This window comes from Populus trichocarpa, chromosome 10, assembly GCF_000002775.5.
Source record: "Populus trichocarpa isolate Nisqually-1 chromosome 10, P.trichocarpa_v4.1, whole genome shotgun sequence".
Taxonomy (NCBI): domain Eukaryota; kingdom Viridiplantae; phylum Streptophyta; class Magnoliopsida; order Malpighiales; family Salicaceae; genus Populus; species Populus trichocarpa.
This window is the reverse complement of record NC_037294.2, coordinates 3,196,223-3,340,401: the sequence shown is the minus strand read 5'-3', so window position 1 is coordinate 3,340,401 and position 144,179 is coordinate 3,196,223. Positions and strand designations below refer to the sequence as shown.

General features: G+C 34.2%; 9 protein-coding genes, 3 long non-coding RNA genes and 1 other non-coding gene across 23 annotated transcripts; 8 read left to right on the top strand and 5 right to left on the bottom strand.

Moving 5' to 3' along the window:
* Positions 1-1,399: 1,399 nt before the first annotated feature.
* LOC7475377 (50S ribosomal protein HLP, mitochondrial) lies at positions 1,400-4,120 on the bottom strand. Of its 2 annotated transcripts, XM_024609603.2 has the most exons (4): positions 3,928-4,120; positions 2,837-2,928; positions 2,020-2,395; positions 1,400-1,805 (listed from the first exon to the last, which is right to left on the bottom strand). In XM_024609603.2, the coding sequence occupies exons 1-3, from the start codon at positions 3,959-3,961 to the stop codon at positions 2,021-2,023; spliced, it is 501 nt and encodes a 166-aa protein (XP_024465371.1). In that variant the 5' UTR covers positions 3,962-4,120; the 3' UTR covers positions 1,400-1,805; position 2,020. The 2 variants fall into 2 exon arrangements, with proteins under 2 accessions (XP_024465371.1, XP_002315564.1); XM_002315528.4 differs by having other exon boundaries at positions 1,400-2,395.
* Positions 4,121-12,496: 8,376 nt separating this feature from the next.
* Positions 12,497-14,762, top strand: LOC112328815 (uncharacterized). Its single transcript, XR_002984023.2, has 2 exons — positions 12,497-12,827; positions 14,274-14,762. It is a non-coding gene; the product is annotated as an uncharacterized LOC112328815 (long non-coding RNA).
* On the top strand, positions 12,822-14,309 carry LOC18102298 (transcription termination factor MTERF6, chloroplastic/mitochondrial). The gene has a single exon (XM_006378044.3). It carries the CDS (start codon positions 12,884-12,886, stop codon positions 14,015-14,017), a length of 1,134 nt encoding a protein of 377 aa, XP_006378106.2. The 5' UTR covers positions 12,822-12,883; the 3' UTR covers positions 14,018-14,309.
* A 12,595-nt stretch (positions 14,763-27,357) lies between the features above and the next one.
* On the top strand, positions 27,358-33,466 carry LOC7475963 (zinc finger CCCH domain-containing protein 34). Of its 2 annotated transcripts, none has more exons than XM_052456669.1 (7): positions 27,358-27,798; positions 27,883-28,028; positions 28,236-28,301; positions 28,588-28,707; positions 28,820-29,125; positions 29,211-29,528; positions 32,329-32,452. In XM_052456669.1, exons 1-7 carry the CDS (start codon positions 27,711-27,713, stop codon positions 32,392-32,394), a joined length of 1,110 nt encoding a protein of 369 aa, XP_052312629.1. In that variant the 5' UTR covers positions 27,358-27,710; the 3' UTR covers positions 32,395-32,452. The 2 variants fall into 2 exon arrangements, with proteins under 2 accessions (XP_052312629.1, XP_002314462.1); XM_002314426.4 differs by having other exon boundaries at positions 27,359-27,798; positions 32,415-33,466.
* A 22,646-nt stretch (positions 33,467-56,112) lies between these two features.
* LOC7475379 (GTP-binding protein OBGC, chloroplastic) lies at positions 56,113-61,167 on the bottom strand. The gene is made up of 7 exons (XM_002315529.4): positions 60,059-61,167; positions 59,285-59,558; positions 58,519-58,810; positions 58,221-58,380; positions 57,274-57,382; positions 56,698-56,795; positions 56,113-56,464 (listed from the first exon to the last, which is right to left on the bottom strand). Exons 1-6 carry the CDS (start codon positions 61,132-61,134, stop codon positions 56,721-56,723), a joined length of 1,986 nt encoding a protein of 661 aa, XP_002315565.2. The 5' UTR covers positions 61,135-61,167; the 3' UTR covers positions 56,113-56,464; positions 56,698-56,720.
* A 4,820-nt stretch (positions 61,168-65,987) lies between these two features.
* On the top strand, positions 65,988-71,671 carry LOC7475964 (probable serine/threonine-protein phosphatase 2A regulatory subunit B'' subunit TON2). Its single transcript, XM_024611408.2, has 12 exons — positions 65,988-66,352; positions 66,642-66,733; positions 66,999-67,061; positions 67,164-67,262; positions 67,567-67,725; positions 67,838-67,909; positions 68,048-68,180; positions 68,847-68,911; positions 69,697-69,772; positions 70,276-70,377; positions 70,498-70,690; positions 71,091-71,671. Exons 1-12 carry the CDS (start codon positions 66,214-66,216, stop codon positions 71,326-71,328), a joined length of 1,431 nt encoding a protein of 476 aa, XP_024467176.1. The 5' UTR covers positions 65,988-66,213; the 3' UTR covers positions 71,329-71,671.
* On the top strand, positions 70,848-70,962 carry LOC112329043 (small nucleolar RNA snoR104). Its single transcript, XR_002984538.1, has one exon. It is a non-coding gene; the product is annotated as a small nucleolar RNA snoR104 (small nucleolar RNA).
* On the bottom strand, positions 71,265-72,848 carry LOC127905892 (uncharacterized). Its single transcript, XR_008060396.1, has 2 exons — positions 72,711-72,848; positions 71,265-72,604 (listed from the first exon to the last, which is right to left on the bottom strand). It is a non-coding gene; the product is annotated as an uncharacterized LOC127905892 (long non-coding RNA).
* Positions 72,849-73,295: 447 nt separating this feature from the next.
* On the top strand, positions 73,296-79,305 carry LOC112328873 (uncharacterized). Its single transcript, XM_052456274.1, has 9 exons — positions 73,296-73,559; positions 73,704-74,077; positions 74,408-75,186; positions 75,223-75,611; positions 75,706-75,849; positions 75,941-76,126; positions 76,218-76,454; positions 76,827-77,167; positions 79,161-79,305. The coding sequence occupies exons 1-9, from the start codon at positions 73,296-73,298 to the stop codon at positions 79,303-79,305; spliced, it is 2,859 nt and encodes a 952-aa protein (XP_052312234.1).
* A 14,877-nt stretch (positions 79,306-94,182) lies between these two features.
* LOC7475380 (anaphase-promoting complex subunit 7) lies at positions 94,183-102,807 on the top strand. 7 transcript variants are annotated; one of them, XR_008060297.1, is made up of 21 exons: positions 94,184-94,406; positions 94,478-94,546; positions 94,622-94,672; positions 94,772-94,903; positions 94,998-95,060; positions 95,145-95,260; positions 95,920-96,004; positions 96,569-96,628; positions 97,281-97,326; positions 97,734-97,807; positions 97,899-97,949; positions 98,033-98,233; positions 98,320-98,364; positions 98,495-98,588; positions 98,751-98,896; positions 99,023-99,252; positions 99,397-99,457; positions 99,636-99,845; positions 100,616-100,726; positions 100,849-101,032; positions 101,211-102,807. XR_008060297.1 is itself a non-coding variant. In XM_052456296.1 (18 exons), the coding sequence occupies exons 1-18, from the start codon at positions 94,338-94,340 to the stop codon at positions 99,720-99,722; spliced, it is 1,680 nt and encodes a 559-aa protein (XP_052312256.1). In that variant the 5' UTR covers positions 94,184-94,337; the 3' UTR covers positions 99,723-100,097. The 7 variants fall into 7 exon arrangements, 2 of the variants coding, with proteins under 2 accessions (XP_052312257.1, XP_052312256.1); XR_008060298.1 differs by lacking the exon at positions 101,211-102,807 and having other exon boundaries at positions 100,616-100,717; positions 100,849-101,209; XR_008060299.1 differs by lacking the exon at positions 101,211-102,807 and having other exon boundaries at positions 100,616-100,717; positions 100,832-101,209.
* Positions 101,099-108,315, bottom strand: LOC7475381 (acyl-CoA-binding domain-containing protein 6). Of its 3 annotated transcripts, none has more exons than XM_024610192.2 (17): positions 108,094-108,315; positions 107,806-107,896; positions 107,563-107,653; positions 107,322-107,477; positions 107,118-107,195; positions 106,782-106,886; positions 106,119-106,185; positions 105,961-106,022; positions 105,607-105,746; positions 105,404-105,530; positions 105,192-105,306; positions 104,658-104,746; positions 103,723-103,806; positions 103,263-103,610; positions 102,400-102,918; positions 102,257-102,316; positions 101,099-101,655 (listed from the first exon to the last, which is right to left on the bottom strand). In XM_024610192.2, exons 2-17 carry the CDS (start codon positions 107,841-107,843, stop codon positions 101,572-101,574), a joined length of 2,163 nt encoding a protein of 720 aa, XP_024465960.1. In that variant the 5' UTR covers positions 107,844-107,896; positions 108,094-108,315; the 3' UTR covers positions 101,099-101,571. The 3 variants fall into 3 exon arrangements, with proteins under 3 accessions (XP_024465960.1, XP_024465961.1, XP_024465962.1); XM_024610193.2 differs by lacking the exon at positions 108,094-108,315 and adding an exon at positions 108,007-108,044; XM_024610194.2 differs by lacking the exon at positions 107,806-107,896 and having other exon boundaries at positions 108,094-108,314.
* A 3,402-nt stretch (positions 108,316-111,717) lies between these two features.
* On the top strand, positions 111,718-114,719 carry LOC112328920 (uncharacterized). Its single transcript, XR_002984256.2, has 2 exons — positions 111,718-112,445; positions 113,639-114,719. It is a non-coding gene; the product is annotated as an uncharacterized LOC112328920 (long non-coding RNA).
* A 742-nt stretch (positions 114,720-115,461) lies between these two features.
* On the bottom strand, positions 115,462-116,192 carry LOC7475965 (monothiol glutaredoxin-S2). Its single transcript, XM_002315531.4, has one exon. The coding sequence runs from the start codon at positions 115,981-115,983 to the stop codon at positions 115,678-115,680; it is 306 nt and encodes a 101-aa protein (XP_002315567.1). The 5' UTR covers positions 115,984-116,192; the 3' UTR covers positions 115,462-115,677.
* Between the last annotated feature and the right edge of the window lie 27,987 nt (positions 116,193-144,179).

The window sequence follows — 144,179 nt, the reverse complement described above, 5'->3', positions numbered from 1 at the left end:
TTTTGATGTTAGAAAAAAGTTTATTGAGGTTCTTAACTTCTTATTGGGTTTTTGAGGTATTTTTTTTGATGAAACCAAGTTGAAAAACTAATTCTTGTGGTCCAAATACCTGGACCACGATTTTCTAATCAAAATCTATCTAACAGATGGTAAGTCATTTGCCACAACAGACAACTTGTCTCGGTTATAAAAAAAAATTAGAGCAAGCCAGAGACCTCTTAAGTGCACGGGCATAAGCTACAAAGCCCATCACGCCTTGGTTTTTTTATGATAGGTCATGTGCTATGATTCAAAGAGATAGCCTACCTAGCTCTCTTTTCTTCTTTTTTAGATTATTTTTTAAAATATTGACTAATGTCATCTCTCTTATTTTTCAAAACTATTTGGTTTAACTTTATTTTTAAATAGTGATTGATTTTTTTTACAAGTTTAAATAATTCAAAGGGATTAGAATAATTTGTCTCCAATCTTTTTCCTCATATTTTATATAAATTAATTGTATTTATATATTTATATAATGCATTTACAAAAATATCATTAGCAACAACAATTAGCATCTAAGATAAAATAAATGAAAATAGCAGCCGGTGTAAAATATTTCACATACATCTATTTTTTACTTTTACTATAAAAAAAAGTTTCTTGTTTTAGTATTTTGTTAGCTATGGCAACTATTTCTCAATTTATCAGTCCATGTAATTTTTAATTTATTTTATAAAACATAAACATTATATTTTCCTTTCTCCATTTATAAAAAAAAATATGAAGCATAAAAATGCATCCCTGACTTAGTCATTCATTTAGAAATTAACGCTACAAGTTTACATACAACTACATTAATCTTAGTAAAAGATGTTTTTGATGTGCATGGTTCTAAGTTAATGCCAAATAAACACAGATATTGGTTATAGCTTTTCTTGCTATGATCCAGACAAGGTGTTACTTGTGTGTGTGTGTGTGTGTGTGTGTATCTTGAATTTCCTAAAACCAAAATGGTTGTGAGGGATGCTAATTGCTAGCTGTCAGGAAACTTCTTCAAGCTAGGGCTTCTTATCAATTATTTCTCAATCAGGAGTTTTTATTTTATCTTATTCATTCATATTTACTAGGGTTTCAGATATTAATTTAATGTTTTTTCAAGCAAAAACAAAAAACACTACTAAAAGCAAAAGTTGTCAAACACCCCCCCCCCCTTTAATTAAACTAGATGTATTACTTGAACAACACATTAAAATTGATATTATTTAAATGTTTCAAGAAATGAAAACAGCATATTAAAATAAAAATGGAAGTCATATTATATTAATAAGTGATTATCAATAAAGACGATGGAGTATGAAGGTGATTACTTTTTAAATAGATGGAAGATGGAGGTGATCACTTTTAAATGCTGAAGATATTTCTGTAACAAATAAATAAATAAATCTGTCGTGCCCAAGATCCTGGCTAAATTGGCAAAAACAAGCCCAGTCTACGAGTCTTGAACAGGGTGAAAGTTATTAAATAAAAAAATATTCGGAAGTCGCTAGAAAGTAGAAGCAAAAACAATAATGCGAAATCTTATTCAAAATATTCCCTGAGAACAGTTGTAGAAAAAATCTCAACCATTGAATTTGTGGGATCCATCCATGAGATTCCCTCGCAGGGTTGGACTTGCAATGGGGGGGCAATTTTTCATTGAAGCATGGAAAACAGATTTTGAACCAGTATGCATCTGAGAAAGATGTCCTAAAGAGCCATGATTCCACAGTTTAATTATGCTGCAGTGCTCAGTGTCCAGAACTTCAATTAGGACAGGAAGGATCCTAATGCAAATTAAAAGCAGGACCTATATAAATCCAGGGGCAAAACAATGACTTTTGCTGCGATAACTAGTTGCTCAGCACTGGATGCTATAACATTCTCCACGAAAGTATAGAACAGTTTTGTTCTCTTTTAAAAACTCTACCCATTTTCCTTTTTTTTAAAATGAAAAATTCTACCAGATGTCTAGAACATAGAAACCAAAGTAATCCATACCTCAGGCAATATGCTCTGCCAGAGCAAGGATCTTGACATGCTTTTTTTTCCTCAGCTCATGTGGAACTGGCCCAAAAACCCTGCTCCCCACTGGCTGGCCTTGCTTGTCAATAATCACTACTGCATTATCATCGAACTTGACCTCACTCCCATCACAACGGCCACGCTGCATTGCAGCACGCACTACTACACCTCGCACAACCGCGCCTTTCTTCACTTTTCCATTTGGAGCAGCTTCCTTTACAGAGGCAATGATGGTGTCCCCCAACCTTGCCCCTTTCCTCCCCTTCAAAGGTTGTATGCACATCACCTTTTTTGCTCCTGAGTTATCCACAACCTTGAGAACAGTCCTCATCTGTATGAAAGTTCTTTGATGCTGTAAAAGTGTAGCAGGACATTCAGACCATGATCATGAGGAAGATAACAGAGAAGAAAAATATCTGATCCTAGCAATAACTGATAATGTTAGGCATTGGTTGAGATAATCTACGTCCCTCAACATGCAAGAAACACCTTTCTCCCTTGTTTTAAGTACTCTCGAGGAAAACTAGGCACAATTGTAAATCTCTTGAATCGAAGGGAGGGAAACATGGCTTTTTCAGGAGAACAAGTCTCTTCCCAGCAGCCATTCACATAGAAAATAGCAGAACTCCTTCACGATTTCAGAACCCAGTAAAAAAAGCCATTTTACTTGACAGTTTCTTGCACATCTAAATGCAACCTTTTCAAGTATATAGGAAATATACCTCAGAATTTCTGATACTTCCATGATACAAGACACTTGATTAAATCAAAGTACATAGAGAAATAATCTGACCTGAGATAAGAAATTGCTCCATGTCATTCGAGTGGCTGTGCTCAGTAAATTAGAAACATTGGTACCAAGGCCCCTGAACAATGAACAGTCCCCTAGTTTTGTTTTCCAGTACATCATACAAAAAATACAGTAAGTGGATATATAAAATTTTGTTACTTAATCATGCAAACTAAACTAAGTTCTTGGTTTTCATGAAAAGAAATCAAGGACATAGCATCACCAAGAAGTTAAAATAATTAAGCAAGTACAAAAAATGCTCAAGAAAGCTAAAAAATATCCATATTTGGCTGACTGTCTCATGCGTAATTTATTTTCATAGCTACTTGGCAAGGAACAAAAATTTAAGGAGCAAGCCATCAAAACTCCATACCAAATGAACCAATAATTTTCCATGCTATTATAGCTCAAGTGAATAACCGTGTGACAGTTACAGTAAATACAACCTTGGGATGTTATAGAACATGGCAGACTTTCATTGTTCTTAAAATGTGGCAAAGCTGTCCAACACAAATAGTCCTTAAGCATCACTATTATGATCCCCCAAATCCAAGTGCCCCATGTTGCACGAGGTGAAATAAAGCTACATCATAATTCCACTAACTGCAGCATTCTATGTATCATGGTAAATTTAGGGTTTCAAGTACATTTTTCTAATACATCCAACCAGCATGAAGAAGTTGAAAAGGAATCAATGTAGGACTTCAAGGTCTTCATTATCGAAACCTAAAACCCAAGCTAAATGTCTCCTAAGGATACCTAATTCAACTGAAAACAAGCAGACAACTTATAGTCTCATCAACAAGCTTAAGATGCACACAACCCAAGCCTTTTGAGCTTCAGATAGCTGCTTGCCTTGAGCATGGATTTGAATCTAAAATCCCCAGAGTACAAAAAAAAAACTTACAAAGACATGTTGAATCCTAATATTGTATATTCTCCTAAAATGAACATCCAAACTCCTTAACTACGAAAAGATTAAAACTCTCAAGAAAATCAAGCTTTAAAAAATGTGCACAACACCGCATCACAGAAACTCGCATAAATGAAATGAAAGAAAGGAAACCCTAACAGAGTAACAGGGATTCACGCACCACGAGAGCATTTAGAAACGAAACTGGCAGCCATTTCTCTAAAAATCTTGGGCTCAAACGAGGAGAAGACAAGGTTGCCGAAAGTTAGAGTGATGGCTGCTTGGAATGTGAAGTGTCTGTCTAGAGTACAGAAAGGGAGGGTTCCTCCGTTATTTTATTTATTTCTTTCTTTCTTTCTTCTTCAGTATTTTGAACTTGGACTAGGTCTAGGCCCCTCCCTATCAATAAAGCATATTATAATTATAATTATTTATATCATAATTATAATTAAAAAAAAAACGCTGAGCCATGTGGATAAAGTAATGCAGCTAAATTCATTGTTCTACATGATTGCAGCGGTGTAATTTTTTTTATTTTGGTTAAAAAAAATTATCTTGATTGAGTTCTTATTAAATAGGTAACCCGTATCATGAAGCAGTTTGATCTTTTAATGCAAAAAAATAATATTTAAATAATAATAATATGAAATAAATTATGTTAAATTTACTAAAATACAACTCAGTATATAAGATCAAAATTACATGTAGAAAGAAAAGCCAAAAGAAATCGTAAAGTTCAAGACCTAATAACTTAATATAAAAAAAATCAAAAAATAAAATGACGAAGAAGAAAACCCAAGTCAACTCGACCTAACTTGATAAACTTACAACCACTATATGAGATTTGTAATAAAAAAAAATTTAAAAGAAATACCTAGCAAAAACAACAAAGTTCAACAAAAAAACTTCAAAAAAAAATCTGAGCTAACCCGGGTTAGTTTTACCAACTCGCCATTATAATAACCAAACAGAAAGAAAAGCAAAAAAATGACAAAGTTTAAAGACAATTTATTTCATGCAAAACGATGAAATTTAAAAAAAAAAAAAAACCTCATAAACAAATCAAGAAAAAAAAAATCAGACTCCCAAAAAAAGCACTTAGCAAAATATACCAAAGTTTAATAAAAAAAAATACTTAGTAAGAAAATGCAAGTTAACTCAGGTTAACTTTACCACCTCATACTCAGGATAACTCATCACGTGTTGGTGTGTGCAGCTGTTTTTAAATAATATTTAATAAAACAATATCAAGGGTCAATAATTCAATGGCAAATGATAAAATAAAAAAAATTAATTTAAAAAAACTCGAGTCAACCTAGGTTAACTCAATTAACTTGCGATCCGAGATATGAGGCAGGATAACCCAACAAAAAAAGTAGAACAAATCACAAAGCTTAAAACCCAATAATTCAATGTCAAATGATGAAAATGAAGAAAAAAAACCAATTTTTAAAAAGAACTTTAAAAAAGACCAAACTTAAACCGGGTTCATCATTGAAATTGGTGGTCGGGTCATGAGACTCGGATTACCTTGTAAAAGGCTGACAAGACAAAATCACAAAGAAAAATCTCAAATCATAAAAAAAAAAAATTAAAATTAAAACAATGATGACTAAACCATGCACAAAAATAATCGAAAGAAACTAATCAGGGATTAAATTGAAAAACAAAATAAATAATAAAATGTTAAAAAAAAAGCAATAAAAAAATAAGGACCAAAATTGAAAAGCAAATAAAATTAAATTAAACTACCAAGGACAAAATATAATATATATATATAATGAAAATTATAAAGAAATAACAATCAAAAGAATGAGGACCATATTGGATAAAAAAATCTAATGAGATTAATGAGGGAAGAAATTAAAAACAAAATAAACTTAAAGAAGCATCAAATCTACAAAAAAATAGAAATCAAAAGAATAACGATCAAATCTAAAATAAATACAGATTAAAAGATAAAATTGATTTTTTAAAAGCTCTTTAAGAATACTCAGGCCCAGGAGAGAGAAAATAAATGGAGAATCGAAACGACCAATCTTCGTCGAACAGCCACTCAAATGATAAAATGTGTCACCCTAACAGATGCGCCGCCAACTTCCCTATCGGGTGAGTAAGTGATTGGCCTTTTTTGGCCACCATAATGGCCCCCACGCACCACTAGAATGGCATGAGGGGTGATGATGCGCCTACACGTGTGTGGCACGCATAAGCCTATTATATTGATTTATTAATATTATAAGAATGCAAATTAATAAAAACGCTCTAAGGGCATATGAATATTAAGAAAAAATGATAATGTAAATACAAAAATACCCTCTCAATGCAGCCTTTGATTTTTCTAAGTCAAAGGGTAAACATGAAATTTTAATATACATAAAATATGTAAAGACAAAAAAAAATGCTCTTTTAAAGGCCAATATTTTTTAGACCCAAAAGGTTCAAACGTTATTTAACTGTACAAATCAATTTATAAAGACGCAAATGCCTCTAGACCAAAGGTTAATTTTTAGCTCTCGAGGGCAACATAGTATTTTTACTGCACGTAAAAAACACAAAACAACAACTTTGTCCCCAATCAATTCTCAAATGATATTTGGATCTCATGAAAAATACGACTTTACCCCCGCTGTGTAGGCAATTAGTAAGTGCAATAAAGGTCAAAATGGACAATACACTGTTTGAATCCATAATGTTTTCACTCACAAAGCACAATAAATGACTAAGTTGATTTGGTGTTTTTGTAATAAGGACAAATTAGTGGCCAATTGCTTATAATTTGTTAAGAAATGACTGAGTGAAAAAACCAAGAACTAAAATGAAAAGGCAAAGAAATTAGGTGGTATTTTCATGCTTGGAGAGAAAATTTTAGATTCAGTACAAAACTCTATTTTCCTTATTTTTTTAGTCTATGTTTTAAGAGAAAGTCATCGGATTTCGATATGGAGAGAGAAAGTTGTTGGTTAACACCAATTCCAACAACCAAAATGATCGTTCTTGGTGTTATTGAGTTGCATTCGATGAGAAAAGTTCCAGTGGGGTGTTATTTTACCTTCAAATTACCTGAGAAAGTAGATATGACCTTGGGAAGTTTTTGGGTTTGTGTTTTTTTTTTTTTGCTATTTTTTTTATTTAAAGGCATAAATGAGTTTATTTAGGTTTCTAGGGTTTTTTTACATGTTTTAAAGTAAAAATATAGTTGAAAATGGATTTTTGGGTGCAAAACACTCCTGGCCCGACTTTACAGTGATCACTGGTCATAAAAATCTGGCACAATAGGCAATGTGTTGCCCACTATTTTTTTTTTAAAATATCAGGGGCAAACAACGCGTCACCTGCCCTTTATAAAAAAAAACAAATAAATAAAGCTCATGCATGCAGGCCTGGGCTGGAGGACCCATGCGCCTCCTTTTTTTTTTGTTGAGGCCTTGGTGCACTAGGTCATCCATGTCTACACGTCTAAACCCTTTTTTTGTGTACTTTAGTTTTATTTTTCCTTAATTTTATCCTTCTAGTCTTTTTTAAAATTTTTAAACGATTTTTTCTTTATTTTCATCCTGAAATATTTGGTTTATTTTTAATTGGTCTTTTTTATTTTATTTTTTTTGCTTTATATGGGTTCATCGTGACATCCTGTTATTTTGTTGGTGCTTGATTTTATGTATATCTATTTTTATTTTTGTTTTTTTTATAGTTTAAGTTTTGTTTTTACTCATCGAATCAACCAAGTCACATGGGGTTAACCCCCACATAATTTATTTATTTTATAATAGAAAACATTTTAGCAGCACCTATTTATTTATTTTCGTTGAAAAAAATTGATCTATCCCACAAGTAAACCAATGAACTAGTAAAACCTAAAATGCCAATGAAATTTACTATAGCAATTTATAGTAGCTAATATTTTTTGTCTTAATTTTTTGGATAGTAGTGGGTTTTTCCTATAAACATGTTTGAAAAAAAAAATCAGGTTCTGTTTTGATTTTTTTGATTTAATTGATTTTTGTTTTCTAGGTAATTTAGGGTTGGTAAGTGGTTTAGAAAGGCTTTCAGGTGTTTATTAAGTGTTTTTTAGTGAAAATAGGTTGAAAAATAGATTTTCATCCCTGAAAACCTCATTACTTGATTTTTCAACCACCACACTAGTAGCTGGATTCTAAGTTGGGAAGCAGCAACTGACGCATCGTCTACCCTAACAAGCAACACGTTGTCTGGTTCTTTTCTTTTTTTCTTTTTTAAATAAAGGGTGGATGACATATCGTCCTCTCCTTAAAAAAATCTAGTCATATAAATCACCCCTAGGATTTTTTTTAAGGTCTAGGCATACCGGGCCACCCAGACCCACATGCTTGGCTTGACCAAACTTTTTTTTTTTGGTTTTTTTTTTGTTTCATTCTTAATATTGGGTTTTTGTTGAATTTTCTCATTAGATTTTTTTTTTCAATTTTATCATTTGATATTTTATTCATTTTGAATTGCTCTTTATTTTTTATTATATAATTAAATAAAAAAAATATTATTAAATCCATTGGAGTCCATAACCTAGATTACAGGTCTCATGAGTTCACCCGAGTAGGACATATGATGCATCAATTAAATAAGAACCTCTCATGGAAGTTGTGAATGATATGTTGCTCATTATTGATGATTCTACCAATTACTTTGAAGTAATATATGATATTTATTCCAAGAAATGACTTGAAGTTATGGACTTCATGTACTAACCAAGTTTGGAACTTGTTTGATCCACCTAAAGAGATAAAACCCTAATGGATCTAAGTGGGTCTTTAAGAGAAAGACTAACATGAAAAGCAATGTACAAATATACAATGCAAGCTTTAAGAAGTATAAATATTCAATTTTGATGGTATAATCAATAAATTTGATTTCATAAAAAAAATATGGATAAACCATGTGTTTACAAAAAGTTAGCAAAAGTGATGTCATTTTCCTAATATTATATGTAGATGGCATATTATTGTTAAGAAACGGCATATCTTTACTTTAATCAGTAAAGTTTTGACTGTCCAAAAATTTCTCCATAAAAAAATTAGAAGAAGCAACCTATATATTGGATATAGAGATTTATAAAGATAAATTTAAAAGGTTGTCATTGTCTCAATCCATGCATATAGACTAGATGCTACAATAACCCAGCATGGAAGAATATATGATTGGATTCTTATCTATTTTGCATGGAACATCCCCCTCCAAAGACATGTCTTATAAGACATAAATTGAGAGAGATATGATGAAAACAATATCTTATACTTTGCTATAGGATCCATCAATGGAGAAGATAAATTAGAAATTCAAAATTGTTTGAATTAAGATTTTTTTGGCAATGAAATGTTGGAAAATTAGTGAATATCAGTCAATATATGTTTTATTCTAAATGGTAGTGCTCTAAGTTAGAAGAGCTCCAACCAATAGAGCACAACTGATTCTAAAATTGAATAAGAGTACACCTCCACATTTAAAGAAACAAAAAGGTTGTTTGGATCAAGAAGTTCATCAATAAACTAGGTTGGTTATTAGCATTGTTGATCCAATTGCTATATACTGTGATAACAATGGAGTCATTGTATAAGAAAAAAAACCAAGGTCTCATCAATTATCCAAACAAGTACTTAAAAAATTTCATTTGATTTGATGAATCAATGAAATGAAAGATGTAAAGATACAGTGAGTATTCACCGAAGAGAATTTAGAAGATCTTCTTACTAAGTCACCTTCCATGCAGAAGTATTAATGCTACATAGAGCAATATGGTATTAGATGCATGAGATTTTAATGTAAGTGAGAGATTATTAGTTTAATATATTTTATAGTCAATTGGTTGGTTACAAGTGGTATTATTATATTCATGTATATACATATTTATTTTTAATAAAGGTTTAATTTATCTTTAATATTAATATAATATTAGATTAATGAATCTAATATTTGATTTATGAATCTAGAATAAAGATAAAGTTCATGTAACAAAAATGCTTTGCAAATGAAATTATAAAGTTGTTATAATTATGGAATTCTTACTGCATCAAAACATTGTTTCTAAAATATTCTTGATTGATGTTCTCTTAAATACTGGATATTTATTATAGTCATGGAGACTAATACATATTATGTTTTTTTCTTTATAAAATCCATAACCAAGGTGGAATGAGATTTGAAAAGAGTTTCAAATCTTATTCAAACGATCAATTACTATTATGTAGAAAATAAAAATAATTTAACATGATAGACATACTCCATACTTTAATGTTAAATCAGAAATTGATGAAAGGATATTAATTACATTAAGAAACCTGTCACTAAAAGGTTAAGTCAAACCAATAATGACTTTTTTAATATTTGAGGGATCATGACACATTACTAGACGATACATCTGATCTTCAAATATAAATTAATTATTTGTTGAATTGATAAAAAAAAATTATTTAATTCTATTTAATTAGAATTATAATTTATATTTGGGTCAACATACAAGGATTCTAATGGCTCACACACATTAAGAACCATTAGTCAAAAATTAAACTAAGATGATTTAATTAAGTACGACTTGATTAAAATATATTTTAGAAATTAAGGACTAGAATATAATTAATATAGAGATTATATTTCTAGACCTATAAAAATCAAGTAAGGACTCGATTGAGTTACTTTCTAAAATTGTCTTGAATTAATAAATAAATATTATTTAATGGGAAAATTGATATTTTACCAATTTATAGGTTTTTTTTAGATTTCCCTATAAATAGTAAGTTACGCCTTTTATTTTAGAGTGGTTGTCTGATAAACATAAAAATTATGTAAGTTACAGAATAGATAGCTAGCACTCTAGACATAACAATCATCTTCTTCTAAATAGGGATTTAAGAGATTTCTCATTGGTGGTTCGTGTAGATTACCATTGGAGGCTGGACAATTGGATGACTTTTGACAACCCAACCTTTAAAGAATTATTCAAAGCCGAAGAAAATCAGATCTTCAGGTAATATATCCCTAAACAAATCTAAATTTGTCTAATGAGATCCTAGGGACTCCTGAATAATTTGTTTTATTATGTTTAATACGTGTATGCTATTCAAAAAACCTAACAGGAACAACATTGAAAACACTACAGGGTTTGATTGATACAATCCAAGCAAGGTCAAATTCGGATTTTGACATAAAAAATTTTATTGTCCATTTTCACACTATTAAGCATGACTTTCAACTTGAAAGTTGGATCAAGTTGAAATTTTTACAAGAGTTTTTAGACATGTTAATTTACATTGAGTTAAAATATGGCCAATCAGAGTTCGGGAAGAGATTATTTCAGATTGTCAAAGTTACTAAACGAATATTGTCGAATCTTTCTATCTAGACCTTCATCTACTGTTTGGACTATATTTAGATCTACAAAAGGAATTCCGCTAATATTCCAATTGGGCTGGAAAGTAGACATTTGTACCTTTCTAGTGATATGTGGTAGGCTTACTAATTCATCTGGACGAGAGAGAAAGACATGTTTGAAGTCAAACAAAATTCTATTACGAATGTGGGAAAAGTGAAGAAATATTGTTTCTTTATGTATTATGGATTCCAATCAATACAATGATTTCTTAATGTACTTAGAAACATGTGTGGTACCTATTGGCTTACCTATTCAATACAAGAATTTCTTAATGCTTTTAGAAACATATGTGAGTTTATTTTGGCCTTTTAGGCATTGTTTTAGGGTTTGTTTCATTATTAAACACGTGTTAGTTGATTACTATATAAGACTTATTGGCTTGCAACTTAAAAGAGGTCCATTAATATTATTTAGAGGGGACTATATGTATTACTTTTATGGCTGAAAGTTTTGGCAACTATGATGATGATGATTTGAATAAACAAGATTTTTTCTTTGTTTTGCGTGTTGCAAACAACCTTTTTTTGAAGGGATAAAGATTGTACACCGACTTTCCGAAGATTAACTGATTTCGTAATGTCATTCATATACTTCAGGTTCTTAGGTACATGGTTATTCTTGGATCCAAGTTTTTTTTTCAATACTTTTAATTTTTAGGTACAATGTTATCTCTAGGTTAGGATTTCAAACCGGATATTCAACTTTCTTGGATTGACTTTTAATTTTGTTGTGGGTTGTTGACCATATTATCTACTATTTTCAATAAGACAGTGTTTGGTTGGTTTAACATTTTCAAAAGAAAAAAACACAAATGTTTTGTCTTTAAGATGTGTTTGTCAAACACGGTCTTAAGATATTTTTTAAAGTCTTTGGTTTTTAGTTATGGGCGTATTTTGCAAACACACCTTATTGATTTTTTAGCAATGTTTATTTTTTTATTTTTTTGTGTTTTTATAAACATACCCCAAATAATTTCCAAAAATCCTAAAAAAAATCAGAGACTATTATAAAATTATTTATGGATCCCTCGTATTTTTTTCTAATCATTTTATTTAACATTTGAGTTGTAGACTTACACTATAAGATACTAAATCAATATTAAATATACCTGTTTTTTTTTCTTTAGAATTTCAGAAGAATAAAAAAACATTTTAAAAATTCCTTATTAAAAAAATACAAAAATATATTTTTAATTATTTACATATTACAAAATTCTAAAATTTTTCATACATATTTTATTCACAATCAGTCTTTTTACCTCTCTAGTAGATTGTTAAGTTTTTTATAATTTATAAACCTCAAGTATCATTTTTCAAAACGGAACTTAGCACGAGCATATAAGAATGGATAGAAGACAATATCTCTCAGAAAAATCAGTCAAAAGTAACGGATTTGAAACTCCATCTTCAAATTCAATAAATGGAAGAACAAATGACATCAACATCTGTGCCGTTGATTACTTATAATTTTCATGGAAAATCCTCACTTTATGGCCAAGAATCCTTTCAAAGTTCTACATTTTGGTGACCTTTTCACCTTATCTTAAAGAAAAGAGAAACAGAAGAGGAGATTGGTTTGTGGGTCTGACATGTTCATCGACACCGATTCGCCTCGTTCTCTGCTGATATGTAGGGCTAAACGTGTAGAGGTAGAGCTGTAAAATCAAAATTGAAAGAGAGGTAAGTAGCTTTGTATTCCTCAAGCTTCATTTCCGTTGTTTGAATCCAATTGCAGAATGTTAGGGGGTGCTGTAAGAGCTTCAACAAATCATAGACAACACTATTTTCTCGAAAACCCTTCATTATTATCATCTCCCAGACACATCTCATCAAGCAAAAGCAATGGAAATGCAAATCAACACTCATTTACTGTTTCTTACCTCGTTAACAAATGTGGGTTTTCACTAAAATCTGCATTAGAAGCTTCTAAACGTGTCCATTATGAAACTCCACATAAACCCGATTCTTTACTTAGCTTCTTCAAGGACCATGGCTTCTCAGAGAACCAAACTTTAAAACTTACCAGAAAATGCCCTGAACTGCTTTTGTACAATCCTGACAAAACCCTTTTACCCAAACTTGAGTTTTTGTATTCTAAAGGTGTTTCAACCGCTGATGTTGCTAAAATCATATCCTTCTACCCTTGGATTTTGAGATGCAGCTTAGAAAACCAGTTAGTCCCTACTTTTGATTTTTTGAAAAATTGGTTCCCGAATGATACCATTGTTCAAGTATTCAAAAGTACTCCTCTTGTTCTTCAACTTAATCCTGTAACTGTGAAATATATTTCCCAGATTTTGCGAGATAATGGAGTGCCTGACAAGAATATTGTTATGCTAGTTCGTAGCCACCCTAAAACATTGTTGTTGAGTCCAAAGAAATTTAACATGGTGCTGTGCAAAGTGAGGAAAATGGGATTAGATCCTTGCAAGAGTCAATTTGTCGTTGCGATCCTAGCATTGACGTCCATGAGCAGATCCACATGGGAAAAGAAACTTGATGTATATAGGAGATGGGGTTTGTCCCATGAAGAGATTCTTGCAGCATTTGCAAAGTCTCCGTGGTTTATGACCCTATCTGAAGAGAAGGTTGTGGCAGTGATGGATCTTTTTGTCAACAAATTGGGCTGGGAATCTTCTTTTATTGCCAAAAACCCAACACTTGTCTCGTATAGCTTGGAAAAGAGGCTCACTCCAAGGGCTTCGGTTTTGCAATTTCTAGTGTCTCAAGGTTTGATTGAGAAGAGTTTCAGAAGCACTACATTCTTCATTGCATCTGAAAATAAGTTCCTGCAGCAGTTCATAAATCAGCGTGCTGAATCGACCCAGATATTGAAACTGTACCAGGAGAAATTGAATCTTTCAAGATAAAGGATCATAGATGAAAAGGGTACAGTGGTTTTCTTGCAGTTCTAAGCTCTTTCACATTTTAATCACAATCACCACACTTTTCCTTTGATTGTTTCAACTGATCTAATCGTGTCCTTTGTTTCTAATTTCACCATTTGATTTGGATGGAAAGGATAGATTGAGGTCTTGCAGTTCTAAACTCTTATTATTTTTCTTGATTTAATTCCAGTTGTAAAAGTACTGTAAATGAGTTATTGAATTCTTTGTTTTCATCCAGATTGAATCTTATGCTCAACAACAGTTCTTATGGTCATCCATCATGATTGAATAACAATCCCTTCCCTGTCTTGTGTGAACTCCATGATTGTTTTTATGTGGTCACGTTTGTGAATGTAGTAGAAAAATCCACACATATGCTGATATGGTCTGTAGACTTGAGGAATATTTCGGCTTCTGCAAGGCACTCTGCTTCATGGAAATTGCTCTGAGATTTCAAAGATAACGGTGCAACCTTCGTTCTTTGGATTCTTGCTTTCTCATACTTGTGGGAAACTTCTTGTAATGGTGGAACTCCATTGTGCTTGGTTCTTACAGAAAAATTGTGGATGGATACTGTGCAGAGACACTTTTTTTGCCATATTTTTTTGGTGGTGGGCGAGTATGAAATTGGGAAACCATTAGCAAGATATAGCAGACATTCTCCGGGATTGTTTCTTGATATAACTTGGGAAAATAATGCACACTTGTTTCAATTTAGTTAATTTTGCATTTGGAAGCTTTCTTACTAAAATCTTTTGCTGCCATTGAGTAATTACGAGTTTGGCTTCATTTTACCTGGATATTGATCTTTCTGCGGCTTTTATTATTTGTGTAAATGAATCTCAGGATGTTATTCAGGCTTTATTGGTGCACGCCCGGCCCCCTCCTTCGGTACCGTTAGTGTAGACCGATTCAAATAATAAAAAGGTTAGGTTTGCGATTCAACCACATGTACAGGAGTGATGCAGTAGGATTGCTTTGCTGAGCAACTGAGAGAGTCTGAGAAGAATGACTTCCTGCCGCAAAGCCACAGTTCCACTGTAAATATATGTGGCAACTTGGTTTGATGTTGAAAGTTGACGGGAAAATGAATAAAATAGCTTGTGACTGGAAGATCCAGTACAAGAACAAGTTGTGAGGGATCTTGTCAATAGAACAGGTTGGGAACTTTTGTATGTTGCCAAAAACTCAGCTCTTGTAACATATAGCTTGGAGAAAAGGCTCATCTTTAGGGCTTCAGTTTTGCAATTTTAGTTTCTCAAGGTTTGTTCAACAAGAGTTTCACACGGTAAATTCTAGTTAACTCAGATTAATCGATCACTTGTTTATTAGAGATGAGTTCTTGAAAATCTGCAGGAACTAGTTAACTGATTGACTTGACTAATCTAAACCAATCAATCATTTTAACTGTTAGAAAATAACTTGTCTAATTAAAAAATTATATATAAAATTTGAATATATATCATAAAATCATTCCCCTAATCATTGAAGTATATGCGTGATTCTCGTGTGATTCCCATAAGAAGAAGAAATTGGAGAAGAGTTTTCCTCCAATTCTTTTGCAAGACATATGAAGCAATACACACGTAACATTAAAATATAAAATCATAAATCTTCCAAGCAATAGTTCTAATTGCCGTCCACTCATATATATTTCTTTCATATTGTATTAAAGACGAATTTTCCTTCTAATTTCATACACTTATGTGATGAGCACGTTGTTGTTTTTTCAAAGATTTTGTTAGCTATATTCAACAAAATGATACAATTCAGAAATAAATATTTTTATGGTACAATTGACAAAAAAAAAAAAAAACTTTGAATAGTTGTGTCGTAAATTTGAAGTTTTCCTGTCTTTTTCTTTTTTGGTCATGTGTGAACTTTGTCGGTGTGACTGTGACTGTTTTTATGTGTTTACTTTTGTTGATGAAGCCACATAAAAGAATCATTGAACATATGGAGAAACAAAGTTGGGTGATGTTTGGTTTTGGTTCTACTCCAAGGGAAGGTGCTGGGCTTGATGCCATTGTATTTGCTGTGAAATATTAAATACAATGGTTATTAAAATAATGACTTGCTTTCTCATGCTCTTGCGTAGCTTCTTCTTGTATGGTGAAAACATGTTTTGCTTTTTAACATACATGGATTCATAGATAGGGGTGCCTCAAAATAATCTGATTATTTAGAATATGCATTAAATTATTAAAAAAATACAAACCCAAGAAATCAAACAAAAAACAGGTTAGAAAATTTATATATAAAAAATTAGTTTAGCAGTTTTATATTTTAGAAACCGAAAAAACTGAACCAAGATAAAAAAAAATCATAAAAAAAAAATCATGTATTTCCTAATACATCTAAAAGATTCAAGGTGCCAACTCATCTCTTTCATTGTTCTTATGAATAGTGAAGGAGATGCTTTTTTTTTTCTCCTTCATTTTTGGCATATGCTCTTTTTCTTTCACTTTCATCCTTTATTTTTTTTTTAATTTTATTCTTTAATATTTGCTTGATTTTGAATTGTTTATAAATTATTTTGATTTGTTTTCTATAAGGTTATTGCAGTCTTAAACAAACATCTTCACATTTGGTTTATTCTTGATTTTATGAGCATCTATTTTTATCATCATACAATTAAGTACAAATAGTTAAAAAAAAATATAAAATTCTTAAACCCAATGGAGTCTATCACCTGAATCGTGAATTTGGCGGGTTAAGTCGTGAAACTTAGGTTGATCCAATCAGATGACATCTCAATATTAAAAAAAAAGTCATCTTGAATTTTTTTTAAGCCAAACCATGTTTTTTACTGTTCGTCTGAGTTGTCTTTGGACTTACTAAGTTGATTGGGTTTGTCGGGGCAACTCTCATATGGTCTAATTTTAAATCCAAGCTAGCCAAGGAGTCGGGTCAAGAGGTTTCACAGTTGATTCGTTGGGCTAGGTTCAATAACAATGCCAAATAATTTTCTATGACAAGGACATATTTGTTTTACATTTAATTTTTTTTTATTCGAGTCGCAACGTAGTGTGGCCTTCTAAACTAGTAATGTTAGTGGCATATTTGAGTTGTTAAATCCACCCATTTTGCCCCTAGCATGATGAAATAGTGATCCATCTTTTTACTTAATGTCAGCTATCTAGCTTATAGTCTGGTTGTTGAAAATAATTGAAGGGAGAGCAGGTAGGAAGAGAAGGAGAGTACAATGAAAAACCATTCATGTATCATATCATATTACTCTTCTAAGAGAAAAAGTCCTATGAAAACTTGGACTTGGACTTAGATAAAATATATACTCTCAGCACATAAATTTATACTAGTCCATAAATAATTCTAGATATTTAGATAATCACATCATTAATGTTCTACATACATGATGTAATCCTAGCTACGACATCAAAGAATTTATTGGGAGTGTCCATTGGGTCTATTATAAGGCCTAAATTGAAGTTGATTTAAAAAGAGTTCAATAAGCTAAGTCAAGAGACTTGGGTTAAAAAGGTTAAAAAATACCAGTCTAAACCCTTGTCTACTTTTTAGGTCATATATGAAGCTAAAAAATGAGTTGGATTCTATTCTAAATGGATTGGAAACTAAACATCTGTACCTTTTTAACTATATATGGTAGGTTCTCTTATTCATCTGTACGAGAGAAAACAACATGTTTGAAGATGAGCCTAAAACCTGTCATCAAAGTGCAAAAAAAGAAAAAGAAAATTTTTTTTTTTCATAAGAGTTATAGATTTCATTCACTATAACGAGTCCTTAATGCTATTGAGAACTTATGTGGCAGCATTTGATTACTTATTTTACAAGGATTACATATCAAACAAGAAGAACTAATTGGTTAGAAATTAATTCTTATTTTATATGACATTCAACTTTTGTTCAACAAGCAATTATCTCTCTTGGGTATTTTTCACTATCATATATGGTAAATGGTGAAAAATAATCTTAGACTATTGTTTTGATTTTAGATATTTAGATAATCACATCATTAATGTTCTACATACATGATGTAATCTTGGCTACGACATCAAAGAATTCATTAGGAATGTCTATTGGGTCTATTATAAGGCCTAAATTGAAGTGGATTCAAAAAGAGTTCCATGGGCTAAGTCAAGAGGCTTGGGTTAAAAAGGTTCAAATATATCAGTCTAGACCCCTGTCTACTTTTTGGGTCATATATGAAGCTAACAAATAAGTTTGGATGCTATTCTAATTGGATTGGAAACTAGACATCTATACCTTCTTAACTATATATAGTAGGCCCTCTAATTCATCCGTACGAGAGAAAATGACATGTTTGAAGTTGAGCCTAGAACCTATCAGCAAAATGCAAAAAAAGAAAAAAACATTGTTTCCTTAAGAGTTATGGATTTTATTCACTACAAAAAGTCCTTAATGCTATTGAGAACTTATGTGGCAGCCTTTGATTACTTATTTTACAAGGATTGCATATCAAACAAGAAGAACTAATTGGTTAGAAATTAGTTCTTATTTTATATGGCATTAAGCTTTTGTTCAACAATGATTCTTCAACAATTATCTCTCTTGGGTATTTTTCACTGTCATATGTGGTAAACGGTGAAAAATAATCTTAAACTATTGTTTTATTTATTTTTATTATTTTAAACCTTATTTTAACTAGCTTGTGCTTTATTTAAATTGGGTGCATGTCTAACCCATTAGTTTTAGGGTTTACATATAAATATTCTTATATAAGGATTTTATTAAATCTTGACAATAATAACGAAGTTGTTGCATATTGTGTGTGATGAGTGATTCTCATACTTTGGTTCTTGATTGAACTACTCAAACTTATTGAAAGATTGATCAATCTTCATGGCGTTTTCTATACTTCTTGTTTGCGTCTCGATATAGACATAAGGTGGGGGTGGTCTTCTTTATAGTTTTGGTTCTTCATGACAAGGTTCCTACTGGGTCAAACTCAAATTCAAACGCGATCTTAGCTTTCTTGGGAGGAAATCAATTTGTCTGTGGGTTTGCGGATCTTTATATCTATAGAGTTTGCATCAATACATGAATCGAAAAAAACTAAAAGTACACTTTGAATATAGACTTTAAAATTAATCTTAACACTTTTCCTTTGATGAGAATCAATAAGCAACACCAAAGGATCCATTAAAGGTGCCGATTAAACTTATTACAAGGCCAATAGACAAGAAGATCATATATGCATTTAATGGGTGAATTCAAGATATTTGGGTCAAGTCAAGTGTTAAGATGATTTTAAGAGATGATCAGACTTTAATTTATATATTTCACATAAGAGGAGTTGGGAAAGTCTAGTAGTTTGTGGATTGGGCAAGAAATCTTGGTAGCTTGCAGACTGGACAAGGAGAGGTGGTTTTAAGCTTATTTTTCTAATGTATAGTTTTATGCTAACAAGTATAACTTTTGATTCAACCATTGGATCAAGTTGGAATTTTTTCTTTAGATTCTAAAGGTCTTATTTTCTATAAGTTTAAAATTTCATAATGATTAGACATCCAAAAGGCTTTATAATAAAGCTAAAAAGCTACTATGCGAGAAATACATTATTTTTCTAGTTGGTTTAGAATTATTTTTTCTATTTTATTTAAAACTCTTTTGTTATTTTTTTCAACTTGTTTAAGACTTTTTACCTATTATAATAGAGTTATTTAAATTGTATTCAGGTTTTTTTAGTAGATTTAAGAATAATATTGTTTTTGTGAGATTGCTCATACTTTTTATTTAGAAATAATATTGTCTTTATGGAACTCATCCTTGTACTTTCATTTCTTGATTCTTTATAATCAACGAGTTGTGGTCTTTCATCTAATAACTTCAATTTCTTGGTTCTAATAATTATTTGGTTTGGTTTTCTATCAATCTAATTTTAGCATTTTTGGGTTGTGTTCAATCTTGATTGTGGGTTCTTTCTTACCCTTCAGGATCACATTAGTTGATATCAGAGCAAGGCTATAAAATTATGTTTTATATATCTATCTTTAAATTTATGCATTATTTGTTTTGATCTTTATTCTTGAATTTTTGGCAACCCTATAAAAAAAATAAGACAAAAATTTTTGTTATGTTATATCTATTTCCGAATAGTATAAAAGATGAAAAGAAAAAATCGTATTAGTTTAGCTTATGTTGAAAAAATAGAGATTACAGAATATGAATTTGGATACTTGAGAAATTGTAATTTCCATAAGCTTGTCTTTGATTAGTGGGTATTGTTTGTTTAGAAATTGATTTCGGGTTGTTGAAACTATAAAATTTTGATTTAAGGTCTCAAAGAACATTACAAATCAATTATGCTAAATCAATGTTTCACTAATAGGGTCTATTGAAAATTTTATTTTAGGATATTGAGCATACATTGTTTTCAGGTTTCATAGTCATTCTTGGATTTTATTTTTGTATTTATTTTGTTTTTTATTTCATTTTCATTTTTTTATTTATTTTCATTACTTTTTCCTTAATTGCCTTGTGTCTTGAAATCTTTGGTTGAACATTATGAGACTATTATTGTTTTGGTTAGTTCTCTAAAGAACTGAAGAGAAGAGCACAAGAGGTAAAAGACAAAAATATGAGATTATTATTGTGAAAGGCTATAATTTGAGTAAAACACGAGTGGAGTAATATTATTGAGTGTAAACATGTAAGGAAGTGTGTAAGGATATTTTTATTACTAAAATAAAATTTTAGATTTGATGATTTATTCCAATGACGAGTCATCACCAAGGAGGGAAAAACACATTCCTTTTATTATAGGTAATGCAATAATAATTTGAGTGTATGAATATAGTGTTCAATGATATAATGGATTGAATGGATTGATAAGATACTATGATTGCAAGTTTGTAAGAGAGGCTAACCTAAAGGGTTCATAATACAAAAAAGACAAAGACATGTTACCACACCTATAGATAAGTTGGTTAATGAAAATAAAGATGAAAAAGCCAAAGATTTTGACCATGCATCATTTGATCAAGGTGGAAGATTTTGGACATAGAAACCGTCATAACTCATTTCTAGGTTATTTCCCAAGTTTATTTTCTTTCTTTCCAAAATAAAAAAAAATCAAAAAATAAATAATAATAATAATAATAGCAAGAAAACTGGTATTTTAGCAAAAACAAGCTGAGAGAATTTTAAATATAGAAGAAGATCAAGCTGTGATTTTGGATGGAATCTAGAGCATAATTGTACCCCTATTATACCCAAAACTGAAAAGACAATGCAGATTCAATGTCAAATTAAATTATTATTAGATGAGTCTACATAAAATTAAATCTAAGGATATAATTTGATTTTTAATAGGTCAATTTGACTTAATCATGGGCCAAATTAAAGTTTAATTATGTTTAAAAATTAATTTGGGTCCAATTAAAGGATTTAATTACGTGCAAGGACATAATTATAGTTTAAAGGGGTCAAATTAATTTTATTAGGGGCTTAATTGATGAAAAATTAAGTTTGGGTCCCCAATTTGGACTTAATTGAGAAGATTAGAATTTTAGAAAATCAAATTTAATTTTTACCAAGTCAATTAATTCAAATCAGAGATAAAATTACAAGAAAATCAAAATATTTTGGTCAATTAAGGGCTAAATTGAAGAAATTCACAATCGGGGATCATTTTGCAAAAGGCGTTGAACTTTGGAGACCCAGTTGAAGTTCGACGGGGGTAAAATTGCATAAAATTAGAAGTTTATGGTCAATTAAGGGTGCAATTGAAAGAAATTAAAAGACAAGGGAACAAATTAAACTTTTTTCAAATCCTTAAATTAAAACTTTAAAAGCCAAAACGACATTGTTTCATTTAAATGAAACGGCGTGTTTTGACCAAACAGTAAAAAAAAAAAAAAGGGACAGACCATAAGACATGTCGTCTTGAACTGTTCATCATTGGTTTTGCCCGAAAGCTGTTTGGATAACTTCCTTTTCAAGGCATTTAATGCTTCATCTCTCCATCAAATTTGACAAAACTTTCACGCAAATGATAACCTGACATCTAACTACACTCTTGTATGGTTTTTTCTGGCCGATTGACACCACAGCTACTTCGGTGCCGCCCCAAAGTGGCCAACTCAACCAGCCTTTTTGCAACAACTTTTTCAGGTCATGATGGCAACTTTAAGCTAATGGTAATTTAAAAATAATTTACACTTTGATATTGAATGAAAATAAAATATATTTTTTCTTAAATTTTTTATTGTAAAGTTTTTTATATAATTTTCTCAGATTTATTTTTCTTTTATATATATATATATATATATATATATATATATATATATATATATATTTGCATAAGAATGATTGATTAATACTTTTTAATTTTTTTAAAGTTGCTTTTTATGTTCATAATAAGTTTTTGCTTAAACAAATACTTCTTGTAAAAAAATTATTTTTTTCAATATAAAAAAGAAATGCATAAAAAAATTAGGTTTTTGATCAATAATATACTTTTTATCTCTTTTTAGTTCAAATTGTTATGGGTTTTTTTAATATTTTTTAGATTGATGTTGTTTTTTATTCAATGAACTATGATGTTAAAACAATTGTTTTGTTGTAAAAAAATATGAATAAAAAAAGACAATTTTAACTTAAAAAATACATCTCCTCCATAATTTAATTTATTTTCGTGCCTGCAAATGTATATTTTTGTTATCGTATAATTAAATAAAAAATAAATTTTAATAAAAAAAGTTATTAAACCTGGTTTTATCTATGTTGTGGGTTATAAATTGAATAAGTTAACTTGGTGAATTCAAAATATCATATTTTAATATTAAAAAAATATTAAAATTATACTGTTCAGAAAAAAATCAAATTATATTTTAAATCAATGATATCTAAATTATATCATATCAATGTCTAGTTTAATTAAAAAACTTATCCAGAGTCAATGAATCACCATTGGCTGGACTGGATTCAGTACGACAGTTAAAAAATTATTCACCGCGGCGTGCGGAAAATTAATTAGTTTGTTGGGCAAAATATGAACGTAGGAAAGGACAGATTCACTCAGCCAAATCTTTACAGTCATGTCCCATGTCTAATTCCCCCCTTCAATGTTACAATTCAACTCCATTATTATATTCGCTTTCCTGAAATAGTCATGGTAGTTTTAAAAATAACTATATTTTGGGGCGAATAAATATATAGGTAAGGATGAATAAAAAAACCGATTAAACCAAGAAAATTAGAAAAATAATAACTAAAAAAATTGAACAGTAAAAAAAACCAATTAAACCGATTAAAATTTTAAAAAAACCAACCGGTTCCATTTCGGTTTTATAAGCCTGAAACCGAAAAAACCGAACCGAACCAAACCCAAACAAAAAAAAATAGGAAAAAACCAAGCCAAACCGATTTGAACCGGTTTTTGTTCTAAAAATTCGAACCGAACCGAAACCAGTCGGTTTGAACCGGTTTCGGTTTTTTTTTAAATTCGGTTTGGTTATTTTTTTTATTTATAAAAACCGAATCGAACAAAAAATGATAACCCCTATATACAAGTACATTTATTGAGAGGATCATCAAATGAAATAGCTATCAAAATATAAGATTAATGGCTATTATTATAATAATAGATTAATTCTCAATTTTTTTATTTACGAGTAAACTTTATTCTTAAATATATATATTAAATTTCTAATCTATTATTCTGAAAAAAAATTCAGAATAAACCATCAAAATTAGTCAACATGAGCCCTCCATTTATATGGATTCTAAAAGTATTTTTAAAATAAAAATAATCATGTACAAATCAAAACTTTCAAATACATGCATCTTTTCTCTATACACACACACACACACAAAATATAAACATTAAACTTTTATTATTACCATAATTCCTCAACTATAAATATTCGGATATATATATAACACAAGATAGATGATGGTTATTGTAATTAAATACTTTTTTAATTACTTGAATTTGTAACTAAATAAATCGAAGAAAGACAAACATCCAAATATTAATAATTGTTGACGAGTAAAAAAATCCAAGTACATTTTCAGGCAAATGTAGAAAAAGGTTATCCATATTCTTATTGATAAATTCATAAAAAAAATCCCATAGCATACTTTAAAATTTCAACCCAATCTAACAAAACTCCATCATCATTATTATTATTATCATCATTAATAATATTTTTAAAAAAATATTATTACTATTAAAAAGAAACCATAAATTTAATTAGAAGAGATACTTATAATCATAAAAATAAGAATAAGAATAAGAATAATCATAACAATAATAATAAAAAAAAATCATGTTCTTTGGGTATGACATACACTTCCAAACTCAAGTAACCTGAGTCTGGCACCGCTGCCAAACCTTAGCTTATAGGGTTCGGTCGTGCCACGCCCAAGTTCCTCGGCCAGACCCAAGTTCTTTGGGTATGAAATCACCTTCCAGACCCAAGTAACTTGAACTGGCGCCCCAGCCAGACCCAAGTTTATGAGGTCTAGCTCCCTTAATAATAATAAAAATAAAAATATTTATAATATTATTAAACTTGTCTTACCCAAGTTCTTATAGTTTTTAATCCTTTCAAATCAAATTTATAGTTTTTTTTAATAGTAATAATATTTTTTTTCAAATTTATTAGTGATAATAATAATAATAATTTTTTAATTTTACCCTTCAAATCAAATCTATAGTTTTTTTTCAGAACCAAGCAACTTGGGTCTTGCATTCCGGCCAAGCCCAAGGCTCTTGGGTTTGTCATGACTGTCAAACCCAAGTCGCCTGGACTTGGTGGGTTGCCAAGTCTAACTTGAATATTAAAACGTTCACAAATATAACTTTGAACTGCCATTACAATAACAATTTATATTGTTTATGAATCAACCCACAACAACGTGCGAGCCATCTATCTAGTTATATACTAAGAGGGCAATGCATTTCACTATAACAATGAACAATGAGTGAGATACAAGGCCCTTTCTACTTGATCCTCAAATTTTTTGAAGAATTCTTTTTTATTCTTTTTAATTATATTCTCTAACATGGCATTTAGTATGTATTAGACTTTATAATTTGTTTCTATTTACTTTATATAGAGTTATCCCGGGCTTATGACTCGAGTCGCGAGTTAATCGTGTTGACTCAAATCACTTTTTTTTCTTTTTTAATTATTTTTTCCTCAACTTCATCCTTTAATGTTGGATTGATTGCGAGTTAGACTTCATAATTATTTGATTTGCTTTTTATAGGGTTATCACTGTCTCAAAATCCGAGTCATGAGTTTTGCATGTTAGCCAAGTTGACTCAGGTTTTTTTTATCATTTTTTAATTTAATATTTTTTTTCAATTTTATCCTTCAACATTAAGTTGATTGAAAATTAGACAATATAATTTTTTTCAATTTTCTTTCTATGGAGTTATCTCAGTCTCTTAACCCGAGTTTGACAGGTTAACCCGGGTTGACTTGGGTCATTTCTTTGTTTTTTTTATTTAATTTGTTTTTCAATTTAATCCTTCAACATTGGGTTTAAGAATTGAGTTTTATAGTTTTTTTTTGTTTTTTTTTCTATTGGGTTATCATGATTTTATGACCCAAGTCACGGGTTAGGCCGATTGACTTGTTCCCTCCCTTTTTTTAGTTGATTTTTAAAAAAATTTCATCCTTCAATATTGTGTTGATTGAGAATTAGGCTTCATAATATATTTTGTTTTTTTTATGAGGTTATCCCGGTCTCATGACTCGGGTTACGAGTTTGGTCAATTAACTTGAGATTTTTTTGTGTTCTTTTTTTAATTGATTTTTTAAAAAACTTTTATCATTCAGTATTGGGTTGATCGAAAATTGAGTTTTATAATTTGATTTGATTTGCTTTCTATGGGTTATACCGGTTTTATGATCTAGGTTTGACAGGTTGACTCGGGTTGACTCGACTCATTTTTTTATTTGAGGTTTGTTTACAATTTCATCATTCAATATTTGGTTGATTGAGAATTGAGTTTAATAAAAAAAAAATTTCTATAAAGTTATTAGGATCTCATGACTTAAGTAGAGGATTTGATAGGTTAACTCGAGTTGATCCGACTCGATCTAATATGTTATCATGTTAATATTAAAAAAAATATGGTGATTATTTTTTTAGCAAACTATATTTTTATCGATTATTTGGGTTCTTTTTAGACATGTGAAGTTGACCAGATCACATCATGTGAAGTTGACCAGATCACATCATATCAATCCTCTTATAATTTAATTTTTTTTTCTGCTAAAAAACACCTTAACAATGATAATTTTTTACATCCATTTTTTTTAATCTAGTATACCCTAAATCTCTACCTTTTGACATGAAAAGATAATCTTTTCCTTTTATAAATAAAATTTCAAAAGAGACATAAAGTAAAGAAAAAAAAACACGAAAAATTTTATAGTGTTCATGGAGTAATTAATGATATCTTATTAGTTACCCTTTGCTTTTGAATCAACGAAGCACTCTGTTAGTAGAGAAGTTTGATTTCATAAGAGAAGAAGGTTGGAAATGAATACGCCTGGTTCTTGAGACAGGAAAGGGGTCTACGTTCTGGCATGAATATCAGTTTCAGTTCATGTTCATCCCAATCTCTCTTAAGAAAAAAGCCTTCTCAATCGCCCTAGGATGAAGAAGAAGCTACTTTCAGACTGTGTGCCCTTTCCTTTTCTTTGCTAACCACGCTGAGGGCTCGAACCTTAGTTCTGAACTCACATTAAAGAAAGAGATAGACACAAAGATAAGATAGAAAATGAAACACATGATCCATTATCCATTAAAAATAATAAAAATATAACCACTTATGATTTCTTTTTATACTTGTATTTATTTTTTTAAAAAATAAATCCAATGAATAACACTTTAAAGGTTTTTTCTTTAAAAAAAGACTATTCCCTTTTCCAATTTCAAGGAAGATCCTCTTTGCATGCCACGCAGAGGAAAACACCTCTCCGCACTCACTGACACTGGATTACTTAATCACTTAAATTAATATTCGTCCCGCATTACCCTTTTTGTAATAACCCTTTATCAAAAAGACAACTCTCTCCACCCCCAACAGTCCAATCCTCAGACAAAAACCGAGGACACTATCGTCATCTCGAACTCACAACTACAGAACTAAAGTAAGTTGGTTGTAATAATATATTTCTTCATACAGTCTCATAAAAACAAAACAAAAAAAGGTCAGTAAATAAATATTATAAAGTCACACTTTTAATTTATTGCTTTGCTTCTTCTTTTTTCCTTATTACCTTAAAAAGAACAATTATTTTAGGTTCTTACCGCTCTGTTTGGCGCGTATATAATAAACCACCAACAGCATAACGCCCATTAAAGAAGAGATCAAACAACGACTATCGCTCTAGCGAGAGAAAAAGTGAAAGCAAAGGCACAGAATCCATAAACCTCCCTAAAAAAACAGAATACCAAACACTGTCTCTCTCTCTCTCTCTCTCTCTCTGTATGTGTTTTTCCTTGAAAAATCCAAAAAACAAAAACATCTAATCAGTTTATTTTTACTTTCTATCTCTAGAAGCAGAAACTATAACGCAGGAACGGTTTCTCTCATTGATCGGTGTCTCATTTTGTAACTGCAAAAAAAAGAACCGCAGAAACTTGCTTGTTTTTCACTTGTGTTTCCGTCCGGTTCCGATAAGTTCGGGGTTGGTCCGTAGGAATGGACCGGTACGGTCGGGGGCAAGAAGGCTCACAATCCGATCCGGCACAAGAATGGACGGGTTCAGGACAGGAAACCGGACTTGAAGGTAACCTACATTAATTCAATGTTTACTTAATAATGATCTGTTTTTGTTGAGTTTGATTACTTATGTTTGGCGTGGTTGATGTAGAGGGTGTTTGGCAATTGGAAATAGGGGAAACAGAATCGGAATACCCGGAAAGACCTAATGAGCAAGATTGCATGTATTACTTGAGGACCGGGTTTTGCGGGTACGGAGCTAGGTGTCGGTATAATCATCCACGTGACCGGACTGCGGTAATTTTGACTGACTTTACTCGAATTGAGTTTCAAATGATTTGTATTTAGTAATTAGGTTTGATCTTGTGGCTTTTGGAATTGTGATTGGAGGAGGGTTAGTTTTGTAATTTTGTTAAATGTGGAGGAGGAGGTCTTTGCTTGCTTTGTGGTGGTGTTATGGTAAGATCCGTATGGTTTGATTGTGGTAGTTGATGTTGTTTTCAGGTATTGGGAGCTGCGAGGGCTGGTGGAGGGGAGTTTCCTGAACGAGTGGGCCAGCCTCTTTGCCAGGTACACGACTTCACTGGTTTCGAATGATTACTGTGATTGCTGTGTATGCAAATGGTTGATTGTGGACAATGTGTGTTCATTAATGATAATTTCGGCCAAGTGAGTGCTGATGCAATGTCTATTGATTACGTTACATAACGCTGTGTCCATCTCTTACTGAATGAATTGTAAATTCTTTCACTGAATTAGGACCTTTGCTGATTAGCTATGCCTTTGGTTTGGTTTAGTTTGATGTTTCATGGGATTCCTGGTTGTACTGATCAAACTGTTCTTACTTTATTTGCAGTATTATATGCGGACAGGGACATGTAAATTTGGTGCTTCCTGCAAGTACAACCATCCTAAACAGGGAGGCAGTTCTGTTAGACCCGTGTCACTAAATTATTACGGATACCCATTACGCCCGGTCTGTATATCTTAACTTTGGCATTCAAGATTTATGCCTTTGATCATGTTGGTCTTTTTTGTACTGAGTATGAAGTCAAGTTTGCTGATTCCTTGAGTTTAATTAACAACAGGGTGAAAGGGAATGTACATACTACATTAAAACAGGGCAGTGTAAGTTTGGGGCAACATGCAAATTCCACCATCCACAGCCAGCTAACATGCAAATTCCAGCACAATCACTGGCTCCACAAGTTGCATCGGTGCCTGCCCATACTTTATATCCTACAATGCAATCTCCGTCTGTTCCTTCATCTCAACAGTATGGTGTAATGGTTGCAAGGCCTCCTCTGCTACCAGGCTCCTATGTACAAGGTCCTTATGGTCCCGTGTTGCTTTCCCCAAGCTTAGTTCCCTATCCAAGTTGGAGTCCATACCCGGTAGGTCAATGGAAATTCCTCTATTTCATTAGATTTTGACTAATCTACTTCTATTCATTTTGAGTTGCAATCTCTCCTGGTGCAGGCACCTGTAAGTCCAGTAGCCTCTCCTAATGCTCAGCCTGCTGTTGGCTCAGGATCAGTCTATGGAATATCACCACTATCTCCTTCTGCACCTGCTTATACAGGAGCATATCAATCCATACCTACTGCAAAAGGTCCTTCTAGCAGTTCCCAGAAGGAACACGTGTTTCCAGAGAGACCTGGCCAGCCAGAATGTCAGTATTACATGAAAACTGGCGATTGTAAATTCGAATCCTCGTGTAGATATCATCATCCCCCAGAATTGGTCACATCAAAAACAAATGTTGTTCTTAGCCCCATGGGCCTTCCTCTACGCCCAGTAAGTATTTTTCTTAAAAATACCTCATGTCAGGGCATGGATTTCTAGTTTGTTACTTGCTAAAATTGCAAAATGTTATAATTAATCAGATCTCTAGTGATTGTTGCTTGCTACATAGCATTTATGACTGGTTTGGTGGAGGTCATTAAAACAACATTTTCTGAATTTATGAATGTATATTTGTTTTGAGCGATGCAATCATAATGCTGCAATTGTATACTTGCTCTTTCTTTCTCTATCTTTTCCCTTCTTCATTTTCCTCAGAGAAATTCTGACCTTCCTTTTGGTAGTTATTTTTTTCTCATTAGAGTCTTAGTGAAACAAAGTTCATTTCACATGGTTAGAACCTTGAATCTTCTGACTCAACTCTGGCATACACCTGCCTGCCTCCAGTATGATATTTTTGAGATCTTATCAGAGTAGGTGATTATGTGGAACTTGCCCTTGATCTCTGGATGCTTTTTTGGAGGTCCATCTGCACCACATCGTTAGTGAGGCTTTTCACTTCAGTTTTATTTCTTGAAATAGCTGTTCTTTTGCCTTGGGATGCCGGTGCGCCATGTGAGAATGATATTTTGACAGTGGAAGTTTTTCAGTGGCATGTTGTTCTGTAGATTGCATCTGTCATGCATGTATAGAACTTTACCATTTATGCTTGTGTAGTTGAAATACAAGTAGCAACATTGCTTCCTTAATTCTCTCTATGGGATATTTTAACTTAATAAGAAAGTAGGAGGGTCTATTCCCATTATATGGCAGCCTTTTTCCACCCATTAAACTGGATAGTTTTTCAGGTTCACAGCTTTTGCAGTTGAGTATTGCGTGGAATTAAGCTGCAATGTCATGGGAATGGATCTTTTCATAGAAATTTTTATATTCTGGCCTAGTTCAAAATAATATTATATCTTTAATTAGTGTTAAGCTGAAAAACAATCCAACCAGTTTTTGAGTCTAACGAACAACATTTAATATCTGGATTGCAGTCTTCACTTCACCTTCCTGCTTTATAGGGTAATTCCATGTTTTATTTTCCGGGAACTTCTTTCTAAACTTTCTTCATTGCTCATCATACTCTTCTGGATGCTGTTTCTTTGTTCTTTACCAATTATTTCTGATTTATTTCAACATTATTTGGGAGATAATATGTGCTAGCCTTCCTTTCTGTCTCCTGATCAGTCACATATTCCGTGGCTTACCATAAGCCTGGGGCATTTTCTTTATCATCAACTAAACATGGAATTGTGATTTACATCCTGAGATAATAGCTACTATGACACAAGTTCATCTTTGTAACCTCTTGATTATCTTTTGAATGAAAAGTTTTATGCTGACATGATGTTACAAAAGCTATTATATATTTAACAGAAGAAATTTTTTTAACAGTGTTTTGATCTTTACATACTGAGGATAGAGTCCTTGTGGGGAACGTCTCCATGTGCTGTCCAAATTGTATGTCAGGAGTGTTATTCTCAGAAACGATGAAAATCTGGAATATTTTTAGCTACTATATTTGGTTTTTGCCACTCCTCGTAGTTTTTGGGCCATTATGGGAGTTTGGAGGAGGATTATGCTCCTTTGTCTTAATGTTTTGATCTTCATCTTGCTATATGTCTAGGTTAGGGACTGCATTGACATGTTTGTTCATCCTTGTTGCTTTGTTTTCTACTTCTTAATTTGGTGGATGTGTTTGAGTTGTGAATTGGGATGGAAATTTTGCCAGTATGATTCTGAAATGGATAAATTGAACTCATAAAGGCATGCTTCTACATTCTGACAGAGAGATCACAATAGAGATTAGGGCAGAGAGGTAATTGATGCATTGATGTTACAAGTTATTGTCTTTATGATGTGTACTGGACTTTGTTGCATCTCTTAAGCAGCTTTAGGGTTTTAGGTAGTCAATTCATTTTTTTTTTCTGTCTTTATTCCTTGCATTTACTTATTTACTTCAGTATACTATTTTGGACTTATTTTACAAGTGGTGCTTGCTTTATTCTCTGTAATTTGCACTTGTTAGTCATTGCAACAAAGTCTGGGATCATGCTCTATGAAGACTGTTGGTGGGACTGGGTGTTGGGATTAGTTTTTTTGTCTCCAGTGTCTCAAAGTTATCTGGTCATGGTTGGAAAGGTGAGGGTTCATTGCACAGGCAAATTTGTATCGGGGGTAGAAGATTGTAAAACAGTTGTTATCATCTATTTCTTTAGCTGTCATGTCACATTTTATCATTGTTATTTAATTTTCTCATGCTGAAGCAGATCTTGTGATCGACCTAAGAAGACTAAAATCAAAGACTTTATGTTGCCTTTACATGTTCGAACTTCTAGGTCATCATCAAAGTGAGATCGTTTTTAAATGTCAGGCCATGACATATTGATTTATGTTTCTCTTTAGGACCTATAATTTGATTGAAATTTGTAGTTTGTTCTGTAAAATGCATTAGCCTATAATTTGATTGAAATTTGTAGTTTGTTCTGTAAAATGCATTAGCATCGTGTGAAGAATCGAAAGTTTTTCTGTATGGTTGGTCATTTATTTGTGTTCTTTTGCGGTTTCTTATGTCATTTTTGCTTGTGCTCTAACAATTACCCTTGTACCCCTATGTGTGGGTTACTTTTTAGCCTGAAAATGTCATTATCCTGCTTTGTTAGCTGTGCATCCTCTACATGTTCATTTTGGTTCTCAAATTCCAAATTATATCATTAAGCAAGCTATATATATGTGTGTGTGTTCTTTTTTTTCCCTTTTCGATCTGGAGTAAGCCATATATAAGGTAATATCAGGGTGTGCTGTTTTGTAGGCTTCCATATGTTCATATGCTTATTTACAAGTTGAATCCCAACCTAGTACAGTATCATGCATCTGATATTCATCCATGTTAATCAGGGTGCGCCAACTTGTACTCACTACACACAACATGGACAATGCAAGTTTGGGCCTGCATGCAAATTCGACCATCCAATGGGAACACTGAGTTACAGTCCATCTGCATCTTCTCTTGCTGACATGCCAGTTGCGCCCTATCCAGTGGGATCTTCAATTGGCACTCTGGCCCCATCATCCTCATCTTCAGATATGCGGTCCAAACCCAGCAAGGACTCCAGTTCAACCAGGTTGTCTTCGTCAACAAGCACACCTAGCGGATCAGTTGGTTCAAAATATTCAAAGAGTGGACCCGCTTCTCATTCGAGCGTTCAAAAGTCAGGTCCTTAACCACCAGCAGCACCAGCACCAACACAGGGGCACGCACCTCATGCTAAGAAAAGATATTAAACAGCTCCTGCTCATTCCTCTTTTTGATCAAATTCATGAAAAACAGCATTTTTTTTTCTTGCTTCAGCCGTCAAATAGGAGGCTTTATTTTCCCAGCTCAGATGGTTCCATGATTCAGGTCTAGCATACATTAGCTCTGATAATATCTCTGTTCATATAATCTTGTGGCCATTGTTTTTTATATTCAATAAGCTATGGCCATTGCCCAAAAATCTTAGCAAACCCCGCATAGCCGTCCACTGCTCTTTCGAATAACCATGAATCTGCAGTTCCTTAAGGCAGATCTGTATCCACATCTCCTTTTTTTGGAGTCTGTTAATTTATATCCCAATCCTTTCTCAAAAATGTAAGAGAAAAATCCTAAAGCATTCTTCCTTTTACATCAGCCCTGTCTTCATGTCTATCAATTTATGATTTCTTCAAATTTGGGAACAAGCTTCCAATTTGTCTAGAAAGGAATTTGAAGGTTTCTTGTTTCCCTTCTTTTTTGTCATCTGGGGTTTATTAAAGACTTGAAGGAGGCATGCATCTCAGTGCTACCTTGCATGTGATTAGGTACACAGTTATGTTGTGACAATTGAAATGCTTGACATTTTTATTGATGGATCTATTATGAAATACAAATATATGAAGAGTCACTCAGACTGTAATAATCATTCCTCTCATTTATTCCTGTCTTTTCCCTTATTTTGTACGTGCTTTCTTTATGCATGCCATATCAGGTAAAATTTTGCTAGAGAAGAATGATTATCATCTGATTGTAACTGTAGAAATGATGGTTTCTGGAAAATTTACTGGTGTTTGCTCTCTCTCCCTCCCCCTCCCTCCCTCTTGTTGGTGGATGTGAGGTGAATTCAAGGCCTTGTGGGTAAGCAAAATAACACAGAATCCGAAATATTTCCGAATAATTTTGTAGTTATGCAAATTAGAGGATTATTAGTGCTGGTTAAATTAAATGGGTGTTTTGGGGTGTGATAATGGTTATTTTTTGAAGTGTTTTTTTTATTTAGAAATATATTAAAATAATATATATATTTTTTAAAATATTATTTTTGATATTTACATATATATATATATATATATATATATTCTCATCTGTATGGAGATTGTCCTTTCTTGCCATTATTGATTTTGTGGAAAACCTTTCATGGAAAGCGCAGCCCTATCATAAGTAAGAGCTACTTCATGAGCAGTATCAAAGGTGTCAAGCCAATGCTTTTCTTTGGTTGTCGGCTCTCTAATTTCATGGTAGGGACACACTACACGATTTACAAGAAAGTTTATGTTTTTGAATTTAATTTATTTAATTGAGTTTTATTAATTAAATTTTATTTATATTGGATAATTTTATTTAGTAGGCTGAGCCTAATAATTGATTATTTTAGAGTTTATTATTTATATATAACTTTTAGACATTATATTTAATTTTTGATGAATTGAAAAAAATTAATCCTACATAAATATCATTTCCTAATCTGAATTGCTTCTTCCTTTTTAAATAAATTTTACTTGGGCTATTGCCCTGTTTTTTTTTTCCTTGAGTTATTTACCTTGATTTATTTTTAGAAAAATTACCCCTATTATTTTATAATTTGACCAAAATTATATTTATTTATTAAATTTTAAAAAATTATAATTTACATCGTAAATTTTATACGCACGTAAATACTTAATCAGCCTTTTAATATTTTTATCATCTTGAGAATATAGCCATCCAAGGTCAAGAGAGCTCCTAGAGACTTTGGATTTAAAAAAACTCAAAACTATTTCCGACCATTGGATCGAAGAAAATGAATGACGATACGTCTGAGCTTATGGAGATTGACAAAAGAAACCAGATCTTCAACAACTTTAATTCTTGAACTTGAATTAGAAAAATCAAGAATATCATAATTGTTCGGTTCGAGTTCTATAATTACTAATTTAATGATTATTAAAAAATTTTATGATCGTTAATTTTAGAATTTATAAAATTAATCGAGGTGCTTGCAAGCTGATCCAAATATTTACGTTAATAAAAAAAAAACCATCATTGTTCGTTACCATTAGAATTGCAAATCATATGATTGAGTATTATAAGGTTTTTGAATCTGCAAAAAATCCCATGGTATTTTCATTGGTATCATCATGCTTGCAACTCCACTCTGAGCCATCGACAACAAATCAAGCTTATAAAATCAGATGGGCTGGTGAAGAAGATCTATGACAGGCAAATCTACGTGGGAAATCGCCTTCTTGCTCATAGACATGGTTCTCCCCCGGATTAGGACAAATCCAATCTCCCACTCGCTTCATTCCAACCTAGCTTTCCAAACATCTTGGTTTTTTTAAAAAAACTGGTTTTTCTAGTTTGTAAAAATTATCAAAAGACTTTTGTGTTTGATTCGGTTATTTGTGTTTAAAAAAGAGAATTCATCACTTGAAAAGAGAGAAAGATCATATCTTTTGTGTTGTTTAGGTGATTTTTTAGTTTAATATATATGATAATAGTTTGGTTTTTTTGTCAATTTTTTTTTTGCTAGGGATGCGAACTGTAATTTTCAAAAACTTGGCAGACAAGTATAATTTTGATTAAATTATAGGATGCTAAAAGTGATTTTTTCCCTTTATTTTTTTTATATTTATTCAAATTAGAGACAAGTTTATCTTTAAAATCAATAGAAAATATTTTGCTAACCAAATTAAGCAGGCCTTTTAGTTATTTGAGTGGGAAAGTTTTTCAAATAGGGACTGATTTGAATTAAAAAGAAATAGAGAGACTTGGACTGATTTGAATTAAAAAAAAATAGAAAGGAAAAGAGCAGGGTGACCCGCTCAAAAATCATATTTTGATCTCATTTTTATTTTCGTGCCATATGAATTAAGTTTGATCTTTTTAGATTTTTCTTTCTCCAATCTTTCGTATATTTTCATTGTTTAAATCTTTTACGGCTGGATTATATTGGTTTCGTTAATTATTATTGGTATTGTAGGTTTGTGCTACTTTTTCTTTTTTCTTTTTCCACATGTTTCTTTAAACTTTCTCATGGTTGCTCAGGTGTTATTATTTATAATTTTTAGCTCCATCATTGTGTTTCATTTATTAGAACCACATGCCTTTGCCATGTCCGCCGCTTACTTCTTTTTCCGGTCTTTTTTTTATATTATTATTGTTAATATGAGTGTCTTGACCAGCTTGCACGCATCTTAACTAATCTCACGGGTCCTGAAGTTAATGGCCATGTAAGCCTCCAGTGACCCTGAGGTTTGTGAGACTCGAACTAGTGACCTTTGGGGAGCAAACTCAGAGCCTGACCAGTTGAGTTACACCTCTCAAGGTTTTTTTTCCTTTCATTTTTGCTATGCTTTGATGTTGCCTAAGTTGTTGCCATCCTCCACGACTCCGGTACCATACTTAATTAGGTGCTTTGATTATAACCATTAAGCCTCCGTCATGTCTACGTTGTGAAAAAAAAAATATAATGAAGAATAGAAACAAAATATAACTTTTGGCGTCTATAGACATTGTTCTTAAGGATATTTTCTCAACACAAAACTATCCTCTAGGATTCAACAAGTTCCTCCAATAAAATGAGGGTCACAGAAACAGTTAGACTAAGATTGAAAGGAAATACTAGCAAGCCTTGCAAACACAGAAAAATAATACTATGGTTTTTTTCAGCACACTTTGACTGTAAGAGTGCATGATATATATAAGCTGCTAATATGTAATAATTAGGCAGAAAATAAATTAGAAAATTAAAGAGTTGTTACAATAGTTAAAAATAAAAATAAAAGAGCTATTAGTGAATTAAAGAGTTGTGGCTATTAAAAAAGTTTTAAAATAAAAGAGTTATTAGAATTTTGTGACTGTTAGAAAATTAATTCCAAGTGTTTAAATTTTTTTGGTTTCAGTAAGACAAAAAGGTTCAGAAAGTATAGGCGTTGCCTCGCGCATAGAGAGGGGGAAATCAAAGGTTTTCCTCTTATCGGCTCAACTTTATACGCACGAGCCCACTATCTTTTCCTTGTTGGTTACTATCTCATATCAAAGTTCACTATATAAACACTACATAAATGTCTTATTTTTTCAATGTGGGATAAAAACCTTTTAAAATATATAAACACTAAATAAATGTCTTATTTTTCTAATGTGGGATAAAAACCTTTTGAAATATATAAACACTAGATAAACACTATCTCATATATAAACACTAGATAAATGTCTTATTTTTCCTCTTATCGGCTCAACCTTATACGCGCAAGCCCACTATCCTTTCCTTGTTGGTTATGATCTCATATCAAAATCCACTATATAAACACTAGATAAATGTCTTATTTTTTCAATGTGGGATAAAAATCTTTTGAAATAAATAAACACTAGATAAACATTATCTCATATATAAACACTAGATAAATGTCTTATTTTTCCTCTTATCAGCTCAACCTTATACGCGCGAGCCCACTATCCTTTCCTTGTTGGTTACTATCTCATATCAAAATCCACTATATAAACACTAGATAAATGTTTTATTTTTTCAATGTGGGATAAAATCATTTTGAAATAGTCTTCATTATTTACAACAATCCCCCACATATTTCAAAAGAATTTTGAAATAAAAATATTCTTGCTGGATTTCTATTTATTGAGTGTAATGCATCTAATCCGGTGTTTTTTGGACCATGATCCAAATTATATAAAGAATGAGATTTAACTTACAGAATTATTGGTGAATTTTTTGTTCAATTTCCATGAACAAAAAATTCTTATTGTAAGTTAGGTATCTCACCAATCATATTATACCTCCACAATTTCTTGCTGTTTGACTTGGTTTTGCGCTTAATAAGCCATGCACAGACCTGGTTGTTCATGAGTGCTCTAAAGATTTTACTAGTATCTTATAGGAGTGGCCCTACTCCACACTCATATAGGTGATTCCATAAAGTGTTCATTGCAATTTGAACACTATCAATAAGGAATATGAAACTAATTAAGAACTTTGTAGTTCATCCTCTCTTTAATTGCAGACTAGCACTATTCTCACATCATAGAAAAGAACTTGTTTTATAATGCTACAGAATCACAAATGACTTTGTTATTACCTATATGAACCTAATTTATAGGATCTCCAATCACATAGGTTGGGTTACCATCATTTTGATTTCTCATTTAAGCATTAGTCTCATTCCCCTCGATGTTTCTAATATCATCTTTCTACCAAGTGATTTAATTAGAGGATCAGCCAAATTTATTTCTGACTTTACATAATTAATTGAAATAATTTCATCTTTTAGCAGCTACTTTACAGCATTATGTCTTAATTGAATATGTCAATTTTAACCATTGAAAGATTTATTCTTAGTAATGGCTATTGCCGCTTAGAATGTATGGATATAGAAGGTGTTCATTTTATTCCCAATGAGATTTCAGTTAAAAAATTCCTCAACCAATCAACTTCATTTCCTGCTGATTCCAAAACTATAAATTCTGACTCCATGGTGGATCGAGCGATTAAACTTTACTTGGATGATTTCCAAAACACTACACCACTACCAAGAATAAAGATATAGCCACTAGTGAATTTTATCTCATTTAAATATGAAATCCAGTCAGCATCGTTGTATCCTTCTAATACATCAGGAAATCCACTATATAGAATATCATAGTCCATGGTACCTCTCAAATATTTTATTAGTTGGACTATTGTCGCCCAATGCTCATGATTGGGATTTTTTTTGTATATCTACTCAATCTACACGTAGCGTATGCTATATCAGGTTGAGTGAAGTTCATCAAATACATCAGACTCCCAATAATCCGAGTATACTCAAGCTGAGTAACAACTTCACCTTTATTTTTCTTTAATTAAGTGTTAGCATCATAAGAAGTCCTCATAAGTGTCATATCAAAATGACCAAACTTTTTGAGAAGTTTCTCTACATAATGTTCTTATGTTAACATTATACCATTGTCTCTCCTTATAATTTTAATGCCCAATATTACACTAGCTTCACTCATATCTTTCATATCAAATTTAGAGGCTAAAAAACATTTAGTGCTATGCATGTCATTCATGCTGATACAAAAAACAAGCATATCATCTACATATAAACTAATGATCACATATTCATTATCAATAGACTTAGTAGACACACATTTATCCACACTAACTGAAGAAAAATCATCACTTAAAACAACTTGATCAAATTTCTCATGCCATTGTTTAGGAGTTTGCTTTAAGTAATATAAAGATTATTTCAACTTACAAACTTTATTCTTTTGACCAGGGATTATGCAACCTTTAGGTTGTAACATATCTATCTCTTTTTCTAGATCACCATTTAAAAAAGCAATTTTAACATCCATTTGATGTATAAAAAGGTTATAAATAGAAGCTAAAACAATTACAACTCGAATTGAAGAAATTCTAGTTACAGGTGAAAAAGTATCAAAATAATCCACATTTGTTTTTAAGTAAAACCCTTTGCAACTAATCTTGCTTTGTATTTATCTATAGAACCATCAGGAAAATATTTTCTTTTAAAAATCCATTTGCAACTAAAAGGTTTTGCACCTAGGGGCAAATCAATAATCTCCCAAGTTTGATTTTGTAAAAGCAAATCAATTTCAACTTTAATTGCTTCTTTTCAAAACAAAGAATAAAAAAAGAGGTAGCATCAGAGTAGGTTACTGAATCCTTATCTACTAGATAAATGAAAAAAAATCATTTCCAAAAGAAATTTCTTTCCTTTATTTCTTACTCCTTCTCACTTCCTCAACGTGAGTTTCATCAACTCTATTATCATTAACAAGTGCATGAGAAATATTTTCATTTAATGGATAAATTTGTTTAAAGAATTTTGTATTTTTTGTTTTAATAATAGTATTGTAATCTAGCACATCACTCTTCAAAACTAGAAATCTATATGCAACACTATTTTGAACATAACTAATAAACATACAATCAGAAGTCTTTGAACCTATCTTTCTCTTTTTTGGTTTATGGAGCATAACCTTAGTTAAACACCCCCACATTTTTAGATATTCTAAATTAGGAGAATAACCCTTCCATAATTTATAAGGTGTTAAACTAGTTTTCTTATAAGGAATTCTATTTTGTAAATGACACGCAAATAAAATAGTTTCATTCCATAAATTATCAGGTGCTGAAAAACTAACTAGCATAGCATTCATCATTTCTTTTAAAGTTCTATTTTCCCTTTCAGCTACCCCATTAGACTCGAGTGAAAAAGGTGGAGTAACTTCATGTATTATACCTTTCTTTTCATAATAATTATTGATTAAAAAATACTATCTCATATATCAAATGTAACTTATTTGATTTTTTTTATTTAGATTTTCTACTTCTTCTTTATATAATAAGAACATGTTATTAGCTTCATCTTTACTTTTGAGCAAGTAAAGTTTTGTATATCATGAAAAATCATCTATAAAGGTCACATAATATTTCTTACCGTCTCTCGTCATAGTTTGTTTTAAATATTCTAAATCTGTGTGTATTAAACTAAGCAATTCAATTTCTCTTTTAACAGATACACATGTTTTCTTAGTAATTTTAGCTTCAACATATATTTCACATTTATTCATAAATAAAGAATTTAAGCTAGAAATTAAACCAATAGAATTTATTTTCTTAAGATAAGATAAACTAACATACTCTAATCTAGCATGCCATAGATCAATTGAGTCAAGTAAGTAAGCAAAAGAAGATGTATTTTCATTCATTTCATTAGCAACATTGAGTACAAAAAAATCATGGTTACAATATTATTTCCTCAGAAATATATTGTTCTTAGTCATTACAATCTTGTCAGATTCAAATGACATTTTGATCCCAAATTTTCCCAACAAAGCCACGTAGACAAAATTTGCTCTTATATTAGGGACATGCAGCACCTCATTTGCAGTTCTTGAGTCTCTAAGGTAGACCATTTCTTCTTCATCCTTAAAAGGTGTATAGTAGGAGAAGAATTATTTATTTGCACATATGTACCTAGTAGCACTAGAATCTACCACCCAATTTTTCTTATTGGTTACCATATTGACTTAAGAAACAACTGTAGCAATGATAACTTTTTCTTCAACCATGTTAACCTTAGTTTTAGGAGGATTGTTGTTTCTCTTTCTATTTCAGCATTGAGGTGCATGGTGGCCAGGTTTTCCATACACAAAACAATTTCTTTTTTCCTTAAAATTATTGGGTTTGGGTTTGAACATATTGATATTGTTACCATTTGACTTAATATTATTATTATAAAATTTATGCTCATACCTTTTTTAATGTGAACTCCTTTTTACTAAGTGATGCAACCATATTATTCAATAGTTTCATGCATATTTAACTAGTATTTTGCCTATGTTATATATATAAAATGCCTTGATATTCTTTCTTTTATGTTTTGAAGGCACTTTTGGATGAAATATGCAAAAAGGAGTAAATTGGAGGTAATTAACATATTTGACCTTCAGTCGATGTTTTGTGCAGAGCGTGAGCTCTAGAGGTTGAAATGAAGTGATTCCAGTGGCATTAGAAAGCTAACTTCCATACCTTTCTGGAGATCTAAGGCAAGAAAAAAAAAAGTAAGAGCATGGAAATCGCAGCCTTCAAAGTCAAATCTTGCAGTATGCCAGTGTTGACCTTCGGCCATTCCGACTTGAATATCTTGAGCTACAAAAGTCTATTTGATGCAAAATCAATTTTTTTGGATTCCTGACACAAAGACCTATCAACGTACTTAATTTTAGCCAAAAACGATCTCATATGAGGGAGATATGAGTTTTCTAAGATGACAAATGAATTCTACCAACAAACAGGTTTTGTGAAGAAACGAGTCTAAATTACGTCCCGAAGCATCCAAACTAACATCCAAGTTTTATTTCAGCAATTGAGCTCCTCTGAGTCAAAGCTTAAAGATTTCATGCAAGACTATTTCTTTTTTTTTTTTAAGAAAATAGTTATTTAAGTACTTAAATGTAAACTGTTTACTTAAGAAATGATTATTTTGTAAAATAGAGACTAGGGTTTCCTAGGGTATAAAAAGAAAGAGAGAAGGAAAAAAGGAGAAGAGAGGGGGACATCCAAAAGAGAGGAACACAAGCCCTTTCTCCCATAAACCCGAATTCATGCATTCTTCTTTCTTTTTGGTTTGTTGTTCAATAGACATGCAAGATTAAACTCTTTTTCTTGGTTGCAAGGACACAAAAACCTTCGGATTTCAAGAACTGTGAGATCTATTTTACCTTTTCTTTTCAGTTTATATGATGAATGAATATGTTTGTTCTCCTATGCTTATTTCTTATGATTGTTTATTTTAATTGCTAGAGCGGACTCTAAGTTATTATTGTGAACAATCTATTGCTAAGTTTGCTATCAAAACTTGTGATATATGAACTTGTGAAGCAACTAAGTTAATAATTGTGGCGGATTTACGCTATTAATCTTAGGGAGAACATTCGATCAAATCAAACATGGACTGCGGACAATTATGTTTTCTTGATTAATTAACTTATCTAGTTCTTAAGGCTGCTATTAAATTAAATTACTAGTGCGGACAATATGGTTGTTTGATGGTTAGGATTAGGTATATAGCAGATCTGTTAACTAATAAACATAAGAAAAGATAAATATACAAAGTATAAATTGACATTTCGTTTCCATGATCAGTTCTGATTTCTGTAGGTGGACGTTTACTTGCGACCAAGGTTTGTTTTTCTTGATAAATTTCTGTTTTCTTTGATTTAGTATTGATTGCTTCTTTCTATTTACTTTTGCTTTAGCCTAGATAACCTTCAAACCCTCCATTAAATTGCATATCATCTACCATAAAAATTTGACTTGAACCTTCTTCGTAGGATCAACCCCTTGCTTGCTCTATACTATCTTGTGTGTTGTGTTTTAAGCTAGGGTAATTAATTTGTGCGACCGCGACATCGCAACACTAAGTTTGCTTTGGTGGTCATCTCCTTCTTTCTAGTAGCTTGCAACTCCTTTCTATTTATGTCTTCAATGATAATGTGGGTGATAAGATCAATCAAAGATAATTGTCTATGATTGTGCTTAAGTTGTCGCTCCATAAATTGGGTAGTTTTTCAATAAATATTGCAACAACGAATCCTTCAAGAAGGTTGATATTTTAGGTTTTCATGTCCTCTAGTAGTCTATGGTATTCGTTAATTTGAGTTTTGATATCTTTTTTATCCACCATTTCCCATTAGTAAAATTTTTCAATGATAAATTTTTGTTTTCTCACATCTTCGACAGTATACTTTGTGAACATATTGCTCTATATCTCTTTCACTTCCTTATAGCTGCAATATACATCAAATAACTCATTAGAGAGAGTGCTTAAAATGAAGTGTCTACAAACCTTTTTCCTTTATGTCCATGCTTCGACATTGTCATTGGTCTTGGGATCGGTAAGAACCCAAGTAACTCCATGAATGTCAAGGACACCAAAGATCATTTCTTGCCACCTTCTGAAGTTTTCTCTAGCAAAAACCCCAATCTTCGAAATATCATGGAATGGTTTAGCTAATGACACAGTAGCAACAACAACAAAGTTAGTGACATGAGAGATGACAACAATAAAGTTCTCAACAACAACATTATTAAGGGCAGCAATATTGTCGGCAATAGTGTTTCCATCCATGTTACTTAAATATCCTTAAGATTGTTGTGAAAAAAATATAATTTGAGGCATGTACAAACATTATCCTTAAGGATATTTTCTCAACACAAGGCTATCTTCCAAGATTTAACAAGTTCATCATCTAAAATGAGGGTCCCAGAAATAGCTAGATCAAAATCGAAAGGAAATATCAGCAAGCCTTGCAAATAGAAAAAAATAATACTATGGTTTTTTTCAACACACTATGATTGTAAGAGTGCATGGTATATATAGGCTGCTAATATGTAATAATTAGACCAAAAATAAATTAGAAAATTAAAGAGCTGTTACAATAGTTAAAAAAATAAAAGAGGTGCTAGGGAATTAAAGAGTTGTAACTGTTAAAAAAGTTTTAAAATAAAAGAGTTGTTAGAGTTTTATGACTGTTAGAAAATTAATTCCAAGTGTTTAAAATTTTTTGGTTTCAGTAGACAAATGGTTTAAAAAGTATAGGCGTTGCCTCGCACGCGAAGAGGGGGGGAATCAATGGTTTTCGTTTCGCTCGACTCAACCTTACGCGTGCAAGCCCACTATCTTTTCCTTGTTGGCTACTATCTCATATCAAAGTTCACTATATAAACACTAGATAAAGGTCTTATTTTTCTAATGTGGGATACAAACCTTTTGAAATAGTCTTCATTATTTACAATAGTCTAATGCTAAATTGTTTTTCATTGTTCTTGTATCTTTCTATTGTGTTTGGATGGTGCTTAGATTGCTTCCATCATCTATGAATTTAACACCATAATCGATTGGTTCGTTTTCCCCATCTTGCTATAAACAATCACTTTTCTTATTATTATTTTTTCCTTTTTTAATCAATCAACTTTTTGTTATAGATTTTTATAAATAGAAAAATATTAAAAAAATAAAATAGATCTGGAAAACATGCCAAACCCAAAGCATTTGGATTCATTCATTACTAAGTTCTAAGGATATATGGTTGATCCTATATGATCCACTAAAATAAAAGCATTAAAGGCATGATAAACCGTCATGCCTCTCCATCTAGAATAATCATTCATATTGATGTAATGATTTCCCTATACTTATAGGTGTATACAAGGTCTCTTAAGGGACCTACCATACTTACTATCTCATTAATGATATGTACGGGATATTTGTCTTCCATTAATGTCGTCGAAAGCAGAGGACTTTCCAGTCTTTCTCTTCTCTAAAAAGACAAGGTTCGGGGGGTATAAATACCTCTTAAACCATTCAGGTAAGGGGTCATAACTTTTTATCCCTTAATATAAACTTATATACATTTCAGAGCATTAACTATCTTAAAACTCAAGAACAAACATTTTTGTTCTTTGAATTTAAGGCTTTTTTAAGTCATTTATTGCCTTCCCATAAATATACAGACTTTATCATCGAATGGTCTTTAAGTCCCCCTAATTAGAACTATTTTTGCAGGTACTCAAGCTTTTACCATAAGCCTGAAATTCTTTAGACTAAATTAAAGGAAGAAATCCAAGTATATGAACATATTAATTAATCACTATCTCAAACATTAAATAACCTTTTATTTATGTTTTTTGGATTTTAGGGCATCATCGATGGCGTCGTCTGTGGGAAAACTTTTAAAAAGTTATAAATAACTTTATTGTTTTATTGTTCTTCCTAATTATTATCATTAATAGCAGATAATCAGGACACTCCTAAAATAAGATAAGTTATTGATCTTCCTGCCACAACAAATACTCCAACCTTTACATAACCAATCCTTCAACAAGTTATAGAATAGATACAACTCTTCACCTAGGCAATGCTGGGAAATCAACTAGTGAGATAAAATCCACCTTAACGAATCTCAGCCTCTATTCAACAACTTTTTGTATCTCTTCACTTACCTCTACACCAGCAGGTCGCCCTACCTAGTGTCCGTAGATGATTACACTATCTAGAAGAATGCAAAAAAATGATCTCATAGAGAGTCTTCAATCTCAGGGGTCATCAAGTCATTCCAAGGAGCATATACACCCTCATGATGCTTGGGCTTAGAGTGGTTTTTCTAGGCATCCATTTGGGCAACGTAACAAAAAGGTTGTTTATTTATCACGCCATCTTTCACCCGAGACTTCAAGTTCCCCTAAACTCGATAGACATAAGAGTGGCAAACAACTATAAAAAGGATTCATTTAGAAAGATGTCTACACTTCTCATCAGATCAGAGATTCTCCTCTATCCAGATATGTGTTGAACACCCGCATACCTAGACACTACATCGCCACTAAAATAACCCTGGATAACTGTGATGGACTTACAAATCTCGAGGAACATGCATAAAATATATGCAGCAGTCTGGAGTTAGTCATTTAGGATAACCATGTTATATTCAAGATCTTCCTTATAACCTTTAGAGGTTCATTAAGAGCATGGTACAATAACTTGAAACCAAGTTCAATTGCCAATTTCAGTGATCTCTATGCCAAGCTGGTGGCACATTTTAGTATAAGTATTCCAGCCAAAAAGAGTTCCACTGAACTTCTTATAATTTCCTAAGCGGAGGATGAGTCTATAAAGACATACCTCAAGAAATTTAATGAGGAAATGCTTAAGGTTGAAGACTTAATTGAACATGTAGCTTCAAAAGCTCTTATAAGTGGAGTGAGGGAAAAAACTTAGTGGAGAGAGTTGTACGCCCAACCAGACAGAAGATTACTAAAAGTGAAGCAAACCATGGAGAGTCACATCTAGGTAGAAGAGACAAGTACACTACACCATGGTCCTCCCCATTTTACCAAGAATAAACAACTAGAAAGGTCCTCCAAATAAGGTCTCTTGCCCAAGCAGGACTGCTCTTCTAGAAGAGACAACAATCTCAAGAGGAGTCAGAAGAAACCGCTTAAGAAACATCTAAGTTATCCCGAAGCACATACCTTTCAATTGAACACCTCCCTCATTGAAGTCTTTGCAGCCAACCAAGGCAAAGAGTTTGTCTAATATCCTTCACCTATGAAGTCTTCTTCCAGTACACACACATCTAAAAAGTATTATCTTTTTTTATAAAGACAAGGGACATGACACTAAGGACTTCTATATCTTGAAGAAGGAAATTGAAAGGCTGATATTTAGGGGCTACTTTTGTTAGTTTCTAAATAAGGACTTTTTCCCTAAGCAAAATAGAGAAGAGCCTAGTCAATTTGTTACAACTTTACCTAAGATCAACATAATCTTAGAAAGGAACCTCTGCAGGGAGGATTCTAACAATGGAAAGAGAAAGTATGAGAAACAAGTCCTCACCATTACTAGATTCTTGGTTCAATGGCACGAGCCATAGTTTTTACTCTTGAAGATGGAGAAGAAGTGACTTTTCCACATAAGGATGTTCTTGTCATTTCTATAGTTATCTCTAATCACAGAGTACATTGGATACTGGTAGATGATGACAGTGCAATTAACTTCCTCTCCGTATAAGTTATGGTCCAAATAGGACCTCTTCAAAACTGACGCCACTAAAAACTTCTCTCATTGGTATAGAAGGTTCAGGTGTGTTAGTAAAAGGTGCATTAGAGTTACTTGTTGTAGTGGGCACCCCTCTAAAATGTGTCTCACTCCAACAAAGCTTCATAATGATTGATATGGCATTGACTTATAATGTCATTTTATAAAAACCCTTTCGACATCAAATCAATGTCATCATTAGTACCCGGTGCTTCCCATGAAGTTTCCAACTCAGAAGAGAGTAGCCACGTTATAGGGGGATCAAGCAACATCTAAACAATGTGCCACTACTTGCTTGAAGGGCAAGAAAGTGTTGATATTAGACCTACAAAGGTTTTTGAAGGAAAGAATAAAAATCAAAACTGAGGCTGCTGAGAAATTAAAGGATGTTTGCTTAGGGGGAGATGAACAAGTTGTCTCAAAAGTGGGATCCACTTTAACACCAACACAATAGAAATCATTGACGAAGCTCCTATAGATCCAAAAGTTGAATTCCACAATAGATGCATCAAAGATGTCAAGCATCAGTCCAAATATAGCTACCCACCAGTTAAGAATAGACCTAGCTGCACATTTGGTCTGTCAAAAAAGGAGGTATTTAAAGGGAGATACATAAGGTTATAACTCAAGAAGTAGATAAATTTATGGCCGCTGGTTTCATTAGGGAAGTGTTATACCCGACCCGGTTGACAAATATAGTTATAGTCAAGAAGAGTAATGGTAAGTGGCGGATGTGTGTGGACTTCACTGACTTGAACAAAGCCTGCCTAAAAGATAGTTATCCACTCCCAAGAATTGACCGTTTGGTAGATGCTACTATGGGTTTTAAATTCTTGAGCTCATTGGATGCCAACACAGGATACCATCAAATCCCCATGTATCCCGAAGATGAGGAGAAAACAACTTTTATAACTAAATCTGGTACTTATTATTACAGAGTCATACTATTCGGATTGAAGAATGCAAAGACAACATATCAGCAAATAGAGTCATACCATTCAGATTGAAGAATGCAGAGACAACATATCAGCACACAGTTAATTGTATATTCAAAAATCAATTGGGAAGGATTATGGAGTGATATGTTGATGACATGTTTGTAAAGAGTATGACTTTTAAGCAACATCGCCTAGACTTTAAAAAAGTTTTTAATGTCTTAAGTCAATACCAGATAAAACTTAACCCTTTCAAATATGTTTTTTCCATCAAGGGTGAGATTGGTTGCTCTCAAAAGATTCATTGCTCGTTTGAGGGAGCGTATTCTGTAGTTTTTTAATACATTGAGAAACACAACCAGCTTTGAATGGACTAAGTATTATCAAAGGGATTTTGAAGAGCTTAAGATTTATATGTCATCCCCTAAGATTCTATCTCAACCTCAGGAGAATAAAGACTTGTTTCTCTACCTAAAGGTGGCAAATTTAATAGTGAGTTTAGTTCTAGTGAAAGAGAATGAAGACGTACAACGACCTATGTATTACTACAGTTGAACTCTCTATGATGTAGAAACATGATACTTAAAGATGGAGAAAGTAGCTCTAGTTCTGGTAAGAGCCTCTAGAAAGTTGAAATCATACTTCCAAGCTCATCAAGTAACTATATTGATAGACCGACTGCTGAGACAAATTCTTCACAAGCTAGAATTATCCGGGTGCCTAGTTAAATGGGCTATAGAGCTAGGAGAATTTGGACTTCAATATGAATCTCGTCCAACAATAAAGGGTTAGGCCTTGGCAGATTTCATCACTAAATGTTTTTTTTACAGAACGCGTAGATACCCCTGATCATCCACCTTCAACGACATAATTTTTAGCCTAATCAGAAACATTAATGAGATCACTTGTGTTACTTCCTGGTTAAAAATTATATGTAGATGGTGCTTGCAACATAAATGGAAGTGGAGTCGGAATAATGCTTATCAATCTTGAAGAACAAGTGTTGGAACATGACATTCATTTTAAGTTCCTTACTGCCAACAATGTAGCAGAATATGAGGCTCTTATAGCTAGACTACGTCTTGTAGAGGCTTTGAATGCCTATCCCCTCTAAGCTCACAATGATTCATAGTTAGTCAATGCCAAGGAACAAGTGAAGCAAGAGAACCCACCATGCAGTTGTATCTTCACAAAGCTATGCCTTATCTCAACGTTGGGCATATAAATATTTCAACCACTCATGTTCCTAAATAAGACAATAAAAAATGAGCAGACCTCTTGTCTAAACTATCAAGTTCTAATTCTATGAAACTCTTTGTCTATGTTTGGATAGAAGTCTTGGAAGAACCTAGTGTTGGTAAATATGAGCTGGTAGTTGTTCCCATCAACATAACAGATGATTGGAGAATCCTTATTAGAGATTATTTGTAAACAAGAGAGCTACCTTTAAACAAAATTGAAGTTATTCGCTTGATAGGACGAGCATCGGGCTATTGCATGATTGATAACGTCTTATATAAAAGATCTACCTCAACTCCATTATGAAATCCTTGTCCCTGCATGAGAGCTCCTATGTTTTACAAGAAATACATGAAGGCATAAATGGTCTACATACAGGCTTCAGGGCTCTTATAGCTCGGGAAACACAAGTAGAATTTTATTTGCCAACCATACTTCAGGATGTCATGGGCCCAGTTAAAAGGTATGATAAATGTCAAAGGTTTGCTTTAGTTCCTCGATAACCATTTGTAGAAATGACCACTATAACTTTCCCTTGACTGTTTGCACAATGGGGAATGGACATCCTAGGTCCATTCCTTAAGGCCACAGGCAAGAGATAATTTATCCTAATGGTTGTGGACTATTTTACTAAGCGGGTTGAAGCAGAAGCTCTAGCAAAGGTAACCACCAAAAAGTGCTTTCATTTCTTTGGAAGAATATCATATATTGCTTTGGGCTCCCTAAAGTCTTGATCACAGATAATGGAATGTAGTTTGGCAACTATAAGATGAGAGAACATTGTCAGAGGCTTCATATTGATCATCGTTTCTCCTCAGTATCACCCCCTTAGACAGATGGTCAAGCTAAGTTGACTAGCAGAGTTTGGCATAATGGACTTAAGAAAAAGATAAAATAAGCCAAGTTAGAATGGGCATAATTGTTGAATAAAATTTTATGGACCTATAATATGACTAAAAAAACATCTACTAGTGAAACACCATTCCTTCTCACATATACAACAAAAGCTATAATCCCAGCTGAAATCGAATGTCCAAGCCACCGGGTAGTTTACTACACCTCAGAAGGCAATGAACAAGGTCTTAGGATCAATCTCGACTTCCTAGAAGAATCACATCTGATAGTTGTAGTTAGGAATGAAGCATGTAGGCTCAAAGCTACTCAGTATCACAACGTCAAGGTCAAGAATAGAAGATTCAAGTTTGGAGACCTGGTACTTAGAAAACTCGAGGCTACAGGCAACAGAGAGAGCAGGGGAAAACTAGCTCTAAAATAAGACAGTCCCTTCAAACTAGCCCCTAAAAAGTCCCAAGGGATGGTATGTGTTCTCCCCAAGGGCAATCTCTAAAGGATTGATAAGCAGTCTTCTTAAAGACAATAGTCCCAACAACAACGATCACCTCACCATCTAACATCTTAGGTCTCAACAGCATGTAGACTACCTAATACAGAGAACCCATCTCCACCCCAGACAGGGGGCAACATGGATATATAATCATTTTTAGATGTTGGTCATTTAAACTTTCCCTGTTGGTTTTAAAATTTCCCTAGACCTTTTCTAAGTATTGGAGGTGCATGTTTCCCAATTTTAGGTGTTGGGCTCGAGGATGTATGTTCTCCAACCATAGGCGTTGAACTCATGTTGACCCATGTTGGTCTATAAGTTAATTAGAATTTTCCTAAAAAACATTCTAAGTATTGGAGATGTGTGTTTTCTAACAATGGGTGTTGGACCTGTTTTAGTGCTTAAAAACAATAATGATGCAAACAATGTAACATAAAATTTCAAAACCTGAAATATAAAACATAGAACTTATGGCCAAATTCAAGGCTTTTAAAAGCCCAAGCATTAAATACGTTGTATAACACTTAAAGAAATAACAAAAACAAACCCTAAAGGAAACTGCATCTTCATGCTAGGTTTTTGAGCTAGATAAACTTCATCCCTTATTGAGTAGCTCTGACTAAGAAGTCATTAGCAAAGTTTGAGACTTGGTTGTCTAGGAAACTCTTGTTAAAGTCAACTTGTATCCCTCTAGAAAGGTTAAAGAAATACAAGTTTGACATGACCAAGAAAACCTTGTCCCCTATTGTCTCTGTTAAAGATGTAGACTCTCTATATTCAGTCCAAAAAGCTTGGGAGGAGTCCTTCAAGTTTTTCATCCTTGCACGAGAGTTCTGAACCTCCTTCCTAGTTATCCTCAGCTCCTCTCTTAAGGTCTTTCTTGCCCCTTGTCATAACCCATTTCTGGGTTATTCCCCAAAATTACATATTTTTCTTTCCAAAATAAAATAAAGGGTGGCAACGTGGAGAAAGCAAACCGAAGAGGATTACAAACATCTTGAAAAATCAAGCTACAATTTTGAAGGAAATTCGAGGCCTAATTATACCCCCACTATACCCAAGACTAAAGAAACAATGCAAATTCAAGGTCAATTAAATGATTATTGAACGAATCTGCATAAAAATTAAGTCCAAGGACAATTAAATTTTTCATAGGCCAATTTGATTTAATCATGGGTCAAATTAAAGTTTAATTATGTTTAAGAATAATTTGGAACCAATTAAAGGATTTAATTAGGTGCAAGGACTTAATTATACTTTAAATGGGTCAAATTAATTCTATTAGAGGTGTAGTTCGTGAAAAATTAAGTTTGGGAACCCAATTTGGGCTTAATTGAGAAGATTGGAATTTTAAGAGACTAAATTTAATTTTTACCAAGTAAATTGATTGAAATCAGGAGCAAAATCGCAAGAAAATCAAAGTTTTGAGGCCAATTAGGGGTTAAATTGAAATATTTCGCAGTCAATGACCAATTTGCGAAAGACGTCGAACTATAGAGGCTCAATTGACTGAAATCGGGGGTGAAATTAAAGAAATTAAAATTTTAATGGTCAATTAGGGCTAAATTGAAGAAATCCAAGACCAAGGACCAACATGGAAAAGACGTCGAAATCCAAGGTTAAAATTAAAGTTTTCCAGGGACTAAATTGCATTAAATCAAAATTTAGGGTTAATTAGGGGTGCAATTAACATAATCAAAAGCTGAAGAACAAAATTGAACTTTGACCAAAATCCCTAATTCAAAGACAAAATGGTGCTGTTTGAATTTTTTTTTTAAAGGAAACCAGATGACGCGTCGTCTGGTTACTGTTCATTATCTTCTTCTTTTTTTTACCCGAGAAGACTATTAATGAGCTACTTTGCAAGTGCATTTAATACCTCTAATCTCCACCAAATTTAACAACATCTAAACCAAAATGATCACCTGACATTTCTTTACAACCAAGTATGGTCCGTTCAGGCCAATTGACACCACAGCGGTTGTGGCACCCACCTAAAATGGCCAACTGAAGCAACCTTGAACTGTTAAATTTGATAGTTGATGGTGCCTACTTTGAACTAACGATTGAGATCCTTTTCAACCGAATTAAGGGCCAAAATTTTTCCACCGCCAAGGTGGATTTCATGGCCTGAGCATGAAGAAGTTCGAGTATAAAGTTGGCGGAAAATCAGTCTTTCCCTTAATTTTTCTACCATTTTTGTCTTTCCCTCTCTCTATCACTCCTTCTACCGTTACCACCATAACACTGTCGTAATTGAGAGTGGCTCAACCTTCTCCACCAACCCAGCTCCTCGCTGGTGACAGAAACCATCACCTCCATCACCAACTTTTCTTCCTCTTTGTCAGCCCCCCTGCACCACGACAGTCATGGTTCTTGCCTCCAGCTCCCTTTAAACCACCACTTCTTCTCCAGTCACACCGTGCGCCACCAGCCAGACTGCCAGCAACACCCTCAACCTAGGTGAACTCCGTCAACCCTCCTCGCCTGCAACACGCCTTTTGTTCTTCTTTCTTCAATCAACATGCAGGACATGAATTAATTCACATCCTGCATTGATGGCTTTCACCAGCAGTTATGGGGATGGGCTGGACTTAATTCGACTCGGCCCAAATGACTTGACCCAGCCCATGTGTTTAATAATATTTAATTATAATAATATATATTATAATATTATATATTAAAAAACAAAAACATTCCAAAAGATTTCAAGATTCCTTTCAAAATATTTTCAATTTGCTTGTGTGTTTTTCTACCAATTTTGCTTAATATTGGGTTGTATATTTACACCATAAAATGCAGATCCGGTATTAAAATACCCGGTCCCAAAAGTTTTCTAAAACAAATTCAAAAATTTAAAAGATCTTAAAAATTTTAAATTAATTTCCTCTTTTAGAAAAAAAAACAAAAAAAATATTTTGTTTTCATACATACGGCTAGATCCTAAAAAGTTTTCCAAACATATTTTCACAAATAAAAAACAAAAAAAAATGGATATCGTAATTAGTTTATAATTATCCATTAGGATTTGACCAAAATACAAAAACTTTTTACCAACTATTTTTTTAGGGTTTAGATGTAGATTTTAATATCTATGGGTATTAAAGATACAAAGTGCAAAATAAATACGATGCTAACATTCAGATTTTAGAACGGTTAAGATTTAACCCGGTAAAATAAAAACTTTCTCACGAAGGGAGATTTACCTTGAACTATAAACGAGACCAACGAATAAAAAATTGACTTAGAAAAAAAAATCAAACAACAACACAGCTTACCTTAGGTAGGGTGCACTGAGAGTGATACGTCTTCCCCTTGCACAACCAGTCCCTTACCTAGACTCTCGCAGACTATAGGTTCCTATTAATTATAATACTAGGTGACGACTCTTGAACTTTAATCATAATTTTATGATTAAACCCAAAACTTTTTCCTTCCCAACAACAATACTTCTTAGGAGGCAAAAATAGCTCGCCAGCGCCCTACGTCGCACCCGCGACACCCTTAAAAGCTCAGTCATTTGTTTTTCAAGTCAGTCATCCCTTTCTTTAGGAAGTCAATACGGTTGTAAACTTCTATCATTCTTTGCTCAGTTGACTTCAAGGCATGGGTTTGAGCTCCAATATGCCTCTATAGTCTAGAGTAAGCAGTCCTAAGAGAAACCATCTCAATATCTTGAACAATTTTTTCTTCTTTAAGTCTGTGTACTTCATACTTATCAGCACGGTACTGCTCAATGGCCTCCTTCATGGCCTTTCTCTCCTCGGCCCACCTGCTCTTGGAGTTGACACATATTATTATAAAGGTCTAAAAAAACCAAAGAGATAGGATAAGTTCATATCTTTCAAAATAGCATAATAAAATGGACAAAAAAATGACTTAATTTGCTATCTTACCTAAATAGCTATTTGTCTAATAATGACCAAGTGGCGCTGGAAGCTTGAGTCAGTTAATCCTTCCACATCCGAAGAAAAGGTGAGAAGTTTATTTAATGTTTCCATCACATCTAACCCACCCGGTCCTAGTGTAGACCTTCCTTAGAGAATGGTCTCTATTATCCCCATTTATTCCTCACTTATGGTTGGGAAACAGAAAGGGGTATGATCCAATTTGAGATTGAAAAAGATATCATTTACTCCGGTGGGTGTAAGAGCATGGCTAGAGGACACATGAAACAAGTAATTAGGGTTTATGGGAACATGAGTGCTACGTGGAAAAGGAACAATCACCACATCAGAATCAAAAGGAATGGAAACTCCCATTCTCTTTTATCAAGAGGCTACCTCTAGAATAACGAGGTTGGTGTTGGCACCCTGGGCCCTTGATAGGCGCTCTTAAATACAAATCCAAATTCCTTTTTCCCGTTTCCTTTCCTGTTGCGTGCCTTTTCCCTCTTCTTTTGGGTGCTTTTATTACGTTGTTAAGCTTAGGCTTTCTGTTGCTTTCTTTGGATTAGGTCTGCTGTGTTAGCTGGTCGTGCATGGCTCGAAATTCAAATGGTTTCTATCTAACGTTTCACCTTTTGCTCATTGCTTTTCCTACTAGTTAGGAGGGAGGTGCTCTCTTTTATTGATCAGTTCTTGCTTTAGTAACAGAGTATCCATTCCAGCCACTTTCGCAACAATGCTTTTGCATGCTTGGTCTTAGGTTTGAATTCTTTTTTCTTTTCTTTTTATGTCATTATTTTATTTATATTATAACCTTTGAGATGGTTTCCGTGATTAAAACCTATTTATTTTTGCATTTCAAAAGACTTTATAAAAAAATTAAAAATATTTTTTTTTACTTCAAATTAATATATTTTTTTTTGGTATTTTTGGATGATTTTGACGTGCTAATATCAAAAACAATTTTAAAAAAACAAAAAAAAAACATTATCTTAATATATTTCTAAACGAGAAACACTTTGACAAACACCCGTTATCACATTCTCAAACACCCCCTCAAAAAAAACATTATCTTAATATATTTCTAGACGAGAAACACTTTGACAAACACCCGTTATCACATTCTCAAACACCCCCTCAAAAAAACCTAATGATGCAATAGATTGATTATGTTAGCCTTTGTTCACTCATAATCAAAGAAATAGATAGGTTCCTCTATTTTGTATAGAAGTTGTGTAGAGATACATTTTCGTTGCTTGCAGCTGTGGTATGTATGTGTAGCTGTTTTTTGCAAGATCTGTATCTGCCTCACATTGCATTGTTTTAAAACTTCAACTTCGGTTACTAGATATCAGTTTGAAGAGAGCACCAGGTCTCTCAGAGCTTTTCTTTCTCTGCTTTTTAGTCAAATTTCTTTGACGTTATATGCACTTGTTGCTAATCTAAAATTGATTAAAGCCTGTGCAATGAGACAATGCAAGTTCTGTGGCTTTGTTGTTTCGTGCTGGATTGCACAGATTGTTTCTTGAGCCTAAGGGCTGCCTTCCAGCACCCATTACAGAGCCGGGGAAATTGCAGCTCTGCCATAACTGCTCCAGCAAGTTTTTGTTCTATTCTAGCTTTCACTTTGTTTACAAGTCAAGCTTGGTTTTTTGTTGGGAAACTATTCATGTGCATCCATGGAATTCCAGCGTATGTAAAGCTTTCCCCATGTACATAGGACCGAAACATTTTAATGTGTCCTTAGTTTATTTCAAATTCCCATTTATAATTCCAGCTCAATCAGGTTATTTCAAATCTCCATTTATCAGTTTTTTCTTGTAGAGCACTTACTTTGCCTGAACATCCGAAAAATTTAACCCAGGCCACAGCGTAGCGCAAACCACCTATTTAGTTATTACAATTTAAGCATGATTGACCAAACAATTGCCCCTGCTTATAACAAATGAAAAAATGATTTGATCACTGACCTCTAGCACTTTGTACTGAATCTATGATTCAAGTTCACTATCTCAAGAGATCTCATTATCAACAACAGGATTGGGCCACCTGAGCTTTGAACTCCACTTACATTTTCCTTTGCTAGAGGCAACTCCATTAATTTGAAAGATCGGTGCAAAATCTCCAGCTTCAGATATCCTGTATCAGAGACCAGAATGAAACAAGGCACTGGTATCACATCTTCCCGGAAGACATGTTTTTATTGTAGGGGTTTACTTTCAAATATTCAAGGCAAAGGTTTGCTATTCTCTGAACAAGTCCCCATTTTTGTCAACAAGCAGAACAATAAATAAATGTGTTCACACTTTCTTTGCTCCATGTAGGTATTCTATCATTATGATCACAATACTAAGAAATTTCAGTCACTATACCTCTTGGTATTAAGAACTGGAGGTTACTTCCACTCTGGCCATTTGGTCACTTTCGATAGACCAGAACTCTGAGGATAGTCATGCCACACCATTTCCATCTGGAAGGAATTAAAGAGGATATGATCAATCAGAATTCTGCCAACAATGGGTTAGAATGAGGTTCTACCAACAATGACAATCATTGAGAAAGAACTTCAGGGAGACACAAGGTTGGCTTGAGAAAAGAGTGCAAGGATATTTTAAGAAACATGAGTTGTTTTCCACTTGAAAAGTGGAATCTCCATTGGAATAGTTACAAGCTTGAGTACTTCAATTAAAGACTCGAACTTGACTATGTAACTACCTGAAATACATGGTCTCATTGATGTCTATGGCAACTAATCATGATGGAAGTTAGCATACTAGAATCAAAGAGAAAACATACTTTGAGCACATGCGTATCTGTATGTGTGTGTGTGTGTGTGTGTGTGAGAGAGAGAGAGAGAGAGTTTAAGGATGTCATGGAGTGGTACTAAGGTGATGCATCACTGGGAGGGGGAAGATGCTGGCAGTGAGAGGATATAAAGCTCCACGCACCTCTCCAACAATCACAGTGTCACCTTCCTTGACTCCCATCTTCAAGAGTGACTTGTTCACGCCACAAGCCTCCAACACATGTTGGAATCTTGTGTCAGAATCTTTATACCTGTTCAAAATTATGCATTAAATACTTCAGATGCAAAATGGAGTAAGACAACCAGAAGGAAAGGATATTATCTCAAAAATGCAAGATATGTATTCCAGAATATGCCAGATCTAATGGAAACTGACAAGTATGGCATGGAGTAATGATCATGCACAAGCATTCAAGTTCGGGCAAACTATGTCCTATCCTAGAGTAGCAACCAAATCATAGATGTAAATCTACAAACAAAACAGGAGAAAATTGATTCTTAGTAGAAAATAGAAGCAGTTGAATAAATCCAAGTTATTAAAACAAGATGGAGATTTTTTTCCAACCCATAGTATCCTAATAAAAAGCAGGCAACTAAAAAGGCAAACAATAATACAGAAATGAGAATAGCACACTATCAAAGTTAACCATTCGCTGATGATTTGTAACAAGTTCCATTCATTCTGGCAATGTTCTAGTGAGCCTAATCATTGGAACGGATACTAGCAACCACAAATGTTCATGTCAACTGAAATAACCAAACCAGGTAAACAATGCAGGTTTGTGGTATGGTAATCCATTGGCCAAGATAGAAAACAGAATAAGAAAATTCTATTTGAGATTCCAGTAAAAAAAATGGTGTGTGTGGATTTTGCACCCTTCCTGTATCTGGACTGAAACCTAACTCAGTCAGCATTACTTTGCTAGGTTTACTGGGAGAGTTACATATGTCCAGACAGAAAACACATCAATACATACAGTATAATCTGAAATCATATTTGACCATTATCGACCAAAGATGCTAACTCAAGAAAAGAGGCGACTGAAAAATATAGTGAGAAGTAATCAGAGTGAGAAGTTCATAGCCCACCGCCAATTTGTCATCTGAACAAAACGTTGCAATCCAGCCCCAACTACTTGCCATGTTTTAGACGCATTGTCATAAGAGATTTCAAAGTCATTAATAGGAGCTCTTCGCTGCCTTTGTACCATATCAGCTACATGATTCAAATTTATCGGATGGGTCCAACCTAACACAGATGAAAACTCTTCAAGACATTGTAGGGTTGAAAATAATGGATATGCAACATAATTTTGAGTACTCTAGCATGATCAATAGGCCATATTAAAGTCAATTTTTTTTTTTAAATCGAAAGTAGAAATTTGACCTTCAGACCCCTTATTGGCTTCTTTACTTTCTTGCAGAAGCTTATGAGCAGCACAAATCACTTCATGTGTCCCTTCTCTCTTGACAGCACTCATGCAAAAAGTCTCAATCCCACGTGCTTCTAGCTTTTCCTTGAATAACTGCCAGTTTTCATATGCCTCTGGAAGGTCCATTTTGTTATAGGCAACTACATAAGGCTTCTCCGCAAGTTCAGGACTAAACATTTCCAGCTCAAGACGAACAGCATCAAATTCGAATTCTGGCTGCTGTGAAGATCCATCAACAACATGTACCTGGGAGTCCAAAACAATGTAGATTCCGTCAGTTGAAATATCAAACAAATAATAGGAGGGTGAGACCCATCCAAATATCCTTCATGTAAAAGATAAGGAATGAAGGAAAATAATAGAACCATGGGTGAAGAGATAGTAGATATGGATCACATTGTTACCATCACTTCAATTATCATTCATGAGCTCTCTTTAAAATCACTGCTGTTTTCATCAACATGAACCAAATTTTTATCTTCTTACATCATGCATAGAGTCACTGACACAAATATCAGAAAAACATTTTGCACGTCATGTCATTTCCAGTGACCCAAAGACTTGAGGATAGAGAATCTTATAGAATAAGGTAAGGAAGTGAAACATAACATGACAAGCTCAAAGTAGAATAATTTTACTGTTACAATCACAACAGGAAAATGAATATCTCTATAAATTGCATCATTAAATTAGTTGCAGTTCATGATAGAAAGCCTGTACCAGGGCAGAACACCTTTCTGTGTGTCGTAGAAACTCGTGACCTAGGCCAAAACCCCGATGTGCTCCTTCAAGTAAACCTGGAAGGTCTGCTACTACCATTGTAGAGTCATAATCAAATGAAACTACACCCAGGTTAGGAAGCAGAGTAGTAAAAGGATAATTCGCTATTGCTGGCTGTGCAGCACTTATGACACTCAAAAGTGTGCTTTTCCCAGCATTTGGAGCACCCACTATTCCAACATCAGCGACCAGCTTTAGCTCCAGCTCCAACCACCTGTTCATGCATGACATTAATTCTAATGAGCACGTATCAAAACAAACTCTTCCAGAACATATAGCTACATCCCTTAAGCCCGACGAACTATGAGATTTAACAACTTTATCGTATTGACCTTGACGCTTTAATCAACCATAAAATTCATAGGCATGCCGCATTAGATAAACCACAACGAAAACAAACCAAGTCCAGCACATTACAAAATGCAGAACGTTAGCAGAAAGAACAAGACCAGCTACAGTTCAAAATTTATATTCTACTGAGCCGTCACCATTCTCATCACGATCACTTTAATCAAAGCAAGATCAACCAAAATAAATCATAGTACTACGAAACCCATTGGAACAACAACGCTAAGCTAACAAATAATTTCAAAGGCTTAAGAAGACACAATTTATAGCACACACACAATCACAACACAATTCAAAAGGCAACCAATAAAAGGCAGCCAAAACACATAATGGTAAAACACAAGTCACAATTAAAAATATACTCACATTTCCGAACCCTCTTCACCATTTTCGGCAATCCTAGGTACCTTATTACTCCCACACTTAAATGCAGCATTCCCTCTCCCGCCTCTCCCACCAGGCAAAACCAAAGCCCTTTGTCCTGGAGACAACAACTCCAACAAAACCTCCTCATTCCCAGCCTCCCTAACAACCGTCCCCGGCGGCACTTTCACCACGATTTCCTCTCCTTTCGCTCCACCCATGCATGACCCTTGACCGTGAGACCCTCTCCCCGCCCTATAATGCACTCTATTCCTAAATGGCAATAAAGAATTTATCGAGCCATCAACTTCTAGATACACGTTCCCTCCTCTCCCTCCATCCCCTCCCGACGGTCCTCCCAGTGGCACAAATTTCTCGCGCCGAAAAGCCACCACTCCATTCCCACCATCTCCGGCTTTGACATAGATTTTCGCCCGGTCAAAACACCGCATTACAGCCGGCACTCCCTTCTCCTTCACACCTTCTTCTTCACCCTCGAAATCTGACAAACTCACATTCTCTCCGTCAGCAAACTCCCCCAACTCTTCTCCTTCATAAAAACCATCACTATTATAACTATTAACACTTTTGCCATTCACTGTTTCTTCTTCCTCCTCCTCCTCCTCCTCGCTTTCATACTCATAATCCGCGTCCTCTTCCTCTTCCTCTTCGAAATGTGTATTAACTTCAAATCGCCCGTAATCCACACGTAAATCACCATCCATTCCATCTTCGGTCCCAAAACGCTGCGATTCACTGTCACTATCCTGTTTGACTACATTAGCATCAGAGAGCTTGATTTCTTCTGGTGGTCTAGATCCGAGGTTCAACGACGGGACTGTGAAGTCTTCTAGAGGAGGTAAGCAAGTGTAACTAGTGGCTTCTCCGGCGGTGGAAGTGATTGTCTGAGGCGGGGATTTGAATTTGGCCTTTTGAGGTTTGAGCTTGCGGTTTCGGTTGGAATTAGGGTTTCTTGGTGAGGCTTTGCTAGGGATAGGGTTAGATTTTGGGGATTTAGGGCGGGAAATTGCTTGGAGAGAAAGAAAGGAGGAGGTGGTTATTGTGGATATGGAAGCCATTTCCGTGCTTACTGGATATCGATCCTGTTTGTCCCTCGGTTTATAATTTTCTTTTTTATGGGCTGAATTCCGTCCCTTTACTTGTACATCTGGTAAAAATAGATCCTCTACTTTGGAATTGTGTCCAAATAGCCCTTAATTGACTAATTCTTGTGTCTCTACATGTAAGGCTTCGAAGAGTGACCCTCCAGTTGCAGGAGATATTTTCTTACATCCAAGGGTAAATTGTCGACAAGCATAATCTACCCAAAATGTGTTTGCAGTAGGGGTGAGCAAAAAAACCGAGAAACCGAGTAAACCGGAAAAAAAAACAACCAAAAAAACCGAACCGAAAAAAAAAACCGATTATTTTTTTGTTAAAATTTTCGGTTCGGTTCGGTTTCGGTTTACGAAACCGGAAACCGGCAAAACCCCAACCGAACCGAACCGGTTCGGTTTAAGGGGTACTATAAATATGAAAAAAAAAAAACACTTTCTAATTTCTAAAACCTAATTAACCCTAGATTCTTTCCTCTCCAGCAACTCCTTGCAGTCGCTCCCTCAATCCTCACAACCGCACCTCACAATCCACACTCTCACTCACAGAATCACAAAATCAAGTTAATCCATCTTCGATTCTTCATCCATATCCCTCTCTGGCTCTCCCATACCATCTTCTTCTTCAAAACAAACAACCTAGCCAGTAGCCAGTCAGCCACATCTCTCTCCCACACGACCACGAGTCGCACGGCACACACCACACCGGCACACCGAATCTACAGAGTTCAAATCTAGCGAACCAGTCCCTCCCTCTTTCACACCCAAACTTGAATCGCGTCCCAACTCACACCAGGTATGATTTTTTTTTGTCAATCTCTGTTTTTTTTTTTAACATATGCTTTGTGATTCTGTGTATTTTTTAGTATATCCTTACAAAAAAAATCAATGTTTGAGCATTCTGTGTATTTTTTGTTGATTTTTATAACTATGCCATTTTTCATATTATTTTTTCAAATTGTTTCTTGCTGTGTGATGAAAAAAACAAACTCTGTGTTTGAAGGGAAAACATGATCAACCTGCGGGCTGGTTTGAGACCATAAAGTCTGTTATGTTGCTGCCTCAAGTTGCCTTTCACACCCGAAATTGAATCGTGTCCTAACTCGCACAGGTATGATTTTCTTTTTTCTGTCAATCTCTATTTTTATTTTTTTCCTTTTTATTTAGTTTATTGGTTCTTTTAGTTTGTTTTTGTATTTTGTTTCCCTGTTCTTTGTCAATCATTTTGGGTTTGTTGCTGCAGTGTGTTACTCTGTTTTATGTGTATTTAATTTTTTTTTCTTCAAAATTAGGGTGTATTAGTATTTGGGAGTTGCATGATGTTTTTCTTTTGTTGCTGTTTCCTGATTGTTTGTTGATTTCTCATCATATGTCTCTTCACAGCATTGAAATTGCTATTGGATTTTTCTGGTTGCCATCTTTACAGTTCAAGTTCTGGAAAAGCATTGTGTGATTTCCTCTTTTGTTTTGATGTTGGTTGGAAGGAAAAGATATAGATGTTGTGAAATTGGTTATGTTTGGCAGCATGTTTTATTTTGCACAGACATTGTTAGGATTGTCTTCAAAACTGGTTTCTATGACTAAGAATCTATTGCTTTTATAATATAGGATGTAAATTTGTTCTTATTGCATCTCGAAATAGACTGTTAATCAGAATTTCAAGGACAATTTGATGGTTGGCAGATGGCAGTGAACTTAGGCAGTGAAGTAGTGAACTTAGGATTGGTTGGCACTTGGTAGTGAACTTAGGCAGTGAACTTAGGATTGGTTGGCAGTGAACTTAGGATTGGCAGATGTTTTGGCTGATATTACTTTCCATTTTTTTTTTTGCCTGACATTTAAGTCTATTATAAATTATGGGTTTTTAACATGTTTTCATTATGTAATAACAGGATGGAAACTACTCAAATTCAAAATGCTTCATCCACGGGCACTACACCAACATCAACCACTTCTCCAACTTACGAAAACCTTGAGTCAGGTAATTTTTTTTTAATAAACTTGCACATTTTATTTTGTAATTTATTAATTAAATTGTTTGCAATCATCTAACATGTCTAATTTTTTATTTTGTAGAATTTGGTGGAAAGTTACATTTAGTAACGGATGATAATTAGTTCAAAAGTTACTTTGATGGTAAAAAACTACCTTTTATTTTTACATATTCTAATTTATTTTATCATGTTATAATTTTTTATCTTGATTTTCAGGTTTTGATGTCAATGGTATTACGGAATAAAACTGCAATGTTCTTGTCATTTTGATGTGCTTTTTGATTGGGATGATGTGCACAATGAAGATTTATATTTTTTGCATGAAGTGTTTTATTTTTTATGATAATGTTATTTGTTGTTTTTTTAAGCCCTTTTGAAGACAATGCTTTGTAATTTAAATTTAAATTTGGTGTGTGTTATTTAAACTTTGATGCATGAGAAGTCCAAACTCCAAAACACAAATATTAGAAAGACTTGCAACATATTAAACACAATATTAGCACTAATAATTTAATATAAATGAATATTTAGTGACAAAAAATATTAAATATATTATAGAATTTTGTAATAAAATTAGATAATATTTACATTAATTACAAGCCTATTAGAAAGCCCATCAAAAAACCCATTAGAAAGCCCAAAAAGCCCAAAAAAATCATAATACAGGTTTTTCTGTTAAAAAGCCGAACCGAACCGAACCGAAACCGGTCGGTTTGAACCGGTTTCGGTTCGGTTTCGGTTCAGTTTCGGTTTGAATTTTTAAGTTTTAAAAAATTTGATTTTGGTTAGTTTTTTAGTAAAAAACCGGACCGAACCGGTTTTGCTCACCCCTAGTTTGCAGTGGGAGAAAGATTATAGACTTCTTTAGGACATCCGATTAAATTATAACGATGTGATTTTGTACGTAGAAACTTAAATACAATTATTTTTTTATTTTTTATAGAGGCCTAGCTATTGTTTTTCAAGTATTTAAAAAAATTAAAAAATTTTTATTTTATTTTATTTTAAATTAATTGATTTATTTTTTTATATGTTCTAATATTAAAAATAATTTTTAAATAAAAAACATTTTAAATAATTAGACAATCCACACATATACAACGAAAAACAAAGAATACAACGCCATAAAATCACTCCAAAAAACAACATCAACATAACCCAAGTCAGAATCAAACATCTAAGCCACCTCGAAGCAATACACACAAAAACTTTGTTGTAATCCATTAAGTGTGTGTGTATATATATATATAGGATTTATTTGTTTTTGTATTATAAAATTTTTTTAAAAAAATTTGAAATTTTTAAGTTTTTTCTTTGTTTTAAATTAATATTTTTTGATATTTTCATATTATTTTGATGTGCTAATGTTAAAAATAATTTTTTTAAAAATAAATTATTTTAATGTATTTTCAAGTAAAAAACACTTTAAAAAACAATCATTACCATACTCTAAATACCCCCGTAGTGTTTCAATGATAACATCACCTCACTTCTTTTCTTTCTTTCTTTTTTGTTAATTCGGTAAGATTAACTTTTTTTATATTTAGAACCACATGATTTGTCACTTTTTTTTCCCATGAAAATAATTGCAAACAAGGTAGGATCAATAAAATTAACAATTTGTAGTTTTTTAAGTTTATGCCAGGGGAAAATAATTGTTATGACATTTAAACCATAAAATTTATTAATCAAAGTAGAATGGCATAATAGATAATACCATAAATGTTGGGGTGTTTAAGTATAATTGGTTAAATATCAGGACTTAATCAACATTTGAAAAACTTGCAGGTAACGTTTGAGATTTAAACAATTACTTTTAAAAATATTTATTTAAAAATATATTAAAATAATATATATATTTCTTTTTAAAAAAATTATCTTTTATGCTATTCTATCAAAAAACAATTTAAAAATATAATTTTTTTTTTAATTTTAATAAAAAATAAATTAAAAGTTTATTTGGAAGTGTGATAGTGGTGCCGTTAAAACTACTTTTTGCTTAAAAATATATCAAAATAAAATTTTTTTTTTTAAAAATATTTTTGATATTAGCACATCAAAAAAATTTAAAAATATATATAAAAAATTTCTTTTAAACAAAACAAAATTAAAATTTTTGAAAACACGGTTTGAGTTTCCAAACACACCCTAAACCGCACACCAAATATTTAAGTGCCCGTTTGACATTGAGGCCGCGGCTGAGGTTCACAGTCAACTACAAATATTAATATTTAGTTAAGTTAAAAAATGAGTTTTGTTTTGGTTGGATCCACTTAAATTGACCGCAACTTAACAAAAGCAAAATTTTTATGCTGATGCTCCACTGTTCATGCGAATTAATTCAGTTCTCCACTGTTCACATCAACAGTGGAGAGCGTATCTACTGTTCATGACCCGGACGAGTTCCAGCCCCAACCTAAATGCATTGGATTAGGTTCGACCCAGTAAAATAAAAAAAATCCAACAAAATTTCTTAGGCATTGTGTTTTTTTCAAAAAAACTAGCGTTTAACATTATTCAATGACACTACATAATTATATTAGAAGAAAATTCCATAATGATATAGCATTTGTAAAATTTAATTGCAATCTCAATTTTATTTCTAATGATATTTTACATGATATTGTTACACGCTCAACAAATTATAAAAAATATTAATAACCAAACACATTAAATTAATTTTTATTCAACTTCAATTTTAACCATAATTTTAATTAAATATATATATTTTTAAATAACTTACAATTCTTTTTATAAAATATCTTTTTTTCAAATCATAATCTTATTACAGTGTCAAATCCTCTCAAACTGTACTTAATTTCGATTTCCACATAAAAAAAAAACAACACTTTAAAGAAAAACTCCGTCTCTTCGTTACTTTTGAATCTAACAGAAGAAGCTAACAAATCGAAAAACCAGATAGAAAGAGAGAGAGAGACAAGTAGGGTCTTTGGTTTCCAAATCAGCAATGCACGTAATTCTAGTGTCTTAACTCGCCGATTTGAACTCCGAACTCTCCCGAGACAACTTGGATTACTGTAATTTGGCCATGTACAGTGGGTCTAGCGATGGCGAGAGCCACGAGGCAGCTCAGAGGAGAATCCCGCCGGCTTCGTCAATGCTTTGGGTCCGTAACCTCCGCCGGTTCATCGGATCCGGTGCCGGGCTCGGATCTGAAGCTCTTATGGGTCCGTTTCTTATTATCTTAGCTAATTTTTATTCTTAATTGTATATTTTTGTTAATTGTTTATGGAATTGAAGCAAGATTAGAGCTGTGACTGTACTTATATAACGATCAATGTGAAATGTTGTTTGCTTAATTTTGTAATCAGAGTTCTCAGTGTTTGCATGATTTGTACTATTACTTTGATTGATGATTTATAGGTTGATTAAGGCTAATTAGTTATTTTCTTCAAAGATATATTTGGGTTTCTAAAAATTAAAATCTAACTTGGTTTATTTTCGCTGGGATTGTAGAGCTTGAGACGAAGAGAATATTGCTAGATATTTTCAAAGAGAAGCAACAAAAGAGTGCTGAAGGTGGCACAATACCAAGTTTCTACAAGAAGGCATGTTGCTGGAAGCCCTTTTCTTTTGATTTTAAACTATTTAATAACTAGATACAAGGCTGTTACTTTACAACTTTAATTTTGGTGCGTTCTTCTGTTTAAGGATTTACTAAATAAATTCTGGGTTTCACTTGTTTTAGATGGAATGGAAGAGTTTTATTGATTGGAAGCTTAGATCTTGACTTGTTTATTATGATGGTATTTTGTGTTTCCCCTTATTATTTGCTGATTTTCTTATATCCGTTTTCATGTTTTCTTTACTTAGAAACCTGAAGAAGGATCAATAAGTCATAGAGTCCAGAGGCTGGCAAAATATCGGTTTTTGAAGGTACTGTGTTAACCCTTCTGCTTGTTATACTTGTTACTTTTTGGTGGCCTAAGCAGATGCTGGTCTGCTTTATTGGTAACATGATAAACTCAATTCTTGCAGAAACAATCAGATCTTTTACTTAATGCGGATGATCTCGATGCAATGTGGGTTTGCTTGAGAGAAAATTGTGTGATTGATGATGCCACTGGTGCAGAAAAGGTTTGTGAGACTTGCCGTGCCAGTCTGTTTTTGTATCATACCAAATGTTGTTAATGTGCTTGGCAGATTTCTATATTTCAGTTACTAAAATCTGTACTTGTTTTCATTGAAGAATGTCCTAGCTTAGCATTATCAGATAATGACAAGTTATGCTAAACATTGGTAACATACTACATGATGCCTTGGCACTTATTTTTGCTATTTACATTTGTTAGGCTAGATTTGTTCCACGATGTTTTACTCTATAACCTAATAATTTTTTTTCACTTTAACCAAACTTATCTTCTGGATTATCATGTTGTAGATGAATTATGAAGATTTTTGTCACATAGCTTCGGTATGTACAGAGCAAATAGGCCCCAAATGCCGGCGCTTTTTCAGCCCATCTAATTTCATGAAGTTTGAAAAGGATGAATCTGGAAGAATTGCTATTTTACCATTTTACCTTTATGTGATGCGCACTGTGAGTAGGGCTTTTTGGGACCATGCTATTATTCACAACTTTCTTTCCGTTATCTCTCTATTGAAGTTAATCCTTTTCTTTTGAGCGCTGATTACTGTTCATTGTTATTCAGGTTTCTCTTACACAGGCCAGAATCGATATGAGTGAGCTTGACGAGGATTCTGATGGATTTCTTCAGCCTCATGTATGACTTTATGCATTTTTTTTTAACACCACATTTGGCTATTGGGTCTTCCTACTATTAGATCTTTATGAACACATTTATAGTAATTCACTTTTACAATCTTTTGTATAAAACAAGGACTACTTTGTTCTATTTCAGGAAATGGAGGCTTACATACGAGGTCTTATCCCTAATTTAGCACAACTACAGGATATGCCTGCTGCATTTATTCAAATGTATTGTCGCATAGCTGCTCACAAATTCTTCTTCTTTTGTGATCCTCATAGGCGAGGTTTGCATGGTTACCCCCTTTTACTATAGCAGAGTTTTTTCCTTTTTCAGTTATTCAATAATGATAATTTATTTCCCCTTTAATTCATGCAATAATTCTTGATATTTGATTGTTACAGTAATATCATATGTTTGCTTATTACCACAATCTGTGGGTTCTCTTTAAATGTTTTATTAGAATATAGAGTATGAATTTACTTTTTGGTACATATACTTCACGGTCTCCTCTTAACTAGCTAAATAAACGCTTGAAATCAAACTTTAGTGAGGATGGGGTTTCAAATTTTGAAGTCATTCTAACATTAGATGTTATCATTTTGCTGATGACCAAGGCTGATAATAAGTTACTGCAAATAACTTGATAAGCTGAAGATAACATCAATCACCTAAATGTTTGAAGAGTGAGTTGCATAATCTTTCGGGGCCTGAAAGGGAAACAGACACATATATTGATCTGCCCTTTAAAAGATGTTAGTTTAATGTATGGATTATGGAAATTCTTGTAATTGTGAATGGTGGGGAAACGTGGGTAAAGATTTAAATGGTCTAATTGTTACTTTTCTCTGTCTGGTTTTCCTCTTTGTAAGATTATGGTTATTTTTAAGGTATTCTGAACTTCCTTTTCAACTGGCTTTTCATAATAGTTGACAGTTAGTTTTCTTTACAGGGAAAGCCTGCATAAAGAAGGTGCTTCTTAGCAACTGTCTCCAGGAATTAATGGAATTGCACCAGGTGGGTTATAGATTTATATGTTTTGAATTTTCTAGTCGCATGGATAAACAATTGATATTTGTTTTACACCTGCTGGTTTTTTTCTGACACTAAATTCCTTTACTAGTTCTCCATTTGTTTTGTCCCTTTTCCTGCCTTCCCCCCTTCTTTCACGACTCTGTGACTATGCCAATATGATTTAAGAAGAAACTAAATGAAAAGATTGCGGGAATTTAGGATCTTCTTTCTTGACATCATGAAAGTTGAAACATAGAAATGTGGAGGAAAATCAGGTAGGTCTCATTGATGTATTTTGTGTAGTGTATATATATATATATATACATGAGTTGTACATAAGATAAGTCAGGAACTAACTAACAGATACATCTAAGGAATACAATCCTATCAGAATACACACAGCTAAGGAATCCTTTCAGATACGTAGATTTTTTACTTTCAAATTCCATCCACTACTTTACTTCCAATATTGAAAACAAAAATCTTGCTACATCTTTCCAAGTCATTTTACTATAGAATGCTAGAAATAGAACTTGTTTGCCTAGAGATGATTTTCTTAGAAATATAATTGACTTGAATGTTGTCGTTGCTTGTTACAAGGGAATACAAATGCCCAGTTCTTTCCTGCTTTCTTTATCTGATAAATAATTAGTGCTTAAATGCATTATAGTATGCCTATTCCATTCTCTACATCCAGTTAAAGAAGTGCAAGACAGTACTGTGTGTGAATAACCCCATACATCTTGGTTGGAATCTAAGTTTTCATTGTAACCTTTGTCTATAAATAGGAAAGTGAGGAGGAAGTCACTGACAGTGAGCAAGCTGAAAATTGGTTTTCTTTGACATCCGCACAACGCATATGTGGTGAGTGGTTTGAATTTTTATTGTCCTTTTTTATTCTCGTCCAAACTACTACTAAACTGTTGTCTGTTTATTTAGTTGTTTTTTTTTGTGATGGTTTGATGTGTGCGTGCATTCATTTACAAGCCTTCTCAACTTTGTGATTAAGCATTAAATAGAGATCAGTGCAGTTTGATAATCATCAAATTATCAAGTGGTAATGACATAAGATTATGATAAACATCACAAAAGAGGTAGGCAATATATGAGTAAATGATTGATAATAGCTGAGAGTCCAGGGCAGAGGAAAGAAAGAAGTGAATGTAAACTCTCTTGAGGTTCACCTGTTGACTATTTCTACAAGGTACATCGATTGAAATTGCTAGTGGTTAGTGATGCAGAACGATTGACTATGAGTTTACAAGGTGTAGATTTGATGATCCAAGTTTCAGGAAATATTGTGATTTGGCTTGGAGCATGAGGTTGAGTCTTAGTTGTGTATCTAATCACGGTTCATTCCTCTGTAGATATGTTCCTTGCCCTTGATAAAGATATGAATGGAACACTGAGCAAGCAAGAACTTGGAGAATATGCAGATGGTACGCTGACAGGAATCTTTATTGAGAGAGGTAGGAGTTCTTATTCTCCTATCAGAATCTGTAATGCTAGACCTTTTGGTTTCTTATCTTCAGAATGTAATTTCCCCTGAGATTATTGTCTCCATTCCGTGTTTGTTATGCTTTTGATAGTGTATGATGAGCATGTCCGCCGTGGAAAAGGTGGTGGAGGGAATACTCGGGAGATGGACTTTGAAAGTTTTCTTGACTTTGTTTTGGCATTAGAAAACAAAGACACTCCTGAAGGGTTGACATATTTATTTCGTTGTCTTGATCTTAGTGGACGGGGATTTCTCATCACTCCTGATATTCACTCACTTTTCAGGTGAACATTCTTTCAGCATTTAAATTAGCCTGAACTGCATTGCTTCAATTTTCATGTTTGTTTTTATTTTTGTCTTCTTTGGTTGCTAAGAGCGAGTTTGTGAAACTTCAATTTTCATCACGAGCAACCAATTTTAAAACAACATGGAAGTAAAGAAAGGGAGCATCTAAAAGCTGAGAGCTACCTGATACAACCTTCCTAGAGAAAACTCTGTGGTTTCCTGCTTGTAGTGCTTAAGCAATTCTGCAAGCCTCAAATGTTCAGAGACATGAACCTAGATATTAGATTGAAAGGCACATAAAGATCACAGTTACCATCCACTGGTCCTTTTGATTTTTACAGTTTCAGCTGTTGGTATAAACATCGTCCCACTTAAACAAGTTTTTTACTTGTCAAACAGAGATGTACACCAGAAATGGATCGAGGGCGGTAACTATGAATTGTGCATTGAGGATGTGAGGGATGAAATATGGGACATGGTCAAGCCAGCTGACCCATTGAGGATTACACTCGCTGATCTGCTAGCTTGCAAACAAGGAGGGACTGTAGCCAGCATGCTTATAGATGTGCGTGGTTTTTGGGCACATGATAATAGAGAAAATCTTCTCCAGGAAGAGGAAGAACCAGAAGAAGAGTGACAGTGATCTGCTGCTATCTAGAAGCCATTCATGCACTAACACAAATCCGTTTCTTTCCTTGGGATTCAGAGGGAATGTATTGTTTGATGTGTGCTTTTATGAGCTAATGTCATGTAAAAAGCTGTAACAATTGATGCATTCTGACAGTGACGAGCTGGCAGTATAACAGACTGTTCCGAGAGGAAGTTTCTTTTTCCTTTTGGCCCCTACTAAGTAGAAATACTAGGTTGACAAAAGTAGAGATGCCCCTGTCAGAAATAAAGAACTATCAGAAAAGAAAGCTAGTGCTCTCCAATTTCTTGAGTCAGAATACAGAAAGAGCTGATGCCTATTCATTGTTCAACTGTCAAATTGCACAAACTAAAACCTTACATTGCATGGGGGGTTCTTTCAGAATACGCTGACTCGCATGTCTCAGATTCTCCCGTTTCCAGAGGCAGATGGGATCCACATCCATGCACTTCTTTGCGTACAGGATCTGGCCACTACCTGGGATCTCTTTCAGGATTCTAACAATTACTTTTTTACCTTATAATCAGTCTGTCTTTGCTTGGCAAATGGTATTCTTTATGAAATGATCCTTCCTTACAAGGACAGCCAGCTTAAACCAACCATGAGATGTTTAGATCGAGAGTTCAAGCCAAAAAATAAAGAAAGAAAGAAAGAAAAGGAAAGATGTACACTGAAAGCCCGACCCCTTCCTTCCCCACCTTCCTCAAAACAAAGAAGAGCAGCCCATTCCACCGGAAATCATTGAGAAGCTGCACTCAATGCATCTGCTGATCATGCTTGGTAGGACCAGCACATCATTTCTGCATCCTTTCCAAGAGAACTTTGCTTCCTGCTTTACCACTGGCAGGATCCTCGGCATTGTATCTCCATGTTCCAACTCAAATTCCACCCCCAGTTGAGCATCTTTATCCACAAAATTTGGCTCATTCTCCAGCAACAACGGAGCTACCTATATGATGATTATTCATGCAATTGAGCAAATGCTTGCAAAATTATCACGGAGAAGTTCACACGAACCACAAACGACTTTCAATCATAAGAAGTCTTGATGCCTCAGCCAGTAAGGCTCCTAGCATAGCTTCATAGCTTCAGTGCTCCTCCAAATGCAACAAGGCTAAAGACAGAAATGAGCCAAATTACATTGCACACTTGGGGTTTGTTTGGGAAAGTTATAGCTGTGTCTGTGGCGTTAGTTGTGGCTATTTTGGTTGTACTCAACCACTGAGTCATATGTTTCCATGGTAAGACGCTTCCTGCAAAACATCTACCAGGACATTTTATTCTCACTAGAATGTTAACGTAAATTTTACATTATCTTACAGATGAAGTTGAAAGCCTGAAAGTGATGCAATTGTATTTAAATTGTGTACCTTAGCTCATGCCAAATCGTGTTGGCCCAACCACGCAAAAAAGGTTGCAACCGTTCAAGAAGTTGTCTTCAACACCAAGCTGTCCTGACTGAGCATCGGACTTGAGTCCAAGGCTTGCAACAAAAAGAGAGGAGGCAAGATGAATGTTACCAGCTGAAGACGAATTGGAATAGGAGGAAGAACAAACTCCTATCATGAATTCAAAAATATAGTAGCCGTTATATAACCCATACTCACCGTTTCATTTAGTAACCCATATGCACTCCATAAAATACTGCATGGCAGTTAATCACACAGCCTGCATGCTGAAGGTTCTCAGAACCATTTAGAAGGTAGTTAGTCTATATAAAGCTACGTGCATGTTAACAGAAGGATAACAAGAAATATAATGAAAGCATGAATTCCTTTATTTCAGGTAAATACTATCAGTGTGTTGTTGGCGTGGTATCAACGGCCTCTCAATTAATTACAGCCCTATAATCTCTACCTCCTCCATAGCCACCACTAGATATCATCCAGTTTGGTTCTCTTACTATCTCCCACGTAACAACTAGTATCAGAGCCTGCAATCCACGGACTACCACCATGCCACCAGACACCAGAGCAGCCGACCTCAAACGTAGTGAAGACTCCATTGCAGCAGTATCGCAGGATCACAACCTTAAGTATGAGCTGATGGCTGACTTACTTAAGGGACAAAATGTCAAACTAGACCAGACCATTGCTAACCAGGGTGTTCAGATAAGAGACATACAGAGCATTATGGGCACTATGGCACAACAACTAGAACTGGCTCTACACAAACTCTCACCCAACACGGGTAGCTCTAGTCAGGGCAGAGACAAGCAGGTATCAGGCATGGAAGGATATGAATCCAGGCACAGGAGCTCTCAAGAAGAGAGAATACCTTCATACAAGATACATAAACCGAAACATTTCTTTCCCACCTTCAATGGTGAAGATGTACATCGCTGGCTATACAAATGTGCTTAGTATTTCAAGATCGAAGAAATTGCCAACACTGACAAGTTGAGAATCGCTTCCTATTACTTAGAGGGTGTTGCACTGTACTGGCACCAGAACTTCTTGAGAAGTGCAGAAAACCAAAGAGCCACTTGGGAGGAGTATGTGGAGGCTATCAGATGTCGATTTGGAGGGCAACAGGACCCCTTGGAGGAATTAATGAAGCTCAAACAACGAGGGAATCTAGAAGAATATATCCAAGATTTTGATATTCTGTGGAACAAGGCAGAAATCAATGAAAAACAATCGCTGGTCATATTCCTGGGAGGATTGGAGTTGGAGATCAAAAACACGGTAAAAATGTTTGAACCCAAGACTCTTAAGCATGCTTATAACTTAGCCAGGTTACAAGCCAACACTCTCTCCCAGTGTTTCAAGACCCGGACCGGCCCGGCGGGTCGACCCGGGACCCGGCCGACCCGGGCCTGGGACCGGTCCGGGTGAAGGCAAAAACACGCTCGGGAATTGACCCGGCGAAACCCGGTCGACCCGGAGAGTCTCTCCTACAAGAAATTTTCCAGTTCCCCAAAACGTTACTCTCCACCTATTATGACCACCCAACCACACCTTCCCACAACCCCAAACTCCACGCAGAGTCCAACGACCATGCATAATACCCCCATCAAACCAAATCCAGCTCCCTGGCATAATAATCCTTCCACCTCCACTTGCAGGAACTCCATTAAACCAACCAAATCTCTAAAAAACCAAGAATTCGAGGAAAGAAGGCTTAAGGGGTTATGTTTTTGGTGTGATGATAAGTTCGTGCCTGGCCATAGATGTAGAAGTAAAAGGTTGTATTCCTTAAGTATAACTGAAGAAGAGGATGAAGTCACTACAGAAGAGCCAACTGGAGATGACCTCCAGGCGAGAGAGCTCTCACCCCACATCTCCCTGGACGCATTGGAAGGTACTGTGGGGCTCAACACAATGAAGTTTACTGGTAGATTGGATAGAACCACTGTGAGTATTCTAATAGACTCAGGAAGTACTCACAACTTCCTCAACGCTGAGTTGGCACTCAAACTTCAGCTCCAATTGACCGCCATTAAACCCATGATGGTGCAAGCAGCTAATGGTGAAAGAATGGTCTGCAAATCTCTATGCAAGGGCCTAAGGTGGATGATGCAGGGGATAAGCTTTGTGGCTGATGTATTCATCATAGACCTAAGTAATTGTGAGATGGTGTTAGGTATACAATGGCTATCGCTACTGGGGGACATATTGTACAACTACAAACATTTATGGATGTCATTCGACTGGCAAGGGAAAAGGGTTTTGCTAAAGGGTGAAAACCCACCGAAACTACAATTTATTGAATTGGAGCATCTTAATTCTCTAGCAAGGAGTCACGGCCAGTTGGAGGGGTACCGTTTATGTAACTTACAGATGATAGAAGAGGTGGAGGCAGGGACCATTCCTGAGACCACTACTTTCTCTGTTCCTTCAACAGGTAATCAAGCCAACCACCTGTAGAACCTTTTGGCAGGATATATTGACTTGTTTCAGGAACCCAAAGGGCTGCCCCCTCTCAGATCCCATGATCACAAGATTCCTCTAAAGGAAGGAGGGAATTCGGTTAATCTACAACCTTACAGATACTCTGGCCTTCAAAAGGACACATTGGAGGAAATGGTGAAAGAGATGCTGAGGGCAAAAATCATAAGAACCAGCAACAGTCCGTTTGCTTCACCAATAATTCTTGTCAAGAAAAAGGACTCTACATGGTGTCTATGTATAGATTACAGAGCGTTGAATAAACTTACCATCAAGGATAAGTATCCTATTCCCATGATTGAGGAACTTTTGGAAGAATTAGTGGGAGCTTCTATATTCTCCAAGATCGACTTACGTTCAGGCTACCATCAGATTCGCATGGCAAGAATTTAAAACTGCCTTCAGAACTCACAGTGGCCACTACGAGTTCTTGGTTATGCCGTTTGGGCTAACCAATGCCCCTACCACCTTCCAGAGTTTAATGAATGAGATTTTTAGGGAGTATTTGAGGAAATTCATCCTAGTATTCTTTGACGACATCTTGGTTTATAGCCATACACTTACAGAACATTATGAGCATCTGGCTACCGTTCTCAACATACTCAGGGAACATCATCTGGTAGCAAATGCTTCTTTGGCCAAAACCAGGTGGAGTATTTGGGACACATAATTTCTGAACAAGGAGTGGCGACAGCCCCTACAAAATACAGGCCATTATCGACTGGCTAATGCCCACAAGATTGAAACAACTACGGGGATTTTTGGGATTGACGGGCTACTACAAAAGGTTCGTCAAAGGTTATGGCAGTATTTGCAAACCACTAACTCAACTGCTAAAAAAGAAGGCAACTGGATGGAACAAAGATGCTACCGAAGCATTTAATCAGTTGAAAAAGGTTATGACCAGTGCCCCTATATTAGCTCTGCCAGACTTTAACAAAACATTCATAGTAGAGACTGATGCATCCATTATTGGCGTGGGAGCAGTTCTTATGCAAGAGGGACACCCCATTGCGTTCCTTAGCAAATCGTTGGGACCTAAAAGCAGGTTATGTCTGTATACGAGAGGGAAATGCTGGCTATTCTTCAGGCAGTTACCAAATGGAAACACTATCTTTGGGGACGCCATTTTATCATCAGAACAAATCACATCAGCTTAAAGTACCTCTTACAGCAAAAGTTGACCACTCCAGCATAACATTTATGGTTGGTGAAATTACTGGGGTACGACTATGATATAGAATACAAACAAGGCAGAGAAAATGTCCTAGCAGATGCTCTTTCCAGGATTCCCAACAAAGAAGTGTATGCCCTGACCATTTCTACCATTTCAACAGGCCTCCTGGCATAAATTAGGAAGTCCTACGAAGGCGATGCAGCAGTCCAAGAGATCATTAAGCACTTACAAGAGTCTACTAACTCCCATCCCCACTACACTTGGGTGAATGATCACCTTAACAGGAGAGGAAAAGTGGTAGTAGGGAAGGATCCTGAACTGCGAACAAGCTCATATCTATGTTCTATAATTTAGCTGTGGGGGGGCATTCAGGCATGATAGTAACTGCTAAAACCATTGGAGGATTATTTTATTGGAAGGGTCAGCAGAAGCACATTAGGCAATTCATCAGGGAATGCAATGTTTGTCAGAGGAACAAACATGAGAACATGGCAAGCCCTGGACTCCTGCAACCGCTACCCATTCCTTCAACTCCTTTCATTGACATCAACATGGATTTTGTCAAAGGACTCTCAAAATCCGAAGGGAAGGATGTGATATTAGTTGTTGTGGATCGTTTAAGCAAATACGCCCACTGCATGGCCCTCAATCATCCTTATTCTGCCTCAGGGGTGGCCAAAATATTTATGAACAATGTCTATAAGCTACACGGGTTACCAGCTTCTATAACCAGTGACAGGGATCCTGTTTTCTTGAGCAGGTTTTGGAAAGAGTTATTCACCAGCCAAGGCGTCAACCTCAACTACACCTCAGCCTACCACCTACAAACGGACGACCAAACAAAAATTGTTAACAAATACATTGAACAGTACTTACGATGCATGACAGGTGAGTGCCCAAATCAGTGGGTAAAGTGGTTACCCTTAGCTGAATGGTGGTACAATACTAACTACCACTCAGTTACCAAGATGACCCCTTATCAAGTGTTATATGGGGTTCCTCCACCCTTGCACATTCCCTACCTTCCTAATGATTCCTAAGGATTCTGCTGTGGAATCAGTCGATGAGTATTTATCAGCTAAAGAAGAAGTCATAAAGAGAGTCAGGGAGCATCTCCTAGTAGCCCAGAATAGGATGACTATGGTGGCTAACAGGAAAAGAAGCTATCGTAGTTTTGAAATAAATGACTACGTATTCCTCAAACTCCAACCATACAGGCAACAATCAATGGCACGCAGGTCATCATAAAAGTTTGCAGCTAAGTATTATGGGCCTTACCAGGTAATTGCCAAGATTGGCAGCGTGGCCTATAAGCTTGATCTGCCACCTTCAACTCATATTCATCCAGTGTTCCACGTCTCTCAGCTTAAAAAACATAAGGGTAATCACACAGTGCAGGGCACTCCTCCTATGTTACCTCAAACAGCTGCCCTGCAACCACGAAATGTTTTAGACAGACGTATGGTTCAACGTCAGAATCAAGCAAAAACTCAAGTGTTGATACTCTGGGAGGGACTAGCTCTTGCTGATGTCACCTAGGAAGACCTGGAGGAATTTAAGCTGCGATTTCCATTTTTCAACCTTGAGGACAAGGTTGGTTTTAAGGAGGGCCAATTGTTACCAGTTGAAGACGAATTGGAATAGGAGGAAGAACAAACTCCTATCATGAATTTAAAAATATAGTAGTCATTATATAACCCATATGCACCGTTTCATTTAGTAACCCATACGCACCGTTTCATTCCATAAAATACTGCATGGTAGTTAATCACACAGCCTGCATGCTGAAGGTTCTTAGAACCATTTAGAAGGTAGTTAGTCTATATAAAGCTACGTGCATGTTAACAGAAGGATAACAAGAAATATAATGAAAGCATGAATTTCTTTATTTCAAGTAAATACTATCAGTGTGTTGTTGGCGTGGTATCAACGACCTCTCAATTAATTACAACCCTATAATCTCTACCTCCTCCATAGCCACCACTGGATATCATCCAATTCGGTTCTCTTACTATCTCCCACGTAACAATGAACAATAACGAATGGATCTGGGTCCTCAAGGAAGGTCTGTAGCCCTTTGAATCCACAGTTCTATCCTCTGCAGTATTCTTTGTTTCATGAAAGCATCTCTTGATATATTCTGAAAGTTCAAAAACATGAAATTAGAATCAGTAAGAAAAAACAATAAGATCAAACAGATTTTCTAACAAACAAAAAAATGGTTCATAACATTTTTCCTAAAAAAGAAGAAGAACGAAGCACATCCTAGCCTGATGCTATTGATTTTCTGGTAATGTATGAAAGCAAAAGTAGGAAGCATCCACCTTAATCCATAGTAGGAAAAGGCGAGGAATGCATGCAGTCACACAAAATAATCACTTCGCTAATATGCTTGTCAAAAACACACAACACAACAATTGAGAGCTCGATCAATACAGGTTTGGAAGAGAATACCTGCTCGAGAAAATTTTTGGACGATATAGGAATAGCATGCAATCTTCGATTATATATTGATACAAACTGAAGATGATATGAAAAGATGAAGGAAGAGAGATTTTACATGAAGTACGAAAATCATTTTGTGTGTCACTTATTATTTCACACACTGTTATGTTTTTACATGAAGACTGTTGTATTTATATTCAGCTTAGTAGAACAAACTCTAACAAACTATTTCGTCCTATACTCTTATAACAGAATGGGAGAAGGAATACAAATTATTTATTATGTTGCATTTACAAATCTTGTTGCAGGTTGTTGCTTGGTGCTGGCAGAGTGGCAAGCGGCTGGTGTGCAAATCTTGTTGCAACGTCCTACACGTCTTGCTTGGTGCTGGCTGAGTGGCATGCATCTGGTGTGGTGTCTAATACCCTCCACAAGATGGAGAATAGAGATTAAGTATTCCCATATTGGATAAGTGTGTCTGAAAAATAGAAGAAGGAATAGCTTTTGTAAATATGTTTGCTAGTTGACACCGAGAGGCAACATGAGTAGTTGTTATGCTACCATCTTGTATCTTATCACGAATGGCATGACAATTCAATTCAATATGTTTCGTGCGTTCATGAAAAACAGGATTGGCATCAAAATGCAGAGCAACCTGATTATCACAGTAAAGCTGGGCTGCTTGAGGATGAAAGACATGAAGATCTTGAAGGAAATATCAAAGCCAGGTTAGTTCTGAGCAAATGGAAGCCATAGACCGATATTCTGCCTCAGCTGAGGAGCGAGATACAATAGATTGTTTCTTGGATTTCTAAGAAATAAGAGAGTTGCCAAGAAATATGCAGTAACCCGTAACTAACCTCCTAGTATCAGGACATGAAGCCCAATCAGAGTCACAGAAGGCTTTGAGTTGAATATGTGAGGAAGAAGACAATAGAATGCCCTGGCCAGGTGCAAACTTGATGTAACGAAGAATTCGATGAGTTGTTGCGAGATGTGTAGTCGTGGGTGTGTCCAAATACTGACTGAGGATTTGGACGGGATAACAAATATCTGATCTGGTGATGGTGAGATATAAAAGACGTCCAATGAGACGATGATAGGAGCTGAGGTCTGGTAAGGGAACTCTAGAAGTCTTGCTGAGCTTGAAGTTCTGCTCAAGGGGTAATTTGAGAGGTTTGCTAGCCAAGGCACCTGAATCAGCCAAGATGTCGAGAGTATACTTTCTTTGACAGAGATGAATATGTCGAGGATCTAGCAACTTTGAGGCCGAGAAAGTATCGTAAGCAGCTAAGATCTTTAATTTGAAATTGTTTATGCAGGAAGGATTTAAGTGATTCAATGGAAGAGGAACAGTTACCAGTAACGATAATGTCGTCAACATAAACCAGTAAAGCAAGAAAGGAGTTGTCATCCACTTTAGTAAATAGGTTGTAGTCAGCTTTGGATTGTGTAAAACCAAAAGCAATGAGAGAAAGGGAGAGTTTGGAATACCATTGGCGGGAAGCTTGCTTGAGTCCATATAAACTCTTAAGGAGCTTGCAGACTTGATTGGGGCCACCGACAGAGTAGCCATGAGGCTTTTGCATGTATATTTCTTCCTCTAGGTCACCGTGAAAAAAGACATTATTGACATCAAATTGTAAAAGAGACCATCCTTTGATTGTTGCGACATAAAGTAGAACTCTGACGGTGACAAGCTTTGCGATAGGGGATAAAGTTTCTGTATAGTCAATTCCTGCTTGCTGCGAAAAACCTTTGGCTACAAGCCGAGCTTTTAGTCTCTCAATACTTCCATCAACATGAAATTTAGTCTTGTAAACATATTTACAATCAATAGCTGCCTTGCCATGAGGTAAATCAGTTACAGTTCAGGTGTGATTTTGTTCTAAGACAATCAATTCATCACTCATGGCTTTGCACCAACCAGATGTTTCACGGCTTGTTTGTATGTAGTAGGATCAGTGTGTAAGGAAACAAAAGTGGAAAAAGCAGTAAATGATGGAGAAAATTTTTTATAAGCAAGAAAGTTTTCCAAAGAGTAAGGATTACCAGTGATTGAGGCGGAACACTTGGATAATGATTGAGAAGGCATAGTGAGGGAGGACTGGTGGCAATGAAAGTCTTGCAAATACTGTGGTGCTCTTCTTACCCTAGTAGATTTGCGAAGAACAGAATCAGAAGGAGATATGAGGGCTGGTGTAGTGTCTGTCATAAAGGTGACAGAATCATCAATTGCTGGCTTAGGGATATTAGGTATGGTGGGAGGAGATGGACCAGAAGCATCAGGGTTCGAAACAACAATAGGAAAGTCAAGAGTGTTGGGTAAAGGTTTAGTGAACACAAAAGTAGTGTTGTCAGATGGAAGATTTAAAGAGTGAAATGGGAAAATAGATTCATGAAAGATAACATCTCTAGATATAAAGGCAGTATGAGACTGCATATCAAGTAATTTATATCCTTTAATGCCAAAAGAATATCTAAGAAATATGCACATTCGGCTACGGGGGTCAAATTTCTTTCATTGTCGTGAAAAAGTTGAGGCAAAATAAAGATACCCGAAAACCTTTAAATGTGCATAAGCGGGTGGTTGATTGAATAGAAGTTCAAAAGGTGTCTTGTGTTTAAGTAAGGGGCTAGGGGTGCAATTGATAAGGTATATGGTTGTTAAGACGCAATCACTCCAATATTGAAGTGAAAGTTTGGCTTGAAATCTTAGTGCTCGGGCAACATTGAGAAGGTGTTGGTGTTTGCGTTCTACAATCCCATTTTGTTGGGGTGTTTCAACACAGCTGGTTTGGTGAATAATTCCTTTGATATGAAAAAAATCTTTCATGTGAAATTCCCCCCATTATCACTTCGTAAGATTTTGATTTTACGATTAAAGTGGTTTTTAACCAGATTGGCAAAGGATTCTATGTTACGTTTAGTGTCTGCTTTAGTAGTGAGAAGATACAACCATGTACTGCGGGTGAAACAATCAACTAAAGTGAGAAAATATTTGAAACCATCATAGGAGGGTATGGAGCATGGTCCCCATAGGTCACAATGTACAATTTCAAAAGGTTACGTGCATGATGAGTGCTATAAGAAAAGGGTAATCGATGAAATTTTGCTAAGGGACAAATGCAACAAGGTTTTTCATTGATAATAGAGATGTTGTTCTTGACTACAGGATCTGTGATTGAAGACAAGACAGGAAAATATGGATGGTCTAAACGACAATGCCACAAATCAGAATTATTGTGTTTAAACAAAGCAGAAGTTGTAACAGAACGTTGTGAAATGGAAAATTGGGATAATGTATGAACTAGGAGGGATGAAGAGACGGGATTGTTGACAAAACGATAAAGTCCATTCCTCACTTCACCCTTCCCAATCGTTGTCCAAGATAAAAGGTCCTGAATGAAACAAGAATTAGAGAGAAACATAACGCAACAGGTAAGATTGGTGGACAATTTTTTTACTGAAAGCAAATTAAAATTAAAAGAAGGAATACATAAAACTTGTGTGAGACAAATAAAAGGCGTTAGTTGGATTGTTCCAATATGTGTGGCAAAAACGTGTGTGCCATTTGGTAACTCAATAGGTTGAGAAATAATAAAGGTAACAGTAGTGAAAAAAGAGGTGCAGCAGACCATATGGTTTGTTGCTCCTGTATCGATGATCCAAGGTGCATGGGAAAGAGAAATATTAGTGTGTGTGAGAGAGAGAGAGAGCATCCAAACAAAAATTGATACCAGATACGTGAGGAGGGGAAAAGGGATCAGGTTGAGTCAAGGTCTGAGCAGTGGAAGAGGTTCCTGAGGGAAGTAGAGCCATGAGTTGATTGTATTGTGCCTTAGTCAAACCTATTCGAATATTGCTGGGATTTTCAACAGTAGCAGCAGGAGCTGAAGTTGATTGTGCTGCAAGAACATGTGCACCTCTGGGCTTAATGAATAGTTTGTGGCCTGGAGGATAGCCATGCAGTTTATAACACTTTTCCACTGTGTGACCAGTAAGATTGCAATGAGAACATGTGGGAGCTTCAACGTTGCCAGCCTTGAAATAGGTGTCCAACATGTGCCCAGTAATCTTGCAGTGAGTACAATAGGTTCGTTCCTTTTTGAACTTAGAGTGTAATGGGTATTTGACAGGAAATGAAGAATGTCTTCTGACTGCAAAAGCCATAACATCATGTTGTGTGGAGGGAGAAGCAAGTTGATGCTAGCGTTCTTGTTGCTGAATGATGGAAAATACGCGAGCAATGGTGGGAATGAGGTCAAGCAACATGATTTGGTCCCGTATGGGAGAATAAGAGTCATTCAAACCTATTAAAAATTATAAGACATAATCTCGCTGATAACGATCAGATATAATTTTCATAGCACCACATTTATAAGATGGAATAGGATCATAAATTAATGTTTCATCCCAAATAGTCTTTAGCTTACCATAGTAAACACTTACAATATCATTTTCTTGTGAGAGATTGGCTAAGGTTTTCTTCAGATGATAAATGCGTAGGCCATTTTGATTCGAAAAATGATCTTGCAGATCAAGCCAAATATCTCGAGCACTGTTAACAAATGCTATGCTAGATTTGATATAGGTGCTGATAGAGTTCTGAAGCCATGAAACCACCATGTCATTACATCGTTCAAACAAATAAAAAAAGGGTCTTCTTGGTCAGTTGGTTGGTTAATGGTTCCTGTGATAAATGCCAGTTTGTTCTTGGCCCGAAAAGCTCTCTACATTGCACGAGACCGAGTTGCATAGTTGTCGCCATTAAGTAAATCTGTTACCAGAATTATGGCTGAGTTGTCTCTAGTGTCTAATCGAAAGGGGTTGCTGGGATTGTTAAGATTCAAATATTGATGAGTGGTTGTTGTATGGTTGGTGTTTGGGTTAATATCTGAGTGAGCTGATGGGTTATGTGGTATATTTGGTGAAGATTGATTTTCTGAGAAATCCTCCATGGATATTGCTTTCTAGAGCTCTGATACCATGATACAAACTGAAGATGATATGAAAAGATGAAGGAAGAAAGATTTTACATGAAGGACGAAAAATCATTATGTGTGTCACTTATTATTTCACACACTGTTATGTTTTTACATGAACACTGCTGTATTTATACACAGCTTAGTATAACAAACTCTAACAAACTATTTCGTCCTATACTCTTATAACAGAATGGGAGAAGGAATACAAAGGATTTATTTTGTTGCATTTACAAATCTTGTTGCAGGTTGTTGCTTGGTGCTAGCAGAGTGGCAAGCGGCTGGTGTGCAAATTTTGTTGCAATGTCGTGCACGTCCTGCTTGGTGCTGGCTGAGCGGCATGCATCTGGTGTGGTGTCTAATATATATTCTGCACATAGATCTTTTTTATTTTTTTTAAAAAACCTAATAATTTGAAATAGCACCATATCAACAACACCAGCAATGAACTCTAAGAAAGATAGTTCTAATTCACTCATCTTCTCTCTCCAATTAATTAGGGTACCTAGCACGCCACTAAACCTTTCTTTGAGAATCCAGTATCGCTCCCCAAATGTTCGCCGCCACGGTAATAGTCTACTTCTCCGATTAGCAATTTCTAATTCAGCTCTACATATCTTTATCAACCGAACAATCAAACTAAAAATTAGCAGTAAACCATCAAATAAGTTGCCTATCTCCAAAACCGAACTCAGCATGCAGAGTGATCCTTTTTCCCTCCTTCACCACCAGTAATTTTACCGTCAAGAGGGGAGACTGATTCTGCAAAACCAAGAATTGAAATCGGAAATTGCAAAGAGGACACTTCCGCTTGAAATCTTTCCAATTGCGAATGCAATCCAAACTGTAATCACCTCAGCATTTGGATGATCTTCTTCGCAAAAATCTTTCAGACTTATTGGACATCATTGCCCTCGTATTGCTGGTAAAATCTCTTCTTTGTGTAAGAACTTCTCGTGACTCTATTTCTATTAATTATTTTTCGCTACTATCACATTCAGTTTTTATGATACAATAATAATAATAATAATAAATTGTATATTAATTATGAAATGAAATATATGTTAGTATATTTGTTTATATAACTATTAGCATTTTAATTTAGAGAGTGTTTGTTTACGTGGTAACTTCTATGTTCAAATGAAACCATAATTTAAAACTGTTTGGTTAGCTATAAACCTTATTTTTCAATTGCTAGGACCCATGATAACCTGTGTTGCAACTACGGGTTACACAAAAACAAGTCACACTTGCTTTTACCTAAACACACACTCGCTAACACAATTAAACACTCGCACTAACACAATTAATTTTTTATTATAAAAAATAACCTTATTTTGGTCTTGTCTCCTCTCATCGTTCTTTCCCTGCTTTCTTTATTGTTCTTCCCTTTCATTCCAATCTCTCACAGACCTTACACACTAACTTTGTAGCCGATTGAAGATCCAATTGTTAAAACCTTTAGGAATGTATTGTTGTCTGTCAACAAATCATTCAGGCTAAAAACTATCGATTTCCAACCCAAATCCCCAACCTAAACGCAAACCATACACTAGATCTGCTGCCTTCTTCAAGTCTTTTAGCGATGATGATGCTTCTTCATAACCTAGAAATGGTTGAAGACATGCTGAAATTGATGTGATGTTCAAGGAAATTTTTTTGAGAATATATTTAAAAAACTTCATGTAACTTAAATTTCCAATATCTGCAATAATCATTCCCTTTTTCTTTCTTTTTTCTAATTTTTTGCATTCCGTTTTGTTTCAGGAACTAAAGATCTAACATCTTTGTCTCCTGGAAAGCACAATAAACTCCTGATCTATATTGAGGTACATCCTACACTATAGGATACACTGAAATTGATGATGATGTTCAAGGTAATGTTCTTAAGAATATATTTTAAAAACTTCATGTAACTCAAATTCCCAATATCTACAATAATCATTCACTTCTTCTTCTTCTTTTTTCTCTAATTTTATGGCATTATGTTTTCTTTCAGGAACCAAAGATGTAACATCTTTGTCTCCTAGAAAGCACAACAAACTCCCGATCTTTGTTTCGGTACATCCTACACTACAAGACTCATTATCTTTGTTATTTTTTTTAAGTTATATGTTCTAAGATTTAGCTGTAACTGGGAAAAAATTGAAGTCATGTTCTTATGTATGTTCTTATTGCACTGCCACTGTATATGTCAATATTTGCATTTTCTTTCATGTTATAAACCGACAAATTGGATTATCCCTGTATGCATAAGCATTTCAATTCCAGTATAACATCAATCCTTTATCTCACCTCATTGCAAATTAAATATTAGATGTCATTCATGATTACAATATTTTAACAATGTTGTATGTAATTATGCAATTTACTAAAGTTTGATGCTCTTATGTCTTAACCCACAGACATATTAAATTAACCTATATTGTAAAAGCCCGGATAATATTATTGATATTAACAAAAGTTAGGATTACGAAAAATGAGGGAAAGTGATAAATTAAATTATAAAAATGATGATATATTCGAGAATCTGAATTAAAATATTTTGTTCAAGTGTTAATATATATAAATAAATAAATAAACACAAAAATATGAATAAAATTTTTATAGAAGTGAATTTCATGAAACTAAAAGTACCAACAAGTAACTTAGTGAAATTCGATATAACCCGGGCAAGTTTTGGTATAAACAGGTATCAGGATTCAAAAAATTTTACCCAAAAATCATAAAAGTTACTGTTGAGGGATATAGAAGGCATTTTTAAAAAAGTTAAAGAAATAATATGTGTGCTAAAGTGTGTGTGCGGGAAGAGAACATTTAGGGACATGAAAGATATTTTTAAAAAAGTTAATTATATATATGTGTGTGCTGTAAGGAGAGAAAAAAAAGAACGAAACTTGCTTTTTCAAAGAGAAAGAAGCATTCGGCCACGAGACAAAAAACAAATTCAAGCAAGGAAATTTTCTCAATTCAAAAGTGTTAAAGTTTTGGCTATTGCTTGGTAAGGTGCCCTCACACTTTTAAATAAGATTCTTAAAGAATTAATGCTTTAAATTGATTGAACTTTATGAAATGAGGAATTAGGATTCATGATAAATTTTGGAGAAAATTACAATTGATTATGAAATTGTGTTAAGATTATTAAAGTGAGTAGAGAAAGTAAGAAATTATGGTAATTGAAGCAAAATTTTAGGTGTTCTTGAAGAAGGGATTTTTTTGGAAAAATAATAATAAGAAGAATAAAATTTAAGAATTTGAATAAGATGATGAGTTTGTATAGGAAAGAGATGATATTAATGTTAAAGAGTGAATAGATCATGAAATTTTTTATGTTTTCCTTTAATTTAATTTTTGGTAAAATAAATTAAATAAATACATTTAAAGAATATATATATTGTTTTGAATGATGAAATGAATTGTGTTACAATGTGGAAATTGAAAGAATAGGAAGGAAATTTACAAAAGAAAGAAGGGAATTTTCATGTTTCTCTCTAAATTTTATTTTGGCAAATGAAAGGATAATTGAAAGGATTTTATTTATTGAGTGTGTCAATATGGAAAGTAGAATAATGATGTGATATACTTGTCAATTCAGGAAAGGCTGCCAGGCCGACACCATTGCAGGGAACTTCGGCTCGAGCTTAGTCGTCAGGTAATTATACGATGCTCGAATTTAATATTTGTCAATATGTATTTTTTTTTATCTGATTAATTGTGGTTGATATATTAGAAATTATTATGTTGTTTACTTGAGAAAATAAGATGTGCGATGTGATGAATTAATTCCTGAATTAATGGGATTAATGCTCTGGTGAATGGGTGTGATAAGGAATTAATTCCCTGGTTAATGGGATTAGAACCCTGGTGATTGGCAAATCATTGAATTAATTACTGAATTAATGAGTTCAATGTCCTGGTGAATGGGCGTGATGAGGAATTAAGTCCCTTGTTAATGGGATTAGTACCTGGTGAATGGGTAAATTGTTGAACTAATTCCTGATTTAATGGAATTAGTGCCCTGGTAAATGGGCGAGATGAAGAATTAATTTCCTGGTTAATGAGATTTGTACCCTGATGAATGGGTGAAACGTTAAACTAATTTTTGGACTGATGACAATAGTGCTTGTTGAATGGACTGGTAGAAAAATTAATTATTTATTAGTGAATGTAATGCCCGTGTTAATTGGGCGATAAAAAATAATTATATTTTGTTGATGTTAAAAAAAATAAAAACAAAATCATAGATTATTCTGAAATTTAATTGATATATAATACTAGATGAGGAAGTTAATTTAATGATCTTTTGACTAAATTTACAAAAAGAAAGGAAGAAAAAAAGAAAGTAGAAAGAATTTTATGGATATCTTTTTTTCATTTGTCTAATTGACTTATTGTATTAAATCTATTTTCAGGTACATCCCCCTATCGGACTGAACAGTAGATTAGTTTTCTTATATTTTATTGGATATCATGTTGTAATGAATGAATTTATCATTTTGTTATGTAATATAATGCTTCTAAAATTTATCGAAAGTTCTTTTGTGTAGTATAATCTGAATTATAAATTTCTTCTTTAATTATGAACTTCTGTCGATTATAATTTCGTTAATGGTCTTTATTTGTAAATCTTTAAATTGTGTAATGTACTTCAGTTACAATTTTTAGAATAATTCTTTAGATTGCATCCATGCAAATGTGGGATATTGAATTGTTTAGACATGTGTGAATTTGATTATTGAAAAATTATGATGTAATGAGAGGAGGATGTCCTGGATGATAGGACGAGTAAGAGATTTGCTAATTGGGGATTGTGGAAGAAGAGTCGATAACTTGGTACCTAAAAATATAGAGGAGACTCTGCCGAATTTTTATTGATTACAGGAAAAAAAAATCCCTAATCTTAATTGAATTATTATGTCCTTGCTCTTTGTTTTGAATACAAATGTTGGGGTTTAATTGAATTATTATGTCCCTGCTCTTTGTTTGAATACAAATGTTGGGGTTGTTACATATATGCATAAAAAAAAACTTCCCAAAAAATGTTACTGATGCTACCGGATTAGGGACACCTAAGATGTAGATTTTTTTTATTTGTAATATTATGAATTAGTGTGTGGGTGTGCTGATTTATGTGGGATCAATCAACTTCTTATGAATAACTGAACTTAATCATATGCTTTATGATTTGGTTTTCTTATTCTATAACTCTCTTTTCTAAACTTGCATGGGTTTCTTTTAATTGTTGTTTTCAGAAACTTGGTTCAGTCCATGTGTGTTATTTCTTTGTTGCATTGAGTGCTATAATATTAGTTTATTTGTTATTAATGTTAAATTTGTATCATCAACTGTATCAAACACCTTATCTTGTTAAGTAGTCATTAGTCATTGCTACTTTCACAGACCAAAACTGCTACTCATTATCACAACAATCTTTCGTGTTGTCATCGTCTTTTGTTACATTGCCTCTAGGAAATTAACCTATTAATTTTATGTTAGAAAAAAAAAACATTTTAACCAAGAACATGGAAGATTCTCAATCACAAGATAAGGTATGTAGGACTAGAGAGATGTTGAACATATTTTGTGACATTTGTATCAAAGCAATTGAAAAAGGTATGCAATCGAACACACATTTCGACAAAGCTGGATGGAAATATGTTATGAATTGCTTTAAGGAGCAGACCGACCATGCATTAACGAAAGCACAATTAAAGAATAAATGGGATGGAATAAAAAAGGATTGAAGAATATGGAAAAAGTTGATTTTCGAAACTGGAGTAGGCTAGAGTCCTGAACTTGGAACAATTTCAGCAACTAACGAGTGGTGGAAATCTAAAATCAAGGTCTGTTTTTGTTTTAGCATATGTACAATTACTATAAACTGTTTTATTGTTTGTTCTTACAATTATTATGATTCATTTATATCTTCATTTTCCCTTGTTGTAGGAGATACGAAGAGCTCGAACGTTTAGGCATTCTGTATCGATTCCGTATTATGTTGTAAATATGATATCATGTTACAAACATTGTGGATACCGGTCAGTATGCTTGGGCTCCATTATAGGGTTTGAATTCTGATGATGATGGTGTAGGTGAAAGGAGAAAGAATGCTACTAATGAGGATCCACATCTAGAGGAAGGTAGTGGTGATTCAGAAGAGGATACTTTACCAAATTTTGTAGAGGATGTCAATAATATGGTTGCTGATGTAAACTTTGCCAATAGTAGTAGCAATCCTAGTAGTAGTAGTAGTAGTGAAAAGAGAAAAGGTGTTCAACAGTACACAAAAGAGTGATAAAAAAAAGTTCAGGAATGGGAGCGCAACTGTTTTCACGTTTAGATCGATTGGTTGATAGTGTCTCTACTAGGAGTGAATGCACATCAAGTGGTTGGGATAAAAAAGGATGTAGCATAGAAGAGGTCATGAAGGAGTTTTACTCAATTGAGAAAGTAGTTTTTGGCAGTGAGCTTTATTGTTTTGCAACTGAGTTTTTCATGGTTAGAAGCATGAGGGAAATGTGGGCAGCAATTGGAGATAAGGAAAGAAAATTTCAATGGCTAAAATTAATGTTCGAGAGGAGATCAAATGTAAAGCCTTGATGTAAGTGTAAATATGATATAATGTACTTACAATTATCTCTATGTTATTTCTCAGCAATTGAAGTTGACTGTGTTGTCATATGTGTTTTCAGTATTATATGAATTTCATATTTAAAGTCAGAAGTTGTTGGATAGGTTATTACAATGATTTGTTCATTGTATTTTAAATGCTTCATGAACATAATTTTCATGTTTAAACTGTCATCAACATATTTTGGTGTTGTGTTTTTTGACAGTTACAAGAGAAAAAGTTTGTTGCGATATGTTGATTTGGACGTGCTTGTTGTCGATGATGTGTTGTTGTCCATTACTGTGTAAATTTAATGTTTGTTGCTGAGTAAGAGATTCAATGTATGAGATTATGATTTATTTTTAAAACAATGTGTTATAATGTATAACATGTTGATGTATTGCATTTTATTAGTGACTATTGGATAATGGTTCTTGTTGGAATGTGGAAAATTAGGTGAGAATGCTTCATGTTGTAAGCTGGAATTGTAGGTGTTTTAGAATGTGGGTTGAATGGCTGTTAACATTTGTTCTGTTTCTGGTTGCAATCTGGAATTGTATATTGGAAAGTTTGTTTGAATGGTTGTTAACATGTGGAATGTTTGCTGTTGCAAGCTAGAATGATAGGTTAGAAAGTTGGTTTGAATTGTTGTTAAACATTTGGCATGTTTACTTTCATTTCATGTCATGATAAATTTTATTGGTTGCCTATTTAAAGCACACTACCAGATACAATACATCCATTACAGCTGCAAACATAGAACAAGTCTGCACTTGAATTGCATGATTTTTAAAAGGTTAGTTGTCGTTTTTCAACTTATATACAAAATCACTTTTATGTACAATCATGGTCTTATGTTCACCTTTTTTTTAAAAAAAAAAACCCATTCCATCTCAATTAATTGACCATATTTTTGTAAACTTAACTTTCATTATTGATTTTTAATACCATAAGATATGTTCAATTAAACTCATTTATTTAATTAAAAGCTCACATACAAGTATGTTTGTTTTGCACTTACTATTGTATTAATTAATTATTACTAAAAGATCTATAGTAATTTGGGAATGTTTTATAATTTTTGTTTTGGTAAAAGTTCAGGCCGACATGAAAGTTTTATAATCAAAACAGATTCCTCCGTCTACATCTATTTGTGGTAATTTCACGCGTGAAAAAATTTGTTATTTTGTAGATATGGATGCGAATTGGTTTAATGATCTATTTGATAACGAGTATAACAATGTTATGAATAATGTTGTTCAGTATGTTTCAAATGGTTTTGGTGGTAGAAGTAGTGGTAGCGATTTTGGATGCAGTAGCGATGCTGGTGACGACAACAATACAGATGACGACGACGAACTACGATGATGAAAATAAACACGATGATGATGAGGAAGGAGATTTGTTTTGGCTTAGAGAGTTTGATCGAAATAAACTATTGTTATGCACGGATGGAGCACTTGCTTTGTTTTATAATAATTATATTTATAAGGAACCATATGTAGTTTCATACAACACAGGAATGAGATGGTTGAATGAAATTTTAAATGGGCAATGGATACATTGTGTTAACATGTTTAGGATGGATGCAGACATATTGTAGAGTATGTGTGTTGATTTGGAAACGTTGTACGGGTTAAAGCATTCTAGGAGGATGAGTGTTATGGATAAGGTAGACATGTTTCTCTACACTTTAGTTCTAGGAGCTTCAAACAGGGAAGTTCAGGAGAGATTTCAACATTCAGGTGAAACTGTAAGCAGATATTTCAACGAAGTTCCCAGGTTAATGTGCTTGCTAGCTGTTGAAGTAATCAAACCGGTAGATCCAGAATTCTCCACAACACCAACAAAAATCGCAATGAATCCAAGATATATGCCACATTTCAATGTGAAAAATAATTTTTTTTTAAGTTATTAAATAATTGAAAAGGTTACAAAGAAATATTTTGACTACATTTCAATTGATTACTAAACTATTTTTTTTATGTAGAATTGTATTGGAGCGATTGATGGAACACATATACGTGCTTGTGTATCACAAGAAAATCAAATACCATTTATTAGCAGAAAAGGTGTACCCGCTCAAAATATAATGGCAGCATGTAACTTTGACATGCAATTTATATTTGTTTGGGCTGAGTGGAAAAGTAGTGCACACGATGCAATAATATTTCCTGAGGCGATTGACAATCTAAATATAAGATTTTTGAAGCCACTAAAAGATATTGAGAAATAAAAAATGGGGGTGTTATTAAATTTGAATAATTTTTTTTTTGGTCAAATTAAGTTTTGAACGAACATTATCTTGATGTAGAGAAGTATTATCTTGTTGATTTAGGATATCCAAATGAGTACAATTACTTGAGGCCATATAGAGGTGACAGATATCATCTTCCAAAATTTCATCGATGAGGACAACCGTAATGTCGGGAAGAAATATTCAATCGTGTCCATTCATCGTTACGATGTGCAATAGAACATACTTTTGGAGTTTGGAAGAAAAGGTGGAGAATCTTGCAAAACATGCTTGTGTTTTTTTACAAAACACAAGTTCAAATTGTTGTCGCATCAATGACACTACATAATTACATTAGAAGAAAGTCGATCTAAGATGTTGCATTTAATGAGTTTGATCGCCATCTTAATTTTATTCCTGATGATATTTTAATCGATGTGGTTCCACAATCACAAACATATGGGCACCAGAGGGCTTCGCGTATGGATTATGTTCGTGATGACATTGCAACAAGTTTAATGGGGCAATAATGTTTTTTTTATTTTAAAAATGAACAATTTCTTTTTATGTCAATTATTGTTTCTACTAAATGTTGTTTTTGCTATTTAAAACATAAAAAAATAATTTATGTCATTTTTAGTCATTTTATATACAACATCAATCCCAATCACAATTTTAATCAAACATATCATGACATGCTTTTGGACAAAAAAAAAATCAAACCACAAATTTAACCAAACACGCATTTTATATAAACCAACCACAACAAAAATGATTTTTTCAAAATCACTTTTATCAAACCATAACTACAATAATTACCACGAAGACAAACACATTTTTATTAACAACATGACATCATCGACATGTCTCCTGTAGGTGTGTTTGAGATTGTGGTAGCGATTCGAAGTGCTTTTCGCTTATAAATGCATCAAAATAAAGTTTTTTTATTTTTTAGAAATTATTTTTGACATCAGCATATCAAAACGATATGAAAACATAAAAAAAATTCATTTTAAGTAAAAAAAAATTCAAAATATGAGAAAACGCAGTTTGTACCGTGTTTCCAAACGAGCTGTAGAGCTCACACATCTAGTCTTAAAAACGCATGCAAGTATTTTAATTATTTGTTTAGAGTTTTGTTTTTAGTATTATGCTATGAATTGTTTTTTAAAATGTTTTTTTTAAAATACATTAAAAAATATATTTTTTTATTTTTTAAAATTTATTTTCAATACCAATATATTAAAATAATCTAAAATCATAAAAAAATAATTTAAAATAAAAAAAATAAAAAATTTTAATTTTTTTTAAACATTTTTAAAATATAAAAACAATCAGTTTGGTAAATTTAGAGGGACTGTCGAGCAAGCAAATGCCAAAAACCAACCTAGGTCCCTGTCGGATCAGGTAAAAAAAAATCAGGCTCCCTCTTATCCGGGTATCATCGGGTCGGACAAAAAATAGTAAACGACGCGTCTTTTGGAAAGAGAGGGAGCTGGGGTTTCCTTTCAGCGAGACATTTCTGGTGTTTTAAAAAATTGAACCCCAAAATCCCGCACTCACTCTCTTCTCTTCTCAACTGTAATTACTTAGAGAAAAAAGAGCGCTCTCTCTCTCTCTCTCTCTCTCTCAGTTTCTGATTTTGAGCACAAGAATGGATGTGCCAAAGGATCAAATCACTGCTCTTCTCGATAACCAACTCTACAATTCCGCTCAAATTCTCGTAATAATCTTTTTTTTCTTCTTAACAATTTGTGAAAAAAAAATCGTTAAATTTTGTATTTACATTTACAGGGTTGCTTTCTGGTTTCATCATCTACTGTTAGTCTCGAAACCAGCCCCCAGCTCAAAGCCGAAAATCAGGTGCCCTCTCTCTTTTCACTCACATTATTTTCCTTTTATTTTCCAATTTGACACTATTTATTTATTTATTTTTAGATTCTTCTTGGAGATGCATTGTTTCGCGATAGAGAGTTTCGCAGAGCGATTGTGAGTGTTTCTATATGCGTGTGTGTGTGTGTGTGTTTATTTCTTAGAAGAATCTGGAATTTAATTGTTTTGCGTTTTTTTTTTTTTGAATTTTTGTAGCATACGTATAAGCAAGCATTGCATTACTGCAAGATAATTCCGAAACAGAGTTCGACAACTTCTAGGAGTTCATTGTCGAACAGGTCTTCTTCTCCGAATTCTTTTAACATTTCAGCAATTAATGAAAATGAGGTACATCGATTTGATTTTATTTCTTACACACACATTATTTGAGGAATTGTGTGGTTTATATTGATTTTTACTGTTTTATTTATCCCAATGGTAGGTGAAGTTCAAGATCGCATCTTGCCATTCAGCAATGAATGAAACTAGAGCCGCACTTGTTGAGGTTTTTCCCTTATTACAATTTTATTCTTTATATTTTTACTAGAATTTTTCCCTTTTAATTAATTAAGTTTTTTTTTTTTGGCAGATGGAAGGAATTCCAAGCAAAGCAAGAACTTTACAAATGAGTTTATTGATGGCAAAGCTTTATAGAAGTTCAAGGCATACTCGCTTTGCTATCACTTGTTACAAAGAGTGCTTAAGGTGTGTCAAGTTGCATCGCAATTCTTTCTTTCTTTTTCTTTTTTTGATATCCATTGGCTGGCTACAAGTGGTAGCCTTTGCCATGCTTAAATTTTTCATTTCTATTTGATTTGTGGTACTGGGTCCAGCACCAAGGAAGTTTACTAGCTAAGATAGCTTGCATCCACCAAGTTGGTTGCTTACCCGAATTTATGTTCACCTATTTCATAAACAGAATACAAAATAGATAATTGAAAGTTGTGCACGCATACAAATATATTTGCTAATCTTTGGCTCATAAACTTTGTGGTATGATTTCTGTTAGTTCTTCATGTCATATCTGGATAGTTTTGAAACATCTATGGTGCTTGTTCTGGTGATTACACTCGATTGAATAGTTTTAAGAGAATATCTTGTTGCCTTAGGATAATTTCATTAACTTATTGTGGTTTTGTATACTCCTGTGAGAGCACACTCTTCTTCAATTTTCAAATGTGTTTTACCTCTTTTAATTAGTATCACTTGATTGCCAACATTTTTGGTACCTTACAAACTGTTGTACATGCTTGTTCACCTATTTTATTCAAATTAGCAATTCTTTTTTTCCTTTACTCAAATAAGAGAGATCATTATGTTAGATTTCAGAGAATTTGTTTTTCTTATGGGTGTGTTTTTGGCAGGCATTGCCCTTTTGTCATTGAGGCTATCATAGCTTTGGCGGAACTGGGAGTTGCTGCCAAGGATATCATTTCACTTTTTTTACAGGTTTGTTATGGATATCATTCACTTTTTCACAAGTATATGTGGAATCATGTTTCACTTCTACCCCTGTAAAATCATTTTATCTTCATGAATGCTGATTTTTTTTTTCATTTAGAAGTCCAGGAAGGTTTTGTTGAGCTGTTATGAAGTTTTATTTTGTCATATTTATGCAAGGTTACTATACATAGAACAAGAAGTTATCTAAGTGAAAATATTGATTGTAGTTTGACTTAAATAGACAGCGATGTTGTTCCTATCAATACAAACTCAGCTTATATGTGAATGAGAAGTAAGTTCTGTGGAGGAAATAGTTCTCATTTATTTAGCATAATATTTGGTTCATCTAGGATTTGATTTTTCAAAAGCATGAATGCATGACCTGGTGGCAGGTTAGTTGGTTTCTGCTAACTGTAATATTCTCATTTTCATAGTCAATGATTTGATGTTCTGCAGCCTTGTTGAGTTTATGGAAAAATAAGATTTTAAATGAATCTGCGTTGTTTTTTTCTTTTTACCATGGAGTTTGAATTGGTTGATATCCTTGGGGCACTTCTATTATGGTTACAGGCTTCAAATAGAAGTGGGCGAGCTCCACTTGATCATACTGACTCTACTCGCTGGGTTCAAGTAAGTAAGTATAAGATGAAACAGATTAGATTTGGGTCCATTGTCAACTGCTTACTGCCCTATGGTTATTCACTATCAGCATTTTGTCTTCATTTACCACAGTAATCTTTTTTTAAAAGCTCATTTGGTGATAAGTTTGTTTAAATGGCTTTAAATCTTAGTCTTCATTCAAAAGTATCATCCAAGGAAAAAATGAACAAAATGTTCATCCACGTTTCATGCAAACACCGTTCTGTTGCTTATAAAATCAAGCATGTAGATTTTATGCACAGTAATCAAATCACCTTGAATGACTGCTGAGCTTGTTAGGCATTGTGGTGGTTAAAAAGCTACCACTGCATGAGCCTTTTCTGGTGCTTTTCAGAAAAAGCGTGTACTACTATACCATTTGAGCTTTTTCCTCACCATCACCACAAACCAAACACAATGGCTTCATTGTCTATATTGCATGGGTGGCTACTCGAGGAACAAACAACCACCCTTATCCAGTGGCATGCTTACAGCATAGATTACAAAAAAAAATGGAAAACAAAAATTACTTGAAGACATTGTAACTCATCTTATTAATCATTTACCTTTCAACAGTTTTGCATTTTGTTATTGTATTGTTTATGCCCAGCTTGCAACATTATAAACTGTTATTTGTATGCAGCGCTATGTTGAGGCCCAGTGTTGTATTGCTTCAAATGATTACAAAGGTAAAATATTTACATTTCAAACATATGCAAGTAATGTTTATATGCTAATTTATGCATATCTGCCTGCCAACACAACTAGTTGCAGAAGGGGATTCCTATTGCTAGTATCTTAACCTGATACAAAAGCAAATAGATAAGTAAACAAAAGGTGAATTTTAGCTGTTAATCAGATGTATCTATTAATTGATTATCTTAATGAAATACATGCCCAAAAATTATTGTGTGAACAAGGAAAAGAAACTTTGCAAAAAAATGGTAGTAAGTACACAATTTACTTCCCTTTCTTAGATTTCGTCAATTACAGATCTGTTTCCTTCTATTGCTTGCCATGTCAGCTTTAGTGATTATTGATTGATCATTGATCCACTAAGGTTTTTACTCTTACACTCTCTCCCTTATGTTGGCAGGTGGTTTGGATCTCTTTGCAGAACTCCTGCAACGTTTTCCTCATAACATACATGTATTACTTGAAATTGCAAAGGTAAGAAATGCTATACTATAATGTGTGCAAGCTGGCTAGAGATATTAAAATTGTTTATCTGTTTCACTAATACGTAACTCGATGTCTTAAGGTTCAAGCCATAATTGGGAAGAATGATGAGGCCTTAATGAATTTTGAGAAGGTATTAGAAGTTATGTTTTCCACTTTGAGGTAGTGCTCACTCTTTGCACATGGCACAAACATATTAAGTTCATGGACTTGCAGGTTCGATCAATTGATCCATACATTGTAACTTATATGGATGAGTATGCAATGCTTCTAAAGACAAAGGGTGATTTTTCAAAGCTAAACAAGTTGGTGCATGATTTGCTGAGTATTGATCCCACAAGGCCAGAAGTTTTTGTGGCTTTGTCTGTCCTGTGGGAAAAGAAAGATGAGAGAGGAGCGCTGTCTTATGCGGAGAAGGTTAGCTATTTTTTTGTAGTAATATGAATCTTTTCTCCATCTGCTTAATCTCACAAATCCACTGATTGATTCTTCTTTGCAATCAGAGCACCAGGATTGATGAGAGGCACATTCTGGGTTACATTATGAAGGTATACAGATAGTTTATGCCTGATAGGATGGATATTGTTTTGATCAAAGTCTTCTCTGATATTGTTGTGGGTTGATATCTTTCTGCTGTATAAATCTTAATCTTCATTACATTCTTTTCTCTGATATCAGGGTACTTTGCTATTGTCACTAAAGCGGCCAGAAGCAGCTGTCATTGCTTTCAGGGGAGCTCAAGAATTGAGAGCTGATCTCCGCTCATATCAAGGTACAACCGTACAATCTGCAAGAGAAAAAATAAGACCAAAACTTCACATTGTTCATCTGCATAACTTCCATGACATATCTATGATTGGGTTACACCTGTCCACCAAATGTAACAATAACAAGGAAAACAAGCCTCAATTAATTGAATCAATTACAATTTCAGGTTTGGTTCATTCTTATTTGGCATTCTCCAAAATTAAAGAGGCCCTGCATGCGGCCAGGGAGGCAATGAAAGCCATGCCTCAGTCTGCAAAGGCTCTAAAATTAGTAGGGGATGTACATGCTAGTAACTCTGGTGGAAGAGAGAAGGTAGTAAAGTCGTAACAGATCAATTTAACTCTCCTTTTCTTTTGGTTAAAGGATCACATTTCATCAGCTCATGAGTGATCATTTCTAAATTTATAGTTAAAGTCAATCTAATGTCAAATTCAACAGGCAAAAAAGTTCTACGAGTCAGCACTGAGGCTGGAACCTGGTTACCTTGGTGCAGCATTAGCTTTGGCTGAGCTTCATGTCATTGAGGGTCGAAATGGAGATGCTGTGTCTCTGCTAGAGCGATATCTCAAAGACTGGGCAGATGACTCTCTTCATGTCAAGTTGGCTCAAGTATTTGCTGCCACTAATATGCTGCAAGAGGCTATGTCACATTATCAGTCTGCATTAAGGTAGAATATTAAATGTGCTCTGATTTCTTTAATCTAGAATCTGAGATTTTTTACCTGAATGTTTGCATGCTTTTATTGTTGATTGCCAAGAAAGCATCGCATCGCCTTGCTGTTAATGCCCACAATTTAATACTGTGGTTGCAGAATAAACCCACAGAATGAAGCTGCAAAAAAAGGGCTAGAGCGCTTGGAAAAACAGATGAAGGTTTGCAACTTATTATTTCAGCAACATTTTTAATTTTTGGTCTCTGCACCGTCTATAACTAGTGTCTTTTATTAGGAAAAATATACTTGGACAACTGACTTGGGGTGGGGTTGGGGGTCTGGATCTGGGATGTTTTGGGTGTAATCCCTATTTAGGGACTAATTGGTTCTTGCTGTAGGGGGTGGATCCGGATGCACCTGAAGAAGATGAAGAAAATGAGATAGAAGATGCAGATGGAGACCAGGAAGAGACTGATCTTTTATAAAAGCAAAGCCAAAGAAGATCTTGTAAATTTATACGAGATCAGGAAATTATTTCCACCAAGAATGTTGGCTGAGAGAATGCCATGACCAGTGTGGACTGCAGGAAAAATTGCCACGCTGCCGAGGTAATTTCAGCAATCAGAGAATTCAAGTCAAAGAGAACTGGAAATTGAGGTGCTTTTGTAGGGTGCTTTTGCGTGATGGTGTAGGAATGAGATTTTGTTGAACATGTTGTTTGTATGTCATAGTTTCAATTGTAATCTTGAATGGGGAAAGTTTTGATTCCAGGGCCATACGACCCTTAATTTTCAATGTATACACGTCTTATTTTCTGGTCCTGAATTTACATAAGTTGATGCTAGAAAATACTTTTGGTAGCTCGCCCTTATAATCGTCCCCCAGAAGTTGTTTGGACATGTCGGCACACCCTAAATTATTTGGTAGTTGGCAATTTCGTAATGCGACTCATGTTTGCTAGCTACTATGTTAATCTCTGACTATGTAACAACTGATCGTGGTCTGCAGTGTCAGTCTTGTGGATGAAAAAACTTAAAAGAAGGAAGAAGGAAACCCTTTATTTCTGCTAGTGATGGGATTACCTTGTTCATTTAGTTACTGGGTTTGGATCGTCTCTTAAATTTCATCTTCTTTCATTTTGGGTTCAATGATTTGGATTAGGTGACAGTGATGTTATTGTATTAACTGTGCTGGGATTGGTAGTGTGGTCGGTTGCCCTACAATGCGACGAATCTGACAGTTGGTTTCTTGGTGTTCCATTATCTTTTTCTGTGTTAATCAATCAATTGTTTTCTAGATTCACGGAAACTGAAGGGTTGTGTTCTTTCGTTTTTTGGATATTTATGGATCTTTTAATGGCATTATGTTGAAATGGCAGTCAAGGAATGAGACATGAGGCTGATGCAGTCATCATGAGTCTGATGCAAACCCTTGGCGGGGATGTGTGATGATTGGAGACATCAATGCTGCTGATGATAAGGTTGCTACCGTAAGTCAGCGTGTTTGGGCAACTTTCTTCTATCATGCTATGGTTGCTTTTGATGCTGTTTTTGTATCTGATAAAAAGACTGACCTGTAATTTTGATTTATTCAGCTTTTTTAATGCTGCAGTTAAAAAGCATCCGTAGATGGCAATCTACAAATTGTTCAGAGGAGATAACCATGGAGTTGACATTCTCTCTCTGGGCTACTCTCGAACCTGAGTCCTCTTAGAAGAAGGGGATGCAGGTGTCTGGAGCTACAAGCTTAAGCATGAGAATAGCCCTGAAGGTGTTGGAACTTCTCTACGCAGATGGTGAGAGTGCCTCAATGTTTAGTAGTGGCTTTTTGTTTGGATTTATAAAGAACAGAAATTGTGTAGTAAATTAGAAACGTAATTGAACATTTTACCAGGTATATCTATAGATACAGCACTGATCTGCTAAAGCCGGCATTGTAGTTCTGATTTAAAAAGATACAATTTCTTTTCCTAGATCATTTTTCAGGGGGGCGAAATCAAAGACATAACCTCTTCAAATGACCATCTTTTATTGGTTCAAGTTATTTTCCTAGACCCAAAGCGCCTCCGCCTCCGCCTCCTAAAGAGTTTGAACACAAATATTCTGGACACTAGCTTGTATTTCTCCAGAATTTTTTAAGGCCAAGAAATAGCAGGCAACTGAACAGGTATGGATGTAACCTTTGTCTCATATATTTACAAGGTGATATTGCAACAATATGATTCTCCATCCCATGCACAGCTGCACACAGGCTAGTATAGAAGACCATTGATCAGCTCAGTGGCAATTATCTTCTTAGATGGTATGCCCTCTGCCTTGCACACAATCTTTCTCCTCAGTGCACATGGAATGGCTTTCTTGGTGTAGGCGTTCGGTTTTCCATAGATTGCAATCTTTGTTTGAGATGAAAAACTTCAATCTGCATGGCAGATACACCCAATATAGAGAGATAAATTAAAAGAGGAAGATCTTAAAGCAGAAATAGTTTCTTTTAAAAAGGCCCGTCGCAGGTGGTGGTAGATTCAAATTACACAACACCATTGGCATTTCCTCTGCCAACAATGAATGATCTGTCATCCAGGAATTTAGTGATGTTTCAAAGGCTAAACATCAAAGATTTGATCTGAAATATGAAGAATCACATGTATTACCAGGTATATAGCTGGACCTCTATCATTCAATCAAAAAAGAAGCTGGTAACCTGGAATATTTTTATGCAGCTGTGGCAATTTATCCCCAGGGGAAAGCGGAAAGGAGAACTCGTGTATTCTCTCTCTCTAGAGTGCTCAGACATGGACATCAGTGCTAGACTGGGCAACTCAACTAAGAGAATACCTTAAAAAGTTTTGCTAGATTTGTTGGGTGGTTGATGCACTTATTAACCAATAAAGACAAAGAAGAGCTGTTCAAAATAGCAAGATAGTGAATCACACAAGTGGGAAGCATCTATCAGGAAGAATCTTTCATCGTTCCATTCACCTCTCCCACAAAAAACCTAGAATTTAGTTTAGAATTGGTACCTGTAGTTGGAATGCTCTTGCCCTTTCCCCAGAAAGGACTCCCCTAGTCGAATGCAACTCCTGCAACAAATAGCCAATCAGTAAAAATGACTGAAAAAAACCAATCATCATGACATGGCCTCCGACAAGATTATCACAAGTACCTTCTGAGTATCATCCAAAACAGCCTTCAGGAAAGCCACATCATGCTCAAGCCTTAGATTGTCCGAATGGACAATATTTGATAAGCTGTTGGCCTCTTCTTGAGCTAGCTCTACACAAGCCAGCTTTTCTTTCAACAACTCCATCTCCCTCACTGTGTCTACCAACTTTTTCTCCATTTCCTGTCTGCTCTTCAGGGCAGAGGATACATTTTTCTCTGCTGCTTCTCGACCGATAAATGCAGCTGCCAGTTGTCCTTCAAGTACTCTGTTCTTTCTTGTTAGAGCAGCTATTTTTGTTTCATACAATCGATATATACTTGCACGAGCCCCTCCTGTTGTACAATCACTCTCTGGTAATGGTACATCCTCATTATCAATTGAAAGGTTTCCAGTTCCTTGGTTGTGAGAGTTAGAAGTTTCCATTTGAAATACGCAAGACATCTCCTCAGCATTAATTTTACCAAATGGATTGTTAGGCTGGACTGATACATCAGAATGATTTCTTTGGAGTTCAGTGGCCTGAAATAAGCACAACGCTTGTGATAATGGAAAATATAAGCATCTCTTGCAATCTTACTCTTGGACAATATCACAGAAAAAAGGAATGAAAACAGTTTTACAGTATTTTTATTCTCTCAGACAATAAGCACAATGCTTGTGATTTGACCAAGATATTTATACCCTTCCACTGTCTAACAGTAATCTCTTGATTTTTCAATTTGAAAACAACCAAGACAATTTAATTGTCGTCAAGAACAAAGAACATCCAAAACTGACCTTAGCACAGCTGTTTGAATTCATAAATAGTTTAGGTTAAAAAAATATAGCAAAGACCAGCTAATTGGTGAGAAATATCATCTTACCAGTGATGCAAAATTTCCATCTAAGTTCTTTGCTGTCTTAGCAGCCGTGGTGTTTTCTTCCTTGTGGTGAAAGTCCTTGCGACGAGAGACATTTCCGGAAGCAGAATTTGGATCAACAAGCAAGGACTCTGACAAAGATTTCCTACCAGAACCATGCTGTTCAATTGCAGATACCAAATTTTGTCTTGTAATGGAATCAACTGAATGCTGAGAAGAGCCGGTACCAAGTTGATCAGCCAACACTGTAGACGATGAGCACTTTTCTAACAGCAAATTTCTAGGGCCTTCACTAGGAGCAGAATGACGACCCATTGATGATTCATTCTTCTCAATGCCCATCACTTCAACCTGTAATAAAACATAAGGCAAAGTTACTAGTTTCGCAGAATTGACTACAATCTCCAGTCAACATCAAAAGTAGAAATGATGCCATAGAAAATATGACATTCCAGTCTTGAACCTGATTTGATGGCTCCTTTTTGCTTCCACCAAAAGCAACAAGGAAATCCTTTTCCTTGTGCTGCACAAGTACCAGGCTAAATCCCTGAGAGAGAAATAACAACTTAGACAGAACCTTTGATGAAAAAAAAAAATGCAAAGAAAGTACAGCCTCACGCTACAATCTTGAAAGGATATTGAAAACAACAAAGCACGTGATATTTAAAACACTTGAAGCCATGCCAAAAGATGTCTTTAATCCCCTATATTTTGAAGCAATATGAACATGAGGTTCTGAATCTTGGGTTACAGCATTCTCTGTAATGACTCAGGATGAAGATTTTTTTTTTTTGCCAACATTAAAGAATTAATGGTGAAAATAAATTTTTAAAACACATCCATGAATGATAATAAAATTCAGAAAATACACCTAATATTAATGTGATGATAAACTCAGAGATCCCACCTAAGCTTGTTTGGAATTGTTTCACATGCACAAGTTAACCTTGAGTTTTGAGTCTGCATCATTATTCCTTGCGTGCATCATTTGTTGCTCATGTTTACCTTTTTCTTTTTCTAGCTTCAAGGGAATAAATGATATGAATTTATTCACAAAAAAATAATGGGAGATGAATGCATACATAGCATCCATTTGGTTGATGCTGCTGAATACATACTTGGAACATTTTCAAACAAGACAAGGCAATTGTAGATGCACATTTAGCACAGATTGTTCAAAACAAAATTTGACATATTGTTCTGCATGGTTAGCAATTGTTATTCTTATAGTTAGATTCTGTAGTCCACCCCCTCAATTGGCAGAGGAGCATCGAATCCACGTCCATGTGGGTTCTTCACCAACAATTAAAAGTTCAAGGGTTGGTCTTATTTATTAAGAATCCACTCTGTTAACCAGACATATACCATTTATACAAAAGTACAATCTACATGGCTCACCTTGTTGGTAGTAATAGAAGATGAGGGTGATGGAAATGCCACTGACCACTCCACTTTCAAGATATCAAAAATGAAAGTTTCTGAGTGCCCTGTAGATATAATAAAGAAACAGGATTCAGCAGCATGTACAGAATACCAATGAAAACTACTTCAACGTTTTTGTTAAGCGATACACTGAGAAAGAATTTAACAATGCAAACATGCTAATGAGTTAAACTCCAATTCAACTTACAGAAGAAACGCCAAAATCCAATGCAGTAAGATACATCAAATTCTAATACCGTGAGCAAGAGATACAGAACACATGGCATAAAAGCTATTTTGTCCTATAACAGACCCCAATCACTATTAACCCAACCAAGAACTCCAGTATGGATGAATAAAACATGTTTCTCCCTTTGAAGTTTCACAATCACGAGAACATTAGATATTATGCCTGCAACTCTAACATACATGACAGAAGCATATAACGTTGCAAATTATCAGAAACAGGTCAGATGACAGGAGCGTTTGCTTTTTAGCTATGAGGCATACGTTTTTTCCTAGTTCCTCCCCCCGCTATGTACCATTTAGTTCCGCATAAAACTCCACAGCACCCAGCCCTAGGTGATGGATGGAAGCCTCGTATCTTTGTTCTCGACCATACCATCTGAGAAAAAAGATTTTACATATCAAAATGTAATATGAAATCTATATTCTTAGTTTGCAATAATCAACATGATGGAACAAAGAATGAATTTACAAACCGTTTCAAAATCAAGTGAATACAAGTCATTCAGAGTCCGGGACTTGGATGTTCCTCCAAATATAAGTAGAATTTTATCATCATAAAGAGCTGCTACATGGTTGGTTCTTGGAGACGGTCCGGTTCCTCTGTGCAGACAAAACAATGCCTATTGAAACCTTAATGTATACCATTATTGTATAGATTGGTGTAGAGAGCACTCACGTGCAATGCAGAGGAAGCCAAGTGAAAGATTTGAGATCAAACATGTGCAGATCATTTAATTTCTTCCTTTTAGCATCTTCACCCCCAAATAAAATTAAAACAGAGCTTGCTCGGACCACTGTATGACCACAGCGGGCAATCTGCAAAAAGAAAACATAATTTTTGTTAGGAAGCATATGCCAGCTTGTGTAGAGTTCCACTTGCTTCTCATTTAGGTTCAGATATTTCAACAAACTGCAACGTCAGATAGATAGATTGAATAAATAAATGAGGGGATATTAGGACTTGTAATGAATTTACCAAAAAAAAGAAGGGAGGGGGGGGGGGTTATGAATATAAAATGTGTTAGGGTACCGGAATGTCTCCCTTTGCTTCAATGATTGACCAACACTCTGTTTCTGTGTGAAATGCCCACACTGAAAAAGCAAGAAAGACATTAGAGTAATTCCAGACAAAAATTCCAGACTATGCAAGAAATGACAACATGGGTGTGGTAAACATAGAGATCCAACCAGAAATTCGGTCACTAGCAGGATCAGTTTTTCCTCCAATAAGAAGTGCCTTCTTCCCCCAAGAAACCTATGGCAGACCAAGAGCAGAAAGAAACTTCAGACACTAGTAGCTTTTGAAGCTCCACAAGATCGAAAACTTGTGCATAACGCTACAGAAAGGCATAAGCAGCTACTGGCAGTTCTTTATTATGGAGAAAAGCCAACACATGATACATGAAGCTCAAGTAATATAGGCACAAGGAAGAGGAGATAATAACCTTTGGTTTCAATGTCTCTCAATGAAACTGTCATTTTCTATATTAAAACTTTAAATAAATATATCATAATGGAAAGCTTGGAGAAATATGTTTGTTTGTTTCATCCACTCAGTAGGATTTGAGTTATTGTCTTATGGATCAATCTTCTAGACTCAGAGAACATACCATCACTTGAACTTTCTTTGCTGGACACCAATGATTTTACACCTAACTGTAGTGAACACACACATTCTGTGTAAAAATTATTTCCATTACTTACGAAAATAATTTGCACCCCGATTGAGGCATCAAACATCTTAAACTGGAAAAATCATCCTATGCCAAGTAATATAAAGAAACAGTCTGGTTCAACATCAAAGGATGCAAAGCACAACAAACACGGTTGAAGAGTGCTAGATGACAATACCAGACAGTGGCCTCTGCATGCAGGGATCTTCAATGGCAAACTGCTGGGTGACAAGTAAAGCTTTGATGAAATTGTAGTCCACGTGAATTGGTCAAATTTCAGCACCTGAAGAGAGAAACCAAAGATTCATATCAGCTTCCACACTAAAGTTTGCAACTTCCTTAAAATAAAATAAAAATTCACAAAAGAAATATTTGAATGATCATGGTCTATATTGCCTGCTGACACCATTTTGTTGGAATGTAAACATGTGTCCCATTTATTCAAGAAACTCGGACTCATTTAAAACAAATAAAAACCAATGGCATTCTCGTTGCTAGAAAACATTCTCTCTACCTGTACATCATCTAACAATCCACTTCCAGAGTCTCCACCAACCACTATCATCTTGTTCCCAATGACGGTTGCTGCATGCTATACAAGAAGAAGAAAAAAAAAGAGTTCCAACTTACAGCAGAACACAGACAATGAAGAAAATTATCAATGCACTCTATGAAACATTTCAAATATAAGGGGAAAAAAACCATTAAACAACATTACGTTGAAACGAGGAGTAGGTTCGTCCCCAGAAATCGACAACACCATCCAGTTCTCAGCATTCCCTGATGTAGAGGCACTGATATCCAGCGGAGCAGAAGAGGAGCAATTGTAATCAAGCTCGTCAGAATTATTAGTTGTAAGTGCAACACCTTCACTCTACACAAAGAATTTTGAACTTCTGACCACAGTGCACAAAATCCCATTAATCCCAATCCACAAAAACACAAGTAAAGCAGCTTACATTGGCATTATTACTACTAATAATTCGCTTTGGGGGTCTAATAGGACTTCTAATCCCTGGTGTAGAATCAGAGAGTTGCACCTTCTTGACCCTGAAAGTAACAACAAATTAATGGCATCTAAATTTAGAAAAAAAAAATAACGAAACTTAAAAATCCCAATTGAAATCCATTGTTTTCTACAAATTTCAAATTAAAAGGAAAAAAAGGGAAACAATAAAAGAGCTAAAATAAAAAGAACCCACCTGCCAAGTTTTGTGCGTCTTTTAGAGAAACCAAACATTTTTGCTAAAAAACTAGACCTTTCAGTAGTCTACTTCAACAGCTTAAAAGGTCCTAAAGAATAAAAGGGAAAAAAAAGATTCAAAGAATCAAGAATGCAGCTAAATTAGCATCAATGAACCCCAAAATAACCTCAAACAGCAACAAAAGGCAAAAACACATACATAGTAGCCAAGATAAGTTGTGGAAGTAGAATCCACTAAAAAACAGAAGAAAGAAACAAAAAGACTTTCTAGTAGTTAGAAACTAACCTGTCAAGACACAACAGAACAAGTTAAGTTGTGTTTGGTTGCTAGAGAAAAAGAAAGTAGAGAGCGAAAGATGAGACAAGAAAAGGAAACCAGGACTACTTGTGATGGAGCGTACAAAAAGACAAGGGTGAGAAATGATAGAGGGCAGTGGATGATGGTAAATGTAGTGATTGATGTGAGCTCTGTCTAGTGGAGAGATTGACCTCACTGGACTGGAGTCATCGTAATTATAAATTATAAATTATAAATAAATTTAAAAGACTTGAGAATTCACTGTTCCTGAGACACAATGCACGGCGGGTGGAATCAATTAATTTTCTATTTTTTTACATGAAAACAAAATTGTGGCGTCGTTGTCTTTGAGCATTTTAATATTTTAAATTGACTTGGGGTAGATGAATATTTTCATTTAAAATTATACTGTAAATTATTATAAATATCCTTAAAATTAATGTATTGTTTGATGTTATTTAAAAGTAAATTTATATTTTTACTTATAAAATGCATAATAAAATTATCAATCTAGCCTCGTAAACCAAAATACGTTGGCTGACTAGAAAAGGTGTTTGTCTTATTATTTATATTTACACAGTAAAAATACTTCATTATTCTTGACTTTTAGTTTTTAATGCTTTAAATTTAGGGATATGTTTATTATTATACTAATGATTTTTTTGTTGTTATTTGATAAAGTGACATCTAGTTTTATCTTTTAATAAATTAAAGGAATTACAAAAATAATAGTGTGTTGGCACGCGTTAAATGCTTGGTTGTTTTTGAATGGTGTGTGCAGTTGATTTCAACGATTAAAAATATTATTACAGGACATCATTAGATTCATCACAATATCTCTTTCATGTTGAGGTGGTGTGTGTAGAAAATGGAGCTCCATTTTAGCTTTGGCGAACATTTTTTTGTGCTCTCTCTCTCCTTTGATTATTACGCCTTACCTTGTAATTTTTCAAATTAGCTCATTAGCTTCTCTTTATTTTTGATTTTATCCTTGATTTTTTGGTTGATATTTTTTTTACTTCAAATAACTTATGAAAATCGAGATTTACTTCAATTTCATCCTCATTTGATTTATTTTTTTTACTTATTTTTTTTATTTAGTCCTTGATTTTTTTATTAATATTTTTTTATTTAAAATAACTTATGAAATTGAAATTTGTTTCAATTTCTTCCTCATTTGATTTTTAAAATTTGTCTTATTTATTCTTCATTTTTTTAATTGATATTTATATCATCTGAGATAATTTTTATAGTGTTATTTGTTTTGGCAATTTCACCGTTGATCATTTTTTTTCCTATCAAACTTTTATCCTTATTCTTTTGATTATTTTTTTTACTTTGCTAAATTTTTTAGTTTGATTTTTTTTACACTCAATTTTATCTTTCAACATTGATTTGATTTGGATTTGAGATTCTTGGTTAACCCTATTTTAGAATTTCACATATTCAAATTTGAAAAATTAACTTAGTTTAAGGATATTTGACGGGCTTTACTTTTTTTTTTGTTCTTTTTAGCTAATTTTATTTTAGATTTTATCCTTCAATTTTTATTTTATTAGAGATTAAGCTCATTATTTTTTTTGTTATATGCTTTTTAAATCCTTTGTTTGTTTTTTTTTTTTAATTTGGTTGGGTTATCTAGGGTCTTTTTATGTTTTGTTTCTTTTTAGATATATTTTCTCAAAATAATTTTTTTAATTAAATAAAATTGATTGATTGAATATAGATGGATACTCACGGAATTGAGTTTTGTTCATTTTGTTTTTACAGGGTATTGCTCTAGCAAAACATGCAACTTCTTTTGATGCCATTTTGCATCCTTTTGCAGTTGAGTTTAAACTAATTCAGCAAGCTCTTTTGGTTGTGGGTGATATTCACAGTTGAGTGGTGGTGAGTCTCCAACAATATTTTTTTTTTCCTTATCCTTACAGGTATGATAGTGATGACTCATTTATTTTATTTATTACTTACAAGTGTTTTTTTACGGTTTGTTTTCTATTGTTGCTTTCAATTTAAATTAAATTATTAAATTAATTGATTTTATTGAAAAGTTAATGGCTTGAGTATCATATTCTTCTTACTTCTTTCAAAACACAATCGTCCTGCGATATAGTGCGGGTTCACACTCTAATGTAATTCAATCATAATAGATACCGACCTGACACATTAACATATAAGTTATTTTTTTATAGTTATTTTACTTGAAAGCTAATGGATTGAGTATGTATATTATTAAACTCTATCCAAAACTAACCCGGAATAGGTATGTAAACACACACACAAAAATATATATTATTATTTTATTTTTGTAGAATATTAAATAATAATAAATTAATAGATACTCAAAAACTGATTAATGAAATATAAATATCTAAATTTTTTATGTGATGAATAATAAATGAAATATATATATACAAAAAAAAACAGACTTGTGAGTAACCACACCTTCCCTGCCGATTCCCCTTCAACTGTTTGTTTCATTATTCTAAACTAAATACATTTTAAACTCATTCTAAAAAAATAATATAATTGCAAAATATTAATAATTATGATTATAATATAATATAACGAATAAAAATTCATTTTAGAATACATTTGTATTAACCATGTATGATTAAAATTTTATACGAAAAATTATGGTTGTTTTAATTTTTATATATCTATGTGTGTTATGGGTAAAAAACATGTGATACTTATTAATTTTCTAAACAAAGGTTTACTTTTTTTTTTTTTTTTTTGAGTTACAGTTTATTATTTTGCATTGCAATACAGGATGCAAAACTGATGTTGTGGATTTTGACATGGAAAGTCCTTTTTCTTTTTCTGTTAATGTTTGGGTTACAGTTTTTTCTTTTTCTAAACAATGTATTATTGAGATTGGATATGTGAATGTATAAAGATTTGATTTTTATTTTTTAATTCCATAATAAAAAGGTATTTTTAATGTTTGAATGCTTGTATGAACTAGAAAACTTGAATTTAATTTGGATCAAATTTCAAGATTGAACTGAAAAAATATTGTTGGTAAAATATAATTGATTCAGGTAGTTTTTTTTTAGTTTAATGTTGGTGTCCGGGCCAGTTTGTGCGCACCTTGACTAATCTCACGGGCCCTGAAGTTAACGACCATGTAAGCCTCTAAGTAACCACAGGGCTCGAACCTGAGACCACAAAAGGAACAAACATCTTAATCCCAAGTTTTTATCACTGGATCACCATCTAGATGGTTGATTCAGGTAGTTTTTAATAGTCTTATTGACTCGATGAGCTCGATCCTACTAACTCAAATGGTTTTTTTTTTTTAATAAAACAAAAAAACAATATTGATTGGCTAAAATGATTCATTGAGTACGTACAAATTAACACATAACTTGATAAATTAGGGTATTTTTCAAATTAGTCTCCAAATGAATATGATAACTGGTATGCCTCATGATTCTAACATGAAAGCGGCTGATTTTAATATGTATAGATATTCAAATGGTTTAATAATAAAAGTTTTCATAAAATAATTACAAAATATCTTAATAAATTATATAAGCGTGATTGAAGCTTTGATGGGTTTGAAGGCTTGTAAATTAAATGAAAATAGTTTAAATATATTTGTTTATTTTCAAATAAAGCTTAAATTATAATTTTAAAGTTTTGTATAGTTTAAGCTTACTGTTAGTTAGTCTGTGAATTAATTTGAGTCTAAATTTTTCACTTCTATTCTTCATGGTTTTCAAGTTCAACCATGCATGATTAAAGTTTTGTATGAAAAATTATGGTTGTTTTAATTTTTTTCTTATGTATCTTCGTGTTTTATAGATAAAAAACATGTGATATTTATAAATTGTCTAATTTCTAAACAAAGAATTTTTATTTTTTTGTGTTACAGTTTATTGTTTTGCATTGCTATACAGGATGCAAAGCTGATGCTGTGGATTTTGACATGGAAAGTCTTTTTTCTTTTTCTGTTAATGTTTGGGTGTTATTTCAGTGACAGGTTTTGATGGGTTTTCAGGCGGTGACGATCGGATGGAGCGGGGATCTGGTTTTGAGAAACTTGAGGATGAGAGGAGAGTGAGAATTGAGTCGTTGCAAAAGAAAGCTCTCGATACTTGCAGCGCACTTCTTTCCTTCTGTTTTCCACTTGCCCTATCATGATATAGCTATCTCGAGAAGGATTTTTTTTATTTGCATTATGTTCTGCGTCTTCCAGTTTCCTACCAAGCCTCTGCTTTCTCTTATTTGTGTATTTTTGCAGGCTAGGTTTGCATGCATTTCGCTGTGCTTTGCATCGAGCAGTTGGTGTAGGCTATGCATTCCTGCCTGTTCTGGGTTTCACTCCCATCCAGGTGCCTTTTTTGCCTTCTTATGATATAAGTTTTGTTTGGGATTGTTTATACTTGCTTTTGTTTTCCCTGTCTGAATATTTCAATTTCTACATATATTAGTGTTGTTGCTTTGGTTTGTGGACAACTCCATTGGGGTTTTTTTTTCCTCTGTGATTTTAGTATTTAGTGTTAAATTCATCTTTAAAGGTTGTTTTGAGTGTTTGAGGGTCATCTTCTTTGTTTGCAGAGTTTTTACATGCTTTAGTTTTGTTTCTAATTTTCTCTTTTTTGGTCATCAAAGGCTAATTCTTTGCCCACTCACTCCTGAGATGGGGATGCGATGCTCTAAATGTCATGTCTTTGCTATTTTCTTCCCCTAACTTCGAGTATTTGTATGTTTTTCAATTAAGTTATCTAATGCTAACTTGGCAATTTTATGGGTTTTTTCAAATTCAAGAGAGCATAATAACGATGCTATGGATAATTTTGTATCATCTTTTATTTATTTATTATGCTTCCATCTCTCTCGGTCCCAGCTTACTCATTTACTTCTGGTTGGGGTTTCATTCAACATTTAAGTTTGTCGCCTTGAATTCTTTTATTGAAATTTAATGCTTTTTTTTTTGTCTGCTTTGATGATTCAAAAAAAGATGAAATTACACAATCATCTAATTCTTTCCCCTGATTTTCATATGAGATTGGTATCATTAGTTGATTTGTTTTCTTTATGGATGTGATGTTAGATCCTTGATGGAAATCTTTTGCGTAATGTGCAAATACAAATGAAGTCATGATGTGGGTGGAATTAGAATATTTTTAAGTGTCATTTAGGCAGTGAGCAGAAGGCAGTTGAAAATTACAGACATTCACTCTGAATTTGCTCGCTATTCAGTGTTGATTTTTGCCTGGGCCACAGTTAGGCAATCCCCTTTTCATGTGCGTAGTTTGCTTTTATTTTTTTCATCAATGTCTGTTGTTTGGAGGTGTTAGACCCTGCGTTGCTACTACGTTTTCTTTGCATACAGTTTTGTAACTACATCACACATGAGTTTTTATTCCCTTAGAAGTTATAGATGTATCGTTTTTTCATTTCCTTTGTGCAATTGGTCTGCATTTAACACTGCTTTCATTCTCCTGCAACTTGGTTGGGATTCTGAATTGCATTGTTTCAGTGTTAGTTGCTGCCTGCGTGTTGTTGTGCTGAGATTGTGCAGGTGCATGTATGAGGGCCTATCTTGCTTTCTTGACCAAACTCAAACCTGTTGTTGATGATCAAGTTAGCGTGGAATCTGACGGTGATTGATACCAAGAGCATGCTTTGCCAGATAGGGATGTTGAATGGCCTCCAACAACTAAGAGAAGGGGGAATCTCATTGGCAATCTTGGCAGAAGGAACTGACTCACAATCCAAAAACTCAACATGTAAATTTCCCTTCAGTGCGATATTTGATTGGTTGAGCTGGTTCAGTTTGGAAATAGTGATTTTATGTCGGGAAATAGGACTTGCTCTGTAACTGGTGCTGGAGAATGTCTTCTGATATGGTTCCTATGCATAGCTCTTCTGTGCGAGGGATGCAAGATGAGTTGCATGCTGTATTTTTTTTGTAAATAAATTCATGATTTGTCATTGGGTTCTTACTAGTCTGTTGTCTCTACATTCTTCTTACCGTGTGGCTATTCTTAATAAAAAATCAAAGGTTTGAAGAAGCACCATTGCTTGATTTGCTGGCCTAGACAACCACGACAAATCATTTGCTCAGCTGGGTGGAAGTTATTTCCTGTACTGAGAAACAAAAAAGACTTGCCAGTTCTGGTTCCCAGACCACATATTGCATTGTTTTTCCTGACACAGTCGTGTTTTTTTTCTTTAGAAATCGATCCCGACATGATTGATGTGTTGAAGAACAAATTTCTCCTGAAGATGGTTAGGTCTGTTGGCGAGGGTGTCATGCGCATGATGCCCTCTTCTCTTCTGGAACTATTAACAGAAATAACGAAGCTAAGAGGACAACCTCCCTAGCTCCTGAAAAGCAGAAAATATCAGGGTACTTAGCGCAATCTGGACGGGGTATGAAATGCAGGGGCTTTACTTCTTGATCTTGACATTTTGGAAGCTTCAGCAATGCTTGATCATTTAGCTAGCAGACATTTTTGGCCTTTCCTGCTCTGTAAATTATGTCGACAGTCGTGTAATGAAGAAAGAAGACCTTGCAATATTAATTGTAAATATCAATTGTTAACTAAAGTAACCCAAGTTTGATATAATTTAGGTTAATCGTAGACAAAAGTTCATGTTGTTGTCTTGTCGCAGAACAAATAGTTTAAGCTTCCAGTAAATTTCCAGCAATGGGAAATGCCTGCAACAAAGCCCCAGAAAGGGGCCTTAATTTGCAAGGATGACATAGAGTGGAACACCAGCTCTTTGAGAATTCCAAACTCCAATAAAAATATGCTTTTGAATCTGGTATATCTGCAGTATAATATGGATATCATTGCAATTAATAATTAATTATAACAAGGGAGTGTGCATCCTTGTGATCAAATCATCAACATCCTCATATGGTTTTTATTTTTTTTCAGCTTTAGGATTTTCTTTCTTTAATTTCCCCTCTAATTTGATTTTAAATTAATTTAAAGGGATTGATTAGATGTATGTGTTTGATGTCCAACCTTGTGGGTATTTAATTTCAATTGAGATTGATTAAAATAGATAAAAAAAATTATATTTTTCTATAGATATTGTTTAGTTTTTATGCTTTTATAACAAGATTATAATAATTTTTCTAATATTCATAAACGTTGTCTCGTACCTCTTATATTTTAATTAATTTATTTTTCTATGTGTAAGTATCTATTTTAATTATTATTTGATTTAATAAGAAATTGGTTAAATTTTTTTTTTAAATGCAACCGAGTCTATACTTTATTTTTTACAAGATCATATATTTTGATCTATATCATCACTTAATTTTTCACTTTAAACTTTAATCATCATTAATAACTCATATTTATTTATTTATTAATTTATTAATACATATAATTCAAATATACGGATTCTCACTTTGATCTACTACTAACTACATTGTCTCCGAATACATCCACACCCGACACGTGCTATAATTTATGGAGTAATATTATTACTAGCATGTGTGCGTGTGTGTTATTAATAATCTCCTCGTACATAGTATAGAGTAGCTAAAACACGTCTCATTTATTTGGTTAGTGCCTGACAAGAAGGTAATTAGCCGATGGGTCAAACCCATAATGCTCCGGCATGCTTAAGCATTGGGATTAAGGAACGACTAAGGTGAAGACTCATCACCTCATTGGCGCCACCAACAATCTCACCGCCGATGAACACGGCCGGCAACGTTGGGCATCCAGCCCTTGTGAGTGCTTGCTCGATTTCCCTTCCTCTGGGCATCTCGTCAAGCTCATGGACAGCCGGGTTCACCCCAAAGTCACAGAAGAGAGTCTTGATGGTGTGGCACATACAGCATGTGGTCTTGCTAAAGATCACCACTGGCCTCTCCGATGCCAACTTTGTCACCCTCTCCATTTCCAAATCAGCTGTGTCGAGCAAGAAATAAGTTTAAAAAGCTTAGAACAAGAATGCCAATGAAACAGTGGTCAGAAATGATGTAGCTAGAGGGCAGTGTGAGCTAGGAAGCTGTTGCGAGGTGCTTGACTCCATGAGACTCATATGTGTATATATAGGGTAAAATTCTGGGGAGGGCGTTGTTGGGTGGATTGGCGTTGGCAGGCACGTAGCAAAGAGAAAAAGATTTGATTTTGAAGAAAAAGAAGAATGTTCTCTTAGATATTTGGGTCGGCTTCGAAAATCACAAATTGATCGTTGCATGACACAAATGCAAGCGTTACACCGTATCAAAAGTAATTGCACGATGCCGCTTTCTTGTATTGCGTTGTAAACAGGGATTGGATAAGATTTAAATTTTTTTATTTTTTATTTTTTTTATTTTTAAATTATAAATTATTTTAAAGAATAACTCACGCTAGACTTTCAAACAACACCATTGTTATCTATAAAGAATCTTTCATACGGAAATAGAGACGTGTCCTTTGTACGGTTGCTGCACATTCATCATAGGAGTGACATCATGCATGGAATCTTTCTTACACATGCACACGTTTTTCTTTTTCTTTTTTATTTTTATTTTCGAACTCCTATATATCCAAAGTGCATTTTGAGGAATTCCCTTGGCATGGAGGCATATGTGCCGAGCCGGAGAAAGGAGCTGAATCTATCCCGTTGGGACCTTTCTCAGACTGCATTAACATTCGCATCAAATTCATCAAGAATGGACCTTTCACAGAGCCATCAACTTAATTACTAGCAAACTAAATCTGGATGGCTGTGAAAGGAAGATTTATCAAGAATAATAGCTAGCAGAGCATGCATAGACTACATTTCTTGCAAGGCAGAAACTTCTTCTGGGCATGCAAGAAGTTTCTGGGTGCTGATGAGCTAAGCCTCCCCTCGCTTTCGAGCACACAGGTTTTTTCGTCGATTAAAGTGATCGACCGTGCATGAAACGAAGAGATAAATGCCAAGAGGTCCCAGCACCATCCTTTTTTTTTTCTTTTTTCTTTTGATATTTTTCACGTCACAGTCTGCTTTTATCTATTTGTTTTCAGTTGAATTACTTTATTTTCTTCATGCAGATACAAGTATAAGAAAAATACTTAATTCTAAACTGTTAATTAAGTGATTAAGAGTAAGAAAAAATAGGAGCTTTTATGTCCAAATGCAGCTCCCATCATTCCATATAAAGAATCACTGCAATTATGAAATAAGTAATCAAGTAGATTACTGAAATATGATTTTTTTTTAATAATAAGATTTATTAAAAACTCATGCTAGCCTATTAGGTGATGGCCACCATGAAAAGTTAAAGATTTTATATAAAGAAGTGCCAAAAAAGAAAAGAAATAGAAACAAAAGAGTTACTATACAAACATTCAGCGTTGTCTTTTGATATTTGTCCAGCTTAAAATGCAGTCAACACTGATATGAAAATCATTATCCGTGTAAAAAAAATTAAGATTCACAATCTCTTAACCAAACAAATAATCGATGAAGTGTCAGAGAAAAACATAAGTTTAAATTTGGTTTAACATCTGTTGAAGATATTATCAAATCTACAGAAGATAATATTGATACTGAAGATAATCATGATAAGGAATTACTATCATGATCAGGGATTACTGATACTGAAGATAATCGTGATCTCTATTCATATATGCACAAGAGATTATTATTGATACTGAAGATAATTATCATAAGTGATTATTGATACTGAAGATAATATCATATCTACACAAGAGATTATCGATATTGAAGATAATCATGATCAGAGATCACTGATACTTAAGATAATCGTGATCTCTGATCGTATCTGCACAAAAAATTATTGATACTGAAGATAATTGTGATCATATCTACAACATATATTCTAGGAATTAAGTGTATATCTTATCATTCATTGCATCCTTAATTATAGCATTTTTGAATCAAGAATTGTAATATATATAAGACCATGATGTAACAATATTGATCATGCAAGCAAATACGATTCTGTAAATCTTCTTCCACACAACTCTCTCTTTATTCTTTTATCTTGCATGGTATCAGAGCCACTGACTCACGTCACACAAATGACTTTTTATTCAACAAACACCTCAGATGCTGCCACCAATGGCAATCCTCCACTTGTTTCTCCTCCAGCCATAAATGTTACAAAACTCTCAAAAGATAACTATCATGTCTGGAAAGCTCAATTAATCCCTTTCTTCCGTGGGCAAGGTCTCTTTGGATACCTTGATGGAATCATTCCCATCCCACCCAAAGAAGTCTCCATGGATGAAACCTCCTCTGTCACCTTCAACCCTTTTTATGAACATTGGCAGCGACAAGATGCCATCATAGTTGCTATTTTTTTCTCTACAATATCATAAAGCGTCCTTATTCAAGTGGTTTCTCATACCACCTCTGTTGCAATCTGGTGTGCTCTAGTCAAATCCTTCTCCTCTCAATCACGTGCTCGAGTTATTCAACTCTGCACTGAACTCATTAACACTCGTAAAAGGGCACAATCAGCACATGATTTTTTTATGCAGATCAAACGCATGACAAACGAGCTTGTTGTTGCCGGCTATGCTCTTCACTATGATGAAATCATCTCCTATCTACTATCAGGTCTTGGCCATGATTATGTGTAACACCCCACCTCACTAGCAAGATATTGTTCGCTTTGGGCCTCCCAGTCCACCCAAATCCAGGGCTTCCACCCAGGTTTTCCTCACGGTTTTGTTCTTGGCAGCCACGCATGACCCCAAAACGCGTCTTACTAGTCAATGTGAGCATGCACTTATAAGGCCCTGGCTCTGGACGCTCGCTTCCGATGTGGGATCTTACAATCCCCCCACCTTAAGACAAGCCATCCTTGGCTCTAATACCAAATGTAACACCCCACCTCACTAGCAAGATATTATCCGCTTTGGGCCTTCCAGTCCACCAAAATCCAGGGCTTCCACCCAGGTCCCCCTCACAGTTTTGTTCTTGGCAGCCACGTATGACCCCAAAACGCGTCTTACTAGTCAAGGTGAGCATGCACTTATAAGGCCCTGGCTCTGGACGCTCGCTTCCGATGTGGGATCTTACATTATGACTCCTTTGTTACTACCATCACAGCCCGCACAGATCCTGTCACCTTAGAAGAAGTATATGCCCTCTTACTCACCAACGAATCACGTCTGCTGCACAACAATATTTCACCCATTATCTAGCCCGCTGTTCATGTTGCTACTCGTGAGCCCACTCCTTATTCTTATAGAGGGCGACATCAATACAGAGGAAGAGGATGAAATTACAAAGAAGTCTCCTTTTATAATGGATCCAATGGCAGGAACGCATTTCATAGAGATATTATGATATGCCAAGTATGTGATAAACTTAGCCATTCTGCAAAAAAATGCTATCATCGGTTCGATGTTACCTATCATGAGAATGCTGCCACATCCAGCAATCTTCATAGTCTGATGGCTACAACCAATGCTGTTTCCGAATCTAATTGGCATCCTGATACAGGTGCTACACATCATCTCACCAATAACATGGCCAACTTGAATCTACGGAGTGAAGACTATACTGGTACAGATCAAGTCCTTGTCGGCAATGGTGCAAGTTTGCATATTTCTCAAATTGGCTCTTCTATTTTAACTCCCTTAAAAACACCGTTTGTGCTAAAACAATTGCTTATAGTCCCTAAAATTCAGAAAAATTTAATTTCTGTTCAACAGTTTTGCAGCGATAATGTTGTGTATTTTGAATATCATAATCGTTTTTTTCTCATTAAGGACTACTCGGGGAAAATCCTTCATCGCGACACCTTTAAAGATGGTCTATATTCATTCTCCAGCCTGTCAGACACACTCCCTCCTTATGCACTCACTGCTGTACGAGCTTCTTACCAAATATGGCACAATAGGATTGGTCATGCATCCTTTCCAGTTCTTCAAAAATCAATTTCTGCATTTACGTTACCTGTTGCAAAATAAAGACTTCCAGTTTGTTCAGATTGTCAACTAGCTAGAAGCAATCAATTGTCTTTCACAACCAGCAATCATAAATCTATTAATCCTTTAGACATAGTGCATACTGATGTTTGGGGACCAACACCTATCTTGTCAAACAGTGGTGCTCGATACTATTTATGTTTTTTAGATGATTGCACTAAATTCATATGGTTGTTTCCTCTAAAACTAAAATCTGATGTTGAAAAAGTCTTTCTGCTCTTTAAAACTTCTGTTGAACGATAATTTAATCGTACAATAAAAAACATTCAATCTGATTGGGAGGCGAATATCGCCACATGTTTACACTTCTAACTCAAATTGGCATTCATCATCGTAGAGCATGTCCATACACCCATTAGCAAATGGGTGCAGTTGAACGTCGTCATAAATAAATTGTTGAAGTCGGTCTTTCATTGCTTTCACATTCTAAACTTCCATAACAATTTTGGGAAGATGCTTTTCTCATGGCCACTTATATTATCAATCGTCTCCCTACCCCTATTCTCAATCAAAAATCTCCATACGAAATTATTTATCGTCATACTCCTGACTATCATTTCCTTAAAGTTTTTGGTTGTGCATACTGGCTTTATCTTTGACCATATAACAAACACAAAATGGATTTCAGATTTAAAAACTATATTTTTATTGGTTATAGCTTAGACCATCATGACTATAAATGTCTTGATCTTACAACAAGTAAAGTTTATGTATCCCGTCATGTCGTTTTTTATGAAAACAATTTTCCATATAAAAGTCCTGATCAAAACCCTTCTATCTGTCCAGACACAAATTCCACAGTGGTTCCATTTTCAAATACTATATCTCCTCTATCACTAACATCTGCAGGTACCCGTGCACCTTCACCATTGCCACACATTGACTCCCATCTGCTAGTATTTTCTTCAACTTCAGAGCCGACACCTCAACCATCAACAGGTGCTACCCCTGCTTCCCCTCCCATACCAGTTCCAAATCCCACAGACACAATTCCAACTGTTTCAAATACTCACCCGATGGTTACCAGATCAAAAAATCACATTTCCAAACAAAAAAGAACCCTTGATGGACACAACTTATATCCTCTGCCCCAAGCACTGCATGTCTTTGCCTCTCCCTCCTGCAAAGAACCTACCTCATTTACTGAAGCCTCCAAATCTTATCACTAGCGATCTGCGATGAATTCTGAGTTCGATGCCTTGCTCCGCAATCAAACCTGGAAACTGGTTCCTCCATCACGCCATTTTAATGTCATTGGCTGTTGTTGGATTTTCAAGATTAAACGGAAAGCTGATGACACCATTGAAAAATATAAGGCTCGACTGGTTGCTAAAGGTTACCATCAGCAGCTAGGGGTGGATTTTCATGAAACTTACAGTCCAGTTGTAAAACCTGCAACTATCCAACTTGTTTTATCTATTGCAGTCTATAACAATTGGTCAGTTCGTCAGCTGGATGTCCAAAATGCATTTCTCCACGGCAATTTGACAGAAGTGGTTTACATGGATCAACCTCCAGGCTTCAAACATCCTCAGTTTCCTGATCATCTTTGTAAGCTCAAACGCTCCTTATATGGCCTTAAATAGGCGCCTCACCAGTGGTTTTCCCGTTTCGCTGCTGTGTTGATGCAATTCGGGTTTGTTGGCAGTAAGGCAGATTTATCACTCTTTGTGCACATTGGAACCTTTAGCACCATATACATCCTTCTTTATGTTGATGATATTATCATCACTGGTTTTAATGATGCTATTATTACAGATATCATTCAGCGGCTGCATAAGGAATTCAATATCACTGATCTTGGCCCTCTCAGTTTTTTTTAGGCATTGAAGCTATCTGTGATGATACAGGACTCTATCTCACTCAACGCAGATGCATTGCTGACCTTCTCATAAAATCCAAAATGGATGGTGCCAAGTCGTGTTCCACTCCAATGTCCACCACTGTGGCATTGACAACCACTGATACTGCACATTTTGATGATCCTACCCTGTATAGAAGCATTGTTGGCGGCCTTCATTATCTCTCTTTCACTCGGCTTGATATTTCTTTTGCAGTTCATCGCGTTAGCAAGTTCATGCATCAACCGAAACAGTCACACTGGATATGTGTAAAAAGAATTCTACGCTATCTCAAACACTCCATCTCCTACTATTTACTCTTGTCTCGCAGCAGCTCCTTCACGTTTTAGGTGTTCTCTGATGCAGATTGGGCAGGGGACACAAATGATCGATAATCTATTGGTGCTTACTGCGTGTTTCTTGGCTCTAATTTAATTTCCTGGCGTAGCAAACAACAAGCTACAGTTGCTTGTAGCAGCACCGAGGCATAATACAAAGCTCTCGCAGACACTGCAGCCGAACTCTAATGGTTACAATTTTTAGCTGCAGAACTTGGTTTACACATCTCTCAAAGACCCACTCTTTGGTGTGATAATATTGGCGCCACGTATCTATCCTCCAATTCAGTGTTTCATGCTCGCACAAAACACATCGAGATTGATTTTCACTTCGTTAGAGACCTTGTTTCTAAAAACAAAATTGACTATCAATTTTTTGTCTAGTCGTGATCAGCTAGCCGATCTCCTTACCAAACCACTCTCTACTGCACGGTTCAATCTTTTGTGCTCCAATCTCAACGTTCGCAACCGCCCGTTCAGATTGCGGGGGCGTGTTGAAGATATTATCAAATCTACTAAAGATAATATTGATACCATGGATAATCATGATCAAATCTACTGAAGATAATATTGATACTGAAGATAATCATGATCAAGGATCACTATCATGATCAGGGATCACTGATACTGAAGATAATCGTGATCTTTGATCATATCTGCACAAGAGATTATTACTGATACTGAAGATAATCATCATCAATGATTATTGATATTGAAGATAATATCATATCTACATAAGAGATTACAGCTACTGAAGATAATCATGATCAGGGATTACTATCATGATCAGGGATCACTGATACTGAAGATAATCATGATCTCTGATCATATCTGTACAAGAGATTATGATTGATATTAAAGATAATCATCATCAGTGATTATTGATACTAAACATAATATCGTATCTACACAAGAGATTACCGATACTGAAGATAATCATGATCAGAGATTACTATCATGATTAGGGATCACTGATACTAAAGATAATCATGATCTCTGATCATATCCGCATAAGAGATTACTGATACTGAAGATAATTGTGATCATATCTGCAACATATATTCTAGGAATTAAGTGTATATCTTATCATTCATTGCATCCTCAATTATAGCATTTTTGAATCAAGAATTGTAATATATATAGGACCATGATGTAACAATATTGATCATGCAAGCAAATACAATTCTGTAATTCTTCTTCCACACAACTCTCTCTTTATTCTTTTATCTTGCAACATCATTGAAAACCAAAATTTTCTGGTTAACCAAATGCTCAAAGGAATACCAAAAAAGAGTAGATGCAATGCCTTCCTTTAAAACCTGTCTTTAATCATAATTGGCCATTGATGCAGTAGCTCATCAAGTGTGTGTGAAACATAACAATAGATCCCTCACCATGAAAAAAATTTGGTCTATAATTTTCATGCAAATTGACAGTGAATCAATATATGATCTGAGGTTTCTATAATTGTTGTCCGTAATGGACAAAAATGATCCAAGGATTAGAGATGAGGATTACATAAGAAAGATCTTGTACATAGTTTATGTTAAATGGCCAACAAATAAAAGTTTGAATCTTTGGAGGAGCTGCAGACTTTCAAACCTATGAATGAAAAAAACATGATCCACTACACTCACTACCAGATTTAACAATTTTACCGAATAAAATTTCTGTTGGTATTTACGCTCATAGTCCATCGATACATATATACCGACGGGATCATGTAATTTATGGTCTATCAGTAAAAAATATATCGATGGATTACAGATATACAAAGCACGCAAAAAAAAATACCTGCTTGATTCCATCGGTATCTCCATAGGTAAATTTAACATATCATCGACAGGAAAATCATATATAGTGCCATCGATGTTTTTATTTGTCCGTCGGTATATCCATCGGTAAATATAACATATCACCAATAAAATATCTTCTATAATTATGTTGGTGAGTTAATAGTAGCAGTGACATTTGCAGTAATTCTTTTTCAACTCTCTCTAGAATACACCGATAGAGTTGTTTCATCAGTAACCCCGTCAATAATATTTTAAAAGGGTTGAAGGATTGTCCCTGTATCTCTCCTTCAATCGGCTGTTATATGTATCCTGGAAAGAAAAAAATAAATTAATCAAATTCAAGGAAATAATAACTTAAGAAAAAAAAAAGGTTGAAAATCAATATAACATAAAGTTTTGAGCTCGGCTATCTATGAGCTGTTGCACCCCTTTTTGGCGGTCATCACTCCACATTCGCACCGGACTGTGATTATTATGTGAAACACGTGGGCGTCATGTGTTGAATGTATCCCGCCCATACAACCTCTAAGACTTATGACGGACTGAAATCTTTCCAAACCAGCATGTCATTCTAGCCTGGAAGCTCTCTTTCTTTTGCATATGTTTTGGATTTCTTTTGCACCTTTTACCAAAAATCAAGCAACCCATGTGGTACAAATTAATTATTTGTTAGTAAATAAAAAAGAAAATTTTAATATTTGGAATAAAAGATTTTATCATGAATTTGATCTTACCTAATTGCAGTGTGATTCTCTCAATCTCTTATCGCAACATTACTATCCGCTCTCTTCTATTCAAGTTTTACTTTGAAGTAAAAAATTATAAAAGAAAAATTTCAGTAATTTCAATAAACTAACCAAATTAACATAAAAATTATATTTAAGTTAATACAAACCTTGAACCTTGAAAAGCATGCATCGACCTGTGGTTTTCTATTAAGGATGTTCGGAAACCTGACTCCATTGAAATAATGGATTTCCATCGATGATTTAAAGGTCGATGTTATTATTTTTGCAGCCTCAAGTTTGTAAACCTGAAATTGCATTTGTTAAATGAAATTATTTTTTCAAAAATTATTAAACATGTCATTGTGAAAGCAAAATAAACTTACATTGAAAGGTTTTTCTTCCACTGGGCCTCGTACTTGTGGGTAAATAGATCCCTCTATGAAGGGACCCCCCCTCGACTTTGCGACGTCACACTCGAGGAGCCCGCGTCGTGAGTCTATACCTTAATGATATGCTTAATTTCGGCCGATAATTAAAAAAAACAAAAATTAAAGAAAAGAAAAGAGATTGTTAATAAACCCGAAAAAAAAAGAAAAAAAAAAGACAACATACCCAAGAAAGAGAAGAGAAGAGAATGTTTGATTTCAGTTGAGAGAGAGAGAGAGAGAGAGAGAGAGAGAGAGAGAGAGAGAGAGAGAGAAATGACTTTGTGAGATAAGAAGAGAGAAGAAGAAATAAGAAGATGAAGCCTAGTCTATTTTGATTCTGGTCTTTTAATTTAATTTTACCAGCAGAATTACCGATAGTGATTCCGTCTGTAAAGTCAAATGGAAATTTTTAACTTGTATGAAAATTTTTAGAAAGCCCTCCAAATATAACAGACGACTTTTCATTCCATCAGTGATGTTGTTAGGAAAAAAATGATCAGTCAAAAGAAAATTAATTATCAATGCATTGAGAAGTGAATAGTTCCTATAATCACTGGAATATACCGATTAAACAGTGGTGGAGGCAGGGGCCCCGTCCCCTGCAAGGAAATGTTTTTTCCAGCCCCTCCCTTGACAATGTTTATAATTTTAGTAGTAAAATAACTGAAATTTTAGCCCTTTTAGAATAATTCTTTTAATTTGCCCCCCCTTAATTTTTTTTCTTGCTCCGCCCCTGCTGATGAACACATTCCGTCACTATACCCGTATATAATGAATACTATGAACAGTGTCAGGGAGAAAAGGAATTGTTCTCATAGTCACTGGAATATATCGACGGACATATTTTGTCAGTCTACCCATATGTGATGTACAATTTGTCGATATTTCTATTGGTGTAATGTACAATCATGATCTCACTTTATGATGAACACGTGTGCAACGACTGATAATTTATCGTGATTTGTGCAACCATCCCATAATAGTTCATCATAATCTTCCAAAAGATAAAAAAATCTAACCGCGTCTGCATTAGGTTCTTCATCTATGATTGAACATTGACCAGTATAACCCTGATTCATTCTCATCGCATCCATAACCATATTCCTATAAGGATTATTATTGTCATCTACTACTTCATGGAAGTTGCTACAACTAGAAGTTGACCCAACCATCATTTCTATTATAGTATCGTGAGGAACATATGGTTCTCGGTGTACATACCAACATAAGTATTTCTTTATGAACTTTTTTTAATAGAAGATGCATTGTTACAACATCTAGATTGAAAAACTTTTATTTTTACACCTTTTACATGGACATCTAATACCTTCTTTACTAATATTTATCATATTAGATAATGCATAATTAATAAAATCTTGAATCCCATTACAATAATCCATCATCCACAACCCTTGGGGTGAATCTCTATATATCCATGAACGATTATTCATTACTTATATCAAACCTATATAAAATAATAATGACAACATGTATTAATTAACTACGTTAACTAAATAAATTTATAAAAAAATATTGATTTAGCTCAAACTTATTCAATTTATCTTAATAGTAATCTTAATTCATTATCAATTATATATATAAATTCAAATTTCTACACATTTACTAAAAATTTCAACTCGGCACTAAAATTGACAAAATATAAAATGAACCCGTTAAATAAGCCATTATTTATTTCATCACAAAACACCTAAATAAAAAATTCGACAAGTTTCATCAATTTACAAACAAATACAATTTTACAAATTCTAAAACAAACCTGAACATGTACAAATCATAAATCCATAAAACAAATTTATATAAGAAAAAACTATAAAACATGTAAACACTTTTTAACATCAGCATATCAAAACGATCTGAAAACATAAAAAAAGAAAATTTGAATAAAAAAAAAATTTAATTTTTTTCAAAATTGCTTTTGAAACGCAAAACAAACGGGCTCGAAAACTTAAAAAATTGATGGAAGTTTTAATTGAGAATTTTTGAAAAATTGATAGTAAAATTAATATAAAAATAGTTCGGATATAAAATTGAATCTACCTACATAGGAAGTAGTTTTAAGGTGTGCCCTAAAATCTTACAAATTTATTCAAAACAAATAGAAGGTTGATCATTATAGGTGATGGATGTATATTATACCAGTGCACATGTATGCATGGTGAATGTTGGGGTACAAGAATATGTATGCACATGCATTACATACTTGGCCAGCATATACGGCTAACGTGAGAGAGAGGGAGAGAGAGAGAGAGAGAGAGAGAGAGGGAGAGAGAGGATAAGATCCTCAGGAAGAAATAGTGTAGGCGGCGAGTGGAAAAAGAATGTCAGCTTTATATGCACAAACGATAAAGAAGAAAGCAAAATGCAAGCGATCGATCGCCCGCGAGGACGGATCGTGGCATCACATTCACAGATTAGGGTTTTTGGATTGTTGAGGCACACGTTCCAAATTGCTGCATTCTCTATATATATTCCTTCATGTGCAAAAGATGTATAGAGATAAAGTGAAAGGGAGAGGAACATATTTTATATTCTTTGCTTTTACTGCATGACCTAGCTAGCTATCTCCATCCAATATCAAGAAGATAAAAATTCTCTCTACACTTCGATTATCGAACAAAATATCACAAAGTTTTTTTTTTTTAAAATGAAAGTAGATGATTTATTGAAGAGCTTAGCCAATTAGAAAGAAATTACAAGAGACAGCTTGAACAGATAGAAAACAATTGTGTCATTTGTTAAAAATTCGGCAGGATTCCGTTAAAAATTATGCCATTCTGAGCAACCAAATACTCCGTGCTATCCCAAATGACAACAGTTTCCAAGCTTTTCTTTGAAACTTTGCATGAGCAAAGAAAGCCCATTTGCATAACAAATGATCAACATTATTCATCTTTCACGTGTCCTTTGCAATCAAAATTTTAAACTAACAAAAAAAAACATAAAAAATACATTAATCTTCATTCTCAAAACCGCTAACTCAAAACAAAAAAAGCATGCTTAAACAATTTGAGTTTCAAAATCGACATTTATTTTAATTAACATTTAAATTGACTATAAAAATTGATTTCCCTTGTAATTAAGTTCTCAATAAATTTAATTAAACTTTTTAAAATTTCAATTGAGTCCTTAAACACCCAAATAAAAATATTTTCACTAATAGGGTATTTTGTTTAATCAAAATTAGATTGCTAATTTTGTCAATCTTGTATATTTTGGTCTTCCAACTTTTTACTTGTCATTTTTGTCCTTCACCACCAACTTGAACAGTCTTGTAGGCTCTTTTCATGTGTATTCTCTTGTATTTTTTTAGATTTTCTTTTTTTCTTTTGTTAATTTTTTATTTTTCTGTGGGGTTTAAAAAAGGGTAACAACAAATGCCCTTTCCTTACCACGATCACAAAGCAAAATCTCATCAAGGTTTTGTATAAGAAGCTTGTAAAGAAAAAGTGTTTGCTCGACTTGTTGGGTGATCCACTCATCCAAAGACTTTACTTTTTAAGAAAAATAGTTTCATGATCATGGGTGACTTGCTCCTTTTCAAAACCTGGTCTATTTTTATAGGCGACCTACCCATTTCAGAAACTGATTTATTTTCACGGGCAACCTGCTCATTTAAAATTCAAAAAGAACTTCAGCAAGTGTCTATACTTTTCTGAAATTTGTCTATTTTCATGGGCGACCAACACATTTTAAAAATCTAAAAAATGATCTATTTTCACAGGTGACCTACCCATTTTGCAATTCAGAGTAGGATTTTCATCAAATTCCTTCGAAACTTTTCCAAAACAAAAATTCAAAGCAAAATACCATCTCAGGGTAAATTCTTAAAATGAACGCCTTATCTTGGGTATTCACACTATATGGATGGAACTTCTTGACTTTCATTCATCCATGCAGATTTCACCGCCTTTCATCTAGATTGGCGAATCCTATATGAAAACTTTTTCAAAATTGAGGTTAGATCATATATAATGCATGCGTATAGGTCCTCTTTATTCACAATCTCTTCTTTTGATTGCTGAGGGTTGTAATTTTTGAGGTGGTCACCTTTGCCGGTTTTTCTTCCTAGATTACCCGAGCAAGTCTGAGCGACTTACTTTCAAAGCTTGAGCGTCAAGTTCCCTTTTGTAGCCTTCTTTTTTTAATGAGTATTTAGGCAATGATGAATATTATCCTAATTGGTAATGAATTAGAAACTCCTTGCCTTATGACAACATCGTGTGCTTTTTCAAATACTCATGACACACGCTATGAGTTTTTTTTTTACGATGTTTTCCCTAACAAAGACTTTGCATGATTTACATTGACTTTTTGAAAACCCAAGATTTTTTAATGTTGTCAAATAACAATGTTTATGTAACTCCCATGATTCATATTAGTCTTTGAAGAAAGGTATTTCATCACGATGATTAGTGAAGGAGATGGCTTATTTTGCATTGGGTTCAAGAATGATCAAATACTCGATTGAAGTTTTGTGTTTGGATTTTCTTAACGTGAACAAATAGGAATATTTATTCATTTCATCATGACTCTCGTAAATGGTTCCTTAAGAGCACCATTTATCAGTCTTTCTCACTTGCTTGATTAGAATCGACTTTTCAAGGCACGTAATGAAGGTTGAGTTCCACGGCTAACAAAGAAATTTCTTCCATTTGTTGGTTTCTCAACGATTTTCTATTTCTTTACTCGTCAAAGCTACAGGAGAAGCCTTTATTTGTTTTCTAGATACTTGTGTATCTTTTCAAGATTTATTTTTTAGCAAAACACCCAAACTTTGATGGTTGGGTCATTCGTTTGGGTTTCTTGGTATTTAGCCATCTCCTAGGAAGTTCCTTGGTGAAACATAATTTTTTACATATCATTAATGTTTTTCTTGAAATTGTTAGCTAACAGTCAAATCTTGAAAACTTTTGTTTTAGAGAAAAAAGGTTTCTTTTTGTTGAGTCTTTTGGGACCATCTTGTAAAAAACACAAGATGTAACGAAAATAAACAACCAAACTTTATTGATTCAAAGAAAAAAGAGTACACTATACATAATATTTCTTTATAGAGTCAGAATTCACAGGTCTAGGTAAGTCATCTCCATCCATCCTTGATAATAACAAAGCTCCCCTAGAGAACACCTTTTTTTAGTACGTAGAGGCCTTTGTAATTGGGTGCCCATTTGTTATGGTGTTCATCGGGCAGAGATAAGATTTTTCTTAGCATCAGATCTCCTTCCTCAAATACCCGAGGTCTGACTTTCTTGTCGTATGCTTTAGTCATTCTTTTATGGATATCCTCTTCTCATTGATTAGGTTTAGCTGTCCACATCTCACTTTTGTCCATTCGGTATCTTCTAGCTCAGAATCTATCAATACTCTTAATGATGGAATTTCCACTTCCAAAGGTATCACCACCTCCATCCCATATACTAAAAAATTTAGGGTAGCTCCCGTTGAAGTTCTGACTGTAGTGGGATATACGTGAAAGATAAATGGCAACATCTCATGCCAATCTTTATAAGTGACCACCATTTTATGAATGATCTTCTTGATGTTTTTGTTGGAAGCTTCTACAATACCATTCATCTTTGGTCTGTATGGGGATGGATTTGAGTGTTTGATCTTCCATTTTGGGTAAAACTCCACTGTCATTATTCCATTAAAGTTCTGAGCATTATCATCCACTATCTTTTAAGGCATAATCAAATCTCGTTCAGTGAATCTCTTTACCACCTTCCGGGTTACATGAGCATATGAACTAGCTTCCACCTATTTTGTGAAGTAGTTAATAGCTACTAGGATAAACCGATGCTCGTTGTTAGCTTTTGGATTGACAAGCCCAATTTCATCGATTCCCTACATTGTAAATGGCTATGAAGATGTCAAATTGAATAAGGGAGTTGGGGGCACATTTATCTTATTACTATACACCTGACATTTGCGACATCTCTTGATATATTCTATGCAATCCCTTTTCAAGGTCAACAAAAAAAAATACCTCGACCTCTATATTTGTCTAGCTGTCATATGCCCATTAATATAGGTTGCACAAATTCCTTTGTGAACTTCTTGTAGCACCTTTTTTGCTTTTGTTTCATCCAAACATCTCAACAATGTTACATTGGATGACCTTTTGTATAAGATTTCTCTATTGAGGTAGTAGTCTAGGGCTAACCTTCAAAGGGTTTTCATATCTGTATTGGATGCCTCTCAGGGATACTCTTAGTGTTGGATAAACTGTTTGATATCATAATACCACAAATTCTTATCCATTTCTTCTTTGACTGAGTAGTAGTGGGCCAAAGAATTTCCGACTTCAATATTTATGGGTTGTACTATGTTCTTAAAATCAATTTTGATAGTGGAAGCTAAAGTAGCCAAGGTGTCAGCAAACCAGTTTTTATCTTTTCCCATATGAATGAATTTTATCTCATCAAATTCCTTTACTAGTTTGGACAAATATTCCTGATATGGCCTTAGCTTCTCATCTTTTATCTGTCATTCCCCTTTTACTTGACATATTATCAACATTGAGTCTCCATAGACATCGAGTTTCTTTATCTTTAATTATAATGAAGCTTTTAATACGAGGTTGCAAGATTTATACTCAATTGTATTATTAGTGTACTCAAACTGCAACTTGATCGAAACAGGGTATTACTTTTGTTAGGAGAAATTATTGTTGCTCCTGCCCTATTGCCAAATACTTTTACTGCTTCGTCAAAGTACATTGTCCACTATTCTGATTCTTTTTCTTCTTTAAGTACATTGTCCACTAATCTGATTCTTTTTCTTTTTCTACATCAACACATCTTCATCTGGAAAATCAAAATTCAAAGGTTCATAATCCTCGATTGCATTGTCTGCCAAATGATTCGCGATAACCCTTCCTTTCACGGCTTTCCTTGTCATGTACACCATGTCATACTCAACTAACAACACTTGCCATCTTGCTATTCTGCTTGGTAAATAAGGTTTTTCAAAGATATATCTGAGAGGATCCATTTTTGAAATCAACCATGTAGTGTATTACAACATGTACTGTTGAAGTCGTTTTGTAACCCATACAAGTGCGCAACAAAGCTTTTCTACCATTGTATATCTGGACTCACAATTTGTGAACTTCTTACTCAGGTAATATACCATTATCTCCTTCCTACCAGACTCATCATGTTGCCCGAGTACACATCCCATTGCTCTTTCAGTTATTATCAAATACAAGATCAATGGTTTGCCATGTACCGAGGGAACCAATAAAGACGGATTTTGCAAATATTGCTTGAATTTATTGAAAGTCTTTTAACATTCCTCATTCCATACCTTATGATTCTTCTTCATTCGAAGAAATCAGAAGATTGGCTCACAAGTTGCTGTCATTTAGGAGATAAACCGAGTAATGTAATATAGACAACCCAAGAATCCTCTTACTTCTCTTTTGGTCTTAGGAGCTGGCATGTCTTGAATTGCCTATACTTTATCAGGATCGATTTCAATACATTGGCTACTCACCAAGCACTTTGCAAGGTTCAGCTTTAACTAATACTTTCTTAACCTTTTAAAAACTTTCTCAGACTCTGACAATGGTCTTCTTTCTATTTGGATTTAGTAATTATATTATCCACATACACTTTAATTTCTCTATGCATCATATTATGGAACAGAGTTACCATTGTCTTTTGATAAGTGGCCCCAACATTCCTTAGCCCAAATAGCATCACCTTATAGTAAAAGGTTCCCCATAGCATAATGAAGGTTGTCTTCTTTTTATCTTTGTTGGCCATTTTGATCTAGTTATACCTAGAGAAACCATCCATGAAATAGTACATCAAGCTTCGCGTCATATTATCAACTAGAACATCAATGTGAGGAACCAAGAAGTCATCTTTTGGACTTGCCTTATTTAAATCCCTGTTGTCATAACTCATTTCTGGGTTATTCCCCAAATTTATTTTTTTCTTTCCAAAATAAAAATAAAATGATAATAGTAAGAAGATTGACATTTTGAAAAAAACAAGTTGACAATATTTCAAATATAGAAAAAATCATGCTGCAATTTTGGATGGAATCGGGAGCCTAATTATACCCCATTTTAACCAAAACTAGAGAAACAATGTAAATTAAAGGTCAAGTTAAATTTTTATTGGACAAATCTCTATAAACAATCAGTCCAAGGACATAATTAGATTTTTAATAGGCCAATTTGATTTAATCATGGGCCAAATTAAAGTTTAATTATGTTTAAGAATTAATTTGGGTCCAATTGAAGGATTTAATTAGGTGCAATGACTTAATTATACTTAAATGGATCAAATGAATTTTATAAAGGGCTTAATTGAAAAATTAAGTTAGGGAGCCTAATTTGGGCTTAATTGAGAAAATTGAAATTTTAGGAGACCAAACTTAATTTTTACAAAGTCAATTGGTTCAAATCAGGGGTAAAATTGCAAGAAATCAAAGTTTTGGGGTCAATTAGGGGTTAAATTGAAGAAATTCACAGCTAATGACCATTTTGTAAAAGGCGTCGAACTATGATAACCTAATTGGCTGAAATCAAGGGTGAAATTGAAGTGATTTGAAAGTTTAATGGTCAATTAGGGGTTAAATTGAAGAAATCCAATACTAAGAACCAAAATAAAAAGGCGCTGAAATCCGTGGCTGATATTGAAATTCTTCAGGGGCAAAATTGCATAAAATTAAAAGGTTGAAGCCAATCAGGGTGTAGTTAAGAGAAATCACAAATTAAAGTTGCACGAAAATGATCACCTGACATTTAATTACACCCCGATATAGTCTTTTCTGGCCGATTGACACCACAATGGTCATAATATCGACCCAAAAAGGCCAACTCAGATAGCATTCAATTGCCAAATTTGACAGTTCATGATGATCACTTTAAACCAATAGTTAGGATCCTTCAGAGCTGAATCAAGGGCCAAGATTTGGCATCATTAAAGATAAAATGTCCATCTTTCACCCCTATAAATAGGGGTGGATTTCATGGTCTGAGCATAGAGAAATTGGGGTCCCTATTTATCATCATTTACAGGGGAAAGGCAAAGCCTTTGTTTCCTATATCCCTAAGAAAAACATTAGTTCCAATTATACTTTATTGATATCAGTGAAGATCTCTCTCAACTTGTCGAGTATTAAGGCAAATTCTTTTAGTGTAGACAGAAGCTCGGTCAATCTGCTCATCCATGTTACTTATATTTTCTGAGAGCAACATGTTGCTCCTATTCAGTTGATTGTTATCGGTATCAATCATCTGATTGTGGTGCTCCAGTTGCCTATTCTTCTCTTCTAAATGTTTCGTTATAATTTTTTTTGTTATCGAGGTCTCTCTTCAGCAGCTTGATCTCATCCATCTTAGAATTCCTGACAGTTTTTCCTTTGGCTTTTGCTTTAGCCAACTCATTCTCAAGTATCACATATTTCTTGTATAATTGCTAATACTATTCAATTCGACTTTCCAACTCAGCTTAGATCCTTGAAGACATATCAACTCTTTCTTGGCAATCATTAAAATTGGTTTTTAATGTCTCTAGTTCGGTATTGGTTTGCATCTGACTTGCTCTCAATTCTCCTCGCTCTTTCCGAACTCAGTTTCTGGCCACTTGTTCCTCTTTCAGGTGCTTCTCTAAAGACATGACCTTTTTGTTTTTTCCCATTAATTGTTACTCCATAAACTTCCTCAATTTCTCTTTAGTGAGAAGTTGTTCCTTGAGGAAGACCATAAGGGCTTTACTGGTGCCTAATTCTACCTGGAGCTTTTTCAGTTGTTCTCTCAGCTCTTCCTTGTTGTTAATCCTCTTTTTTTATTTAGTTCAGCGGTTTGTGAAGTTGCGACTTCAAATCTGAGATTTTTTTACGGGGACAATCACCAATGATAGATTTCTCCACCTCAGGTATTTTCACTAGTAACTGGATCTCTCAAACCATTTGATTCCTTCCTGATCAATATTAGAAGTTCTGCTTTTAGTCGTGTTTGATGCTTTCCATGACTTCCAAAGCAGACTGGTCTTTGAATAACCCAGAGAATTATGATAGTTTGGCCATCCTTGGCACATGTTGTATGCCCCCAAGCTGTCTTGCAACCAAAGCGGGCACATAGCTGACATATCCGGTTATCCCAATCAAAGACACCCATTGTCTTTATCCATAACTCATCAGACAATCTGTTACTCTCATCCACTGAGCTTTCCACTTAACTTCTTCTTGCAAGATTCCATACAGTTTCACTTTCTATTTTTCCTCACTTAGATCATTCTATTTTTCCTCTTTAACTATCTCTAATGGTTTTTTACTAAACCACTAGAAATTGTTAAATACTGGCTTCTTAGATTCTATATGGTTAATCAACCATATGTACAACAGTTGTTCAAAGCATCTCATTGGCCCTTTGCCAATTTTTTTGCAATGATTAAGTGTCAGGATAGTTTCTGCTAGTATTATTGCGATGAGATTTATCTTATTGTTTTCATACTCAATGAAAGTTGTGGCTACTTCTAAACTGATTATTCTTGTTGGGTTCAGAAATAACACTAATCCTAAGATTTCCAAAGCGAGCATTCTACACTTTTCTTTAGCAAATCTAGAGTCATTTTTTCTTCGTTTGAATACTTCTTTTATCATTTTCCACTTCAAGCCATCAATACTTTTCTTTGACATCTTATGGAGATCTAGAATCTTGATCAACTTGACCAATTCAGTTAGCATTTGTCGCACCTTTGGTGGAAGTAGACTTTGTATATATTTTTAGGAAACTCACTGAGTAAACCAAACTCTTCTAGGGTAAGGCACATATCTACGTTCCTAAAAGTAAGGGAACGGTACTCGATATCCTAAAAATGCATCAAAGCTTTAATGGTTGAATTTTGAATAGAGACCCTCATGATTTCCACTATTCTCCTATATTTCTTCAAAAACTCATCTTCGCTGATGCTTTTCACATGTGAGAGGAGCTTTTTTAGGTTGTTTCCTGAGTAGCTCACATTTATTATGGGTGATAATTTACTATCATCTAGTCTCAGACAATCCCTTTCTAACAGTTATAGGGATTCATATTCCAACTCGTATTCATCAGAAGTCATTTCTATAATGGTGGCCATGCTATTTGTCCAAAGTCCTGCAATGCAAGATGCTTAGGGTTAAGTATGTCTTAATATAATAATGTTTATTTAGGGGATATACATCTTATGGGCAAGTTCTAATCCTTTTACGTGAGACAAGGGATAGACGTTATCTAGTCTCAAAAGGGTCTCTTGTTGTCCCAATGATTACCCTTATAAAGGTAATATAGGGGTTTAATAGGTAGTGGGATGACACATATACCAATCACTACCAGTCCAAGCACTTGGCAAAGAGTTGGATGGTTTCACGAACTTAAACCTTGACTAAAAGTTGTAGGGTAAGTCGCTACTCCCCCACCTAACTTGAAGTTTCCATGTGCGCATCCCAGAGCAATAAAAAAATGATGCATGAAAACATGTATTCATATCCAATATACATGTATGAGTATGATAAAATGTGCTAAAGCATAAATAAAATGAGATAAGCCAAAAATATGAAAATTTAAACACATCGCAAACAAATAAACCACATAAAACACAAAACTTAGTACGATATTGTTACTAACAATATTTCTCCCCAGTGGAATGTTATTTTTTCACATATGGGCAAGAGGCGTCAAGGGTCGTTGAGATTCTCCATTTAGTTGTTTAGTTTATGATTACTAGAAAACTCAGGGGTGTTGGTCTTATCAAAGATTCAAAAGGTAAAGGACTGATTGTGGATAGGAAAAGTATTAGTACCTATAGAGCACTGTACTAGAGATAAGCTGCATTATGTGGTTTGAAAGTAGTTTAAAGGTTTTGATGAATTTCTAACCGGTAGTCTATTCATGGCTTAGGATTGGGATTTATTCATGTGAATAAATCTGGTGTTAAGAATTTTATTATAACCTTGTGTACCCAAATAAATTCTTATGAAAAAGGTTTTTCATAATTAGTATATTGTGGTAAAAAAAAAGACTCCCAATTAAAATTGGTAAATATTTAGAATAACTCTGAGAATTTTCTAGTTAACTCTTGATTTTAAATATCAGTCTCACTTGTAGGTCTAGTATTTTATATTTAAATATCAGTCTCACTTGTCGGTTTAACATTTTATACCAGAATATTGACCATTAATTCTCAAGAATTAAAATTTTAGTGATTACTGAAATATTGACCAAATTCTCATGGATTCAATACACTGATTATTAAATCCAAAATGCTTGCTAAAAGATAAAACATAACATGTATTTTTTTTTAAATGAGATATGATTTTTTTATATTTTTTGATCAACTTGACCGCATGCAACACTCAAAAAGATATTTATTTATTTATTTTATTTATTTTTTGTATTTTTGTAAGATCACATTTGGCAAAAAAAAAAAAGATCTTGAAATGAAAACTACCCAAAAAGTCTAAAGAGTATTTGTCAAACATATCTTTAAACCAAATAAACCTTAACAAAAATGTTAGCAAACCATATAGGGCCTAAGGATTGATCCAATTTTGACACAATCGGGTTGACTTGATTGGGTGACCCGACCGGGTTGACCCAAAACCAAAACAAATTAAACATAACAAAAACATGAAAACTCAAAAATATTTCCAACAAAACGGATCAAACATGAAAAAAATAGAGAACACAAAGAACATTCATGTGTAAACCCAGCAAACACAACTCTCAAACCAGACTAGATATCAAGCAATAAAAGGTAGGGTTTTGTTTGCAATCAAACATAAATCAAGAATCAAGTGCAATTTGCCTTGATTATCACTCAAAAGCCACGATTTTGTCAGGAATGAGTTTCGATTCAAAACGAAAACCTTATTATTAAAACCCACAAAAAACATGTTATTGATGCATGAAAGTCTTAGATTATTTACTAATAATGACATATGAACTTGTAGAAACCAGAATTGAATCAAAACGAGCTCTAAAACTAATACTTAAGACAATATTCATCGGATGAACACAAAGAACACAAACCCAGAATCCCTAGAAAACCTAGAAACATAATTCAATCCCAAAATGGTCATTTTAGACTTCTACAACATGCTTCCTTTATCCCCACAAACCACATTACCAATGACAAGTATAATTGGAACAAAAAAAAAAACTAACAAAACAAAAAAAACATCAAAAAAATATACTGATCTTTATTCTTAAAACTATCAACTCAAAACAAAAGGCATGCTTAAACAATCTAGGCTTCAAAATTAACCTTTTGACATTCCAAAGGACTAAACCACAACTCCAGAAATTGTAACCATGCCTTCATTAAAATAGAAAACACCAACATCAGCTTTCATGTAACATAATGTATAAAGACAATCATTAATATGTCAACACATTCGAAATATTGCATTTAAACATAAGAAATCAATCCAGCAGGCGTCATGAACTCCACTTTCAAGGTTTGTACGCTTATACCTTCCAAACTTGAAATCTTCAAATCAAAATCGATTTCTAATGCTACCATTCTTTCTTCTTCTCTTTAAACCTAGCCAAACAAACTAAAACCTTGAAATCTTTAACTGGATTAGATTTCTTAAACCTTAGCCAAAGTTTCTTTCCTCTTATCTTTTTCTCTTTTTCTCTCTCCTTGTTGCCACTCCTTTTATAGGTGTATTTAAAGCTTCTAAATGGGTTTGTTAGGGTTCTAACAAACTAAAACTAAGCTGGTTTTACCATAGAATCAATGGTTTTGGATTTAAGTGGTTTTATAACAAACTTGGAGGCCAATGTGAGGTGTTTCTAGTCTTTTGATCTTAAGAAAAGGGTTTTAAACCCTTGATATGAACCCTTTGGGTGGCTTTAAGTGGAAACACATGAAACATTTAGGTGGTTGTTTGCAAATGGATGTCTCAGTTAAGGCTATCTGGGTTGGTCACTTTTGTGGCTTTGTTGGAGCATCTCTGACGTCAACATTGTCTGAGACCACCTAAACTTGGTAGAGGGGGTGCATACCTTTTAATTAGATCCATTCTTGCTTAATTTAGAAGTATGTAGCTTCATATTCATTCATTTGAAACTATCAACTTGATTAGTACAACATCTTAAAATACAGTGATGGTTGACCGAGGACAAAATATTATGGAGATAAATGGAGAATATGGGATGTAAATGTTTGATTTTAAAGAAATAGGGTTGTAGAGGGGGTGTTTCTCAGTTTAATGATGCTGGTTACAGTCTCTGAAGTGGTTGAAAACGTCATATTTATTCACCTAAAAGTGTCTACTTGATCAGCCAAAAACTAAAAAAGAAGATGCATGGTGTCTTGAAGCACGCTGTTTTGGCTAAACCCTACAAATTAGGGTTTTTTTATTTGGGATTTGAAAATATTCAATCTAATCCATATTCTTTCAATTTCATTTAATTTTACCCATAATGTCCTCCTAAACTCCTAATTTCATGCAATTGCATCTTTGTCGAATTCAACTGCCAGCCCTAAATTTGAACGTCTTTTACAAGTTGGTCCTTGGTCTATAATTTGTCCAATTGGAACCCTAGATAACCATCAAACTTTCAGGTTTTTTTAATTTGACCCCTGATTTTGTCGATTTCAATCCCCGAAGTCGCGTGTCTTTTGCATGTTGGTCCTTGGTTTACGAATCATTCAATTAAGTCCTTAATTGCCCATCATAATTTAAATTTTAGCCAATTAAGCCCCTGATTTGACCAATTAAATTTTTCAAAGTCCAATTTCAATCCCCAAACTTCAATTTGTTTCAATTAACATCCAAATTGACTCTAAAAGTTGATTTCCCTTACAATTAAGTCCTTAATAAATTTAATTAAACCTTCCAAAATTCAAATTGAGTCCTTAAACACCTAGATAAAAATATTTTCACCAATAGGGTCTTTTGTTAATCAAAATTGAGTTGCTAATTTTGTCAATCTTGTATATTTTGATCTCCCAACTTTTTACTTGTCGTTTTGGTCCTTCACCACCAACTTAAGCATTCTTTTAGGCTTTCTTCATGTGTACTCTCTAATAATTTTTTTTCTTTTTTTTAATTTTTTTATGGGGTAAAAAAATGGGTAACAACACGTGTCATATATATTAGGCAGAACTTGGTAGTTTGATAGTGAGGTCATTTATGATGGGTTCAAGAATAGGTTCTTGATTATAAGAGATAATAAATGCACCACCCATATACCTTAAACCCCAAAATAAGTATATGAAGACCAATTTAAGTTAAAAAGAGAGATTCAGGGCAAGAGGAGTGAAAAAAAAAATTGTCGACCGAGAGGAATGAAAATAAATAGGTGATCAAAACAAGAGAAAAAAGAAAGAGACCATACGAGAATAGAGAAAATGAGGTTGTTGAGGGAAAAACAAAGAAACAAGTGAGCTTTTATGCAAAAGCGAGTGATTTTAAGAGCGTTTTCTACATTAACCATCCTATGTTTATACTTGTGTAAAAAAAACATATTTTGATTCTAATGATCTTGAAAAATCTCTTCCTAGAGTTGTTGTTTTTCTGTTTTAGGGATATTAAGATGTATTTTCTAATAGTATTCCTAGTGGTTTACCACCCTTTAAAGATTCATGAAGAAAACATAAAGGCTATTAAAGAATGGCCAGCGCCTAAATCAATTATCAATGTAAGGAGTTTTCATGATTTGACTAGTTTTGATAGGCGATTTGTTAAAGATTTTAATGTACTATCTATATGAAATCTATTGGTTTTAAATAGGATAGTGGATAAGAGCATGCGTTTAATTTGATTAAGAAAGGTTTTATTTCGTGGCTTTATTAGCACTGCCTAACTTTTCTAAAATATTTAAGATTGAGTGTGATGCATTAGGGATAGGTATTGAAGCTATTTTAATGCAGGAGATGCAACCAATAGTTCTATTTTAGTAAAAAGTTAAACAAGCCATCATTAAACTACCTAACTATGGCAATAAGCTTTGTGCGTTGGTTAAAACTTTAAAGACTTACAGAATTACTTGTGGCTTAAAAAACTCATTATCCATACAGATCATGAATTATTAAGTACTTGAAAGGATAAGATAAGCTACATAGAAGGCATGTCATATGGATGAGGTTTAATGAGACCTTTTCATATGTCATTAAGTATAAGAAAGGTAAGGATAATATTATGGTTGATGTTCTATCTAGAAGGTATGCCCTTATTGCTACTCCAAATGCAAGATTTTTGGGTTTTGAGTGTATCAAAGACTTGTATTCCAATAATAATGATTTTACGAATGTGTATGAAGCGAGTGAGAAGGCAACCCTCGGGATATTTTATATGTTTGATGGGTGCTTATTTAGAGAGAATAAACTTTGTGTACCTAATAGTTTTGTGCATGAGTTTCTTATGTGTAAAGCCCATAGGGGAGGTTTGGTGGGTCATTTTGGCATGATAAAGACTTTAGAAGTGTTGTATAAACATTTCTTTTGGCCTAAATGTGATGTAGAAAGAGTGTGCGATAGATATATCATGTGTAGGCAGTTCAAATCAATGGTCGTACCGCAATGGGTTATATACTCATTCTTCTATAACTAATGAACCTTGGGTAGAAGTTTCCATAGACTTTATTTTAGGTTTACCTAGGTCAAAACAGGGTAGAGATTCAATTTTTATGATTGTAGATAGATTTTCTAAGATGACATGTTTAATACCTTGTCATAAGACCAATGTGCAACCAATATTGTTGATTTGTTCTTTAGAGAGATAGTATGACTTCATGATGTTCTTAGGAGTATTGTTTCCAATTAAGATGTTAAGTTTCTTAATTATTTTTTAAAGGTTTTATGGGAAAAATTGGGAGCTAAATTGTTATTTTTAACTACTTATCATCCACAAACAAATGGTCAAATGGAGTAGTGAATAGGTCCTTAACTACTTTATTATGCAATGTTATTTAAAAGAACTTGAGAAGTTTGGAGGAGTATTTTATGTTTATTGAGTTTGCATATAATAAGAGTATGCATTCTACTTCTAATCATTCACCATTTGAAATTGTTTATATTTTTAATTCACTAACTCCTTTGAACATATTACCTTTACCTGTTGCTGAAAAGGTTGATCTTGATATAAATAATAAGGCTAAAATGGTAAAGAAACGCTATGAAAGTGTCTAAAAATAAATAGAAAAGAAGAATAAACAATATATATCTAAAGCCAATAATGGTCATAAATGTGTTAGCTTTGAACTTTGAGATTGGATTTAGGTGCATATGAAGAAGAAATATTTATCCAACCTATAAGTGATCTAAATTGCATAAAAGAGAGGATGGTTCATTCTAAGTCCTTGAACTTGTTAATGACAATACATACAAGTTGGAACTTCTAGTTGATTATAATGTTAATGTTGTATTTACTGTTTATGATCTTTTTTATTTTGAGGTGGGTGACGATTCGAGATTGAATCCTTGTGAGGAGAAGGGGAGTGATAAGAATCAACAAGCAATATTATAGAATCCATTGCAGGTGCTAATTGGACTTCCTCGAGTAAGCACGTAGAAATGCCTCTGGTGAAAGTCCTTCCAACTAACTTGTCACCTTTATTCAGACCCCAACAACAGCTCAGCTTGAAGAAGGAATGGGCAAATATGGTTAGAAGCACCAGTACCAACCTTTGCAGTTGTAGAGGCATTTGCCAACGAGTTTCACAAGACAAAGTCATCTGATGACATTGATCAAGATAGAATGGCAGCACTAGAAGCCAAAATCAGGGCTATTGAAGGGGTAGACTTGTATGACCCAGTACAGGCCGCAGAAAATGTGTCTGGTCCTGAATGTGATGGTACCAAAGAAGTTCTCAGTTCCCAAATTTATCAAATACACTGGAACTCAATGCCCCATCACTCATATCAAGTCCTGCTATAATAAAATGGCAGAAGTAGTACACGATGAGAAACCACTAATGCACTTTTTCCTAGATAGTTTGAATGGGGCAACATTGAGCTGGTACATGAGATTAGATAACACAAAGATTCGTAGATGGAAAGATCTAGTTGACGAATTTGTCAAGCAATATAAGTACAACATGGGCATTGCTCCTGACAGAACCAACTTGTCCAACCTGGAAAAAGAGGACAAAGAAAGCATAAGGGAATATGCTAGAGGTGGAGAGATCTAGCTGCACAAATGCATCCTCCACTCTTGGATAAAGAAATGGTCACTCTATTTGCTAATATGCTAAAGGCGTCGTACTACAAGAATGTGATGGGTAGTTTGGCGCAACAATTCACTGATGTTGTGGCGATGGCACAACGTATAGAGCAAGGAGTAAGGAGTGGTAGAATCTCTGCATCCGTGGAGAAAAAGGGCTTCAGAGGTAAAATGAGGGAGGTTGACCATGTTGAAGGTGGCTACAGGGGTAAGAAAAAACAATTCCAAAACTACCACATTTCACTTCAAATTACCAACAACAACTTTAACCCTTCATTTCCTACTAGAAAACCCGAGCCTCAAATCAAAAACCAAATTGAGAATCTCCAAAGAGTTCAAGAACAACTACCCCTATTACAGCTGCCTTTAAATAAGACGTACCAAAAGTTACTGAGCATTAAACATGTAACTCTCGAACCTCTAACACCTCTGCAACCACTTTACCCCAATTAGTACAAACCTGACCTAACCTATGAGTACCTGCTAGTGTTGCAGGACATAGTATTAATACTTGTGGTGCCTTCAAGAAGAAGCTTATGCAGTTGATTAAAGCTGGGTACATAATGTTAGAAGAAACTTCGAACATGAGTATGAACCCTCTAAACAATCATGTTTTAGGTACTGGATCAATAAATACATTAGAAGCAGAATGCTCAGGAAAAGCACCGATGGTAAGAGCAGGGTGCAAAGAAGACATCATGAATTCTTGAAGGACTCAAATTTTAAAAGGGCATCCATAGATGACGAAGTTCTACCACAGGTTTTTGTCTACACCGTCAATGAAATTCCTGCAAGAGCTTATGTAAGGAGGTTGGCCAAAAAGAAAGTGTACTAGT

Bases quoted from the DNA above. Each gene is read 5' to 3' on its own strand.
- LOC7475377 (XM_002315528.4), bottom strand. From the start codon at position 3,961: ATGGCTGCCAGTTTCGTTTCTAAATGCTCTCGTG. The intron at 2,929-3,927 runs GTGCGTGAATCC...AAACAAAACTAG, and splicing joins CGTTTCTAAATGCTCTCGTG to GGGACTGTTCATTGTTCAGG. The intron at 2,396-2,836 runs GTCAGATTATTT...ACACTTTTACAG, and splicing joins GGAGCAATTTCTTATCTCAG to CATCAAAGAACTTTCATACA.
- LOC18102298 (XM_006378044.3), top strand. From the start codon at position 12,884: ATGTTAGGGGGTGCTGTAAGAGCTTCAACAAATCATAGACAACACTAT.
- LOC7475963 (XM_002314426.4), top strand. From the start codon at position 27,711: ATGGACCGGTACGGTCGGGGGCAAGAAGGCTCACAATCCGATCCGGCA. The intron at 28,029-28,235 runs GTAATTTTGACT...TGTTGTTTTCAG, and splicing joins ATCCACGTGACCGGACTGCG to GTATTGGGAGCTGCGAGGGC. The intron at 29,126-29,210 runs GTAGGTCAATGG...CTCCTGGTGCAG, and splicing joins CAAGTTGGAGTCCATACCCG to GCACCTGTAAGTCCAGTAGC.
- LOC7475379 (XM_002315529.4), bottom strand. From the start codon at position 61,134: ATGGCTTCCATATCCACAATAACCACCTCCTCCTTTCTTTCTCTCCAA. The intron at 58,381-58,518 runs GTCAAATTTCTA...CATCTGTGTTAG, and splicing joins AGCCAATAAGGGGTCTGAAG to GTTGGACCCATCCGATAAAT. The intron at 56,796-57,273 runs GTGCGTGGAGCT...AATTCCTTCCAG, and splicing joins ACACTGTGATTGTTGGAGAG to ATGGAAATGGTGTGGCATGA.
- LOC7475964 (XM_024611408.2), top strand. From the start codon at position 66,214: ATGTACAGTGGGTCTAGCGATGGCGAGAGCCACGAGGCAGCTCAGAGG. The intron at 67,726-67,837 runs GTGAGTAGGGCT...ATTGTTATTCAG, and splicing joins ACCTTTATGTGATGCGCACT to GTTTCTCTTACACAGGCCAG. The intron at 69,773-70,275 runs GTGAGTGGTTTG...ATTCCTCTGTAG, and splicing joins ATCCGCACAACGCATATGTG to ATATGTTCCTTGCCCTTGAT.
- LOC112328873 (XM_052456274.1), top strand. From the start codon at position 73,296: ATGCCACCAGACACCAGAGCAGCCGACCTCAAACGTAGTGAAGACTCC. The intron at 75,612-75,705 runs GCAAGAATTTAA...ACCACCTTCCAG, and splicing joins GCTACCATCAGATTCGCATG to AGTTTAATGAATGAGATTTT. The intron at 76,127-76,217 runs GTTATGACCAGT...GCGTGGGAGCAG, and splicing joins CATTTAATCAGTTGAAAAAG to TTCTTATGCAAGAGGGACAC.
- LOC7475380 (XM_052456296.1), top strand. From the start codon at position 94,338: ATGGATGTGCCAAAGGATCAAATCACTGCTCTTCTCGATAACCAACTC. The intron at 94,547-94,621 runs GTGCCCTCTCTC...ATTTATTTTTAG, and splicing joins AGCTCAAAGCCGAAAATCAG to ATTCTTCTTGGAGATGCATT. The intron at 95,061-95,144 runs GTTTTTCCCTTA...TTTTTTTGGCAG, and splicing joins CTAGAGCCGCACTTGTTGAG to ATGGAAGGAATTCCAAGCAA.
- LOC7475381 (XM_024610192.2), bottom strand. From the start codon at position 107,843: ATGTTTGGTTTCTCTAAAAGACGCACAAAACTTGGCAG. The intron at 107,196-107,321 runs GTAATGTTGTTT...CTTCTTGTATAG, and splicing joins AACCTACTCCTCGTTTCAAC to CATGCAGCAACCGTCATTGG. The intron at 102,317-102,399 runs GTACTTGTGATA...TATTTGTTGCAG, and splicing joins TTTTGGATGATACTCAGAAG to GAGTTGCATTCGACTAGGGG.
- LOC7475965 (XM_002315531.4), bottom strand. From the start codon at position 115,983: ATGGAGAGGGTGACAAAGTTGGCATCGGAGAGGCCAGTGGTGATCTTT.